We start from the raw sequence: 107,287 nt of genomic DNA on the forward strand, positions 1-107,287 counted from the left end.
TCTTTGATGTCTCAGTTATTCACAATAGTCTTTTTCAAGCGCTCCAAAATTGGATAGAATACACCAAGTTTTTTCAAGTACAAAAGTATTACTAGTAGATTTTCCATTGATAGTTTGATACTCATACTCTATAAGTATTGTACTCCAATTGTCCAATAAAAACTTCCAAAAAGTCTAATCAAAATTACTTTCATATCCTCAACGACACATGTAAGGGGCCTGTTCTGATTTACTTAACTGAACAGAACTAATTGGAGCTAAAGTGAATTGAACTGAATAGAGCTGAAATGAATTATTTATGAGAGAAGGGAATTAGGAATTGAATTGAATTTAAACTTAACTGAACTAAATTGAAGAGAACATGCCCTAAGACATTAACCCAATTCACGATCCCTTTTACAGAAAATACCTTTTTACAGATACCTAATATGGAATGTATAAAAGCTTCAAGTTTGTCCTAAAGCCTACCTCAAAAATTTTAGCTCCTAATGTAAGTCATAAGTAAAATCAATGAAAATAGCAAATCAATAAGATTTTTGTGTAGAAGTAATGAACTACATACAGCGTGTAACGGCAAACAAAACACGAACAAGCATAAACAACAATTTGGATGATCAGTAAAAATGAAAATCACAAGCAAAGTCCTCAACCTTGTAAGATTGAGGTTCATATATTCTGTTATTCATTGATGAAAAAGAGTCAAGAGAGCCTAAATTCCAAAAAAATTATAGAAATCATGACTCCTAGGAGACCAAAACTCCACTAAATTCAAAAGGCAAAATTGGCTTTAATTAACAGCACCAACTATAAGTTGGTGCAGAGAATATCACAACCTTAATTAGGTGCACTCAACATTAAAAACTATTAAGTTTGGTGTTATAGTGACACTTTGTGATGTGAAATGCACTCGATAAAGGTTGTGATATTCTCTACACCCAATTTATTGTTGGTGCTATTGAAGCCAAATTTCTCCAAATCAAAATGGCAAAATCACACAAAAATATTTATTTTTATTTATTTATTTTTATTTTTATTATTTTTTTTTTTTTACACTTTAAACTTAATTGATGAATAATTGAAAATCTATTTATGTTACACTTTATAGTAAACACCCTTTTCATGGTTGGAAATTTCACTTGACGAAAATGCCCTCATAAAAAACTCCATGCTTTTATGTTTACAACCTCACCTACTTTTCCATTATCCCTTTCTCACATTTACACAATTCATTTTAAATTTTTTTATTTGAGAGAATACATCATGCTTTTTTTTTTCTTTTCTTTTTTTTTTCTTTTTTTTTTATTTTTATTATTTTTATTATTTACGAGCATGTTTGATTTTACTCTTGGTTTCTCAAAAAATAAAATAAATATTAACCACGTCATATAAACCACCAATTATTTTTAACCAGTGTAATTGTACTTCGTAATTCATATTTATTTATTGTAATTATATATGTACCACGTCATATATAAGCCATCATGCTTTTATGTTTACTAAAAAATTATTTTAAAAGCTTATAATTTACTTTAAAATCTCAAGCATCGTCCACATGTTGCGTGTGCCCCAAAACTTATTTATCAAATGTACTCGGTACTTTAGAATAATGGATCTTTTGTCGCATTCTCCAAAGCATGTCATTAGCCCAAAATAATATGAAATAATTTACTTCGAGTATTAGGTTAATAAAAGTTCAAATATTATAAGCATATTCAAGTCCAATCTACAATTATAATAGGTTGCAATTATTAGGGTCAATCATTATTATTCTAAATAATACTCGCAAAATACTTCCAATAAATAATGGCTAATAAGTTTAGACAAAATAAATTAAGTTTCGACAAAAGTTACCTGATGCTTGTAATTCCAGGACGGCAGTATCCATTAGACCCGGCAATGAGAACAGCCCATCTAGTCCCAACATAATCATCAAACATCATTTTTACGACCATAAACATGATCAACTATCGAAGAATGATCGAACGGCAGCCGAATAAGATCATCCTAAATCAGACGGCTGTGAACGATCGAGCTCGAATGCAGGAGTACCACTAACAGTACACCACTAATATAGCGGAACATTACTTTTAAAGGCAACTCTTATAGAGACTTAGAAAGGGAAATGATAACGCAAATGCTGTTTTAAGTTGGGTATTTGTAGTGAATGAGATAGTGATTGTTTTCCGGCGTATTAAAGTAATTTCATAATTTAAGAATCAACTGGAATGGGAGATTACGGTTGAAATGGACTTCATTTGTAGGGTTGTAACTTGTAAATTAGAGGTGATAAAAAATCTGTCGGGTAGGACCGTAGGACCATGCCTATGCATCAATTTTTTAGTCCAAGCCTGTAAATCGGTTTTATTGGGTCAAAGTGGACTTTTTTCGAGCTGGGTTTGGATTTTGAACTAAAAATACGTTTGTAGCCAAGCCTGATTAGGCTAGTGGGTCGAGCCATTAATGATCACCTCTCTAATGTAAGTGAGCCGAACGCTCAGGAACTATTGATGGTCAAATTTTTTGTCAAGTTTATAAACAACCTTGAACAAAATGTTAAGTTTGTTAAATAAACAAGGAAAGCTCTAACAATATTATGTTCGATTTGATAATGTTCATGTTCATCTCGTTTAGGTTTGTTTATAAGATTGTTTATATCCGTTATAATCTAGTTGAAAGTCGAATACTACCTCCGTTAATTTTTAGTTGTAACATGTTTCAAAAAAAAAAAAAACTGTTCGCTTCAGCTTAATTTCAGTTCAGTTCAGTCCAATTCCTAATTTCATTCTCTTATAAAATATTCATTTCAACTCTATTCATTTCATTTAATTTCAGTTTAGCTCAAATCAGTTCAATTTGATAAATGTGAACAGGCCCTTAGTTGTAACAAAGTTTTTGTTTTTGTTTTTGTTTTTTTTTTTTGTTTTTTTTTGTTTTGTTTTGTTTTTTTTTTTTTTTGTTTTTTTTTTGTTTTTTTTATGTCTCACAAATAATACTCCTTTATTGCGTCATACAAAAAATAATACTCCTTTGTTGCAACTAAAATTTAACGGATATAGTTTTTAAAAAACTCCTGAGTGTTGTAATTTTTTTGTACACTGTGTACTTCGTATCTTTTTCTCATACTTCTTGGTAAAAATTGCAAATTATTTCATCATACAAAATTATAGACATAACACATTATCATTATTACACACATATATATAAGATTGACATAATCTTAAATAAAATTACAAGGATACATATAAAGTCAAATTTTTTTTTAAAAGGTAATTATTGTGTTGCCCGGGCGTTGCACCGGGTTACCACTTTAATTAAATTGTTTCTTTATGAAATATGTTATCATCTTTTTTGACAAAATGAAATATTTTATCATCGATTATGTATGTTATGCATAAATGTTAAAAATAATGTTACTAATTGATAAAGAGTGTAGAAAGATAATTTTTAACACTCTATTGTTTGTGAAATGTTGATTTTATTCCTCTTATTACTTTTTTTTTTCAAACTGTTTATCTCGTATTTCCTTTTTAATTGATGCATGTTATTTATAGTTATATTTATATGTATAGATGACATCAATTGTTATTAGCTAAGATGGTAAGGAAGTAGTTCTGGTTTCCATGAGGTCTAGTGTTCGAAACTCGTCAAAATTGTTAATTGGTAATGACGTGTCATTAAGTGATGATGTGTCACAATGCTATGAGAGAAGAATGACATGGCACATAAACAATTTTAGGTACACTTTTTAATATATAAGTATAGATATAGATAGATATAGATTTAAGGCTTAATTATTAAATCAAGCTCGATTTTAGCTTGTTTACCCTTAAATTTTAACTCAAAATGCAAATGTGCTCGTTTGTGAACAAAACTCGAATAAATGTTTGAATTAGCTTGTTCAAACTCGAGTTAGCTCAAACACTAATACTCCCCTTGTCCCAAAATAATTGATACCTTGGATTTTTTTTTTCACTGTCCATATACTACGTATTAAATTTGACTATAGTTTTTGTATTAACAAAATAACAAAATGTTTTATCATAACATATATTGTTAGATAGTATTGATATAAAGGGCCTGGTCACATCTACTTAATTTCAGTTCAGTTCATCTTTTAATTTCCCTCTCACATAAAATATTCATTTCAGCTCAATTCAGTTCAGTTCAGTTCAGTTCAGCTCCAATCAGTTCAGTTCAGTTCAGTTCAGTACCAATCAGTTCAGTTCAGTTCAGCTTAGTTCAGTAAATGTGAACAGATCCAAAGTTTCATAATATAATTTTTAAGTTTTATTTTTTTATTTTTATTTTGATTAGTATTTACTTATGTAAAAATAATACTTCAAATATTGAATCAAAAAAATAATACTTCATATAAGATCAAACTAGTACTGTACAAAATCAATGTGTGCAAAATTTGATTGTGTCTTGGCTTGGCCCTACACCAACCTGGACAATATGATATATTCTATGAAACAGCTGTCTATGCTACGATGAATCCCCAGGAGCCACTGGGCTAATGGGGAGGTGGCCCAATTTTTGGATCTTGAAATTTTATTTCCAAACTAATTCTTTACCTTTTGTACGGAGTATTATTCAATTGAATGATATTTTTTTTTTATTATTATTTTTATATATTTTTTAAGGTAAAGGAGAAGAATCTACCGTACCTTAATCCTCACGATTTTTTTGGTCCAGTTAGGGACGGACCTTTGTTATGGCGGGTTAGGGCTTGACCCCCCCTTATTTTTCTAAGTTGTTGGTTTTGACTTTTGAGTAATATAATGTCTAATAATCTATATCTATATTATTATTAAAACTCCAAGGTAAGGAGTGTCATTCTGCCATGTGTCAATTTTTTTGTTTTATTTCGCCACATCATTTTTTGTAACATACAAATTTGCCACATAAGCAATTCATGTTAATGATTTTTCAATTATTAGTAAAAAAAAAGTTTTTTCTTCCAATTCAAAGTTTGTAACCGACATTATTTATAATGGTCTTAATTATTTGTCTTAATGAATAATTATATTATATCATTATTGAATTGCTTAAATTGGAGCAATTTGTAAAGATTGTAATCGATGATCAATTGTGAATCAATTGGAATTCTACAACTGAATAATGAATGGGTGAGTAATTAATGAGTAATTAGCCACAAATTATAATCGTTGGAAAAGGTTCACTTACCCTGGCCTCTTGGAACAAGTTTTATAGGTGAGTATTTTGATTTGTTATTTGTATACAACATAAAAATTTGATACATCCTATATATATCAATGCAATTAAATAGTTATTATTTTATATTCATTCACTTAGGGTCTGTTCACATTTACTGAAATGAGCTAAATTGATTGGAACTGATCGAATTGAATTGAAGTGAACTTGGAGCTGGACTGAACTGAACTAAACTGAATATTTTAGGAGAAAAGGCCGGAAATTATGAGCTGAACTGAACTGATTGAAACTGAACTGAAATTAAGCTGAAGTGAACAGGCCTTTAATTATAAAGATTGTTGAATATTAACCTTATAAATTTAATTTTTATCTAACTTATAAAATTGTAATGATCCGGGGCATCGCCCGGGCCAATAACTAGTTACATTTAAAAAGTTATGACATAACTATTGTTATTTATTTTTAAGGAAAAGGTTGGAGGTTCAAACCTTAAGCCCCTCAAAGTTTTGGCCCAAGATCCAATTGAATGATTATGTTACACACTTTTTACACTAGACTAGAAAGGGGGTAAGTATAATTATTCAATTCAATAATTATTTCCTGTAAGGTTGTAATTGCACATGTGAGACAAAGTTTTACTATTAAGTCTCGTAATAATAAATAGGCAAAATTGGCCGTCACACCCTAAGTATGTCTTAGGTGCACTGAACACTGTGAATTTTTAGTAGTAGCCAAAACACCATCAACTATGGTGTAAGGTGCGATACATGCCTTAAATAAAAAATTATGGCCACTTATTTCATCAGAGTAGGTGAATCTTCACTCTCTAGAACAGTTTAAAGAAATGGTTAGCAATCCTCATCCACTTGGCAAGCTCGGATTCACCTCCGTCGATGAAATAAGTGGCCGGAATTATTCATTTAAGACACACGTCGCGCCTTACACCATAGTTGGTGGTGTTTGGCTACTAAGCAAAGTTTAGGGTGCTCAGTGCACCTAAGCCATACTTCAGAGTGTTGCGGCCAATTTTCCCTAATAAATACTAGTATATACTTTTTGTTTAAAAAAAATTATAAAATAAATGTATTCTTGTACAATAAATTCTACGAAAATTTTTATTCAAAATAAAAAAGAACTTATGGGTATGATACCATGTAAAACTAGCCACTTTTATTTTGAAAAATTGTACAATAGTTATTTTAAAAAGGACTACCACGACTTTTAAAATTAAACGGTTGCGGTTAAATGAATTTTGAATTATTTATAAATGCTAAAATTAATTAAAATAAATTTTTCTTATTTTAGGAATTCAATTAAAACTTTTGAAACTTAATTATTTTTTATTTTTGATTTTTTTTTTCAAATTAATTTATGAAATTCAGTTTTAATTATTAATAAAATAAAAAATAGAAAATTAAATTAAATTTTTCCAAGAAATAATTAATTAATTTCTAATTAATATTAACATGTAAAAATATTTTTAAAATCATCAAATATGAACCATTCATTTTTTAAAATTATGGTTTTATTTTATTCTTTAACTCTAAATCATCCCTTTTATTTTGGTTTTCTTTGATTCTGTAACTCTGATTATATATAATCTTTTAAAAAATAACTTAATTCATACTGTATTTTAACTTATAAAAACTTGACATGTACCCACTCCACTCCAATCCGATCTAATCGAATATTCCAACCTAGTTATTCGAATTGATGCTTCTAATCAACATTTTTTTTTCCTTTGTGTGTGTGTGTGTGTGTTTCACTCGGTTCACCCTTTAGGTTAATGCGAATTAGGGGATCAGTTCTGTTATTTTGGGTGGTTAGGTTCCAGTGCCCTTCCAATTCATGTAGCGTAGATACACGAATACACGATGGAGCAAACCAGGAGGATCCAACCGACAATATATAATATCACTATCTAATGAAATTCATGGCCACACTAGAACTAATTGAGAACAGTACTATATGCCAACTTTTCGATTTCAATTTGCCTAATGGAATCTGCCGTTTGCGTACACGTTAGGGATTGTGGGTAGCTAGTCACAATCAACAACCTTCCAATTTGATTTCAAAAAAAAAAAAACTTTTTTTTTAACACATAAACTACGATATATTAATTAGTTAAGAGGTTTTACAACATAATTAGTTACTAAAACAGGAACAAAAACAAAAGGCCTCATACCGTTAACAAAATTAGAGGCAGTGAAGCTAAGAAAGGTAAATGGCCTCAAAATATAAACAAAATTAGAGGACCAATACCAAAACCCAAATAAACTGTACTTCCGAGAAACGAAATAAACCAAGCTAATACTATGATTATAAGTAGAGTACTTCAAGTTGAAAGTAGCAGAAAGTTCATGCTGTACGCATAACAGCAATAGCAGCTTGCTCCTCTTCATAAATCAACCTTGCTCTCTCTGGGCAGACCATGTGCAGAGTGTGACCAACACTCATATCCAAGCCAAAGGCAGCAAGTTCATGAGCCACAACATTGTTATTCCTTTTGACATGAGTAATATCAAAGACATCAAAGTATTTGATAATTTCTTCAATATCCTTGATGACACAAGCCAATTCATGATTGATGTTCTTGCCAGGTGAGTTAAGCATAACTTGCAGAGACAAGACATCCACCTCTAACTCAACTTCTTTCATTTCCAATCTCTTCACCATTGCTAGACCTTCCCTAACTGCTAGCAGTTCAGAAGCAAAGGCTGTGACAGCATTATACTTGCTTGAGAATCCCATTATCCATGTACCATCATCTTTTCTCACCACACCTCCTCCTGCAGCAACATTAATAGCAACCCAAGCTCCATCTGTATTGATCTTTACCCATCCCTGAGGGGGAGGATTCCAAGTCTTCAAAACCCTCGAGCTGCTTGGTAAACTAATAACTTGTTATTTGATATGATTTTAGGGTGATTTTGATGCCTTGTTTACTCGATATATTGGCATTTTGGTTCACTTCTATCCTATTTTCATTCAATTTTTGTGTATCCCTTGCTTCACGGGTTGTTAGTGTTTTTGTTGAGATTGTAGGTCTAAAAACGATCATTTGAGGCATATGGATGATAAACCAAGGATAGAAGCCGTGACAATGGAGCAAAATCAAGGAAAATGTGAAGAGAAGGGCCTAGAAGACCCTACACGGACGTGCCATGCCCTGCACGGCCGTGCAGGACAGTCCCAGCCAAACCAAGCTACTGCCCGATTTGGCACGGACGTGCAAGGCTTCAGCACGTCCGTGCATCTCAGCCAGCACGTCCGTGCCATAAACTGCACGGCCGTGCAGTTAGCCTGGCCAAAACTAAGCTACTGCCCGAATCTGCACGTCCGTGCTTAGGGTGGCACGTCCGTGCCACCTTGGCTGCACGTCCGTGCCACCCCTGGCACGTCCGTGCGCACCTGCAGAAAATCCCGACTCTTGTTTTCTCCGTCCTTTTTATTTGAGGGTTATATAAATACCCCTTTAGACTCTATTGTACGGCAATCCAAGTTTTCAGAGCTTCCTCTTAGTTTGTAGTTGTAGAAACATAAATACTCTCAAATCATTAGTTAGATTTCAATTATTAGTTTGGAATTCTCAATCTCAATCATTGTAGAAGACAAGTTCCTCCATTGTTATTCAATTTCAAGCTTCAATTAGTAATTTCTCCAACCTTTTTCTACTTAATTTCTGATTTCATTTGCTTTTGCATGTCATTTAAATCTTCTTAAGTTCTTGGTAATTTGTTATTGGATGATAGTTATTTCAATCGTTAACCACTTTCCCCCAATTATTGAAGTAGTTAGAACCCTAATTGTTGATTGCATGTTGATAAATATGAGTTGTGAGTAGTCTTTTTGCTAGGGGTTGGGTGAAGCTCAACCTTTTGGGTTAGTTATGCAAATATGGGAGAAACATTGATGTTTGTATTGCAATTAAATTGATTATATGAGATTGCTTGTTAGTTCTTCATGATAGGATTAGCTACCCTTGACTTAGCATGATATGCCTAATTTGACATGGAAGTGTAAATTGAGTATGTCATTACTGATTGTAATTTGATTATGTATCATCTATTGCTAGACTAATGAGGAATCTAAGTTTAGTCGTGTGAGTTGTTTTCTTATTGCATGAGGTTGATTTTACATATAGTCCTTGCTATTGCTTGTCTATCTTACTCCCGTTTGCCTAATTGCCTTGGTTGAGTGGGTCCCATTCCCTAGTGTCTTTAATCCATTGATTTAGAACCATAGTTTGTTTGTCTACTTGACGAAACCCAATTCACCATTGACTTCGAATTAGCTTAAGTGTTAAGATCTTTAGCAACCATATCCCGTTCCTTGTGGACCGAACTCTTACTTGTCATTATGCTTGGTTTGTAAGGTGTTTGTTAATAAATGTGTTTGATTGAGTGTGGAATGAGCGACCGTTCTAACCCCCATCATAAACCAGAAGCTATAGCTTTGCCCTGCATAATATGATTAGTACATTGATAGTCCACAATAAATTTGCTAAACACTACTCTGGAATTAAACATTTTAAGGTCAAAAACAGCAGTGTTTCTATGCTTCCATATATGCCAAAGAGTGATTGTAAAAGTCATCTTCCAATGGCTATTCAAATCAAGATTATACTTCAGCCAATTCATCCAGTTTACACTATAGAAAGTATGAAAATTAAAGCCTTTTGGGAGGGGAATTTTTGCAAATACATCCTTCCAAAGAATGGAAGATGAAAAACAGTCCCTGAATAAGTGAAGATGTGACTCATTATAAAGGTTACAACGAGCACAAACTGGAGAGATTACAGGAAGGATGTCAGCCAACTTTTCAGCTACAGGCAAAATGGTATGCAGAATATTCCAAAGCAACATCTTATACTTTGCAGGGACTGCGATTTTCCAAACAACTTTCCAAGACTTAAAAAAGGAAAAATTAACATAAGAAGGAGAGGTGAGGGAATGATATGCAGATTTGATGGTGAATTCACCAGATTTAGAAGCTGTCCAGTACATGTAATCATCACAGTTTGAAAATAAGGAAAAAGGAGTTGCCAGAATTTCAGAAATTAGAGAAACGGGCAACAAATCTTTAATGTTATCAAGAAACCATTCACCATTAACAATGATATCCTTAACCATCCAATGACTCATAGATGGAGGAATGTCACAATTAATGAGCTGGTGAATAGGTCCTGTACTTACCCAATGATGATACCACAAAGATGTTGTTGCACCATTGCCAATTCCAATTTTTAAACCTGAAGCTAAAAGTTGTCTACCTCTAAGAATATCCCTCCAAATTTGAGAATGAGAAGGCTTTGGATTACAGCTAAAAAAAGCAGAATCTTTCAAATATTTTTCATTAAAAATTCTTACCCAAAGTTTCGAGGGATTATTCAAAAGGGTCCATCCTAGCTTTGACATAAAACATATATTCCAATCTCTAAGTCTCCTGATACCCAACCCACCTGCAGAAAGGGGCATAGTAACAAATTTCCATCCAAGTCTAGGCCTATAGTGCACGTTATCCACCTTATTCCATAGAAACTTTCGACATCTTTGTTCAAGTTTATCCAAAACAGAGAAGGGAATAAGATTAGTTTGCATATTATAGACTGGATAAGAATTTAAAACCGATTTTATCAAGGTGCATCTACCAGATAAATTCAATAACTTGGCTTGCCAACCTTTAATTCTATCCAAAGTCTTGTCCAAAAGTCCAAAATAATGAGAGATTTTAAGCTTATTAGGACTTATCTCAATCCCCAAGTACTTGCCAAAAGAAGTTGAACATTTAAAACCAAAACAATGTGCAGTACTTGATCTAACAGCATGATTAATTTTGGGGGGGAAGATCATTGAAGACTTAGACCGATTAATTCTCAAACCTGATAAGTCTCCAAAATGATTAAGAATGCTCAACATTTCCTTAACATTATCAATTGAAGAATTACCAAATAAGAATACATCATCTGCATAGAAAATATGAGACATGAAAATCGAAGAAGAAATTTTGATAGGTTTCCAAAGACTATCCTTAATATGTTTTTCAATCATAATAGACAACCTCTCCAAACATAGGACAAATATATATGAAGAGAGGGGATCACCCTGCCTAATACCACGACTAGGAGCAAAAAAATCACAAATTTCTCCATTCCATAAGACTGCAATCCTTGGAGAACAAATGCAATTCAAAATCAGTTTGGACAGAGCTATTGGAAAGCCAAAAAAATTCAAAGTGTCCTCGATGAAAGCCCATTCTAAACTATCATATGCTTTGGTGAGATCAAGCTTAAGAGCACAAATGTTTTTGCCTTTTTTTGCCTTCTTGAATATGTGAGCTATCTCCTTAACCACTATAACATTATCCTCAATACCACGACCAGGAATAAAGCTTGACTGGAGGGGATTGATAATATTAGAGAGGAAAGGCTTTATTCTATTTGAAATTAGCTTGGTGATTAATTTGTAACTGGTATTACACAAGCCAATGGGTCTAAATTCCGAAATTTTTGAAGGATTTTCAACTTTAGGGATTAAAGCAATATAAGACTGGTTGATATCCTTAGGAATAGCACTATTTTGAAAACACTCAGTCACAAAATTATGAATGGAGAATCCTAGGTCTGACCAGAAATGTTGATAAAACCTTGGTTGTACACCATCAGGGCCAGGACATTTCATAGGGTTCATACTAAAAATACACTCCTTTACCTCATCAAAAGAAGGACATCGAGACATAGCAACCCTATTAGAATCAGTAAGGATACAGTTGGCCTCAAAATTAAGATTAATGGAAAAAGATTGCACACGAGATTTAAAAATCTCCATAAAATAATATGTTGCTAACTTTTTTAGTTCACCACAATCTTTTATCCAATTATCATTGTTATCTTTTAAAGCCATAATATTTCCTTGACTTTTCTTTATCTTAGCTAAAATATGAAAGTATTTAGTGTTATGATCTGCATATTTTTGCCAGTTAATACCCGCCTTTTGTGCCCAAATAATTCTTTCCTTCTTATGAATGCTCTCTAATTCTAACAATAAATCTTTTTCCAGATTAATTAGGAAATTAGAATTATTATAGGCTAAAGACTTTTGGATACCATCCAACCTTGCTAAAATCCTTTTCTTGCTCTTTTTTAAACTGCCAAAAATATTGGAATTCCAATCCTTTATACTACTATTAAAATTATTTAAACCTTGAACAAAATTATTATTCGCCAAAGCCCAATTATTTATAAAAAAAATCAGCAAAAGCAGGATGTTCAATCCAAACCTCCTTACATCTTAAAGGGAAGGGGCCTTGCAAAGTAGGATTAGTCATATCAACAAGAAGAGGGCAATGGTCAGAATAATTTGTATGAGTTAGATGATAAACCTTAGTATGAGGGAAGAGGTCAAGCCAAGAGAGACTAGTGAGAGCTCGATCCAATCTTTGTCGAATAAGCGCTCCATCCTTCCCTGTGTTAGTCCATGTAAAAGGAGCTCCATGAAAGCCCGCATCCACCAATCCCGCTTTGTCTGTGAAAGCCTTGAAATCCTTACATTGATTTTGACGAAACGGCCTTCCCCCAAATTTTTCAGATTGGTTTGTGACTTCATTGAGATCCCCTAAGAGCAACCAAGGCGTGTCTTCCGGAGGGATAGAATCCTTCAACCTTTGCCAATCAATATGCCTCTCCTTAGGGATACTAGAAGCATGCATGCCGGTGATCACCACCTCCGGGGTATCATTGCGAAAGTGGAATAAACCATGAAAGAGATTACCCTTATCAGTGAAAAAAAGAAGATCCACCCCCGATTTCCAGAAAATCCAAACACCTTCCCTAGAGCCATTAGCATCAATTGCTTTGAAATCATCAAACCCTAGCCTAGCTGAAATAACCCTAGCACGAGTAGAATTTGCTTTTGTTTCCAAGAAAATAAAAATATTGGGATGATGAGAATCCACAATATCTTTTGCATGAGGAACAAACTCCTCATTATTCGCTCCCCTAACGTTCCAAACTATAATTTTCATGTTTAAAGCCGGAATGGAACGATTTAGGGTGGTTTTTGAACCATCATTCGGGAAGAGTTGAACAGGAATTGAGATGAAGTAATTGTCCCAATCCCTCCAGTGCTCCGACGCTTGCATTGGACCACATCCTCTAGCTTGATCGGTGTTAAAAGCAAGGGAATCTCCTTTACCCCGTTCTGTCGAAGGAAGTAACTCACTTGAACTTGTACTCCCACTACCTCCTCCTTGGATACGTACATTGCTATACGGCGACACGGAACTTCGATGTTGTGACCTTGAGTTACGAACTCCAAGGGCACGACCTCCATTCTTTTTGGTAATGGTAAACCCTCGTGCACCAAGAGTTGAGGGCGCACTGGTTGCTCCTCCTTCCTTCGCAGCGAGCCGAGAAGCTTCAAAGCTCCTTCCAATTCCGTCGGAGGGGATGGGTAACGACGAGGTGTGGTCGGAGGTGGCATAAAATGACTGACTCTCTTCTTCGGAAACAAACTCAGAAGCTGCTGACTTGCATTCGGGTTGCGTCTTCTCGCATAATCCATCAAAGGGGGTTCTATCGCCCCAAAATTGGGGAGCCCTAACGTCACTCTCTCTCTCGGTGGAGTGGGAGGAGGGGGTGAATTCCATTTCTGATACTTCGTCATCGGCATTACCTCCCTTATCTCCCAAGGCTTGAGTAGATTCCTCTTTGGGGAGGATGGATTTTTTTGGTGTGGATTTGGGGGAGGAACACGGTTGTTGTTGTTGTCCATTTGAAGGTACTGTAGCATGCAAAGTATTGGATGAAATATTTGAGATAGTGACTTGATCCGAGCTAGGACAAATAGAAGGTATTTGTAGAGAAGGAATGTGAAGAGAAGGCAACACATAAGAAGGAAGAGAGGTGTCATCAATTGCCATAGATGACACTTGTTGAGGCCCCTCTGCTGCATGTTGACAATGGATGCTTGAGGAAGGCAAAAGATTTCTTTCTTGTGAAAAGGAAAGAACAGGGATATCCTTTGCCTTTTGCACAGTGATTGAAGAGGAGTTTAAGAGTTTTTTGTTAGTTTCAAGGGACCCCCCTTCAGCCACATGTTTTTTCTTCCATTTTGAATTGGAATTTGGATGGCCTCCTTTTTTATCTGGCTTAGTTGACTTAAGAGAGGCTGATTTAGTTTGGCTTGAATTGAGAATAGCAATTTATTTTCATTTTCACTATATTAATTACCAATAGTAATATTTATTATCCAAAGACTTTCTCCATTTCATAAATATTGCAACAATTAGTTAAGAAATTTTATAAATATTACAATATTTCCTTATTGGCACATGTTTTCTCTCTTATTATCTCCTCATATATGAATCCCTATCTTTATTCCTCTCTATCTCTCTCATCTTCTTAAAATCAGTGTCTCATCCCTATTTTACAATACTTGAAGAATGAAAGATGTGTAAATTCAAATTACTTCGTTTAAAATACTTAAATAATTGACATAATCAAAGTGTTTTTTTTTTTAATGCAAATCCAGGGGCAGAAATTAGATTAAACAAGTACCAAAATTTACAAGAGAGTTAGGGAGATTTATCCTCCAAAATTACATCCCGAATAAAGTCAGGTGGATCATACAAAATTACAAGAGTTACATCTTAAAAATTGACATAATCAAAGTGTTTGAGGAATAAGATATTTCATGTCAAACTAGTCTGTCGTGGCTCGAGCGATGCCCCGGGTTTTGTTTAAATACAAAATGGAAAATAAGTTTAAATAAAATTTTGAAAACATCACCTTAAGTTTAAAATAAAATTAAATAAATGGAAAAAAAATGGGAATAGAAAGAGAGATGTAGTAGTATATAATACTTGTAAATATTACTCTGTATAATTGCTTAGTTGGTATTAAATAAAAAAAAAAAAATCACGGAGTAGCATTCAAGGAATTAATAACCTTTGGTATGTGATTAATTTCTTACAAAATAACTGTAGTTTATTGTGCAATTATTTTGAAGTTATGTTATGAAGAGTTTTAGAGTGATTATAAGATGACACGTAAGAATGACTGATAGCAATAATGTAGCGCTAATTCATATTGAGCGATTCGTGACACATGGCGTTTACATGTTATCCCTTTATATTTTAATAATTAAGATTATAGATGAGAGCTAAACACCATCTGCACTTTTTAAATTTTATAAAACATTAAAAGGATGGTGTGGTTTTTTCCTTTTCTGGTAGCCATTCTAGCCAACTACTTACAGAAAATCGGTGTTTAATGCTATTATTATATGGAGTATACTTTAACCATTTCATAATAGCTGCATGGACCCAAACTCTAAACTATACTAAGGCCCTGTTCTTTTGAGCTTCTAGGCAGAGCAGAGCAGGAGTCAGCAGAGCAGGAGTCAGCAGAATAGAAGTATACTTTAACCATTTCATAATAGCTGCATGGACCTAACCTCTAAACTTTATTATTATTATTATTATTATTACTATTATTATTATTATTATTATTATTATTATTATTATTATTATTATTATTATTATCACTATTATTATTATTTCATTATTATTAAAATTATTAAATATTATTATTAAATGTTAATTTTATTATTATAATAATTATTATTAAATATTATTTATTTATTATTATTATTATAATTATTAAATATTAATTACTTATAATTATTGTTATTATTAATAATTATCTTTCAATATGAGTTATTATCTTTAAATATTAATTTTTACTATAAAAAATCAATTATTATTATTATTATTATTATTATTATTATTATTATTATTATTATTATCTCAAAAACAAAAGTCATACAACCTACAATAAATTAGTGGGAAGCCGAGATACAATCTGGGCCCCCACTCCTCTAGCTATTGCAAATCCTACCCTAGTGAAGATATGAGCTGCAGCACCAGCCCCAATGTCTTGCGTCGTCGAGAACCTTTGAATCCGCTTCAGTAACGCAACAGCCTCTTTCTCTAATTCCCCAAGCGAAGAAAAGGAGAAGGGAATGAAACCATATCCAATCGCCTGACATCGAGCTTCATACTTAACCCGCTTCCGATGAGCTGCATCAGCCACAACCCGCCCAGGAATGAAGTCAGATAGCCCTGACTGTGTCAAAGGAGAAGACCCTGTCAAATCAACACAGACATCGCGACCACGATCCCATGAATAAAGTAACACATCCGCGGGTCTGAGGGCCTCGTCGTTCCCTCCGGCCAACCCAATGTCAACCTCTTTTCTCGCTGAAATCCCAGAACGAAAGCAAACATCAACAAGGGTATCCCGAACAACATTATGCCGATGTTTAATACCCACAATACCAGCACAAGACACTGCGTGATCACCGAAAATATCTCCAGCAAAAACCCTCGAACAAGCAGAGCACAACGTCGAGATAGAGAACAATATTATTATTATTATTATTATCCCCCAAATCCGGCCACAACTGTTCATTATCGTTGTGGTTTGTTGAAGTTATTATTATTATTATTATTATTATTATTATCCCCCAAATCCGGCCACAACTGTTCATTATCGTTGTGGTTTGTCGAAGTTATTATTATTATTATTATTATTATTATTATTATTATTATTATCATTAAAATTATGGACTAGGCTTAGCCACCTTAATACAGACGACTATAATGCACGTGAGTTTGACACGAGGCACAACATGACAATTCCTATACTATTAAGAGTGCTAAGCGATGAACAAGATGGTAACCAAGAGGCCTGATAGACACTAATTAGTTGGTTTTTTTGGAAGTTATCTTATACTCCATCCGTCCCTAAATTACATTCCTGTTTCTAGCATTTATTCCTCACATAATAGAGGAAAACAGGAATGTAATTTAGGGACGGAGGGAGTAATTGTTATCTTAAGTTTAACTGTTGTTCATGATTTATATGTTCCTCTGCTAATGTTTGGAGTAGACTTGAGATAGAGTTGTTTTATGCAAGCAAACATCGTTCATCCTATGAAATTAAAAAGTAGGTCACTCATATTAAGAAAATTTAATCACAATATATACAAGGATGCTTATTTGCATGAAATTTAAGTAATTGTTGATTCTTTGGCTGCTATGCAATGTCTTGTGACTCAACATAATTCAGTTGAATTTACTCTGTTTGCTTTGCTTCATGATCGTGATTATGCAGGAGGTAACTCTAGTGGCATTTTAGGCTCGAACCCCCTTCCAATACTTGTGGTTTATGTTGGTATCCATGTCACCAAGGCGACAAAGCTGCTACTTGTGGTTTAATCCTAATTTTCTCCCTAATGCTTTGGATAGAATTAATCGTGTTTTTGCTGCATTGTCTGTTGGTAGCGACTTATCCATCAACCCCCCGAAGAAAGAAAGAAAAACAGGTGCTAGAAGGCATTCAAGGATTTCACTACAATACTCTATCATTAGTTGAATATATGCATCATAAAATTTGTTACATGGGCTATTCAATATGCATCTTACTTATAAGGAGCTATATTTACAAGGACTAGCTGCAGGGCCTTAAAAGAAATAAAGCATAAATCGCGTTACATAGAATTGAGCATCAATTTCACAAAATATATACGAAGTACTACACAGCATCATATCAGGCACTAAATCCCCTGTGCACAGAGCTCCAAGGACCGGAAGGGAAGTTTGGACAAGCCTGTGCTGAAGCCTCAGCCATCTGATCAGCTGTGATCCCGGCATTGCAGATGTTTGCAATGGAACGCATGTGCTTCATTCCATACTGAGATAGTGATCCGCAATGCTTCTCAAAGGTCCTTACCTGCATAAAAGATTGCAAGTTAAGGATTTTCGTTGGGATTTCTTCACATCATTAATAATAATTCTTATTACAAAAATGCATGAAATATGATAGTGTTACCATTGTTTTTAGGCAGTTCCAGTCATCAACAAGGGGCTGTCCTGTAGGTCGGACAGTCTGCAGTACATCTAAGCCCTTTTCAATTCCAAATAAAATCTTGCCAACGAGTTTGATGCTGTCATCTATATGAACCCTGTGTGACATTACTTCTGTAAATTTCTGTTGTGCTTGAAACTTTCTAGGAGATCCTTCAGGAGCATTGCGGAACTGAGGAAAATCAAAGATAAGGTAAGATATCATTCATAAGTTGATAATATAGTTGTCTTAAGAAGATAATAGCACCGTGATTTATGTAAAGAGTTGGGAAATAATAGAGTGAAGGACCAAGACCTTGTTCCAGAAATGAATGAGATCAGCATCGCGCTGATTGACAGACTTGGAAGATGAATGATGCAACGAGTTATCATCCACATATGTAAAATTTTCATTAGCAGGATTTGTACCCATATACAAGTAAAGCAAGTCCTGCGTTAGCTCTGTATCACCAAACTGCATGACATGTGAGCCGTAAAAAGGGCTTGATGCTGTCCTCTTCTTAACCTACAATAGCCACAATGATTCAACCATTCTTAACTTCTATATAAAATTTATACAAAAACAATCCCAAAAGTATAGATGAGTGCTGAAATATCTAAACATTCTTACCAGTTCATACTGCTGCTTCAAAGACTCTGTCAACAAATTGTGTCGTTCACTGTTTCAAAATATATCAACCATTAGAAACATTGATTTACTACCACTTACAGAGGGAAAATTTGCTTGAAGAAAAACAAAATTTAGTCTAAAACAGCAACCTAAAGAGCAAACATGCAAACAATCAACTTTTTTGTTATTACTTTTCTCTCTTTGCAAGTTCCTTGAAAAATCAAGGGACGGAGGGAGTACAAAACTTTTAAAAACCCGAAGTATGTCACAAATAAGAATATCAAGAAAATTGTGTTAGTCATAAGCCATACCTGTCTTCAATCCAAGACACACTGTACAAATCACCGAGACATGTGTCATATTCCGGAGGAACAGTATGATCTTCTCCGGGACAGTAAGTTCCCCAGCTACTCTCTACAGCATTTGAGGCAGTGGTAGCATAAATATTAAGTCCTTCAGGAAGAAGACCTTCAAAGATGCTCCCAGATTCACAGGCTTCTACATAAAATACCTGACATTTCAAAGACAAAAATCATTAATATACATTGATAAACTAAGATGGAAGACATATATTAGAAAGATATGGGAGCCAAAGAATCAACTGTACTATGGAAAACAACAGAACAATACCAAACCATACTATATGGAGGGTGTTAGCTAGGCAGATTTCTTGCTGCTTACCAGACTTTTATAGGTTCCGGAGGCATGTTTTTTCTTCAGGGTGTCTATGAGCTCATCGGCGTAGAGGTTTGGATACGTAGGCATACCTGATAAAATTACAGAATTGAGAACCATACTGACAGTAGGAGAATTGTATAGATAAGGTTGAATTGCATATCAGAGAAAGCCATCATCAGAGTGATAAAACATCAGAGTGATATCAGTATGACTCTTCTAGGTTTTGGCACATTTATCATTAATTTTCAAGAATCAGGGGAAAAACAATCCAAGAAAACTTGGATTCTAGCCTTCTTACAGGGCAATCTTAGATTAAGGTATCGCCTTAGAGTTTCATACATGAGTCCATGAGAGCGCGAACACAAAGAACACAAACATTAATAGAAATTATGATGAAGATAGAAGAAATACGAAAGTGGGTTACTACTAACCGAGCACCCCAGGACCACCATGGTCCGTGTAAAAGATGAAGATGTGATCATTAGGTCCACTATCAACCACCTTTCCACTGCCACCAGTAATGGCTGTTTTGTTACCAAGTATGGCTGCTAAAAAGTTGTTCACAGTCACATCTTCCCCTGTATAATCCTGCCACAGTAGGCATATTTTATTAGATGAAATGCACATTTTTGACAGATCAACTAACAGAAAGTTAAATTATCTTAAGTTTGATGAACATCAGATCAAACCTTTGGAACTCCTGCATAAACATCATGTCCAAACGGGCTATTAATGATAACCCCTTGTCTTGGGTTCTCTATGTCATAAGCAATGTCGTCGTACATGAATACAATGATATTCTCATCTTTTAAACCTCCTTTCTTCAGCACTTGGTAAGCATGACAAACATCGGACTGTACAAGACATTAATTTACTCATGTAAGATCTTGCTGATTGCCATTGAACATATACATAAGGTTAAGCACATTTTAGGGGCATTAGAAAAAAGAAAAATTTAGAATTGAAGAATTTGCTAAATCATCTAAGGCTAGCATATAGTTAAATAAAGTTAACCAAAAATTTTAAGGTTTCAAATTCCTTTAACAACTACCTCATGAATAATTCTGTTTTCACACTACCAATAGAATGTTGTGTAGTCCAATATTGACTAATTGGACTACCCGATAAAATTAAATTAAAATTAGCGCTAAATACATATAAAACTGCTAATTACATTAGGGGTTGTATACATGAATCCAAAAGGAGTATCTATAAGCTAAGCTTGACCTCGTGTTTTAAGGTTTGAACTCTTGACCTCAAGGTCAAGGTCATTGGATCAAACCCCACTTTAATTAAGGGTCGGTCAAGGGACTTATTGTGAGGAGTTAGGTCCAACTACGTCACCTACCTTAATGAAGAAAAATAAAAAAATTATGTACATTGATCCAATCGTTTCACATATAGAAATTATGGATGTATCTAAAATCCAAAAGGCATATAAAAATCCAAGAGATTAAGGTCCATAATTTCAAAAGGCCTACCTATATGTCCCCCTCCAAGAATGATGAAGACAAATATAGTCTCAAAATAGTGAAACTAACCTGTTCAAAATGTAAATCTAGGAAATGCTAACTATTTTAGTTGATAAGTATTTATAGGGGTGCTATTCAAGATCTATGATTAAACGAACATTGTTACAATGTTTAAAATTATATCCTTTGTGACTTTCTCTACACCAAAAAATAATGTACATTATATTCTCTCAAACCCTCATAGATATATACGGAGTAACTTATAGCACGTATTACTAGAATATTAATATTCTTCCAATTATTTCCTTGATTGTAGTTTGTATTTCACCAGCACCTTAGAGACACAAGAATCATTTGGTTGTTGATGTCTCTCTAGTCAATATTCTCAATAGTCTTTTTCAAGCGCTCAAAAATTATATAGAAGTAGACACATAATGGTTAAATTAGGCGCAACAAACAACATAATTTTATTTGTTGAAAAGAGGAAAAAATATTTTATATAGGAAAATGACATCTTAACACAGCTTTTAAGTACAAAAGTATAATATAATTATTCTATTAAGACTTATAAAGAAAAGTTCTTACAAGGACCACTTGCTGAGATATGTGCTCTAGCGTGATAGAGTCAAGATGTGCTTTTTAAATATATGGCCAATGGGAACTTCCAAATAGTCCAAACGAAATTACTTAAACACCCTTGATACATCTAAGAAATAAACCAAAAGATCCTAAATAGAAAATACTACATAATAAATATGGATGGATAAAATGGAAAAAACTTACAAAATATCTACCTAAAAATATTTACTCGAGTAAGATCATAAATTTATGTTAAGATACAAATCAATAAGATTTTAGTCTAGTGGTAACGAATTGTATGCAATGTATGTAAAAGCACACAACACATACAGTACATACTAAGGGTACAAATGCGAACACACAACAATTTGGATGATAAGCAATATAATAATGAAATAATTAACAAGAAAAGTTATAAACCTTGTAATTTTTATAATAATTATAATTGTAATAAATAGAGTGTATTATGAAGCTCATTTTATTAACGAAAAAGAGTCAAGAAAGCCAAAACTTAAAAAAGATGAAGACATAGAAATTATGACATCTACAAGGCCAAAACCCCACTACATACACACACACAGACACAAAAGAAAAAAAAAAAAAAAAAAAAAAAAAAAAAAAACACTTAAACTTAAATGAAGCTATATTTGACTATACTAGAGAATAATTGTCAGTTTGTCACATTGTCCATACATATCATAATCAATAAATCAAGCATAATCGATCAATAATAATTTGTATGTTGTTAGGAAATTTATGTTGCTCAATCTTATTGTGACGAGTCGATCACGTATCATATCGACCGTGTCATTTTGATCAAGGTGTCAATTTAACCAAACATAAATGACTCACTAGTGATTTTAAAGTTGTACACTTGTACTTTCATACTCCTTGATTCCCATGTCCCACCTCACTAGCAGTGATTTGTAAATGTAAGAATCTAACCCTAAAAAATAAAGTTAATTAAAAAATAAAAAAATAAAAAAAAAAAAACTCAAATATTATAGGGTTCCTTGCTCTTTAAGGCAAATAAGTTCATCAATCAAAATACTTACTTAAATTTGAATAAGACATATTCAACTATAATCCACAATTTAAATACGTTACCATTACTAAGATCAAACATTTCAAACAAGTTTCATTATACTTCGTTATGGATTATAATATATAAATAACGGGCAGATAAGTCTAGATAAATAAAAATAAATTTCGAAAACAACAATATTTACCTGATGCCTGTAATTCCAGTACCCATTAGAACCAGCAATGAGAACAGCCCATCTAGTCCCAACAGAATCATCATCAACACCATTTCCACGACCAAAAACACGATCAGCTACCGAAGAATGATCGAACGGCAGCCGTATAAGATCATCCAAAATCAGACGGCTGTGAACGACCGAGCTCGAAAGCAGGAGTACCACTAGCAGTACACCACCGGTGTAGCGGATCATCATATTTTCGGAGAAACTTTTTAAGAAAATGAGATAATAAGAGAGAAAAGGCCAGGAAGTGGTAACGCAAATGCTATTTTTAGTAAGGCTATTTGTAGTGAACTAGCGATTGTCTTTCAGGGGTATTATTGTAATTTCAAGTGAAGGAATCAGCCGCCTTTTAGTATTGTTGATGAGTACATCTACGGTTGTGATGAAAAGTTGGAAATTTTGAACGGGTGAGATGAGTTTCACCTGGACAAGATTTGGGGTCCACCATGATTTTTTTAAAGCAACAGATTGCTGATACGCATGAATCTTTTTATTATTATTAGTTTTGTTTTAATTTTTTGGGTTTTTTTTTTTTTTATTTTTAAGATAATAGGAGCCACTTGGCCATTGGGGTTTTGGGATGGCCCACTTTTCGGATCTTTGATTTTTTAATTCCAAAAATTTAATAGTCTTCTCCATTTTGTGTCATTATTCAATTGAATGATAATATTACACAAGAGATGAGGTAAGCATTGAGCATCATTGTAGTTTACTCTTTTAATTGCGACATTTGTGACGAGGTACTACTCAAATTTTATATGCCAATTTAACAATAAATATTTATGTAAGTCTAATTAAGCTTTATTCATTTCTTTATTTATAAAAAAAAAAAAAAAATTCAAATTCGTATTAATAAAGAATGATAACAAAATCTATAAAAATAAAAATAAACTCTAATTAAAGATGTCTTAAATACCATGGAAAACAAATATTTTTATTGATTATCTTAGATAGAGTCATTATGAGATCACTACAGTAGTTCCTGACTTCCTTCCAATACTAACAAATGTTTGAAAACATCAGCTACAAAACTACTAAACGTAGGGGTGTTCCTAAGTTTCTTTTTCACAATGAGAAGCAAAGATTGGTAAACTGATCATAACATTTAAGGCTAGGAGAAGTAAGCTTTAAGTTAGATATTGAAATTCATTGTTTGTTAAACTTATTACTTAGACTTGATCAAACCAAGTTGGATTTTGTAGGTCAAGTTATCAGTTAGCTCGATCTAACTTGACCCATGAATCCATGATCACCTCATGTCTTATAAATTTCACTGTTGTCCAATAAGCTCAATGCTAAGTAAGTATGACTAAAACAGTCACTCATGTCTCCAATAGTATCAACCTTTATTTGTTGAATTCTAAAAACAGTGTTCGAAGGAGAGAAAAAATCTTATACACTTGTAACCATCTCTCTCTCTCTCGATCTTTTCTTTTTTTTTTTCGTTTTTTTTTTTGTTTTTTTTTTTTTGTTTTTTTTTTGTAAGTTAACAAAAGATAGTTGTCGATTAAAGAATAACATAGGAGTAATTTATCAAAATATTTCAAGATCAGATAAGGTGACTACATACTATATTGACATTAGGGGTGAGCGTAGCAGGGTACCCTGTAAAAATTTCAGGACCCGGAACCGGAACCTGTTGCAACAGGTTCCTAAAAATAGGAACCGGAACCGGAACCTGTTGCAACAGGAACCTGGTACCCTATATGTCAAAGTTTGCTTAATAGTTACTTGATAAATTGCGACAAATTTATTTTTTTTTAAAATAGATGATCACAATTAAAGCTTACAACTTTAGTATAGTACTTCAAATATAACAAACCAACACTAATTGTCTAGAATATTTAATACCATATAGGTTCCGGTTTCATGTATCCTATAGGGAACCTGTACTAACAGGGTACCCTACAGGTTTTAGATCCAAAATTTTATTACCCGGAACCGGAACCTGACCAACAGGTTCCGGATTTGAAACCTGCGGTTCCGAACAAGTTCCGGTTCCATATCAGGGTACCCTGAATTTTTGCTCACCCCTAATTGACATACAAAGCACTCAATTGTACAGTATATTCAAACTTGGTAAATGTCATGTAAACACTTGTAGTGTAGATAAATGGTGGAGCAAACAAAGAGAATCCAACCTTGCAAATATAATTGAATATCTAGATTCCTAGATGACATATCACTATCTAATCAAATACATTGGCTCACTAGAATAGTAGAATTAATTAAGAACAATACAATATATATGTCAACTTTTCAATTTCAAATTGGCTAAAGGAATCTGCCGTATGCGTACACGCTAGGGATTGTGGGTAGTCACAATCAACAACCTTCCAATTTATTTTCATTTTCACTAAGTTAGCAACATTCATTATTCATATCAAGTATATTTTTTAAATTAAATTGAGTTTCCTATGTTGCATGTTATTAAAATAATGGATCATATATTAATTCAAATTAGTCCTTTTTAATTACTTAATTAAGTGACGTGATCAAAGTGTTATGCGAACAAGAAGTTTTCATGTTAGATGAGAGTTAGACACCATATGCTCTATGTTAATTGAGAAGATTTTACGTGAGACTGGACTCACCGTGAGTCCGTGACCAATATATCAAACAATAATATTATAATATATGACATTAATATTATACTATCTGACAATAATACTTTAATATATGACAAATGTTATTCTAATATTTGGTATTAATAATCTAAAATCTAAAACGTCAGATATTAGAATATTATTGTCAGATATATTGAACTCATCGTGAGTCTAACTCACCCAATTTTTTTCAATGTTGATTATCTAGAAATTATGTAGAGGATGATATGGGGTTTTGGCTAGCCAATATCTTACCAATAATCGGCTGCTAATTAATGCTAGTATATATAGTATACTTTATCTATATCAAAATCGTCATGCAACATTTTTTCTATCACAGTCTCAATCTTTCAAATGTACTACACTAAATTGACAATAAATATCTATAGTTAAAAAAAATTAAATAAATAAAAAAAAAAAAAAAAAAAAATCTATAGCTATAAATTGATTAAATTTTAAAAGTTCGTATTTTGAAATACAAATGAGAATTAATAGTTAAAGTGTTAAAGTTTTATCAATGAGTAATATAGATAGTACGTCTACAACATAGCTAACAGTGAATTAATACTTTATACTTTGTAGATCTTTTGGCTGTTACTTCCTAAATCTCACTAAATTTAACTAAAATATACAAGAAAATTTTAGTGAGATGGAGGAAGTATATGATTGTGTGCCTGTGTGAGTAAGAATGGTATTAGAATTCGACTCTTAGCATATTAGCTCTCTTAATATCCCGAGATTTGAGAGTGAGGGAGGAATTGGGGAGGTATGGAAAATCTCATCCCAAAGTGTCATAGTGAGGATTTACATATACGAATACAATAATAATAAACTAATTATGACGGACCACTTAAATTTAAAGTTTCATGTTTGGCTTATATATCTTTAAATCTTTGATTAAGAAGTGAAGAAACTACAACTTTTCTTCTTCAACTTAATTAGAGTATGCGTACACGATTGTAGCACTTACCAATCCAATTAAGTCAAAATAATTTTTTTCAATCAAATCGAACACATACAGTGAATATCATACAAGCATATATATTGGACTTGATATGCCTATATTTTCAAACATATACTACAATTAAACTGGTCATCATTTGGCTACATTAACATATTTATATGAAATATTAAGTATTCAAATATCAAACTCATATACTTCGTTTATGATATCAAGAATGTGATGAAAAGTTAAGGCATCACTATACATAAAAATAAATCTTGGAAAAAAAATTGTATATTATGGACATTGAGATATTACATTGTATAGTCTGTAACACTTAAACCTAAAGACCTTAAATCATCCATCTTTACCTTATTTAAAATGATTTTTGGGATTTTTTTATTAATTTTTTTCTTTTACCACCTCCAAAAGAAAAATACAGTTATTATTTACAAACAACTCTTGTAATCAATTGATAACTCATCATTTAACATCATATTGTTACTAGTAACATATTATTTTAATCAACTTATCACAAGTGATTTATATTTATCAAATTAGCATATATCCTGTGTCATATATATAATAACATATAAACATTAATATATTTAATGAATCTTATCTATGGCTTCTTTTCATAATAATGAGAATACAAGTGACTTAATCTACAAAATGACATATTCCTCCCTCACACAACTAACAACGTCAACAGGAAGACAAGAATTTCAAGACATGCCATGTGCATGTAGCTTTCATAATCTTAATAGAAAGACTAGTTGTAGGAACTATGCAAAAAAAATATCTGGTTGATTAATTGACAAATGTTCACAACCAAGTTGGCTCATGATATGATATGGATAATTCCGATGATTCCATCCTAAATAGTCTTTCATACAATCTCATAAATAGTTATAGACTATGTGCATTCATTGTAACTTTATATAATAGAAAATACAAATGTATTTGACTTTTGTAAATAAAGATGTCATTGGATTGAACTGATCCAATATGAAAAAACAAGACATAACAAAAGTACATTGTACATATGACATGACACAATTGGGTATAGGAGTTGATCAAGCCAAACCCGAGTACCCGACCCAGTCTGACCCAACCTAAAAATAGCCTAGGTTTGTATGGAATTTTTAGGCTCACACGCAATCCGAGCTCAAGCTAATCCAGCTAGATTTTTAATTGTATTTTTTGGGGTTTTGGTTTGATCCTATTACTCCCTCTGTGTTTTAATAAATGTTACACTTTGACCGGCACATGGATTTAAGATTCTTAATTGACTGAAATAAAATAAGAAGTAAGTGACGTAGTTGGACTATAGAAAGATAGTGAGATTAATAATTTATTGAAAAATAATGAATAGAGAAAAAAAAACAAAAAAAAAGCAGTAATGGGCTTGGGTGGGGACAATAAGAGGAGAGAGATATAATTCATATAATATTAAAATATACTCCCTCCGTCCCTTTATTACATGCCTGTATTCCTTTTTGGGTGATCAAAATGAACTGCCTATTTCTATTTATAGGTTGTACTTTTTGCCAATATTATTCTTGTTTTGATGATTTGTCATTATTTTTCTTTTTATTTTTTTTTGTACTTTACATCAATTTCCAATACTTTCTCTCTCCTAATTTTCAACCACCTTTTTCTTTTTCTCTATCTCTCTCTAACCCCACATGCATATTTGTACTGCCATTTTTTAGTTTTAAGGAATCTTTAACTTCTTAATTCCCATGCAAAATAAGAAATAGGCATATAATAAAGGGACGGAGGGAGTACAGTTTTTTCCTAAAAAGAAAATGTAACACTTATTAAAATCACCCTAAAATCTCGGTATTTTGACCCGAATAGCAAATTTGGACACAAGTGTTTTGGCCTGAAATGGCTCAAAAAGTCCGGTATTTTGGCCCAAAAAGCCAGTATTATTCGTCAAAGCCTGGCACTACAATCAAGTCTAGGCCCGACATGCTGAGATGAGTGAGATCCTTTTTCTTTATCTTCTCTGACTAACAACACGAAACATTCTCATACGAGTTATACTATCTTTATTTGTGATTAAGATTGTTAAGCCATCAACAAAATGGTAACCAATAGGCCCAATATTTGTATATTGTTATATTCACTATAATATAAACTTTCATACTATCAAAGTCATATCACGGCATGTATGATTGACAAATTGTAACACTTAAGAAAAAAATGGAGATAAAATTGTGTTCACTTTTTGATATCAACATAGACAAACAACATACATAATGCACTACTAGCAAATTTCGCTCCTTATACGAAGTATTTCGTGTTGCTAAAAAAATAATAATAAAAAAAATATCTTTCCATCTTTCTTTCTTTCTTTTTTCATGCATAAGATTTTTCCTTTTTATTATTAGCTCACTTGATAAGGTTTTTATCCCAAATTCTAAAGATAATATAGATTTTGAATTGTGCAAAATGATGATGCTTGGGAATTAGGGTTTCCTTAACCTATATTCAATCCGATTTATAAAGTGATTACAAGTTTACAACTAGTTTAAACAGACTAACAATCCTACACATAAGCAACTACTACCATTGTTTAGGCAAATCTTATAGTAGGGTTGGTCTAGGAATTTGCTTAAGGTTTAAGGGGTAATAACAATCAATCCTACAATATTAATCACAATAACCAAGAGCAATAATAAAGTAATAAACGAATAATTTAAATAATAAAAAGAGATTTAGAGATCGATACAATACTGAGATAATCTACTTGTTCAGAATAGACATAGAAATCGTAAGAAACTTGCTAATGTATTTTGTATTAATATATGAATGTGCGTATGAGACTTTACATTGCATTGCTTTGCTTAGCTATTTATACCAAGATATTGCTAGGGTTTACACATATTTCAGAATAATATTCAAAAGACAAGATCTTTATATTTTGTTCTTCTTTCCTTCTTCCTGCTTTGTATTTTTGGAGCTTTCCTTGTTGACCCGCTGTTTGATTCTGTTGCCTTATTTACACTGATCAAGCCTAGTTGACTTTGGCTTGCTTCCTTGATTTCTTTGACTGTGCCCTACGACTTCTAGGCTTGTTAGGAGTACAGGCCCAACAACCACTCAAAATACTACCTCCGTTAATTATTATGTGCAACTTTGGGGTATTATTTGTGAGATATAAAATATTCTAAAGTTGCACATAATAATTAAGGGAGGTAGTATGTTTTTTTCTTAGGCTGCAAAGTAACGCGATGGTTTTTTTAGAAATGTAATTAATCACGTTTGAGAAAAGCCAGCAGGGAAGAAAAAGTCAATTATAGAAAAAAAAAAAAAAAAGGATGGCAAAATTTGAGCTCGCCTATGATAAAACTAACATGACTAGTAGCTTTATGGACAATGAAAAGTCCAAATAAAAATTTATCAAAAACTACATCAACCAAATATCACAAGAAGTATGAGAACATCCATCCAACAACTCATAATTAGTGGTATGGAAGTACTACCTAAATGTGGTTCTCATAACATTAAAAAATATTGTCTTAATTAATAGAAAATCTTTGGACATTGAAAGACAAATCATTTACAAACCAATTATAATTATGGTATTAATCAACTTTAAGAATGTTCGTTATCTGCATTAAGACGTGCTAAAGTCATTATCTAGTAAACTATCCCAGACCAGCCCATTTAACGCCATGATTCCCTGTAATGACGGTGATTATTAACGATTTATCATAAAATTGGTCATTAGTCAAACTTTATACTTTATTAATGAAAAAACTTCCACTTTTTTTTTGGGTGAAAGAGAAAACTTCCACTAAAATGGGGTTGTTGACAACTCATCATATGATAAACATAACCTCCCTCAGCTCCACGATAGCTTGGAGAAATTATTAGATAGAGTATATCTTTTTATAATAAATATACTTGTATATATTTCATCCATTTCATATTATTTCAGCTATTTGATTATTATGATTAAACAAATAAAATATTGACCAAGAATTCCCCTAATTTTTAACTATTGACAAATTATAGACTTAGGGTCTGTTCACATTTACTGAGCTGAACTGATTGGAGCTAAACTGAACTGAACTGAATTGATTGGAGCTGAACTGAACTGAACTGAGCTGAATTGAATATTTTATGAGAGAAGGAAATTAGGTGTTGAACTGAACTGAACTGAAATTAAGTAAATGTGAACAGGCCCTTATACAGTAGTACCCCATGTTTTAGGAAATATCATTTGTATAGCCGGGTTTGAGTTTCATTTGTGTATAAAACATAATTATGTGTGATATTTTTAAATTCATCTTAATATGTAGTTTGGTTGTTTGATATGGTAAATTTTAAAATTTATTAATATATAATCAAAAATTTTAATATTCAAAATAAATTAAAATAACAAGTAAAGTCAAAACATGAACATTAGTTTGAAATGAAGGAAGTATATAATTTGTGCAAACAAGTGTTATAGGATTAAAGAATGAAGTAAGTGTTATGTTAGTCCCGATATAATATTCTTTATTAATTTATTTCATAATAGAAAAACGCTTTTAGGGATTTTCCGGGGGTTGTCAGGTTAATACATCTTGACTAAGCTATGTACCCTCACATACAACATCAATATTTCCATAAAACATTTCTTCATATTCAGCTTTCGATTCCTTTTTTCCCAATTAACTATTATTTTCTCCAAACTTATGTAACATTAACAAAATAACCAAAATCCAACACAAGAAACCATGTATTTCTCAATGTTGTCAATAGTAGTACTACTACTCTACACCATTCCGGCATGCTCAACCACACCAATAACAATGTTTACCGCCCCCAACATCACCAAGCCCGGCTGCCCTCGTAAATGTGGCAACCTAACCATCCCCTACCCGTTTGGGGTTGGCTTGGGAGCCGGCTGCTCGAAAGGTATATGGTATGACATCTTTTGCATGACTTCTTTTGATCCTCCGAAGGCCTTCCTACCCGGAAGTAATGATGATAACCAAAATGCAATGGAAATCCTCGACATATCTGAAACTCAAATCCGTCTTAAGAACCAAATTAGTTACCTATGTTTCAATTCAACGGCTGAAACTTCTCCTATGAGTTCCGACTACACTAGATTCTTTCTCAAGACAGTGCGTGCTCCCTACAGTGTATCTGGTATGTATACAATGCACCCGTACTTCAATATTTAATGGGATCACAACTCAAAAAAGCTAAAAAAAAGAAAAATTTGTCAAAAACCATTTTATAAAACCCTTTTTTTTTGTTAGAAACCACCTTACAATATTTTTCTTTTATTAAAATAGACCTTACATTTTATTTTATTTTACATCAAGAACCATCTTAACCCAGAATATGGTCGTTGACCCCTACACCACCACCCCTCCACCAGCCGCCACATGCATTAGTTTGGCCGCCATAACACCAACCCTAACCACCCTCTCTTACGAATTTGCTAAACTTGATATTTTTTTAATGAATTAATTTTACAATTGACAAAAAAAAAAAAAAAAAAAAACCCTGCAAGTAATAGGTCTAAAACAACATATATTTATCCTTTCAAAAAAAAAAAAAAAAAAAAAATCTAGTGTAGCCATTAACACATACAATGATACGATCAGTGGCGTATCCAGGAATTCCGAACTGTGGGTTCGGAATTTAAAAAAAAAACGATGATCATATATTAACTAAATATTCAATACATAAGTTCAATTTTTATTTTTTATTTTTAATTATAAATGGATGGATTTCACAATTATAAATAAAGAAAAATCATTTTTCGAGTTTTCATACTTTGAAAGCGTGCTAATACATTACTACTTCTATAAATCTATAATTCTATTGCAAAGAATCAATATGACACATTTAAAAAAAAAAAATAAAAATCCCAAGTCCCCAATAAACACAAATTTAACAATGTAAACTTCTTCTAATTATAAATTAAAAGACCAAGTAAAAATCTAAAATTCTAAGTTTCTACAATTCAATTTGTCAACAATTCAAGTATTCAACAATATATCAAAACCAGTTAAACAAATCAGTATGTAATTAAACTAATTATCACTAATTTTAATGAAATTAACCATAAATAAAGATTTAAGAATTAAGAGGAGTAGAGGAATAAGAGGTCTCACAAACTCCCGAAGAACGGAAGAACACGAAAAAAATAACAAAAAAAATAAAAACATAAAATGAAATTTACCATTAAATAAAGATTTAAGAATTAAGAGGAGTAGAGGAATAAGAGGTCTCACAAACTCACGAAGAACGGAAGAACTCGAAAAAAAATAACAAAAAAAAATAAAAACATAAAATGAGATTAACCATAAAATAAAGATTTAAGAATTAAGAGTAGAGGAATAAACGGTCTCAGAAACTCACGAAGAAAGGAAGAACTCAGCTCGAAAAAGAATAACAAAAAAAAAAAAAAAACATAAAATGAGGGTAGCTGGATCCAAACCCAAGACTTTAGAAGGAGATTCAATGCTCTAACAATCACTCCCTTACCAATGTGCCAGGCTTTCACATATGATTATTTATCTCACATAAATTTGTTTTAACCCTTTTTTTTTTTTTAAAAAAAAAAAATTAAAACTTATAATTTTTTTCCGAAAAATGTGTGGGTTCAATGAACCCCCTTGAACCCCCCTAGATCCGCCCATGGATACGATAGTTAAGAAATTAGTTAAACTGGCTACTACTTAATTAATTTTCAGTTATTATTATAGTTACCTACATAATTAAACATGTTTTATTCACGTACTGGCACCAGGTACCGCAAACAAACTCTTCGCCGTGGGGTGCCGCGACTATCCCCGATTCACTGGAAGCATTGACACTGGCTTAATCACTTTGACCGATGACGGAACTGCCTCATGTAGAACCAACTGCAGCTCAGGCGGTAAGAATGTCGTCGCAGGCGAATGCAATGGCATAGGGTGCTGCCAAGCCACTATTCCCAAAGGAATGAGGTCTTACACTGTGAGTCATGATAGTTTCGACAGTAACCACTCAACCATTGCATCTTACAACCCTTGTGGGTATTCATTTGTAGCAGACCAAGATAGTTTCAAATTTCGAGGAATGAAAGATCTTAATGACCCTAACTTTATAAATAGGACAGCGTATGATGCTCCTTTGGTGCTCGATTGGGTGGTTTCTAATAAAACTTGCGCTAATGCTAAGCGCGATCTTGATTCTTATGAGTGTAAGGAGAATACTATTTGTGTCGATGCTACTGATAGCGGTATTGGAGGGTATCGTTGCAGTTGCCTTCCTGGTTATCAAGGTCATCCTTACCTTAGTCCGGGATGCATAGGTAAGATTACTTCTACGTATATACATTTTTTATAATCCGTATTTTTAATTTGTGTATCATAATTGTTAGAATATGCTTTGAATATAATTTAATTTCCTCTACAAATGATAGTTTGGACATATTTTTGGAGCCTATTTCTTATTTTTGTTTAATTAATACTGTTAATAAAACTGTTTTCAAAATAAAAAAAAAACTAGTCCACATTTACCTAATGGTTATAGTTAACACATTGTTAGTAAATGTCCGTGAATGTGTTATTTTTTGTAATTTCATTATAATATATATTGCATTTTTTTTATAATGGTATTTAAGTATATTAGACATTATATGTTGACTTTCTGGGTAAATCACGCACTAGGTAGACATAAGTCACATAACCTTCTAGCAATACCATGTACAATTACATACATCATCACATGATGGATTAGAGAATAATGATATGTTTTTCAAAAAAAAAAAAAGAGAATAATGATATAGAGATGTAAATAGTTGGTATTTTTTTATATATTTTGTTGAGTTTGCTCTATCTTATTTGTTGGCAGATATAAATGAATGTGAAGATCTCGATAGTAGTCCATGCTCAATGAAATGTAAGAACACTCCAGGAAACTACACTTGCTCTTGCCCGTCTGGATACATCGGTGATGGTAGAAAAAATGGGACTAGTTGCAACCCACAATTTCCTGTTTTGAAAGTTGGCTTAGGTAATGTCTAGTTATGGACACTATGTTGTTTACAATCTCATACTTAAAATATGACACCGATAATTAATAGTGTATTAAATATATTCTTGGACCTCAACCACCAGTTTAAGTTTTTGCTTGGTGGAGTTGGTCCTTTAACAATAATTTTTATTATTAATTGTACGTACTCCTCCTTGATGATACAGGTGTTGGATTAGGCTCCTTATCTCTACTGGTCACTTTAAGTTGGGCATTCTTGGCTAGTAGAAAAAGAAACCTTGCAAAATTGAAGGAGACGTTCTTTCAAAGAAATGGAGGGTCGCTATTGAAGCAACTAATTTCTCCTAATAAACAAGATGACGTGGAGCAAGTAAAGGTATTTACAATAGATGAGCTGAAGGTAGCCACCAAGAACTTCAAGGAAGAACGGATTGTTGGTCGAGGTGGTTATGGGACCGTTTACAAGGGATTCTTGCCGAATAATCAAGTTGTTGCTGTTAAGAGATCAAAGTTTGTGGATGAAGATCAGATTGAACAATTTATTAACGAGTTGATTCTCTTGGCTCGAATTAGACATCCTAATGTGGTACGGCTTATAGGATGTTGTTTGGAGGTTGAAGTCCCGTTGTTGGTGTACGAGTTTATCTCCAATGGCACATTATATGATCATATTCATAACAAAAATGGAACGACTTGGTATTCTTGGAGTAATTGTTTGCGTGTTGCCATGGACTCGGCTAGTGCTCTAGCACATATACATACAATTCCAATATTTCATCGAGACATTAAGTCCGCAAATATATTACTAGATGATAGTTACACGGCAAAGGTATCCGATTTTGGAGCTTCAAGGTTGATTCCGTTACACGAGACTCATTTGTCCACTGTGGTACAAGGTACACTAGGATATCTCGATCCAGAGTACTTTTTTTCGAGTCAATTAACAGAGAAAAGCGATGTTTACAGTTTTGGTGTAGTTCTTTGTGAACTCTTAACAAGGACAAAACCACTTCTAACGGAGAGGCAAAGTGAAGCACAAAACCAAAATTTGGCAACATACTTTGTCAAGTCTATGCAACATGACAATTTGTTCGATATTTTGGACCCTCAATTAGTTGTGGAAGCGACTAAAGAGCAACTAATCACGATTGCAAAGCTTGTACAACGATGCTTAAGTGTTCAAGGAGATGATAGGCCGACAATGAAGGAAGTGACAAAGGAATTGGGAGATTTATGGAGGCAAACAATTTAAATTACATGGCTCCGAGCAAGAATCTTGATTATGATCAAAAATACTGATAAACAAAATCCATATTAGCTTCAATAGTACTCCTTAGTGTTTAATAGTTCTATGAATTTTGTTATTGAATTTGTTGTAAGTTTTAAGCGGAAAATCAAACATGATCATATAGTAAAATAATGATCAAATTGTAAAATAATATAATTGTAATGAATTGAAGAAAACAATGGAGAAAAGGACGCTGAAATTTTTTTTATTGAATCTTGTTAACTAGGAGAAGATAAACATGACTTGAGCCCTTCAAATGACAACATGTTGGAGACCTAATTGGTAAGAATGGGCTAGTTATATTTGTGAAAATTGTACTGTAAATCTAATTAACAACTAACCTCAAATCTATTATCAACAAGATCCCAAATAATTCTTTGATGTCATTCTTGTTAGATGTAGCGCACAAATTATATTATCTACCTCCTAGTGTTTCTCATCTTAGTAATTACCAAGGATACTTAGTAGTCAAATAAGTGCTATTAGTGGAAGTTAATACTTCTCTATCTATTAAAAGCACTAGTTTTAGTTAGTGTTGTAGTGTTTTATCTATCCCATACCAAACTTAGATTATTGTATTAACTTAAAGGAAAATTTGGTACTTATAAGGTCACTTTTTGTGAAGTAGCTTATATGTTCAAATTGGTGAAAAAGGACCTTATTAGTCACTTTGTTGTGAGGAGGTAACTTGACGTCGAAATGACCATTGACTTCACATTTCGGTGTTGACCATCATATGCGTGGCACGTGATGTTTGAAAAATGTTTATTTATTTATTTATTTTTATTATAATTTTTCTTTTTTTTCAACTAGTAACATGGAGACGTATGACACTATGGAATCCATTTAACATATTTTTGGATGGAAATTGTTAAATAGTGGTAAAATTAATTTTTCGAACTATTTTGTGGGGGTAAAGTTGTTTTATTTTTTTATTTTTTTTTATGGGTAGTACTAAAAAACATTTTCGTACTTTTTTATGGTGTCATTTTTGTACTTTTTTTTATGGTGTAAATAATAAAAATTTCCAAAAAGAAAAAAAAAACAACTGGAAGAAGTAGCATACTCCATGTTACAAGTATAACTTTTATGGGATGTTGCCTAACAGTTTAATTGGCCAGATTCTAATTTGTCTTACCAAGCAAATTCTTAGCATGTCTAATAAATTTGATAAGATCAAATGATAAAATACTTATTAGCGTCATTGTTATAATTAGCGTCACCGTTAGGTCTATCACGATGTTCGTTGTACAGATATGCTCTTGTAGTGGTTGGCAAGTTTATAGCAGGACGGCATAATAGCTGCAAATTTGACTTCGACGTAGCTAGCTTGCTGGCCATGTTCCGTTGAACCTTAAAACCTAGATTAGAAAAATACTATAAATTCATGATAATAATTGAAGTCCGTTCTTTTTCCTTTTTAATATGCTTCATTGTGACTTGAAATGAATGAATATTATAACGACTATAAAATATAATTCTTGTAATAGTTTTATAACGACTATTAAACATTATATTATATACAAGCATATACTACCTCCGTTTCTTATTACTTGCAACAAATGAATATTTTATATCTCACAAATAATACCCATTTGTTGCGAGTAATAAGAAACGGAGGTAGTAATTATTATATGTATGTTCAATTGTAAGGTTAGATGTTGGTTTATGTAACTATAAAATGATAGTATAAATTAAAGGATTTTGACAATTACCACCTTCTATTATGTCCATTTTAGCAATAACCACCTTCTATTTTTTTTTTTTTAAAAATTACCACCTTCTATTTTCAAAAACATCAAAAGTTACCACCTTCTTGCCTCCCAACTAACACATGACATCATTTTGGGCTCATTCTTTCCCTTTCCTCCCTATTTCCTTCACATTTCTCATTCTTAACTCGATTCTCATCCCCCCTCTCACTTTTTTCCCCCCAAAACAATCAAAAACACTTCAATTCACTCCTCCAAATCAAAATTGACGAACAATTATTGGTGGTTTGGGGGAAAAAAAGTGAAAGGGGAGATGAGAATCCAAATAGGAATGAGAATTGTGAGGGAAATAGGGAGAAAAAGGAAAGAATGGGCCCAAAATGATGTCACGTGGTAGTTGGGGGCAAGAAGGTGGTAACTTTTGATGTTTTTGAAAATAGAAGGTGGTAATTTTCACAAAAAAAAAAAAATAGAAGGTGGTAATTGCTAAAATGGACATAACAGAAGGTGGTAATTGTCAAATTTTCCTAAATTAAAGTTGGTAAAAATAGGGATCTACTTTAGTTTCTCACACTGTTTTATTTTGTATGAACGGTAAATGGGAAAACAAATAAAGAACAGAGAGAGTAAACTTCACATATGTTAGCATTGTCATTATTGTTGTAATATATGCTAAAAAAATTATAAAATTTGTCTTTAATTATCATTAGCAAATACCATTAGACATAAAGATGAACTTAAATAGACCCGGCCCACCTAAACTAAATTGTCATTAACATTAGCTAAATCATATAAAATAAAAAAATTAAGAATTGAATTGAACTGAAATTAAGTTGAAGTGAACAAGCCTTAAAGTTAGTTACATTAAGGTGCATATTTGTTAGTACGTATCATTGACTAGGTAAGTGCTTGATTAAAATTATATGGAAGACCACTCATTATTAATAATTATAATTATAATTATAAAACTTAAAAATTCTTCCAAAATTGTATAAGAACATGGTTCAAACTTCTAATATAGCTTGATAGTTTCCCAATGGCCTGGCAAATAATTTCTTCTCTTCATCTTCTATTCTACGTATACACATCTCTTTCTCTGATAAGTTTGACAACTAGTCAAAATAATGCTACCTTTCTAGGCTGGAAATGTATAGACTCAAATGGCAACTATACTAAAAATAGCCTTTTCCATTCAAACCTCATAAATGCCTTCTCTAATCTTACCTCCCTCTCCTCTTCCAATATCTTCTCCAACTACTCTGTAGGCATACGCGAGGATGCTGCAAACGAAGTCTTCGCCTTATATGACTGTCGAGATGACCTTCCACTTCGAACATGCCATGATTGCGTTGCGGAAGCCACAAAGAATCTCTTGGAGATTTGCACCTCCAAAGAGGCCATAGCCCACTATGAGGTATTGGTGTTAATAAAGGCCATTGATTTAAGTTGACTAAAAAAAATCCCCAAAAATTAAAAATAACTGGAGTACTACGAAAGCTTTCATTGGCTTCCATTAATGTTTGCTGCAAAGTATGAAGAACCAATCTATCCAATTAACATGAAACCCATTAAGTGCAAGAATAAATTTTGATCCTATCCAATTTCTCATATACTGTACTCCGTATTAAACTATCCGATGCATAAAATTGTATTCCTTTTTTCAAGGTTATTAGTTGGCACTTGGCAGTTTTCATTGATTGTTTAGTTATACATTAATCCTTATCCATGTTTATTGTTCTTCTATGGTAATTTAATGGAGATTTAGGTTGATGGTTGAATATGAAATTCATCAATGGCAGAGACAATCGGTAGGTTTTTTTTTCCCCAAAATAAAGCAGTTTTACAAATTATAGTCAAATAGATGAATGGATAAGATTTATCATTAATATTTATACGGTTGAGATTAAAAGTAGTTACAGTGGCTAAAGTAGAATGATACGGAGCACTAATCTTTTAAATTAAATTTTCTTTTTATCTAAAAAGTAAAGTAAGGACCCAATTTTTACTTACTACCGGTATTTCATTTTATATGAACAGTAAATGAGAAGATTAAAAAATACGGAGAGAGTAGAGTTGTTATTTGAGGTTTTTTATTTATTTATTTATTTATTTTTATCCTAAAATATCTTTTCATAAGAGATCAAATAAAGGACGTGTGATTGAATTAAATGGGTGAATTATCTGATAGTATGTGTCCAAAAAAAAAAAAAAAAAAAAAAAAATCCGAATAGTAACTTCATATGTAGTTTGTAAGAATACCCCATTCGTCCTGTTTAATCTTTTTTAGGTCAAACGTATAATTATAAACATTTGACGGTACTTCGTATGACTTAGCTAATATAAAATACTTCAAATATAGTTTCATCTCAATATAGGGATATAGATAGATGTACATTAGAAATCATAAAAATCAAACTAACAGAAACATTATGGTGTGGACCAAATGAATAATTAATTTTTTCTTAGCTAATGAACTTACAACATAATTACAATGGTTCTCTATGGCAGCAATGCATGTTACGCTATGCAGACCGTCCGATCTACAGCATCATGGAGTTGAAGCCTCAACTTTATTACTGTGAGATAAGTATACCTGATGGAGGCGAGTTAAATCGAACCGTTGAACCAATCTTAAAAGGACTAATAGATCAAGCTACAATGGAGAACTCATCGCGCTACTTTGGTCTAGGAGACGAGAGTTATTTTGAGTATCAGAGAGTATATAGTATGGTTCAATGTACTCCTGATATAAGTAGGGAGCAATGCAAGGAGTGTTTGATGAATTCCTTGAATTACACCCTTCAATGTTCAAATGGTAGTATGATGTCAAGTTATCACGGTGTGCCAAGTTGCTTTATGAGATATGATTTTGTATCTTTCTACAATATATCGTCACCAAGCCCTTCATCACCTCCTCCCATGGCTACCAATCAGTCAACACATTCAAGGACTACTAGTAATAATGGAGGTCAACGTTTGTATTCTTTTAGAAACTTACTTTATATTTTCTCCTTTTCCTTGGTAATCATCATGCATGTAATGTTATGACCTTGTTTTTTATAAGGGAAATATTCTTAGAGCAAATATGTACGATTACTTGTATATTTATGGTCAAATTAGTGCATTGTCACGTTTGTTAGATTTTACTGTAATGTGTCGATTATTTTGAACTAGAGGAAATATATGCATGGTTACAGGCTAAGGTTGTTGGGATATGGGTCCCTTCCTATGTGGACAAAGCCCATTTTATTGTGTGATGGTTTTGGGGCAACTAGTCAAGTTTTGGCCCAAGTTTGTAGCTTCTCAAGGAAGCTTAATTCTTTGACTTTTTTGGAGTGCCTACCGTGCAAAAATGAGTGGCAACAAAGGGTCTTGTATACTACTTGCTTGCTGCCAGCAAGAGTAGTAAATCAGAGTTGGAAGTAGTTGGGAAGAAGTGAGAAAGATACAGAGAGTTTCAAAGTGAGCTAGTTCACGTTCTTCATTGCGCAGCTCCAGAAATCAGCCCCGATCGAAGCTCATCCGTGGTCCGATTGAGCTCAAATTTTGACAGCTTGTCCGGGACATCTAGGGCTTCGTTTTCAACGGTCGGATTGTCGTTTACTTCTCTGGTTCGTGAGTTACGGCCTCTGGACAGAAGCTCCGTTTTCTGGTTTAATCTCTCAATTTCTTCCTCAATTGTTTTGTTGTTATGATTGTTGTTGTTGGGTAATTGAGTACCCATCTTTTAGACTTGGAATTGTGTTTGTGTAACATTCCTTTGATCATAATAAGAACAATTGGGTGGACTCCTAAAGTCCCGTGGTTTTTATTCTTCACATCGAAGAGGTTTTCCACGTAAAAATCGTGTGTTTCTTGCTTGGTTGTTTATGCTCGTTCTTTGCTTAAGTTGCTGCATTATATGTGTTGATATTGCTGGTGGTTTGTTGATCTTGGAGATAATTCATATAGCTTGGGTTAAGTGTGACCTTTAAACAAACTAGTAGCTTGTGTGTGCTTGTGGTTTGTTGTTTGGTCGATTGATTATTCCGCAAGAGGTGTGTTTATCCTCAACAAAGGTAACATCTCACAAATACAGTTTTAAAAAGATCTTGATTTGAAAACTTGAATGAACATATGGTCTTTCCCATTATGACATTATAATTTCATCTGATCTTTGAGTATCACCCCATGGGCCACGACTTCTCCTGCTAACATAGAGATTTGGGTTCAATCTTGAAGCTCCGAAATCAGATATTTTGGCTGTGAGTAATTGTTTGAGTATCACATGTAAAGCGGGAAAATTTGGGGAAAAGCGGGTCAAGTGACCCTCACGTGACATGGTCAACGTTCGGGAAATAAAAGTCAAATATGTCATTCTGGTGGAAGGTAGGCAATTAATACAACATTTTATACTTGTAGTTAATTATAACATTTTGTTTTTAGGGTAGTTTTTTTGCAAAATTTGGAGTTTTTATCAAAAAAAAAATCGTAATATACAACACAATAAAAAAGTTATAAACTTCTCCAAATAGATCTTGTAACATAAATGGTACAATGTGATATAATTCAGAAGCTTTTTGCTGATCATTGTACGTCTATAAGCTATCTATAGATATGGTGCCTTCCTGATTCTCGCTCGGGGTTATGTAAGTTGTTTGCTTCCATAATTCTCCTAGATCCATGGCCACTTCTTTCATCGTCGGCCTTTCTTCACCCTTGACACTTAAGCATCGTATTGCAAGCTTTGAGATCGAGATTAGTTGCTCTTTAGTAGCTTCCATAATTAATTGAGAATCTAAAATGTTAAATAAATTGTCCTGCTGCATCGACTTTATAAAGTATGTTGCCAAATTTTGAATTTGTTCTTCATTTTCCCTCTCCGGTGATAGTGGCCTTATCCTTGTTAAGAGTTCAGCAAGAACTACGCCAAAGCTATAAACATCACTTTTTTCCGATAATTGACTTGAAAAAAAGTACTCGGGATCAAGATATCCTAGTGTACCTTGGACAACAGTTGATAAATGGGTTTCATGTAAAGGAATCAATCTTGATGCTCCGAAATCAGATATTTTGGCTGTATAGCTATCATCGAGTAAAATGTTTGAGGACTTGATGTCTCGATGAATAATTGGTATTGAATGTATATATGCCAATGCATTAGCTGAATCCATAGCAATCCGCAAACAATTACTCCAAGAATACCACGAAGTTCCATCTTTGTTATGAATGCGGTCAAATAATGTGCCATTAGAGATATACTCGTAAACCAATAATGGAACTTCAACCTCGAGACAACAACCTAGAAGTCGTACCACATTAGGGTGTCTTGTTTGTCCAAGAAGATTCAATTCATTAATAAATTGTTCAATCTGATTCTCATCCACAAACTTTGATCTCTTTACCGCAATAATTTGATGGTTCGACAAAATTCCCTTGTAAACGGTACCATAACCACCTCGACCAATTATTTGTTCATCTTTGAAGTTCTTGGTGGCTACCTTCAACTCATCGATTGTAAATACTTTTAGTTGATGTTGCGATTTGGGGTTAATTAATTGCTTCAATAGTGCTCCTCCATTTCTTTGAAAGAATATCTCCTTTACTTTCATAATCCTTCTTCTTCTTCTTGCCAAAAAAAGCGAACTTCCAACAATGAGTAAAAATAGAGATCCAAAACCAACTCCTGTATCATGCAATGCAACATAATGTAATGAACATATATATAGGAAGATTATTCTAAGTATTCCCTCAACTCGATCTGTCATTTTACTCACTTCAAAATTAGCACTTAATTCCATTAGTAATATTCCATAAACATCCGACCGCCTACTCTCAATTGAATATTCCACAACAATATATATGATTGTACAAAAATTACCTAAGGCAACCTTGATAGTAGGAAACTGTCGCTTGCAGCCAGTTCCGTCAACTCTGCCATCACCGACGTATCCACTTGGGCAAGAACATGTATAGTTCCCTGGAGTATTAGCGCATTTCATGGAGCAAGGGTTACTATCTAGATCAGTGCATTCATTTATATCTGCCAACATAACAATTTCTCATTACAATATTTTTTATATCCTAGTCCTCGCCATTATAATCAAATTATTGTTAATGATACATTTAACTAGAGAGGGGGGGGGGGGGGGGGGGGCGGCGGCTTGGAACATTTTGATACATTTATATTTATTTTAGTTAGATATCATAATTTGACATTTGTACTATTTACATCCTCTATTCTATTTTGAATTTTGTGCGATAACTTAATAAATTAATTGTTTAAATAGGAAAATTCCTTTTAAGTGGCTGACTTTGTGGTAAAGGTCCTTATATAAAAAAGTGGCAAATAATATCCTTTTATCATACTTAGGTTGTAAATAGGATTCTTTGACTGTATTTCGGTCATTGACTTTTTTCCGGTCAAATCAACCTTTAGAAACCTTTTTTTTTTTTTTTTTTTTTTTTAAATGAATATAATTTTTTTCCCCCTTTTTGGTCATTGACGACTTTACCTATTAATTCTTGTAATTAATTATATTTTAGAAAAAAGTTATATTATGTAATTTAGATTAAGATTTAATACCTATTATATGAATAATATCAATTGATGCATGTTATCTATCAATATATTTACATGACAATCTTTTAAGTTTGCAAATGAGAGCAGAAAGGAAAGGAGTAAGAATATTTTACCTGAACAACCCGGACTAAGATACGGATGGCCCTTGTAGCCAGGAGCACAAGTGCAACGATACCCTCCAATGCCACTCTCATCGGCATTGACACAAGTAGTATTTTCCTTGCAAGCATAAGTTTCGGGATCACATTGCGCATTGGCGCAAGTGTCATTAGAAATCACCCAATCTAGTACTAAAGGAGCATCATACACAGTCCTGTTTATAAAGTTGGGATCATTCAGATCTGCAACCCCGCGAAATTTAAAACTTTCTTGGTCTGCCAAGAATGAATAACCACAAGGATTATACGAAGCAATCGTCGTATGGTTACTTTCGTATTCATGAGATATTTGGTACTGAATCATTCCCTTGGAGATCGAGGTTTGGCAACACCCTACGTTATTGCATTGTCCTGCAACAACGTTTTTGGCTCCGGATTTGCAACTGCTTCGGCATTTAGCTTCATCATCAGTGGTAAAGGTATATGGTTGGTTTTCAAAGCTTCCAGCGTATCTCGCTAAATCATTGCATCCCACAACGAATAGCTTGTTTGCAGCGCCTACATCACAATGCGGAATGCTAGCTTATTCTAAGTTGAATACTACTCTGTAGTAATTGTTTAAAGGATATTTTGTGAGAAATAACCTAATAAAACCTAGTTTTTGTTAGAAATTACCTAATTAAAATAATAAAAGGTAAAATGTTGTAAAATACTATCACCATTGATCTAATTTTCTGACATCGACTCACCTAAAAACACCACCGGAACTATCATCTCGTAGCCCTAAACCATCTCGAAAATAACCTTACCACCTTGAAAACCAACCATCATGGTAGTTTCAAGGTTGTTCAGGGCCGAAAAGTTTGGTCAACGGAGGAAATCCGGTCATAGGACAATATTTTACCTTTTATAAGGTAATTTCTTACAATATATTTTTTATTAGTCAGTTTCTCATAAAATTTGGGTTTTATTAACTAGATTATCTTAAAAAGTCTTTGTTTAAAAAAGCATGCTCTAAATAGTAATTACAGGAAGTCAGGAAGTGATTTTAAATGTCCAAGATATACTTTCTCTTTTTAAGCCTTTTTTAGTTCACCTTATTTAAAGACCTTATCACTTTTTTCATATTAGATCTGAAAAAAGTAAGTTCATATTAAATTAGTTTAAATAAGAAAAATGAAGGTGAAGTAAATAAGGCCTTAGTGTTGGAATATTTGCTTTAAATCGTACTGTTAGTAGTTAGCTAGCACCTAATGTATAAGCATATGCTCTAAAACTCTAAAAGTGGTTAGTTTGTGTTAGTTGAGTGTTAAGAGAAGCGGGTTTAGTGAGTTAATAATGTTAGCATGATCTAATGATCATGAGACCATGTTCCTTATTTTTAACTCACACTATATATACGTTGATATGTATCTTGTTTACAACTAATTGAATACGTAAAAGTTTTTCTTTCCCCTTTCCCCCTCATCACTTTTAATGTAATGAATCCATAAATAACAACATAAATGTATTATTGTTTACGTGATTCAGCTTGATGAGTTGATTTATTCCTGATATATATTCATTTATAGTGAATGAGCTTATGTCAAGGCTTTTATTCATCGATTATATTCTTGTTCTTTTCTTAATTGTTTGTATGATTAGTTTACTCAATTATCAGTACAAAGGCCCTTTTACATACTATACATTCTTTTAATTAACAAATACAATATTGAGTAGTATTTTTTTTTTTTTTGTCAATTTTAACCTACAAGCTGATCCTCAAAATCAAAATGACCCTAAAAACCTTAACAGACCAAGTTTTTAACATGAAAATCGAATTTTTTTTTTTTTTTTTTTTGGTTTTTAAAAGGAACTTAACAATTATTTTGACAAAAACTATTAAAAAGTGATCGATAAAATCTATTTTTTTGCAATCTTGTACATAGTTATATAAAATAAAGGACTATTAAAAATAAATAAATAAATAAATAAAAATAAAGGAAAAAACCAGTGATTAAATCAAATACAAAATTTCTTACAAGTTACAAGATATATGTGATTGTTATCCGAGGAAAAGAGGTCATAAATTAGTCAATAAAGTCAAATACAAGAAGATCGAAGATTTGAAATACAAGAAAGGCCAGGTATAAGTTTTTAACCGAGTTACTATCATTTAATTTTAATGCTACATGTATTATTGCAGTTGCGTACCTGATATACGGTAAGGAGCACCCTCAGAGATGTCGAAGAGAACGGAATCAGAACCCAGAGGCGATGATTTTGCTGTCGAGTTGAAACATTTGTAACTAATTTGGTTTTTAAGACGGATGTATGTTTCAGATATATCGAGGATCTCTACTGCATTTTTATTCCGATCATTGACTGTTATCAGAAATGCTTTCGGAGGATCGAAAGAAGTCATGCAGAAGATGTCATACCACTCGTTTCTCGAGCAGCCGGCTCCAAAGCCGACCCCGAATGGATAGGGGACGGTTAAGTTGCCGCATTTGCGTGGGCAGCCAGGCTTGGTGATGTTAGGGGTTGTACTAATGAATTTGGTTAATGGTGTTGCAGGGCATGCTGGAATAATGGTGGAGAGTAGTGGTACTATTATTGAAATTATAATGACTTGCATGCTTCTTTGGTTTAATTCTGATATTATTAATTGGTGTGGCTTGCAACGTTATGTTTAAACGTTGCATGAATTTGGTTCAAAGCAAGGGTTTACTTTACCAATGATGGAATGTCTTATAGCAATGGTATGATCATCGGCCTCTTTAAAGTATGTAATAGTACTAGTGATATTTGATCTCATGTCTTATATGTAAACGAGATTTGATCTAGTACCATCACTCAAGACTTTTATTTAACCAACTAAGTTATTTGATCACCCATTCTAATTTTATAATATTTACATTATATTATATATTTTATATACTTGGTATATATACGTATACGAAGCATACTTTAGGTTAGGAAAGGACAAATATATTCAAATTATACATGGACAAATTGTCAACATAATATGGTATCCTAATGACCTAATCAAAATTTAGAGTCAACCGATTTGGTTTATTATAAATGGAAGCATTCAATATTATGCCCTAGCTTAGTAAATTATTGTTAATAATGTATTCCAAATAATTGTATTTTGTAGATAAGACTATGACTTAGTCAGTTAGTCTTATTACTAGAGTTTTCCATCTCCAGATACACTAGAGTCCAGATCAAGATAGCTGGATATTTGTATAGTACGACTGTATGAGTAATATTTTGAGTACATGTTCAAATAAAATAACTATTTTTCAGGGTTGTCGAAATCTAACCTAAAGATGTACAATTTTTTTTAAGGAAATTTTAATAAAACTTTTATTGGTTGTTGCCTAAGTGTCTAGATTCTATTATGTCTTACCTGGCAAATACTTAATTAGCATAACTAATAGATTGATAAGATCAAATGATAAAATTTATTAGCATCACACTGTAAGGTCTATCTCGATGTTGTAAGAATATGCTTTTTGTTAATTTTTTGATTTTTTATTTTATTTTATTTTATTTTATTTTATTGAGGTTGGGAAGTATTAATTAGCAGCTGCAGATTGAAGCTGGATTTGCACTGTTGAACGTTGAAACTTAAATAAAAAATACTCGTATTATGTTTTCATGATGATAATTAAAGTCGGTTTTTTCCTATTAAGAATGCTTCATGCTTCATTCTGACTTTTCATAATACTTGAAACCCCAACATTAAATTCGATTATAATTTTATGACGACTACCATAATATTATGGAGTAACTGTCATGATAGGATGGCATGAATAATTTAATAATACTTGAAATAATTATATAATCAGCATCTTAGGACATAAATCGTGGATTACAGGCCCAGTTAGATGTGCCGCCTCAAGGAGATAGATTGTCTTCCAACATTTTTTCAGGGAAAAATTGTGAGGAACTACACGCTTTATCGGGGTATTTGGAAACAACTACCCATTAAAAAATTTTATCAAAAAAACTACCCTAAATTTAAAAAGTTGGAGTAGCACTACCCATTTGTATTTTCCGGCGAGATTGTCTGGCGTGTGGGCCCCCTTTTTTCAATTTTTCATCTAAAAATCCCTAATTAAAGAAGTGAAAACAAGTACGATATGCAATTCATAGGTAATTCTTCTCTTTTACTCCATTAATTATGAATTTTGATGATAGGGTGTAGCGATTAGAAAAATTAGGGTTCTTAGAAATTGGGGATAATTTAAAATTGGTTGAATTTGTTGCTTTTAATTCAAATTGGTTATCCAAGGGTAACGAATTAAGGTCTAATTTGTCATCGTGTCGTGTCTTTTCAGAGTAAAATTGAAAAAGTGGGTCCACGCGCCGGAATTTCGCACCGGAAAATGCAAATGGGTAGTGCTACTCTAACTTTTTAAATTTAGGGGTAGTTTTTTTGATGAAATTTTTTAATGGGTAGTTGTTTCCAAATACCCCTATTAAACATGTAGTTCCTGACAAATTTTCCTTTTTTCAGGTTTCATTTCAAAATTATATGATAATAAAAGCGGTAATATTATGTTAAATATGGGTCTGGGTCACGTCCGTTATTAAAACAAAGAGTCCACTATATAAGTTCAATAATGTTCTACAATAAGAATGTGTTCTATTCACCTGATTTACACTTATTTAAATTTATCTTAACTTATATGAGCTTACTTAAACTTATCTGAACTTATTAGACCTTATTAAAACTTATTTTAGTTGCAATTTGTATTAGGGTAATCTTTATCTGAACTTAATTGAACGAATCGATTTGAACTTATTACACCTGATCGAAATAAGTGAAATTAAGGTGAACAAAACACATAGATGATATTAGGATCATATAATAGTTTCTTAATACTTTATCTTTTTATCAATAACGTAGAGTACTTGCATGTATTATTTGGGAACACTCAACGTTAACACTTTCCCTTAGATGTAATGTCCCTTCAATTTAGTAAAATGTGAGAATTAAAGTAAAAAACGATTTTAATTGTGGGCTTGGCTTTGATACCATGCATATATGTATATGAATTTGTTCCACAACACCCATCACCACAAGACGATCCATTTTACAAGTCCAAAGATGTTCTATATCAAAACCATTTGACGATATATATAATACTCCCTTCGTATCTGATTTACTTAATTATTTACTCATATAGAAATATCTCTTTATATTTTATTATTTCACTTTTCCTCACATAAAAGTGAAATGACTAGTTGATTATATAAAAATTTGTCAAATTTACTACCTCTTGCCTATGAAAAATTGTTTTAAGAACTCTTCACAATAAAATCATATAAGAACATAGTTCTAACTTCTATTATAGCTTATTTAGCTGCGAATGGCCTGGAAAATAGATTCTTCTCTTCTTCTTCTCTTCTACACATCTCTTTGTCTGGTAGGTTTGACAACTAGTCAAATAAAACCTGTCTTTTTAGGGTGGAAATGTAGAGACTTAAATGGCAACTATACTAAAGATAGTCTTTTTCATTCAAACCTCTTAAACGCTTTCTCTAATCTTACGTCCCTCTCCTCTTCCAATATCTTCTCCAATTACTCTGTAGGCATACGCGAGGATGCTGCAAACGAAGTCTTTGCCTTATATGACTGTCGAAATGACCTTACACTTCGAACATGCCATGATTGCGTTGAGGAAGCCACAAAGAATCTTTTGGAGATTTGCCTCTCCAAAGAGGCCATAGCCATCTATGAGGTACTGGTGCTTTCAAATATATATATAATTGAAACTACTTGAACTCCCAAAAAAAAAAAAAAAGAAAAAAAAATCAAAAGTAGGTTTAAATAAGATTAAGGAGACCTACAAACGTGTAATTAAATTGAATGGGTGAATTATCCAACTAGTAAGCTTCTCAGTAGGTAGTAAATACCCCTTCCGTCCTCAAATTATCTTCATGTTTATCTTTATTTAGGCCAAACTAATAGACCTTTACTTTGAATTCTAATCAAGATCATTAGCTATTATGGAGTATTAATAAATTTCATCTCAAAACAGAACTTCGATAATGGTTATGTTTAATACTTCGTATGAAGTAATTTTCCTTAAAATAGAAATAAATATATTAATTGTCAAAGTAATGGTGCGGTGGAAAATGTACATGTCAAACATAAACCCTAGTTTATATTTTTGTTTAATGAACTTAATTATGATCTGCAATGTTTCTATATGGCAGCAATGCGTGTTACGCTATGCAAACCGTCCAATCTACAGCATGATGGAGTTGGTTCCCGATTTGACTATTTGTAAGGTCAGTGTACCCGATGGAGGCGAGTTAAATCGAACTGTTGAACCGATCTTAATAAGACTAATAGATCAAGTTACGTCAAAAAACTCATCACGCTACTTTGGAGTAGGAGAAGATAGTTATTTTGAGTATCAGAAGGTATATAGTATGGTGCAATGTACTCCTGATATAAGTAGGGAGAAATGCAAGGAGTGTTTGATGAATTCCTTGGATGACATCCTTCTATGTTCAATTGATAGTAAGATGTTAGGTTATCACGCTTTGCCGAGTTGCCAAATAAGATACAGTATTTCATCATTCTATAATTTATCGTCACCAAGTCCTTTATCAGTTCCTCCCATGGCTCCTAATCTTTCACCACAATCAAGGACTACTAATAATGGAGGTCGTCAACGTTTGTATTTAAATGAAAACTTTCTTGTTATATTTTTCTTTTCTTTGTCTTTGGTATTCATGTAAAGTTATTTGTAATAAATTACCATACTCATTTTAATTTTTTTCGCATCTTTTTTTTTTAGGGACATAAGCTCTTTTAAATATATTCTATCTCTGTTTCATATTATTTGCAACAATTTGACATAAAGTATGAGTAGAAAATATCTAATCGTTATAAATAATATGAAAAGAAGGTGGTATTAAGAAGTTTCTGTACAAAACTTGAGAGAACATATATGAAGTACCTCCCTTCATTTAATTTCCTGTGTAGTTACGCAAATCAACACTTCTGACCGTCGGTGGTTTCTTCTCCAAATCAATCAAAAATACTTCAATTCACTCCTCCAAATCAAAATTGACGAACAATTATTGGTGGTTTGGGGGAAAAAAGTGAAAGGGGAGATGAGAATCCAAATAGGAATGAGAAATGTGAGGAAATATGGAGGGAAGGGAAAGAATGGGCCCAAAATAACGTCATGTGGTAGTTGGGGTGCAAGAAGGTGGTAACTTTTGATGTTTTTGAAAATACAAGGTGGTAATTTTCAAAAAAAAAAAAAAATAGAAGGTGGTAATTGCTAAAATGGACATAACAGAAGGTGGTAATTGTCAAAATTTCCTAATTTTAATTCATTAAATCTGAACCTTTAGTTCTTTTTTAAAAAATTATATGTAGTTCAAATGACAACCAAAATATCATCCTTCAAAGCTAGCAATTAATATTCTAATGGTAGTAGTGGCTATACTTTCAACGATGACTAGCTAAGAATTAGGAGTTAGTATTTTAGCGGGTCTTCAGTAGTTATATTAAGTTGATTTGTGGAGAGATTATTTATGCATTTACTTTGATCATGTGAACATGATAATATTATCTCCAATTCCTATTTTATAGTTTTAGTTTGTTGCTTTACTCTCCTATAAATTATGTAGTGTAATGCAAGTTGAGGTGTAGATATTTATAAGAGCATTATTATTGTTGCATTCTCTTTCTACATATCTTTTACGTTTATTAGTTCAATAAAAGGTATACATTATCGGAATAGTCTAACAAAATTTATGCATTGCATAATTTGCATTAAGTCTTCAGTGTTCCCACGCAAAGATGGTATGCATTATATCCGAAGCTAATGTTTAATATTTCTTACCATTTAATAAAATATACACACCGTACGAATTAAATATATATATATATTTAGGGCCTGTTCAAATTTACTGAACTAAGCTAAACTGAACTGATTGGAGCTGAACTGAAGTGAACTGAACTTAACTGATTGGAGCTGAACTGAGCTGAGCTGAAATAAATATTTTATGAGAGAGGGAAATTAAGAGCTGAACTGAACTGAACTGATTGGAGCTGAACTGAACTGAAATGAACTGATTAGAGTTGAACTGAATTGAAATTAAGTAAATGTGAACAAGCCCTTAGAGAAAAAAAATTATATAACTTCATAACTTGATACCTGGCGATAAACTTGAGCTCTCTCTTCATATTATATGCACCAACATATGTGTAGGACAATATATATTTTTTTTTTAATATTTTTTTGAATAGTAACATTTTTATTATAATTAATATAAGATTACAAAGAAAAAGAAAAGAAAAACAAAACCCATAGACGAAACCACGCGTTGACCACCATCACCCATTTTTTCTTGTGAGCCTTCCGGTGACAGCATGGGAGGAGAACTGGCCATGGGTCTAATGCCAGTAAACAGATTAGAGAACGGAACAAAATTATATATCAGCTGGCAATTCGGCCCGATAAACGTGCTCGACAACCTGCTTAAATTCCCCGCACAAGGAATCGTAAAGTTCATAAAGCCATCCATTAAGCAGCTTCGGCATTGATCTCTACTTAGATCAGGAGTACATTGCACCAAACAATACATTTTCTGATATTCAAAATAACTTCTTTCTTCTACACCAAAGTACCGCGATGATGAATTTTTCGTGACATTGTTTATTAGCCCGGTGAAGATTGATTCGATTGTCCGCTCCAACTCACCTCCGTCTGCTATACCATTATCGCAAGCAAGATAAGGGTACATCGTTGTATCTAATGTTGAAACGATTTCACGGTTTGCATAGCGTAATATGCACTCCTAGCATATAAAAAATGTGCATTTATTAGAAAATACAAGTATAAATACTTTCTCCGTTCACTTTTTGTAATTCAACAATTTGACCAAACGGATTCCACGTTTTTAGTCCATTTCCAATGGTGAGACTCAATAAGTTGATATCTAAACTTGGATACTCAAAAAGAAAGTTGCTAAGTTTAGATGAGGGAGCCCCCATTCATCTTCATGATAAACAAAATTTTTTTATCTAATGACATTTTCGTAAATATATCAACAATTCACTCCATTCAGCATGACATTTTTGTAAATAAGTTAACAACTTTTATTAATATGCAGGTCCCACAAATATTAATTTATTTACGAAAATGCCATTAGATAAACAAATTTTGTTTATCATCAAGATGAACTTGTATTTTCTCAGTTTAGATACTCAACTTTGAGTGTCACATTTTTTGCAATTCAACAATTTGACCAAAAAGAATTTCACATATTTTAGTCAATTATGTTGCAACTAAAAGTGAACGATAGACATTACATTTAATTTGTAAGTGTGCCCTTTGAAATTAGGCTAGCTTATGTATACCTCATATATGATTATAGCCTCTACCGCGGAGCAACTATTCAACATTTTCTTCGTGGCTGTCTCCACGCAATCATGGCATGTTTGGAGTGTGAAGTCAAGCCGACAGTCGTATAAGGCATTGACTTTGTTGATGGCATCCGCATCTGAGCCTGCGGTGAAGTTGGAGAAGGTGTGGGAGGAAGAGAGGGCAGTAAGATTAGAGAAGGCATTCAAGAGATTTGTGTGGAAAGGGCTATTTTCAGTGTAGTTTCCCTTTGTGAATTACAATTCACGCCTAATGTAAGATATTTTTTACTAGTACTAGTACTAGTAGTCTGAATTACAAGAGAAAAAGACAATAAGATGGGGAGAAGAGAGATGAATTGCCAGGCCATTGATAAAAAAAAAAAAAAAAAAAAAAAAAAAAAAAAAAAAAAAAAAAAAAAAAAAAAAAAAAAATTAATAATAATAATAATAATAATAATTAAAGGCTTATAGAACCATACTCCTACATGATCTTGTGAAGAAATTTTATACTATCTATGGGTCAGCCATATCAATTAATCTACAATAAGATAACGAATATTCTATCTTAATCTTAACGTCTAATGTCACATCACAAATATAATTTGTTCTAAAATGTAAAAAGAATTTTATTGTCAAAATTTGTACAGAGTAATGTGTAGCAAATATATTCTGTGTAAAAAGAAATGTAACAAATAAATTCTAACATGCTACTGTACCTAGAGGTGTCAAAACTGACCTGATCCAAAAAAATCATCTGTTATGAACTTTACCTAATTTAACCCGAGAACTTTAGGAGCCAATCCCAATGAGTAACTAACTTGAAGTCAGACCGAATCCATATTTGACAAGGTCTAAAATCAATCTATACTATATACTAAAGTAATCACCAAAGGGGACACTTGGCATAATTTTGTAAAAAATTTTCCCTCCAAAATGCTATTTATTTTTTTTAAAAAAAATTCTATTAATAAATTAAAATTCTTTTATAAATTTTATTTATGCAACACATAATTAGGAATTTAAAAGATAGACATTTAATAAATACTTCATTTAATTTCAATTAACTCTATATAGTTTCAATCGACTATAATTATTAATAAATCTTACTTTATAAATCCGTGCATTGCACGGAGCCAATAACTAGTTAAAAATATAGAGAAAAGAAAATAATTAAAAAATTAATTTGCTGAAGATAAGTTCAAAGTGTATGTTGATGATAGTTGATGAAAGTCTTTGCGTAAAGTGGAACCTTTCTTTTTTTTTTTTTTTTTTCATATATCGATGAAAATAGAGACATTATTACAAAAAATAGCTATAAATTGATGTTTGCCTAGCAAAGGTTTTTATTTTAAGAATATTTTTTTTTCTTTTCTTTGAAGGTCACTAAGCTAAGTCAATTGATTAGTATTTGATAACTTTTGATTATATTCGACGGATATAGAAGACCTTATCTAAGTCAATTAATTAGTACGCCAAAAACTTATATTATTTGCATAAAAAATGAAAAAAGTTGGATAATCTTTTAGGAAGATCTAATTCTGCCGTCCAAACGTTGTCATATGTATGGAGTCTCCCTTCCTTACTAAGTACTAACTAATCAAATGTTGGCCGCCCTCATGATAAAAAAAGAATTGAACTTTTCAAACTTGAGATAATAATGACATGTGTATTTTAATATGTATCATGCAGGGAGTTTCTTCAAAAAAACTTGAGAATGTATTTTTTTTTTCACAAAATGGAATTTATATTCTGAGAAAATAATTAAAAAAGTACTTACTCGCATGAATTTAGCCACCTTGGTAGTGTCAATATAATGATGTGCAAGTACAACTGTACAAGTACCTGGATGAAGTTGACATAATATTATACTCCGTACGATGTATTATAAGGATTTCAATTCCCCTGTTGATTGGTTCCTTTTCAACATTCAAAATTCAATTAAAATTAACTTAAAATATCCCTAATTTGTCGGCAGAATATCATCATATATTAGAATATAAATGAATTAAAAGATAAACACTAGAGTTATCGTCATATGTATTTATAAACTACAAAGACGACCATAAAGACTTTCAATTAATCTAAGCACATAAATGTCATGGTAACAATGAGATATCGGCCTAGGGTCAAGACTTAGAGCTCATGTGTGATATGTAACAGGTTTAAATTCTCCAGACTCATTATATTCATAAATAATTTATATTATCATATTGACTTATCTACATAATAAATTAAAACAATGAAGTACGACATGATTATCTGTTATGATGGCGATTTAGTTCTAAATACGGATAAAATAGCCAAATAGACTGTCTCTTAAATCTTATCTCTATCTTTGTTGCCTGCTAGAGCATGGAGGGTTGTCCTTTCACTATCAAATTACCTCATGTACACCAGAGAACAGCTATTTAAAGATCATATCATTATTTTAATTTTCTACTTTGTTTCTTTGCGGCTTCGGCCCCTCCCATTCACCAAAACAAAAAAAGTTCATTATTGAGTAATTGACTGTGGATAAATTAGACCTGGTTTGGATGGGGTCGCCCAACGATAATAGAACTAGGGCTAATCTTAACTGCTTAAAGAGTCATTAAAGTCAATGAGTTGAATATAAATGAAATACGTGAAACTAAAATCATAGTCATATGTTTAAACAATAAAGACAATAATTAAAGAATTCAATCGAAGCACAATGAACTCCGTGATTCTCTATTATGATGACATTTCAATTTATATATTTTTTTTTGGTGAAGAATGGTGACATTTTAATTTTAATCAAGAAACGAATATTGATCGATTAGAAAAGTCAAATATAATCCTTTCATTTTTTAAATAGTTGCACTAATTTTTTAAGATCACACTTTACATCAACTCTTTTCCTTAACAATACAATTGCAACCCCTTTGATATATAATTATATGGGCTGAATTGGTGTAAAGTGGGAAAATTTAGGGGGAAAAGGGGGAATTAAGTCATTAAAGGGTCACATGACCTGGCCCTCAGGTGACATGGTCAACGTCTGGAAATAAAAGTCAAATGTGTCATTTCGTTGGAAGGTAGTCAATTACATCATTTTATACTTTATAAGGTAATTAATTACAACATTTTGTTATTAGAGTAGTTTTTTGCAAAATCTGAAGTTTAAAAGATAGTTTTTCAAAAAAAAAAAAAAAAATCCTAAAGTTAATACATTTTCAAATGTGTAATTTATCATCAGCTCTTGACAACTATACTCATACATGATAGTTCTAATAAAATACTAGTATATGTAATGACTATCTAGAATATTCCCTTAAAAATATTTCTCTTGAATATTAGTATATTGCATAAATTGTTATGAACGCAATAATGTACACAATTTCGTCATTAGACGAATTAAAAAGAATAACATCAACAAATCCAATTTTGCTAATTAACTCTACACAACATTAGTTAGTCCAAATAAAGAACCATGCATGCTATAACTTTTGCAATTGCAGTTTTACTTCTCTCTTCTACTATCCCAACAAACTCGATAGAACCAAAGACCATGTTCACTGCCCCGAAGATCACGCAACCCGGCTGCCCTCGCAAATGCGGCAACCTTACCGTCCCCTACCCATTCGGTGTCGGCTTGGGAGCCAATTGCTCAAGAGGCTTGTGGTACGACGTCTTTTGCATGACATCTTACAATCCTCCGAAAGCATTCCTTATACCAGCCGAAGATAAATTTAAAAACGGAATAGAGATCCTCGATATATCTGAAACTCATATCCGTCTTAAAAATCAAATTGGTTACATTTGCTTCAATTCAACAGACGTTACATCCCCTAAATTTTCCGATATGATTAATTTCGTGCTCCTCACCAAGGCCTCTCCCTACAGTGTGTCAGGTATGAAACAAGGCCCTTCTTACCTAAGGATTTTTTTTATTTATTAATTATTATTGTTATTGTTGTTTATGTGCGCTAATGCAGTGATAACTAATATAACCCGTTAAAACCAATGACAAGTACTCCCTTCGTCTCCAAAACTTCGAGTCTCCAAAATTTTGACCCTTTTAGGTTGATTTCACGGTTATTAACAAACTTAAATTAAAACAAATAAAAACATATTGAAAAGATAAATTTACATGGGGTTTGTATAAAAGTAGAGAGATAAAGTATTAAAAATACATGAAAAAACAAAATTGTATATGGGGAAGCTAATTTTGCACAAATATTGTTGTAAATTGGTGGGTATTTTAATGCAAATGGGTAGATCATTTTGGGACTAAAATTAGGCCAAAAGGGTTAAACTTTTGGGTCGATCATTTTGGGACTAAAAAGGCCAAAAGATACAACTCCCTCCGTGTTTCAATAATTGTTACACTTATTAAATATGGTTGTGTTTTAATAAGTGTTAAACTTCAATTTTTGATAAAAAAAAAAACTATATTTTAATATTATATCGTTCTCCTTTCTTACAATTAGCAAATGATAATTTATGTATTTAAAATGTTGTACTTCGTATTATTTACAGTGACACCTAGGTAGTATCATATTTAGCAACACAAATGTTCAATGATAATGTCTTTGAATTAGAAGGCAAACGTTATTTAAAATTTGATATTTGAAAATGTACATTGAGACCATATGATTCTAAAAGGATTTAACATGACTTTTTGTATTTATTAGGGTATGAAAGACAGAAAGAGTATTAATTTACGATTGAAGTTTGGTAGGTTGAAGAATAAGTGCTCTATTAATCCGTTTTTTTTTTCCACCACCTTATACTACTTTCCTTCTTTAAAATACTAACTAGTGTGCGGCCCGGGCATTGCACTGGGTAGTATCACTTTGATTAATTTTTTTTCTTTACAAATTTTTTTTATCATCCTATTTTATTTTGTTTTGTTTTTTTTTTTTCATTTTGTCAAACATATATTACTACCTCCATTTCATATTTTTTGCAACTTTGGAATATTTTATGTCTCACAAAAAATACCGCAAAGTTGCAAAAAACATGAAATGAAGGTAGTATAATTATGGTATTATAATTTATGAATTGATAAAGCATAGGTTGTTTAAGTATGTTGTGCACAAATGTTAAACATAATGTTAAGTTGAGCAAATATTTAAAAACGGATGGAGTATTTATTTATGAAGATGACATGATTTATTATTGCCTAAGATGGTAAGGAGTTTGATTTTATTTTGGATTTTTTGTGAAAAATATCTTTTAAAAAAATTGTTGTAAATGACTACCTCTTTTAAAAAATGTTGTAAGGGTACCACTTGCCGGTATCAGACCGTTGACTCATTTTTTCGGCGTTGACCACCCACGTGCCAGTCACATGACCTTTAAAATTTTTTTTCTATGCATGCACCACCAGTATTGCTGCCATCTTCACCGTCGCCCCACCACCACAACACCTCAACCCACCTCAAAACTCTCTTACAACTGCCCTCACGCATCCCAAAACCAACCCAACCCCACTTGAAACCGCCTCCACCCCGTCGAATCCAACACAAGCCCTCAATCGCTCTGTGATTCCGCGACCCTCAAACAGCAACATCAATAACTTCCTCAATTGAGGAAAGGAAGGGAAGGGTTTTGGTTTTTAGTGATGACACAATGCTTGTTGAGTGATAGATGACATGGCACAATGCTTGTTAAGGAGGGAATGGTGTGGCACATAAATGATTTTGGAAAATTTTTTTAATAGATAATTATAGATAGATTTTTGAATAAATATTTCTCACATACATTTCTCAATGGATATAGGCACAGCTAACAAATTCTTCGTTGTGGGGTGCAACGACTACTTTACTGTGTCTGCGTCAATAACCAACGATCCTTCCTTCTTCATAATCTCTGGCGATGGAGGTAAATCATGCAGAACCAAGTGCAGCTCCGGTGCCAAGGATGTCGTAGCAGGCGAATGCAATGGCATAGGGTGTTGTCAATCCACAATACCCAACGGAATAAGATCTTATGATATGCACGAGTTTAATAGTAATCATACGAATATTTCGTCTTATAACCCTTGTGGATATTCATTTGTGGCAGACCATGAAAGCTTCAAATTTCGCGGGGTTCAAGATCTTGATGACCCAAACTTTATTAACAGAACAATGTATGATGCTCCTTTGGTTCTAGATTGGGTGATATCTAATCTTACGTGCATTGATGCTCGGCGTGCTCGTGACACTTATGAATGTAAGGGGAACACTAGTTGTGTCAATGCCGACGATAGTGGCATTGGAGGGTATCGTTGCAAATGTCTTCCTGGTTATGAGGGTAACCCTTATCTTAGTCCGGGGTGCTCAGGTATGTTATCTTTAAATTAGTACCGTTTCTGTTTAGAGAAGAGATAAATACACCTTTTTGACTTTAACATTTGTTAATGCGTCACTTCAAACATTAGTATCTTTAGTTAGCCTTATAAAAATTGAATAAAAAATGATAAACCGAAAGTGGCATTAAGACTGTTAAGATATATTCAAAATATATCTTTAGTCAATGTAAATATTCTAGTTACCTTGTTTATAGCTTAAGTATATTTTGTAATTAGCTATTCCCTTATTTGTAGCATAATTAGTGCCTTGAGATAAGGCTACTCAATTGTATATATTGGCTGACAAATTAATGGAATATTCACGGAATTAGTTTCCTTCATGGTATCAGTAGACTAGGGTATTCTTCCGCTGCACCCTACTGCTCTGTTTTTCCGCCCATCTCTTCTCTTCTTCCTTCTTTTCTTCTTCTTCTCTTCTCTGGTTTGCACAGCAGCCATGGCCGAAAATAAGAACAATTTTCATCTTGCTTTCACCGTGTCAAACATCAAAAGCAATATTCCCCTTACTCTAGAAATGGAGAACGTCGAATACTCTGCTTGGGCGGAACTTTTTAAAATTAATGCTCGTTCTCACAAGGTTCTTAACCATATCATTGCTCCTAAGGAGGAGGTTGCTGCACCTTCGACCGCAGAGGAAAAGGAGTTATGGTCGGTGTTGGATGCTACCGTTCTTGGGTGGATTTATTCCACAATTTCGAAGGACCTTATGCATACAATTATGGAACCTGATTCGACGGCAATGGAGGCTTGTAATAGGCTCCGTAACATATTCCAAAACAATCAAAATTCCCGTGCCGTGACTCTTGAACATGAATTCTCCAACACTGATATGGAGGATTTCCCTAACGTCTCGGCGTATTGTCAACGACTCAAGAGTCTCTCCGATCAATTGAAGAATGTTGGGGCACCGGTGGATAACAATCGCCTTGTCCTTCAATTGGTCTCCGGTTTGACGGAACCGTACAATGGGGTTGCAACCTTGATAAGGCAAAGCAATCCTCTTCCTCAGTTTTACCAAGCCCGCTCAATGCTTACATTGGAGGAAGCCGGCTTGGCAAAGAAGGCAGCTTCGGCATCGGCTTCGGCAATGGTGGTCAGTGCACCTCGTGAGGCTAATTCGGGGGGTGATTCGGGTCAGACTCGAGGCAAGAATAAAAACCAGAAAAAATCTGGTGGGGGCCGCAAGCAGCCAGGTGGTGGCCGGAATTCCAGCACCGGCGGGGGTGGTGGTCAGAACACCGGTGGACAGCAGCCCAGCTGCGGTGGTGGTCCGCAACAGCAGCAGCAGGCCTGGGCTGCTCCTCCACCATGGCAGCAGCACGCCTACCAACCATACCAACCTTGGGGTTGGGCTCCTTGGGCTGCACCTCCCTGCCCATATCCCACCCAAGGTTGGGCTAAGCAGCAGCAAGGCCCAATGCGTCAGCAGCAAGGGGTCTTAGGCCCACGCCCACAACAAGTGTACATGGCTAATCCGCAACAGCAGTCCATGCCTTATGCCCCGACGGATATTGAATCGGCAATGCACACTATGACGATGAACCAACCCGATCCCTCTTGGTACATGGACACCGGTGCAACTTCGCACATGACATCCTCCAACGGTAATCTCTCGTCTTATTTTAATTTGAGCAATCACCATAATGGTATTATTGTTGGTAGTGGTCATACAATTCCAATTCATGGTTGTAGTCATGCTACATTGCCTTCCCCAAACCCGCCTTTGTCCCTTACTAATGTTCTTCATGCTCCTAAGATAATTAAAAATTTAATTTCTGTTAGGAAGTTTACGACTGATAATTGTGTGACCGTTGAGTTTGACCCTTATGGTTTTTCTGTGAAGGATTATCGGACGGGGATGCCAATAATGAGATGTGATAGCCAAGGAGACCTTTATCCTCTTACTACCACATTCAAAAACTCAACTCCATCGACTTTCATCCCAAACAATTAATATTGAGACTTTCATCACAGCAGCCCAGCCGCGGTGATGGTCCGCAACTCCAAGAAATTTCCTAATAAAACAATATGTCTAAAAAAACACACAAGTGATACCTGATACGAGTATAAATCATGTCATAATTGATTTTCGTTTTTTTTTGTTTTTTTGGCAGATATTGATGAATGCATAGATATTGATAAAAGTCCATGCACCATGAGATGCAAAAATACTATAGGAAGCTACAAGTGTTCTTGTCCATCGGGATATACCGGCGATGGTAAAAAACAAGGGACAGGCTGCCAACGACAATTTCCTACTTTGCAAGTTGCCTTGGGTAAATATATATATATATATATATATTTTTTTTTTTTTTTCAAAAAAAATTTCTTGGCCACTTTGCCCACAATGCCAAACACTACAAATTACATGAACGGTTGGAATGTTTTATAAAGTATATGTTATTCTTAACTTTTTAAATCAACCTATTGAATAAAAAATAAATAATAACAAGTTCAAATAAGTTAAAATTAGTGTGAAGAAACAATGTACATCTAAATATTCTGCTTCGCCATTTTCACACTCTTCATGAATTCCTACAGTTATTGGATTTTTTAAGTGTCCTTATTTCCTACAAAATATCCATATCATCCAATAAGATTAATTATCAAAATGGTAATTAATCAAGAGCGATTACATACGTTTGATTTTAAGTTCTTATAGAGGAAGTCTATTATTAATTGCTCAAGTCATTATAAAAATTACAGGTACCATCTTCTGAAGGTATATAATTACTCCTGGTTGGGGACTTTCAGATTACATGTTGGTACGACCATATTTATAAAAAAAAAGCAGCCTAAAAGTACTAACGAGTAGTAAGGGTACAAATTATATGTAAAAATGGTACAAAAGATTTATTAGTACGTCATGATCTATTAGTAATGGTACTATGTATCCTTAGACGGTACATGTATTTAATGCCAAATGTATGTAGTTATCTATTTAGACAACCTTAGATCTAACTGACGAAGTTGCTAGCTAGCTACCAACTTTCCTAATGTTCTTTGATTTATCGATTATTTTTGTACTTAGTTTGCTAATCCTCATTACAGGTGTTAGCTTTGGGTCCTTAATTTTACTCATTGTAGCAAGTTGGCTATACTTGACAAGAAGAAAAAGAAAGATTATGAATATGAAAAATCAGTTCTTTCAAAGAAACGGGGGTTTGCTATTGAAACAACGAATTACGAACGATAACCAAGAAGACATGGACCAAGTAAAGGTATTTACCATTGACGAGTTGAAGGTAGCCACCAAGAACTTTAAGGACGAACAAATTGTTGGTCGAGGTGGTTATGGTACGGTTTACAAGGGATTTTTACGAATAATCAAATTGTAGCAGTGAAGAAATCAAAATTCGTTGATGAGAATCAAATTGACCAATTTATTAACGAGTTGATCCTTCTTGCACGGATAAGACACCCTATTGTGGTACGACTTTTAGGGTGTTGTTTGGAGGTTGAAGTTCCATTGTTGGTTTACGAGTTTATCTCCAATGGCACACTACATGATCATATACATAAAGAGAGACCTTCTTGGTATTCTTGGAGCAATTGTTTGAGAATTGCCATGGACTCGGCTAATGCTTTGGCATACATACATTCTTTACCAATAATTCATCGAGACATTAAGTCCTCGAATATTTTACTAGATGATAGTTATGCAGCAAAGATATCCGATTTTGGAGCTTCAAGGTTAATTCCATTAAATGAGACTCATTTGTCAACCGTGGTACAAGGTACACTAGGATATCTTGATCCAGAGTACTTTTTTTCAAGTCAATTGACGGAGAAAAGTGATGTTTATAGCTTTGGCGTAGTCATTGCTGAACTCTTAACGAGGACAAGGCCACTTTTATTAGAGAGGCAAACTGAAGAACATAATCAAAATTTGGCAACATACTTTATAACCTCTATGCAGCAAGATAATTTGTTCAATATTTTGGATTCTCAATTGGTTATGGAAGCAACTCAAGAGCAACTCATCTCAACGGCTAATCTTGTACAACGATGCTTAAGTGTTGAGGGTGCATTGAGGCCAAAAATGAAGGAGGTGGCGATGGAACTAGGAGACTTATGGAGGCAAACAATGTACTCGACCCCTAGCAATAGCCTAGCCAAGCATGACACCATGACTATGCTTGAAAAACAATGATTAACTAAGTATACATTTTATCAAAAACGCGTCATGGCACAACATGTTTGGATTTTTTAACGATACTTTGTAAAAATTGATTAATTATATCTCGACTGTTAAACCATAATCATAATGTCTTCCACACTTTTTCTTAGGGACAAGTGCGTTGTTTGGTTCCAAAATTTTCAAAATTTAATGCCATTTCCTTCATTGTTGGCCTGTCATTACGTACCCTTAACACTTAATTAAGAGTCAGTTCTTATTTACTGAACTGAGCAAAATCGAACTAAATTGAACTGAACTGGACTGAGCTGAATTGAACTGAACTGAACTGAACTGAATTGTTTATGAGAGAAGAAAATTAGGAGCTGAACTGAATTGAATTGAGTTGAACTGAATTGTTTGTGAGAGATGGAAATTAGAAGTTGATGAAATGAAATGAACTGAACTGAAATTAAGATAAAGAGAACAGGCCCAAAGTATCGTTATTGTACAAGATTTGCGATTGAGATGAGTTGCTCTTAAGTTGATTCCACAACTAATTGAGGGTCCGAAAGTCCCGTACTCAATACATCCCTTGTCTTTAGTATTAGATGCACTTTTACAATACAATTGTTGGAGAAGTACTACAAGCCATGTTACAATGATTGAGATTATTTGAGACAATTAAGGAGACAATAATATACTTTTCTTGCCTTAAGAATTTGGTAATGACATCAATTTAAACAAAAAATTTTGTATGTATTGGATGTACTGTAAATTTAATGTACATCCAGTATACCAAAAGTTAATTACCATATTATCGAAAAAGTTACTCTTAGTCCCATAAAATTTAACCTTATTACCCAGTTTCATTTATCCTCACAAAATTACCCTTAAATTATCAAAAGTTATCCATATTATCTAGTTACATTTATTCCCACAAAATTATCATTAAACTATCAAATGTTACCTATAGTGTCATAAAACTATAAAAGTTACCTATGTATTATTCCTTTTTTATTCCAGCCACAAAGTGAATTGATGTAGACTCAGTGTTTTAAAACATTGGTCCAGTTTAAATTACTATTATGATTTTGTAGACAAGATAATGAAGGACACTGTTATATTGTGGTAAATGTCAGAAAATCTTGCGTGGACCTGGTTCACAATAATATTATTGTGGACCTAAGGTTAATTCACACGTAATTGACATCATATTCAATACAGTGACCCTAATTTTTAACATAGTAACCTTATTTAAAACATAGTAACCTTTTTAAAAAAATTAAGTGATCTTTAATGTTATTATGAATTTAAAGTACGACATTATGTTGAATAGTGACCTAATTTTAACATAATGGTCTTTATTATTCATATTGACCATTATATTAAAATTTTCATTAAAAAAAATTAACTTTTTATAGCTTATATAATGTCACACTAACTTTTCTTTCAACATAATAACCTTTATTTTAATATGTTGACAATTTTTCTAATGTATTTTAGGGAAGATTATGATATAGAATTGAGTTGTACTGTCGCCACCCTAATTTATTTATTTATTTATTTTTAAGGATGGAGTTTAAAAAGTATTCATGAAACTATTGTTGGAGTTTCGGGAAGATTATGATATGGAATTGAGTTGTACTGGCGAAATCTAATTAATTATTGTCATAATCATTCTTGCATTATAGAATCAAGTCATATATAGTTGTAGTTTAGTTGGGATAATTTTAGTATTGTTTTTTGCTCATGATAGGAATGTGGTACGTCCTCTAAGTCAAACATATTTGAATTGTAGCTACTTCTCTCCCACTAATCAAAACAATGATGAAATAGCTATTAATATATATAAACCTTCTTTATACATATTTTGATGATACCAAAATTTACAAGGTCAACATCCTTATTAGCTTGTTAAATATGATGCTAAGCACCCCATGAGCTTATTAATTAAACACGAACCAGCAACCTTTAGTTCAAAAAATAAACACGAATTATGGTTTCGTCACCTTTTCATGGCTTCCACATAATATGTTGTTTTCTCGTTATTTTCACTTTCTGTCTTAATTGTGTTTCTTCGACTACTGAGGCGACTAAAGATGAGTTTATTGTGAGAAAGGATTACATATGCGACGATACCAAGGGCACCTATACTAGTAATGGTACATTTAGTTCAAACCTTAAACTTGCATTTTCCAATCTCACTACTCTCTCTTCTTCACGCATCTTCTCCAACATCACGATCGGATCTGATGCCGCTGACAAAGTCTACGCCCTTTATGACTGCCGGAATGATATTTCTCTAAATTTATGTCACCGCTGCATTGAGGACGCCATTAAGAGTATTCTAGATCTTTGCAATGATCAACCTAAAGAGGCCATTGTCATGTATGAGGTAATGAAACGTTAATTGTTTCCATTCCGTTTATAATAAATCATATAGAATGGCTATAAGAATTTTTTGTATGAAATTACCTAATAAAACCTAGATTCATGAGAAATTATCTAATAAAAGGTAAGATATTTAAACACTACCTTAGGCCATTGTCACATATTAGGTAGAGTTTTTCATAGAATATGATAATTTTTTTATTATGTTATTTTAAACAAAAAATCCAAAAAATGTTATTTCATTCTTAACAACCAATTTCATGATGCAGCAATTTTTTTTTTTTTTCTTTTACTAGTTCTATAATAGAGTGAAATCATTATATGGAAGTAGAGAGTAACTTAACATTCTAAGGATGATTTGATTTTTTTTTTTTTTTTTTTTTGGTGAAGGAATTTGATAAATAATGTAGTTAAATAATTTGAATTTCCATTACATTTGCTCTCTTTATTTTAACCAGGAATGCATGTTACGCTATGCAAACCGCATGATCTTCTCAACTATGGAGCTCACCCCAAACTATACGCATTGCGACATAGTCTATTATACCAACCGTAATATCAAACAGGCTATCAAGTCAACCCTCGAATCACTAGTCGACGTAGCAACCAAAGAAAGTAAATCATCGATTTACTTTGCATCTAAGCCTATGATTCGTATAGTGGATAGGTACTTCTACTTTTTGGTGCAGTGTACACCAGATCTAAGCAGGGTACAATGCAAGGAATGTTTGACGAATGCTTTAAATTTCACGGTTGAATCGTGTGCGAGTGATAATCGATTAGGAGGTCATATTATGGGGCCAAGTTGCGAAATGAGATATGAAGATAAGCTTTTCTTTAATGTGTCGTCGTTTAACCATAATTATACTCCGCGTCCGGTGAAGTCCATGTCTACACTTACTATGATTCTCTTAATAGGCTCTTGTATTGCACTTGTGGTGTTACTTAAGATGTGTTTACAAAAGATCTTAAATTGGACTAGAGAAAGAACAAGGTTTTGAGTAAGTCTTAAGTGAGAAGAGAGATCTTTCAGGGAAGATCTCGAGCTGCAACTATTAGAGAGAATAGTTGTAGGAGTATGAGTTCAATGAGGAACTTGTAGAAGCTCAAGTTCCTCATAGGTTGTAACAGAGTCGTTGGTCTATTTTAGTGGAATATTCTGAGTCAAAATCCCATGGGGACGAGGTTTTTCATTTCCTATAAGGCTTAGGAAGTTTTCCTCGTAAAATCTCTCTTGTACTATTTTTCTACTTGCGTTAGGTTTCTTTAATTCCACAAAAAGTTACTAGTAAGCTCAATCCTACAATTCACCTTATCTTGAAGTATTTCATCTAAATAGCACTTCAGGATCAGAAAATGAGACTCTTTTTAACTTGTTCTAATGCTATCTTAATTAGCCTGATCGATGTACCAAGCTTCACCAATGAGTAGATAAGACGGGTGATGGAGTTCAACGACGTCTCATGTAAATGATGAAAAACTTCGTTTTTTTTTTCCATCATCTTTTAATTTTGTTTAATGTAAGGATATTCTTTGTTTTTTTTCAATAAATAATTTAATAATAATTTAATACTGAACATGTTCAGTTTTCTTAAAACAATTGTGTTGATTGTGCAAGAAACAACCAAAGACAGTGGCACCATCCTAGTTTGCGCCTGAAAATGGTATATTTGAGGACTCATCAATGTTGTTTTTCCGTATATATATATGGAGGGATAAAGAACGAGGGATAAAGAACGAGATATAAAGAACGAGGTATAAAGAAATTAAAATTGTAAAAAATATCATTATATTGTTGCTACAATTACATACACAACTTGGTCCTCCCATACCAACGAAGTGAACTATTGGCTTATTTGATAAGATTCTTACATTTAATTCTAAAATTTAGAGGAGGTAATATTTGGGGGGCCGGTTAGAGATCCTTTACACTCGCACATACTCCACGTACCTTTTTTTTTTTTTGACAAGAACTCCACGTACCTTATTATTGACCACTAATATTTTCTTATAATTGGGATCATATTTACTACGGAGTACTATCCAAAGAAAAAAAACAAAATTAAAATAAAAACGGATCATATTTATGCAAAAAAGATTTAACACGCAATGAAGACCTTGTTTAAAGAAAAAATGCAAGGAAGACATAAGAAACTTTCTACTGATCATAACATTATAAGGGACAGAGGAATCAAAGTGTATGGAAGACGACATATGAACTATGAAGAATGATTAATTCTAGCACCACCAACTAGGAGCTGAGTCAATCGGATATAAATTATCATAATTTTTTTTAAGGTAAGAACCCTGACCGTACCTCAACTTTCATATTATCATTGCTAGGAGCGAGAAGTACTACTAGTCATGTTCTATTATAATAAATAAATAATAAAGTGAAAAAGACATTATACTTTCCTTGTCATTTGGATTTGGTTTTTAATATGGTAATGATTTAGTTTAAAATTAATTTAATAATTTTGTAGGCCAAATTATGAAGGACACTATTATATATAAATGTACTACGTATTATGCATACCAAATATACGGCGAGTGCTTTAATTTAACCTTTAGCTATATAGAAACATGCAATGGAATATGGCAGGCCAGGGTATATCCCATATGTGTGGTCCGTTGAATATATTAATATCATAATTAATTACTAATTAGGCATATTCCATTTATGTTAATACTACAATATTATAATGTATTTTAGGGAAGATTATGATATGTAATTTGAGTTGTATACACTCTGTTTCTTTTAAAAGGAGGACAGGGTTTAGTCGTTTGGAAATTTTTCATGATATGTAATCTTGCCGAATCTAATTAATTAGTGTTATAACCATTCTTGTACTAAAGAATCAAGTCATAATTGGAGTTTAATTAGGATTATTTTATTATTGTTTTTGCTGATGAAGGGAATGAGGTATGTTTCCTAGGTCAAATACATTTAAATATTATCTAAGTTACTTCTCTCCCACTTCAAAACATTAATGATGAAATAGCTAATGTATAATAGAAAATTACAAATATTCTTTATATTTTGTTGGAAGTTCTTGATATAAAACAAGAGTGTTGGGAAAAATAAGAGAGAGAGAGAGAAAAATAAATGAAAGGGGAAAAGTCCCACATTGATTGGGGAGGAAGGTTTTTCCTTGTTTTTATAATGTAGTGCTTTAGCACTACTCAGTTGAGTGAGTTGGAGGTGTGTGTTACTCCACACACACACGCGCGCGCGCGCGCGCCGAGCCGGGTCGGGTCGGGCTCGGGTCTTGGGGAATGCGATGCGCGGGCGTGGGTCTTTGTTATCTTTTTGGAGAAATTTTATTTCCTTTTTCTTGTTAACAGAATATTCCCAAGTATCCGTTTTTTGACTGTTGGGATTTTCTAACTGTTGTGGGAATTAATCAGCCATTAATCCCTTGATTTTAGCTGATTAATTCACTCCCTTGTTTCTTGCCTCGTTTGTTGACTGACTAGATTAATCTGGTCATTTTCTTGGCCAGATTCTTCCCACCTTTCATGCTTTCCGTTTTTCCTCTTCACCCTATAAATATTCGGTGGTTTTCTTAGCCAAAATACACAACACAATCAGTCTTCTCTCTTCTCTAAACTTATCTAAACACATGTTCTTTCTGTTCTGTTTTCTGGGCAAGTATTCTGAGTTCCAGTCGGGTTTGTGAGTGCACATAAACTCCGGCGCCGTGCTTATCCTGGAGGGCGACCGCAATTGTCTACTGCACCGGGAGGTAGCGCGGAATCGTCTTTTAGGTCAGTGGTTCTCCACGACGCGGCTATTGTCAGTTTGGTTCACGCATCAAGAGATAAGTTATTTCTGTTTTATTGCTTATTAGTGTAACAATCTAAAAGACGATTATGGCTTCCAAATTCCTTGTTCCTGATATGTCTAAACTAGAACCTCTTGATGGAAAGAATTATAAACGTTGGGCTGTTAGGATGCATTTTTATTTGGAGCAGATTGATGTTGCATATGTTCTTGATGATATTGTTCAACCTGTTGATAAAGATGATTTGTCTGAATCTGAGATTAAGTTTTCTAAGGATGATAGAACTTGTAAGGGCATGTTGTTGCATTATATGTCGAATAGTCTGTTGGATATTTATATGGGTTTTTATCATGCTAAGGATATTTGGGATGCTTTAGAGAAAAAATATGGAGCTGATGATGCTGGTACTAAACGTTATTGTGTTAGTAAGTGGTTAAGTTTTCAAGTTGTTGATGATAAGCCTATTATTGATCAGATTCATGCTTATGAGAGTATTTGTATTAATATGGCTGCTGAAGGTCTGTCTATTTGTGATACTACCCTTGCTATTGTTCTTATTGAGAAACTCCCTCCCTCTTGGAAGGATTTTCGTAACCAACTCATGCACAAAAAGAAAGACCTAACCTTAGAGGAACTTGCTGCCCACCTCAAAATTGAGGAGGAAAACCGTATCAAAGACAAAACCCCTTCTGTTTTTCCTTCCTCTTCTTCTGCCAAAGCCAACCTTGTTGAACCCAAATCAAACAACCAGTCCAAAGCCAAAAACAGTAACCTTAAGCCTAATGGGAAAATTCAGAAGTACAAGTTTAAGGGAATCTGTTATGAGTGTGGTTTGACTGGTCACAGGGCTAGAGATTGCAGGGTCAAGAAGAAGAATGGGCAAAGTCAAGCAAACCTTATTGAGGATTCTGACGTTATTGTTGCTGTTGTTTTAGAAGCTAACTTTACAGGTAATGCTGCTGAGTGGATTGTTGACACTGGAGCTACCAGGCACATCTGCGCCAACAAGGACATGTTCACTACCTATGACAAGGTTGAAGGTGAAAATGTCTTCATGGGCAACTCAGCTTCTGCTTCTATCCAAGGCAAAGGGAAGATCGTTCTCGCTCTCACTTCTGGAAAATTGCTTACTCTCACTAATGTTTTGCATGTTCCAGAAATGCGCAGGAATTTAATTTCTGGCAGTTTGCTCATGAAAGCTGGACTGAAGCTCTCCTTTGATTCTGATAGATTAGTTCTTACTCGCAATGGGGAATTTGTGGGGAAGGGCTTTTGTAATGGGGGGCTTTTTACTCTTGATGTTAAAATTGACACTATGAATAAAAATGCTAGTACTTCTTCTGCTTATATTGCTGAGTCTATTGATTTATGGCATGCTAGATTAGGTCACGTTAATTTTGATTCTGTTAAAAGGCTTAAACACTTAAATTTGATTCCAAGTTTTTCTAAAACTGATTTTTCGAAATGTCAAGTTTGTGTTGAAGCCAAATTTACTAAGAAGCCATTTAAATCAGTAGATAGACAGACTGAAGTACTAGAACTTGTTCATAGTGACTTAGGTGATTTTAATAATCACGAAAGTAGAGGGGGTAAAAAGTATTATATTACTTTTGTTGATGATTGTTCACGTTTTTGCATGGTTTATCTTCTCAGGTCTAAGGACGAAGCTGAGGAAATGTTCCTCAAATATAAAGCTGAGGTAGAAAACCAGTTAGACAAAAAGATCAAGAGGGTTAGGAGTGACAGGGGTGGTGAGTACAGCCCTGACACTCTTAAGGCATTTTGTGAGCAACTTGGCATTGTTCATGAGACGACGGCTCCCTATTCACCCGAACAAAACGGGTTCCTCACAAGAAGCTTGACAAGACTCCATACGAAATATGGAAAGGTCGAGCGCCAAACCTGAAATACTTGAAAGTGTGGGGGTGCCTAGCAAAAGTAGGCATACCTAGCTTCAAGAGGGATAAGATTGGTCCCAAAACTGTTGATGCTATTTTTATTGGCTATGCTTATCAAAGTGCAGCTTATCGTTTCTTTGTTAAAGGTGCTAACAATTCTTATGCAGGTGGTCATATCATTGAAGCAAGAGATGCTGAGTTCTTTGAGAACATTTTCCCTTTGAAAATGTCTCCTTCTAACGATAGTGAATTGCATGCTAGTAGTTCTGTTAGTTTACCTATTGCTAATGCTCCTATTACTAATGATGATTCTGTTTTGGAGCCAAGGAGAAGCAAAAGGGCAAGAAAGGAAAATAGTTTTGGTCCTGATTTTATTACTTCTTATTTATCTGAATCTTCCTTAATTGATGATGATTTTGTGCATATTTTTGTTTTGGAAGATGATCCAAGAACCTATGATGAGGCAATGGGGTCAGTTGATGCTGTTTTTTGGAAAGAAGCAATTGATAGTGAATTACAATCAATTCTCAATAATAACACTTGGGAATTGGTTGAACTTCCTAGAGGTTGTAAGCCCATTACTTGTAAATGGATCTTTCGGAAAAAATTAAAGGCCGATGGATCCATAGACAAGTATAAGGCAAGGATAGTGGTAAGGGGTTTTACTCAAAAGTTTGGCATTGATTATTTTGATACTTACTCCCCCGTTACTAAAATTGCAACCATTAGGACTTTAATTGCTCTTGCTTGCATTTTTGGTCTTGTTGTTCATCAAATGGATGTCAAAACTGCTTTTTTGAATGGTGACTTGGATGAGGAGATTTACATGGTCCAACCTGAAGGGTTCGTTGTTCCAGGACAAGAGGAGAAGGTTTGTAAGTTAGTCAAGTCATTGTATGGGCTTAAACAAGCTCCAAAGCAATGGCATGACAAATTCGATAAGACTATGACTGGTAATGGTTTTCATGTTAATGAAGGTGACTCTTGTGTTTATTTTAAGCATGATAGTCATGGTTGTGTAATTATTTGTCTTTATGTGGATGATATGTTGATTTTTGGGACTAACTTGGATCGTGTAAATGAGACAAAACAGTTTTTGAGTTCGAATTTTGAAATGAAAGACATGGGTGAGGCAGATGTGATTTTGGGAGTAAAAATCAAGAGGACTCCAAATGGCATCTGTCTTAATCAGTCACACTATGTTGAAAAACTTCTTAAAAAGTTTGAATCATTTAATGTCGATCCAGTTAAGACTCCCTATGACCCAAGTTTCCACTTAAAGAAAAATAATGGTAATCCAGTTAATCAGTCTGAATATGCTAGAATTATTGGTAGTGTTATGTTTCTTATGAACTACACTAGACCTGACATTGCTTATTCTGTTAGTAGGTTGAGCAGGTACACTCATAATCCAAGCAGTGATCATTGGATTGCTCTAAGGAGGTTGCTTAGGTACCTTAAGGGTACTATGGATTGGGGTTTGCATTACTCCAAATTTCCTGGAGTTTTGGAGGGTTTTTGTGATGCCAACTGGGTATCCGATAATGATGAAGTTAACTCCACTAGTGGCTATGTCTTCACCCTTGGGGGTGGAGCCGTATCCTGGAAATCTTGTAAGCAATCTTGTACTGCTATGTCTACTATGGAATCTGAGTTTATTGCTCTTGAATTGGCAGGTCATGAGGCAGAATGGTTGAGGAACATGCTTGCAGATATTCCACTGTGGGGGAAGCCAGCTCCTTCAGTTGCACTTCATTGTGATTCGCAAGCTGCTATTGCTGTTGCACACAACCATGCCTATAATGGGAAGAAGAGACACATCCGTCTGAGGCATAAAGCCGTCAGAAATTTGTTGTCTGAAGGGGTGATATCACTGGACTATGTTAAGTCCGAAAAGAACATTGCGGATCCGTTAACTAAAGGCCTATGTAAAAAACTAGTTTTGGAAACATCAGAAGAGATGGGGCTAAAGCCCGTTGTATGAATTGTGAAATAATGAACTCCTACTCACTATGAGTTCAAAGGGGAACGTTATGTAATAATTCGGAAGCACATTTTTATTTTTGTCCATCTCTAGATGTTTGTTTTGTGCTTAGCTACATATGAGAAGGAGGTTGAGCATACGGCTCTTAATGAACCCATATCCATATTTTTGGAGGTGTGTTGTAGCTCACACTTGATGGAGTTCACCTACTTAGGTGTGGAAGTGTGGCCGCTTCCTATGAGTATTTCGTGGGCTTATACTCTAGAGCACCTATGAGCATCCAGGCTGGACGTATGGCCAGTATAATGCGTCACCTTTATTCGCGGAATTTCAGAATATTATACATGTTCAATTGTGTGGCTCAAAGTGACGGGTCCCTAACTCCCTATTAAGTTCAAGACGAAGGTCACTTGGTAGGTGAGGGATCATAGCTTGATGTCCACTATGTGTTAATTCAATTCGCGAGACATTGACACTTATGCAATTGTTTTGTTTTGCCCAGAATTCATTTTTTCATTCTTTTTCATATCTTCGAACCTGTGGGGGATTGTTGGAAGTTCTTGATATAAAACAAGAGTGTTGGGAAAAATAAGAGAGAGAGAGAGAAAAATAAATGAAAGGGGAAAAGTCCCACATTGATTGGGGAGGAAGGTTTTTCCTTGTTTTTATAATGTAGTGCTTTAGCACTACTCAGTTGAGTGAGTTGGAGGTGTGTGTTACTCCACACACACACGCGCGCGCGCGCGCGCCGAGCCGAGCCGGGTCGGGTCGGGCTCGGGCCTCGGGACTTGGGACTTGGGACTTGGGGTCTTGGGGAATGCGATGCGCGGGCGTGGGTCTTTGTTATCTTTTTGGAGAAATTTTATTTCCTTTTTCTTGTTAACAGAATATTCCCAAGTATCCGTTTTTTGACTGTTGGGATTTTCTGACTGTTGTGGGAATTAATCAGCCATTAATCCCTTGTAATTCACTCCCTTGTTTCTTGCCTCGTTTGTTGACTGACTAGATTAATCTGGTCATTTTCTTGGCCAGATTCTTCCCACCTTTCATGCTTTCCGTTTTTCCTCTTCACCCTATAAATATTCGGTGGTTTTCTTAGCCAAAATACACAACACAATCAGTCTTCTCTCTTCTCTAAACTTATCTAAACACATGTTCTTTCTGTTCTGTTTTCTGGGCAAGTATTCTGAGTTCCAGTCGGGTTTGTGAGTGCACATAAACTCCGGCGCCGTGCTTATCCTGGAGGGCGACCGCAATTGTCTACTGCACCGGGAGGTAGCGCGGAATCGTCTTTTAGGTCAGTGGTTCTCCACGACGCGGCTATTGTCAGTTTGGTTCACGCATCAAGAGATAAGTTATTTCTGTTTTATTGCTTATTAGTGTAACATATTTAAGTCTCTAAATTTACAAGGTCAACATCCTAAACTTGTTAAATATGATGCTAATCACAAAGCACCCTAAGAGGTGCTAATATTAAACAACAACCATAGACCTTTATATTTTATACCTTTCCAAAATTAAACACGAACCATGATTTCGTCACCTTTTCATGACTTACGCATAATATTTTGTATTGTCTTTATTTTCACTTTCTGGCTTTTTGTTTCCTCAACTACTCAAGAGACTGAGGAGTTTTCCAGACTTAATTTTGAATGCGACTATGATAAGGGCACCTATTCAAGTAATGGTACTTTTAGGGTAAACCTTGAACTTGCATTTTCCAATCTCACTGCCCTCTCTTCTTCGCGCATCTTCTCCAACATCACGGTCGGATCCGATGCTGATGAGGCTAACAAAGTCTATGCCCTTTATGATTGCCGGAATGATATATCCCTAGATAAATGTCACCGTTGTATCAAGGTTGCCGTCAATAATACTCTAGATTTATATCGTTGCATTTATCAACCTAAAGAGGCCGTTGCCATGTATGAGGTAATGATAGACTTTTTTCATTCATATATAATTATATGTTGTATGCATCTTTCCGTTTCATATGTATGTATTGTAGCGCATTGTTAAAAACCTATTTCAAAACGCATTCTACATATATAATTCGTGTTTCTTTGCAACTTTTTTCATAAACCGTCTTTCAATTACACATTTTGTGTGAAACCACCTTTTAATAAAACTCTAGTAAGAACATACCCTTTTTTTGTGTGTGTATTAATTAGCACCATATGTGTGACGCAGACTTCCGGCATAAACTTACATTTCTAGGCATTAACCCACCTACGTGTAAGGTACGTGACCTCCAATAACACTTATTTCAATTACATAATCACCATTCACCACCATACTACATAACCACTAGGGGTACCTCACTTGGCCTAACCCATCCAATCTCCCTCGAAACAACCCAACAACCTCCGGAAACTCACATAACCTCCTCAAAACAACTTAATCACCTCTAAATTCCACCCAAGCACCTAGATACCACCCACTTACCATCGATAAACACACTAATTCCATTGCCAAACACCTCCAAAACTACCTATACGCAACAAATGTTCACCCTCACTCCTACAAAACCTCACACTAATCACCAAGAATTCACCTATTACCTTCGAAAGTCATCTAAATGCTTAGGAATATTTTTTTTATGAGCATATATTATAAGATCAGTATTGATGTCATGAGGCATGGTTACTTGTTAGAAACTAATATGAGGCTTGGTTACCAGGAATGCACATTACGCTATGCAAACCGCATGATCTTCTCAATAATAAAGCTCACCCCAAATTATACATTTTGCGACCCATTCGTGTTCATCAACCGTGCTATCAAGATGGATGTCAAGTCAAACTTCGAATCACTAATCGATGAAGCAACCACAAATAGTTCATCGTCGAGTTACTTTGCAATTAAGTACGTGGATTATATAGTAGAACGTGACTTCTACTTTTTGGTGCAATGCACACCAGATCTAAGCAAGGTACAATGCAAGGAATGTTTGACGGATGCTTTAAATTACACGGTCGAATCGTGTGCGACCGAAGACCGATTAGGGAGTAGAATTAAGGGGCCAAGTTGCGAAATGAGATATAGTGTTGATCCTTTCTTTAATGTATCATCGTCCAACCTTATTTCAGCCTCTGTTACTCCTCCTCCAGACGATCACGATAATTTGTCTTCCGATGACCTTCCTCCCACGAGTTCTACACCGATTTTGCCACCACCTTCAACGCCTAGTGAAGGAGGTCGACCACGTTCGATGTCCACGGAAATAACTTATATTCTCGCGGCCTGTCTTGCTCTTTTGATTGTGTATTGTGTTAGGAAACTTTGTAAAAAATTATGTTGTTAAGCATGTATCACGTACTATGGACAGTTTTTAAATAGTTATAACATAATTGTAGTTATTTATACTAGATTAAATCTCAACATTTATTTAATTTTACTTAATCTAAACCGTAAATTAATTAAGATGACGTTATAGTTATAAAAAAAATGACAAAAACAACTAAAGAACGAAAAAAAAAGAAGCCTTTTTCGGTTTCCTAATCCTTATGTCTAATGCTCTAGCTGTACTTTGCTTTTGTCCCTTCTCTTTTGTAATCCCTCTTTGTTCGAGTTGTTTCCAACAATAACAACAACAAAAACAACAAAGTCTTAGTGTCAAAATCGTTCGAAATGAAATAAAAGCATACTAAAATTTTCTACAGTGTCATTTTTCAATAAATGACACCATAATATAATGACGTGTCAAGTTATAATTGGTCAATATTTTATTTATTTTTAAAAGGCTAAATGTACTATACATGTATATATGCTTGTAAATACATGTATTTTTATAAAGAATACGTCATTATAATTTTTTTTTAAAAAAAAACATTTGCAAAAATTAAATTATAATTAAATTTCTGAAAATCAAACTAAAAAAAAAAAAAAAAAAACTGCAAATCAAATATTTACGGAGTAGTGTTCTTCAATTGACAATTGCGTTCATCATCCATAATGGCCATTCTTTTTTATGATCTCTCTCCTGGGCAATTAGGATGCAGCAATTAGGTTGAAGGTTCCGGCGAAGGTTCAAGGCGGCGGCTCAAACTTCCGATGAAATTTCAAGCGATTTTAGGCGTATTTTGGGTGCATTTTTGGTGCTTTTTAGGGGTGTTTCTGGGTGGGTTTCTGGTGCGGTTTTCAGGCGACAACATAGAAATTCCGACATGGCAGTTCTTGGACTATTTGGCGACGGTTTTAGGATCGATTTTGGTCAATTTCTCGGGAGGGATATGGTCAGTTTTTCGGCAGTGTATATTTTCGAAAATTTATTAATATTATAAAACAGATTTTCATAATTTATGAAATGATTAAAGCTTTCAGAGATTGATTTCGATAGGGAAGACGAGTGTGGAATTTATCTGAGCTAGACGAGGGTGTAAATGTGAGCAACAGCTCTGAATTGGCAGTCGAAAATGATTGATTAAAGATGATGAACGATGATGAACGATATGATGAACGATGTGAAGAACGATGATGAACACGGATGATGAACGAATTTAATTTTATGATTCCTAATTATAATCTTAAATTTGAAATTAATTTTTATTATAAAACTAGATTTTCATACTTTATAATTATACATATATTAAAAAAAATACAATTAAAAAATACAATTTTAATACATTATGGACATTAAAAATAATTCAAAATGAAAATAAAAATACAAAATAAAGGCCAATCAGATTTTGCCACATCAACAAGTTGTGGTGTCATTTTTAAAGAATGACATTGTAGAATTTTTATACTAAAATAATCGTTTGAAACAAAAAAAAAAAAAAAAGTGTGTAAAGTGAAAAATATAATAAAAAGAATATACAAATAAGACTTAAGAGAGTTTTAAAAGAGTGCTAAGGGAATAAAAAGGAGAGGAGAAATATTTGAGATACAAAAATGAAGTCTGTTTTTGTAAAGGATTTAAAACAAGTAAAGTTTGCACTCCACAAGTTGAGTAAATAATAAAAGTAAATATCAAAATAATATAAACAAAGTATATACGTATAAACATCCTCGACGTAAATTTTTTCCCTCCAATCCACCCTAGTGCCCTACTCAACACCATATTTTCTTCGATACAAAAATATTATAAATAAACTAGACTTTATTGATTTCATTAAAACATATCCCTTAAAGATTACATCTTTTTAACCATTTTGTTGTCTCCACTACTCATCTTAAAACATTAATATATATCCTCAATTCCATATGTTTAGATACTAATAATTTAATTTACAACAAATTGTTTATTTTTACGTTAGTAGAACTTATGGTCAAATTTAATTTTATAACTTGACCCAACACAATAACGCAGCGGGGCAATTTTTAGGAGATGGAGAGCACTACGTGCATAAAATGTTGAATACTACTCCCTCCATCCCTTATTGTATGCCCCATTTGACTTTTTAATGTCAAAAACATGTATTAAAATGTCAAACTTCCATATCTATACGGATAAAATAATAAAATTTGATTTAAAATACTCCCTCCGTCACCTTAATACAAAGCCTCTTTCTAGCATTTATTACTCACATAATAAAGAGAAAGAGGCTTTTAATTAAAGAACGGAGGGAGTAATATATAATGTATAGAAATTATTGACAAAAAAAAAACTTTGAGTTAAAAGGAACATAAATTGACTAAAAGTTACCCTAATACAGTAACATTGCTTGATGTACAATAATATTATTGTAAATCGGGTGTTTGATAAGTTTTTATCAAATTGTTACAATGAGGCAAACAATTAAGGACGAGGGGTAAATATATGTATTACTAAATTTGGTAATGACTTCAACTTAAATTACTTAGATGATTTTTTAGGCAAGACTATAGTGTATACAGTAGGGGTGAGCATAACAGGGTACCCTGTAAAAATTTCAGGAACCGGAACCGGAACCTGTTGCAACAGGTTCCTCAAAATGGGAACCGGAACCGGAACCTGTTGAACAGGTTCCTAGAAATTGGGAACCGGAACCGGAACCTACAGGTTCCGGTTCCGATTCAGGGTACCCTGTATTATAAGATACTCACTAACTTTTTGTAGATTTTTTAATAAAAAACCGGTTAGTCACTAATTTATAATGTTTACAGCTCGCAAATAAGACAAACTAATAGTAGTTATCTTACAAATTTAATATATATATTTTTATAATTTCAATTTTGATATATATTATTTAAAAATTGAGTACAAGCTAGTGTATAATTAAAAATTAAGTGATATTTTTATCAGGTACAGGGTACCCTACAGGTTCCGGTTCCAAAAATTTGAGAACCTGATCCGGAACCTGTTACAACAGGTTCTCCAATTTGCTACCCGGAACCGGAACCTCTTGTACAGGTTCCGGTTCCGGAACCTGCGGTTCCTAACAGGTTCCGGTTCCGATTCAGGGTACCCTGATTTTTTGCTCACCCCTAGTATACAGCGAGTGCTTTCATTCACATACGGCAGGCCAAAGTATAACACATACGTGTGGTCGGTTGCATATAATAAAATCATTATTAATTAGGCATATTCCATTTATGTTAATACTACAATATTCAAATGCATTTAATTATAGAGAAGATTATGATATGTAATTTGAGTTGTATACACCCTATTTTCTTTTCTTCTTTTGACGGAGTGACTTTCAAAGGAGGACGGGGTTTAGTCGTTTAGACAACATTAATCATGTAACTATTACAATCTCACAGTATCTAATTAATTATGAAATAAATAGTGTCATAATCATTCTTGCACTTAATAATCAAGTCATAGTTGGAGTTTAGTTGGGATAATTATAGTAAAGTTTTTGCTGATGATTGGAATGAGGTATGTTTCCTAGGTCAAACATGTTGAATCCAAGTTACTTCTTCCCTACCACTTCAAAACAATAATGAATTGAAATAGCTGATAATATAAACATACCTAAATTTACAACCTCAACATGTTCAAATGATGCTAAGCAGTAAGCACTCTAAGAGTTGCTAATATTAAAATGATGCTAAACATACCTAATATAAACATACCTAAATTTGCCCCCCCTTGGTTCCGCCACTGCTAAGAGTTGCTAATATTAAACACTAACCATTGACCTTTAGATTCATATACCTTCCCAAAATTAAACACAAACCATGATTTCGTCGAATTTTCATGGTTTCCACATAACATTTTGTTTCCTCTTTGTTTTCACATTCTGCCTTTATTGTGTTTCTTCGATTACTCAAGCCACTGATGAGGAGTTTGTGAGAAATGATTGGGAATGCAACGATACCAAGGGTACCTATACTATTAATGGTACTTTTAGTTCAAACCTTAAACTAGCATTTTCCAATCTCACGGTCCTCTCTTCTTCACGCATTTTCTCCAACGTAACAGTCGGATATGATGACGACGAGGCTAACAAAGTCTACGCCCTTTATGACTGCCGGAATGATATTCCCCTTGATAAATGTAACCGCTGCATTAAGGATGCCATCGAGAGTATTCTAGATCTTTGCAATGATCAACCTAAAGAGGCCATTGTCATATATGAGGTAATAACAATAGTGTTCTCGTTCATGTATATACTTTATGCAGATTTCCATTCTACATGATTTAATTTGATAATAGAAGAGCATGTTTGGTAACAGTGTTTTTTGGGTGGAAATGGATTCAATTAAATTATTTTAATTACCGTTACCAAATGTTTGGTTTGAAGATTTAGGTAATAACCAATTAGTTTATTACCATTACCTAGGAGTAATGGTTACCACTTACTTGAATACCATTACCCTCCTCAACCAAAAAGAAGGGAAAAAAAAGGTAGGTTTAAGTGATCCATTTCCATGATTAAACCAATTAAACAAATGATTCTTAAAAAAAAAAAAAAAAAAAAAAATGTAAGAGTTTTTTTTGTGAACGAGATGTAAGAGTTATTTAATTTATTTCCTTTCCTACCTCTTATTTGTTTCCTCTCTACTTCATTTTCAATATTCATTCCAAACGCCTCCTAAATTTTAATTTTGCTTTTTTAACCAGGAATGCATGTTACGCTATGCAAATCGCACGATCTTCTCAACTATGGAGCTCAACCCAAACTATACAAGTTGTGCCTTAGAATATTACACCAACCGTATGATCAAATTGCCTATCAAGTCAAACCTCGAAACACTAATCAACAAAGCAACCAAAGAAAGTTCATCATCAAGTAACTTTGCAACTAAGTACGTGAGTGATATAGTAGGAGATAGGTTCTTTTATTTTTTAGTACAATGTACACCAGATCTAAGCAAGGTACAATGCAAGGAATGTTTGACGGATGCCTTAAATTTCACGGTCGATTCGTGTGCGAGTTATAACCGATTAGGAGGTCAAATTAAGGGGCCAAGTTGCCAAATGAGATATGATGTTAAACGTTTCTTTAATGTGTCATCGTCCGACTATAGCTCTACTCCTATGAGTTCCAAGTCCAAGGCTAAACTTTCTTTCCTTATCGTAATCATATGTGTGGTTTTTTTCTTTGCATTGTTGGTTAAGATAATTTGTCGAAGAAGATCTTAAGTTTGTCCAAGTTTATAAATTTTAGACCTATAAATGTATCTGTGAACTGTGAGAAGATACGTTTAAGAAGGATTCTTATTTTCGTTTTCTAGTGGAAAAATCCAAATTAATTTCAATCGTTGACTTGTCTTATATTTCCGATACTTTAAGCATTTGTAATGCACACACACTAACTCCATATTTTTTACCCAAAAATCCCTTCTTTCACTCTTTCTCTTATCTTTCCATCAACTTGCAAATAATTTTGCATGAACTTGAGTCCAATTTTTATTTGGAAAAGAGAAACGCATGAACCATAGGAAATTTAAGAATGGAGATGTATAGGAAGAGAGATCGAGTGAAAGTGAGTCAAACGTTGCTTGATACGAAAACCATACTTAATGGACTCCAATTTGATTTTTTTCGTTACCTGGATATATGTATTTCAATTAAACAGGCAAAATTATATGGACTAATTGCCAGCATTTATATTTATATATTACATATATCATAGGGTGCACTGAGTCATTAATTGCTACTCATGCACACTATTCTTTAGTTGTTAATTACTAATTTTTGTTCTATTTGATCATATTACAATTCACATAAGACAGCTAAAGTTAGTTAAGCAACATGATACATGCAATAACTTATTGATAATATACAATAATGCGGTATGTTTCCTTGGTCAAACATAGTTGGATCGAAGTTACTTCCCTCCCACTTCAAAACAACAATAAAATAGTCAATACAAATATTCTTTATATGAGTACATTCTAATTTTTATAAAATAATTTATATAAATAAGGTCAACGTCCTTAGCTTGTTAAATACGAGGCTAAATTGAACTTTTAGATTCGTGTACCTTGCCAATCAAATTAAACACGAACCATGGAATCATCACATTTTCATGGCTTCCATAAAATTTATTGTTTCCTCTTTATTTTAACATTTTGCCTTTGTGTTCCTTTAACTACTCAAGCATTGAGAGAGTTTTGGCCAAAAGAATGGGAATGTGACGATACCAAGGGCACCTATACTAGTAATAGTACTTTCAGTTCAAACCTTGGACTTGCATTTTCCAATCTCACGGCCCTCTCTTCTTCACACATCTTCTCCAATGTCACGGTCGGATCTGATGATGATAAGGCTAACAAAGTTTACGCTCTTTATGACTGCCGGAATGATATTCCCCTAGATAAATGTCGTGGCTGCATCGAGGATGCCGTCAATAGTACTCTAGACATTTGCTATAAAGAACCTAAAGAGGCCGTTATCATATATGAGGTAATTAATAATATAGTACAGTATACTCTTTCATTTTTCTATTGATGCATCTTTCTAGCTAATTCTTAGATATTGATCATATAGAATGACAATCTTATGTAATTTCGTTCATTATTGTTAAAAACCAATTATATGATGCAATATCAAAAAAAAAATTACTAGTCCTATAATAGAGAAAAAAACCATGCAATTACTAATAATAGTATATATAATGCATTCAATTCAAGCTTTATATGTCTCGTGTACCTTCTAGTATAATACAATGACGTCTCTTAATTTTAATTTCCATTACACATTTCTTTTTACTAGGAATGCATGTTACGCTATGCAAACCGCATGATCTTCTCAACTATGGAACTCACCCCAAACTATACGAATTGCGCCTTAGTCTATTTTATCAACCGTGCGATCAAAGGGGATATCAAATCAAACCTCGAATCACTAATCGATGAAGCAATCACGGAAAGTTCATCATTGTCGACTTACTTTGCAATTAAGAACGGGACCGAAATAGCAGATAGGGACTTCTATTTTTTGGTACAATGTACACCAGATCTAAGCAAGGTACAATGCAAGGAATGTTTGACGGATGCTTTAAATTTCACGGTGGAATCGTGTGCGAGTGATAACCGATTATGGGGTCAAATTAATGGACCAAGTTGCCAAATGAGATATGATGTTAATCCTTTCTTTAATGTGTCGTCAAACCTTATCTCACCCTCGCATTCACCTCCTCTAAGTGATCAAGATACAGAAATTTCAGGTCAACCTTCATTGGTTTCGATCCCAAAGCTTTCTTTATGTCTTTTCATGATTTTAATGTCTTTATTGTATGTAATGCAATAATATTACTAGTATGACTTTTGTATGTGTGAAAAAGAGAAAACATTCCATATATATATATATAAAGGTGGGCATGGGCCATGCCGGCACGCGGGCGACACGGCACGATTTCAGCACGGCCCGGCACGGCACGGTGGCCCACTTGTGGGCCGTGGGCCGTGCCGTGAACACAAATGTTGAAATTTGGCATGGCACGCCGACACGGCCCGCTGGCACGACCCGCCGACACGTTATTTTTATAATCTATATATATCGATTTTGTATAATATATATATTTTTAAAAATAAAAAAATTAAAAAACCGTGGTGGCCCGCGGCACGACACGGCACGACCCGCCAAGCACGTGGGCCGTGTCGTGCCGTGGGCTAGGGTGTGCCAACTTGGCACGGCACGGCACGGCACGGCCCGCCACCAAGCTGGCACGGCACGGCACGAGCCCAACCCCGGCACGGCCAAGCACGGCCCGCGACGGCACGGCATATATATATATATATTTTCCCGAGGATTTAATTTTCTTATTAGCGCGCCATGTAGGATTATAAATTTTTGTTGTAACCAATTAAATAAGACATTTCGACCATTCAGTGGATTAAAATTGTAAATATGATATCATGGACAACAAAAGCCGTTGCATTAGCGTGTTGCCTTAGCGTTAATTATGCAACGATTTAGTGTACCTAATGCAGCAGTCCTTTATCTTCTTCAAGGGCCGTTCCATTAGCCTAACAACTTGCCTTATCAATTTGTTGCCCAAATTTACATTACCTACAGTCTAATTTTCAAAATTGGAAGAGTATAGCCCTGTTCTTTTGTACTTATTTTTTAGGATTTCTGTCCAACTCAATTCATATCGTTTCAATAATAATACGGAGTAATAAAAGACTTGTAATCAGAGGAATTATAACATTACCAAATTAAGAAACTTGAACATTAAGGTAATTACTAATTGCATTGTTATGATCTATTACATCCCAATTTTCCCTAACAACACGTAACTTACACAAGTACTTTACAATAGCTTGCATACTTGGTAGGCGCTGAAAAGTTTCAAGACATCGCATTGTGAGGCGAGTTAATTTCAAACCATCAGCACTATCGTACTTAGGATCATTCATCAATTCTCTATGCACTAATGGTACCTCAGATTTACATAAGGAGGAAGTAATACACCTCTCAGTGTGCTCCAACATCGCCCATCGATCTAACGTCTCACATTCTGATGTATGGCGTTTACCATTGGGGCATCGATGATCTCTTTTGGATATTAACGCGAAAAGAGTTAGTCCATAATTTTCAACTGTTGAACAACAAAATGATAGGGTCATTATTAAGGCAAAATTTCAAAAATATGACTAATGTTGAACATTGTAAAGCATAAAAAAAAAACAGGTTGTACTAGCATACCATCATAGTCAATCCTGGTACGATCAAACGATTTTCCAATACTGTAGTCATACATGTCTTCTTTTGCATAACGACCGGATTCCCAGTTGAAATCGAATAATACGGGCATATAATTCTGCAAAGTTAAATTTATAAAGACAATCTATCATATAAAGCATATAAGAAATATTCCACATTCTTTTGTGATTTAAATATTTAAATATAAGAAGATGACTTGATATGTGCTCCAAACAAGCATGATAAACAAACCAGTAAATCATGAAGAACATATACAGTATATAAGAAATAAAAAACAAGATAGGCAAAGGAAGGCAAACCTCGTCTATAATTACAGAAGAAGGACTAATTCTTGGGGTCACAGAAGGGAAATCTCCATGTTTCTTATGCATATATTCCATAATGCACGCCAGGATCAACGCCACCTTGATTCTATGCAACCATGTGAAGCTATCTAGTAGTCCAAAAACCCATTATTAGTCAAGGATTGGGAGTATTGTTGTATTTATTAAGGAACTAAAAGACACATATTATCTAGGTAAAACAAAATATTCTTTACTAAGCTAATAGAATTTGCTCATATGTTTGGCAGCTGGGAAAACTATAAAAGTTCAAGAAATGGACTAAACTTGTATAGTTGTATATATTTAGCTTTTGTCTATTTCCAAATAATATGGTAAATTTAAAGCTCAATGGCATTGACAATTACCTTTAGGAATGAGGTTTTCCAAGTGATCCAGGGGATTAAAATCATATATCATTCCAAGTCGCTCATTGCTATCTTCTGCACAATAACCAAGCAGGCTCATGAAGTTTGGATGACATGTAAAATTTGGATGCTTTGATAACTTCAATTCTTCCTGAAATACAAATTCAAATTAGAAAGCTCTTGAGGATGGTCTGATAGAATACGGGAAAAGGAAAAAAAAATTAGACAGTATGGTCTACAATCTACATACACGAAAACAAAGCATCGCGTACTCCTTGTGTTCATTGTATGGATTCTCTGCTGGTATAACCCATTTCTTCACAACAACATTCTTAGCTGATGAATCATCTGCATCTGATTCATAAAGTTTTCCACGAAACACCTTAAAATCCTCAGTTCTTGCTAATAATTTCTCATTACTGAAGTGATTGGTGCAGAGCTTTAAATCATCAAAGCACATCTTCTGAGGGAGCACCCTTCGTTGCAGTTGCGTTGAAGAACAATCCTTTTCTTCTACATATCAAAAAAGTAGCACAATATAAGTAAGCATAGTGTAAAATCTATACATGTGTAGTGAAGTGGAATGTGCTCTGTTACAGATTCAGGGGATATAAAAAAAATTATACGAGTGATGGGAGAACAATAATAACCTGAGGAGAAGCTGGTACGATGAGAACAATGGAGGTATGCAGAAATTTTTAGTTCACAAGTCCTCGAAACCATTGGAATTTTCATCAAATCATCTCTGAACCTTAGATCGTGCCTTGAATTAGCTGGGAGTAGCTCAACCAGGAAAGTACTCAGTGTCTCTCCATGCCTGAGTAAATAACTTATGAGTTCAAATTCTGCTCGATTAGACTCGCAATCCAACACTTGAACCTGACGAAGGCTTGACAACAAACAGGCAGGCACATTGCTAGGTTGAACCCATGTTGAATCCTTACTGAATTCAGAATCTTTGCCCTTGAAATCCTGAATTTAGTAGTACAATTAGACATGATAAACAAAGAATTTTTGTGAAAAGAAGCTTTAACACATATAACATGAAACAGAAACAACCTTATGACCATAACTTCAAGATTTGGTGCACATTCCAACAATTTTGGGAGAACATCCCACGAAGAGTAGTTGAGAAAGCACAACTGCAAGCGAACTAAAGATAAAAAACGAGTAAGGTTAAAATACTCGCGACCACAACTGATGCTGAGTGCCTGCAACAGAAAACCAACAATCATATTAGATGATTAGCTAAAGCCTCTTTTTAAAAAAAAAAAAAAAGGTGTTGCTTTAAAACTCACATTCATTGTATGAGCTTTCAAATTCAAGGACTTGACATGGGAGAGTCCACGCAAGAGCTTGCAAACCCATTTAATATAAGGATGTAGCCGTTGTATTTTTCTAATGAAGGGAGGTCCGATGTCAAGTTTTACATTGACAAGGCGATTACTTTTTATGATATAGTGTTGGAATGTTTCATCCACAATGACAAGCTCCTCCAAGAATGGTGCATTGATGTAAAATTTGTTCAACGCATTTATTGATCTGAATTTCATACACAGTTTCTTCAAGGAAGGTGCATAGATTTTAAAAAAACGCTTATCATCACCTAAACAAAAGCCTCCAAAATAAGCTACTTCGAGTTGTGGAGAAGCTCGAATTAGATGGATCAATAACCACGGTATTTTATCCATAAAGAAATGCAAGACCTTGAGGTTGGGAAGAAACAAACTTTTGATATTACAAGAGACGCGCAATGGTCTATCAAACCAAAAACATAGTTTGAGAACTCGCAATGATGTACTATTAAAAATTGTAATAGGAAACCGCACCTTGTTCCTTGGACTACGCATACAAATACCGATATTAAAGTAGATTTCAATCTCTTCAGCTTGTAGTTTGTTGACAATCCCATCTAGCCATGATGTAATCGCATCAGAGTCCCGTAGAAACGAGTACATCATAAGGAAAAAGTTATCAACCCGGGGCGTCTTGTTGAGTTTAAGCACTCTTTCAATGAAGTTGTGTAACGACAATACACGATCTGTGATATCATATCCATCTTCTAAATCGCGAATGTAATCAATGAATGAATGGCGATCATCAAACACTAAAGAATTGTTAGCAAAACACCATAAGAATTTCCATCTTCTAGACAAAACACTTGTTAAGACGGCATATTTAGTTGGAAGAAAAGAGATAATGTGAATAAGTAAGTCATCTGGCAATTTATCGAACAAATCCATGACTTGATGATGTTGAAGGACACAAAATCAAGGTAATTAGAGTAATAAAGTTTGGCTCCAATTTATATCAGATCAATATAAAACAATACAGGTATATTAATTTGATTAAGAAACAACTTCCTGACAGATATAATATTAGGAAACCAGGATAAAATTTAAAAAAGGAAATAATTGGGGCATACGTTTCGAAGCATTTACTTTAATTTCTAAAATTTATTTAAAAGAAAAATAAAAACAAAGGTCGGTTTGGAAAGGAAGATAAGAGAGACAAAGAGGAGTTACTTTCGAGTTTCAATCAGCGGCGTTTTCCATGGAAGATGACTAGATGAGCATCGACGCCATTAACTCTGGCATCTCCAATTTCAGGTTTTGGGTCACCTCCAATAATCACAACGCTTCGATTGTAAGTGCGCCCAAGGGGTGGTGCTAGGGCGGGGAAGGGGATGGGTTGTTCTGTTCATATGGGGGTAAGGCCACTAAGGCCCCGTTCTTTAGAGCTGCTCTGCTCTGCTCTGCTCTGCTAAAATCTGCTCTGCTCTGCTTCAATCTGCTCTGTTCTGTTTTGCTTAAAATTAATACTTAATATTGAATTATTATAATAATAATGTATATTTAATAATAATAATTAATAATTAATACTTAATGATAATAATAATTAATATTTAATAATAATAATAAATAAATAATAATTAATAATAATAAATAATAATATATAATTAATATTTAATAATAATAATATTATTAAAAATTAATATTTAATAATAATATTATTATTAAAAATTAATATTTAATAATAATAATAATATAATTAATATTTAATAATAATAATATTAATAATAATATAATTAATATTTAATAATATTAATATTATTAATAATAATAATAATTAATTTTTAATAATAAAATTTAATGATAATAATAATAATAATAATATTTAATATTTAATAACAATAATAAATCATTACTATTATTATTATAGTAGTAGTAGTAGTAGTAGTAGTAGTAGTAGTAGTAGTAGTAGTAGTAGTAATACTAATAATAATAATAATAATAATAATAATAATAATAATAATAATAATAATAATAATAATAATAATAATAATAATAATAATAATAATAATAATAATGAAATCTGCTCTGCTCGGCTCTGCTTTGCTCTGCTCTGTTTCAATCTGCTCTGCTTTGCTTTGCTGAAATCTGCTCTGCTTTGCTCTGCTCTGCTTCAATCTGCTCTGCTCTGTTTTGCTTTGCTGAAATCTGCTCTGCTTTGCTCTGCTCTGCTGAAATCTGCTCTGCTCTGCCCAGAAGCTCAAAAGAACAGGGCCTAAGGGTGGGTTTTTTTTCATTTTTAATTAGTGTTTTTAAGCAAAAAAAAAAAAAAAAAAAAAAAAAACTTTTAGGTACCCGGTTTACAATAAACTAGCCTTCTGATCCTTTCGATGTACGGGGTTGTTACTTTAGGTTATTTTTCTTGAAAAGTGTCGATGTTGTTGTGAAATTTAATTAGGTATATATACATAGATATTGTAGGGAATAAAATAACACATTGGTTTAAGTTATACTTCCTCCGTTTTTTTAGTTGACACCGTTTGACTTTTACACTATTCATAAGCTACACTTTGACTTGCTTTTGTGACTTATAAATATAATAAAATATAGTCATGTGAGATCTTGTTTGAATCGTCTATATGTATATTTTATTTATATCCATTTTTTATAATTTTACAATGTTGATAATTGAAGTTATTAAGCGTTAAAAACATGCATTGGCAAACGTGATAATAGAAAGGTGTCAACTAAAGAAAAAACAGAGGAAGTATTTAAGTTTAGGAGATGAAAAGACTATTTTATTGTTAATGTAATGAACACTAATTAGTTTAACTTTAAATTTGTCAAAAATAAGCCAACCTTTGGCCGGTTCGCTCAAAATAAGCCAAACTTTCAATTAACTAAAAATAAACTAACCTTTACTAACTGACTAATTTCGCTGAGTCAGTTTACTGGTAACCGGTTAATAAAAAAAAAAGAGGTCATGAATTTAGAAAGTCAAGTTAAGTCAAATAATTAAATAATTTACCTCCCAAACAATTAATTCACTCAACTACTCCTTCCCTGCTCTCTGTCACCCGCCATTAATCCTTAGAGATTAGGTTCACCATAGTTGTACGAAGCTTGTAATTGAAGGACAAAAAAAAGCCCCTTTTGCACACAAAGAAGACGACGATTTTCCCCAACTAGCAAGATCAGAGTTTTGCTGTACAATTGATCCGAATTGCTCCCAATTGCTCGATTACAGGTAAGATTTAACCCTAGTCCGTACTGGTGATGATCAAACTGCAAAAGATTAAAGTTTTTGTTTAATATTTGGCTTTAAATTCTATAAATAAATTTGTTTGGACAAAACTAGTTTTGTTTTACTTATAATTTTTGCAATTTGGTTGATTTGCGACCTTGTGTTGAGTAATTGATTGATTATGCTTTATTTGGGATGACATAATGTGATGATTGTCGTGTAAATTGGCATAATGTATGCTTTTTTTTTTTTTGTTAATTATAGGTGAGATAAATGGTTGTATTTGATACATTGTCTATTCGATTTTGGCATGGTGGGGGGTTTAAACATGTTGCTAATGGGGAATTAGTTTACATGGGAGGCAAAGGGAAGACTCACCAGCTTGATCCTGATGAGCTTTGTTATTTTGACTTAATTGAGTTAGCAAAGAATTGTGGGCAGTATGACATAATTGCTGGGATTTATTTTTTGGTGCCTGGGATGAGTTTATCAAACGGGTTAAGGAAAGTTTGTGGTGATACAGAGGTTCTTCAAATGGCTGAAATTGCAAAAAAGACTAGGTCTGTAAATGTGTATGTTTTGCACTGTCAAGTAGAACTAGAACTTGAGCCTTTGGAGAAGAAAGTTGAGGCAAAAATATCATCACCTTTAAATGCCTCACCCACCCAGCCTTTACCCATTAAAAAACTAACACCCAAGAGGGGACCACAGACATTATTAGTCCCAACCAGATCTAGTCCAAGAAAAAAACAACCCCTTATTGATTCCAGCTCAGTTAAAAGTAAATCCCACACCCAAAAAGAATCTGCCACTTCATCTAACTTGACACATGCCAAATACCAACCCCTTCTTGATTCCAGTCATGCAAAAGACACCACAAAACAACTTAACCCTAAAAAGACTTCCCACTCCAAACATATTTCACAGCCTACATCTAAGCCAAACACATCTAAAGCAAACACATCTGAAATTGAGGGGTATGACTGGGAGGACTGTAGACCAGATAGTCCACTAACATTAAGGGAGCTCATAGGTGAAAGTGATTATAGTGATGAGGATGACTGTCCTTACCAACCTGAGTTAGATTCTGATGAATCAGAAGGTGAGTCTGACTTTGATGGAGATTGTGAGGATAATGCAGAGCAAGATCTAGAGTTGGGTAGTGATGAAGATGGTGCAGTAGATGATGAGGGTGCAGGGAGTGACTCAGAAACTAGTGATGAGGAATATAAGACAGCAAGGGAAAGACTTAGAAGCTGTAATGACAGGATAAAGGAGATAGCTCAGCAGGTTGTTAGAGATGCAGGTGTGATTAAGAGTACTGTAGAAGAGGTGCAGATTGTGAATGAAGCTAGTGCATCTGGTTATGTCAGTGACTATCTAAGTAGTGAGGAGGACATTGACACACCTGACAGTGGTGAAGAAGATGTTGGTGTTGCTAGGAAGAGGAGGGGTGTTCTGGTGAGTCCTGAAGCAGATTTTACAAATTTTAGGTGGAAAGTAGGGCAACGATTTGCAACAAGGCAAGATTTTAAAGATTCTGTGGCTAAATATGCTATTGTACAAGGGAGAGATGTGAGCATTGTTGTCAGTAATAAAAACAGAAGGCAGCAACTAGGGGTAAGGTGTGTTCAAGGCTGTTCCTTTTATTTATACTCTGCTTGGCATTCAAGATTGGCAACATATATAGTGAAAAGAGTTGATGAGACACACACTTGCCATAGAAACATGAAAAGAAACAGACAACTTAAGTCATCATGGGTTGCAAAGCAGCTTTTAGAAGTGTTCAAATCAAGGCCTCACTGGCCAGCTAGGGAAATACAAGAGACTGTTAGGAGAGCATTCAAAGTTGTTGTGGGGAGGGCATTTGCATACAAAGTGAAGTATTATGCACATAGAATGCTCCATGGATCCATGAAGGATCATTATAAGAAGTTAGGAGGGTATTTGGAGGCATTAAAGGTTGCAAGTCCTGGTTCTAAGGTTGAGTTGGTGACTGTAGTGACTAAGCCAGACCAAGCTCCAGTTTTCCAAAGACTTTTCACTTGTTATGAGGGGTTGGCCAAAGGTTGGAAGGAAGGGTGTAGAAGGGTGCTATGTGTGGATGCTTGCTTTATCAAAACATTCCTTGGTAGACAACTACTGTCTGCAGTTAGCAGAGATGCCAATGAGCAAATGTATCCAGTAGCCTGGGCTGCTGTAGAAGCTGAGAACAATCTCTCCTGGGAATGGTTTTTTATCAACTTGCAACAGTGTTTAGAACTTGGAGATGGGACATGTCTTGCCATAATTAGTGATGAGCATCAGGTATTGTGTTAGATTAAATCTGAAATAGCTTCACTTATGTGAGTTCTGCTCCTTAGATGATTTCATTTTGTGATGTTCTATTTTGCAGGCTATTTTAAATGGAGTTGCAAAAGTTCTACCAAAAGCAGAACATCGCCATTGTGCTAGGCACATTTTCATGCTATGGCACAAGAGCTTCAGGGGAGATGAGATGAAGCTACTTTTCTGGAAGATAGCCAAAGCTTACAACCGTGCAGACTACGATGAGAGATTAGAGGAACTAGCTAAAATTAATGCAGATGCAGCTACTGCATTTAAAGGGTATAATCCTAAACTCTTCTGCAGGGCATTTCTAGATAGTTCAATTAGAACTGATGCCATTACCAATAATATGGCAGAAACATTTAACGGTTACATAGTTAACGCTAGGACTAAGCATCTTATACACATGCTTGAGGATATTCGAGTAGCCTTGATGCAAAGACTAGTGTTAAAAAGGCAAGAAATGCAAAAATCAAATTATGTCCTATGTCCTAGAATACAGTCTAGGTTAGAAAAAGAGAAGCTTAAGGCAGCAGACTGTAATGTTATGCCATCAAGTGATCATGTTTTTAATGTGAAGTATATCTTAGATCAGTTGGTAGTGGATCTTGAGGCAAAAAGGTGTACATGTAGAAGGTGGGATATGACAGGAATCCCCTGTTGTCATGCTATTGCTTGCATCTTTTTCCAAAATAGAGATGCTGAGTCTTTTGTAAATGATTGCTACAAAAGAGAGGTGTACTTGAAGGCTTATGCAAGTTCTATTCCACCTTGTGAGGGAGAGAGGCACTGGCCTAAGGTTGTGTGTAAGGTGGACCCCCCTCCAATCAAAATTGGCCCAGGGAGGCCAAGAAAAAATAGAATTAAAGACCCTTATGAAAATCCAAAAAAGCCTGGTACACTAAGTAGGGTGGGTATGGAAATGACATGTTCTATCTGTTTGGTGAAAGGCCATAATAAAAGAAGATGCCCAAATAGAGACTCCCCTGCTGTGAGAGAACCACAACCAAAGAAAGCTAGAGGTAGACCAAGACTAACACCAAGGGTTGAACCTTCAACAACTTCAGCTGCAACTCCCTCTATCATAGCTTCAACCACTGGATCAACAGTTGCTCCTATCACAAACCAGCACCATAATGCTGTTGCAAATCCTAGTCAGCTAGGAAGAGGAGGAAGAATGATCATAACTGGCCAAGGTGCAAGAGGTGGTAGAGGTGGTAGAGCTAATAGAGGTGGTTCAACTAGTAGAGGAGGTAGAGGTGGCAGGGGTGGTGCAGGTAGGGGAAGAGGGAAGGAAAAGGTACCTGCTGGTGTTGGAGTATACTTTACATCAGATGGAAATGTTCTGACAAATGTAAGTTTGATTTTCCCTTGGTGTTGGAGTTTACTTCTTTGTTTTTCATCACTTGGTGTTAAGTTTGCTTTGGCTTAACTCCCTTTACTCATGTGTTTGTAGCCATCAGGAGGAAACAAGAGGCAGAGAAGGATGACTGAACCTCAGTTGCTGGGAACACAGTCCAATCAGACTTCCACAATACATCAGCCCACTCAGTAGCTATGTTTCTACAGTGCACTGGTTGTTTAGTGCATCTTAGATTTCTAGGCTGAAGCTGTATTTTCTAAACAGTTATTTTGTTAGCATTTGAACATACTATGCTTCTGGATTAATGTATTATGGTGCATGTACTTATGTTATCAATTATGATTTGAACACTTTATTTATGAGTAATGATCAATTTAATGGGCAATCAATTAAGTTGCAAAGTATGAAATTTTATTATTTCAAAACCCAACTCTTTTATTTCATAGCAAAGGCAAGTTCATAATTCATAACATTCACTACATTTACTACAAAGCATAACTCATAACATTCACTACAACTTCTCCCTCCTCTTACACCTACTGCTTACTACTTTAAATAGAAAACAAGAAAAGCAAAAAAAATCCAAGAAAACAGAAGTGCCATGGAAAAAATTTTCTCATTCCTTAAGCAATTCAACAATTCTATCCTAATTTGTCCAAATTCAGTCTTCAATTCTTGAAGCTCTTCCTCCAAATTTTCCTTCTTCACTTGTAATCTCTTAATCTTCTCTTCCATCACTTTTTTCCCAAGCTCTAGTTCAACAATGGTTGTATCTCTCTCAAGGATCCTGTATTGAACATCTTCCCCATCATTTATGTCAGAAATCCACCTGAACATTGAACACTGAGTATCCTGCAACAAAAATTTGATAAGAATCTTCAATCAACCCCAAACAATTAAACAACAAACAAATTGAATTACTTACAGGCCAAAATGGGCAGCCATAGAAATTTCTTCCAACATTTACACCTTTCTTCACTGTCCTCACCACTGCATTCCTCCCACAATTACACTTAATTATGGGGTCTGCACCTCCCCTTGAATTCGAAGATGAACCTGCTGAATGTTGCAGCATTTTCCTTAGCAAAAAAATTAATCTTCGAAAATAAGGGTTTTGATTTGGGGAAAAATTTCGTGCTTCAATGACACAGGGGAGGTAGAATATAAAGGGGGAGAGAATTTGACTGCAATAAAAAGAAAAAATAAAAATACTTGTAACGGTTAGATCCACGTCACCGGTTTACCTGCTGTTGTAGGTTAAAAACTACAATGACTCAGCGAAATTAGTCAGTTAGTAAACGTTAGCTTATTTTTAGTTAATTGAAAAGTTGGCTTATTTTGAGCGAACCGGCCAAAGATTGGCTTATTTTTGACAAATTTTCCTTTATTATATTGAATATGAAATACTTAATTTTCTTACTTAAATTTGTAAGTTTACTGTTTTAGAATGCATAAAGATTAAAGACTCAAACATTATTTATATATTTTGTTTTTATATAATTGGGAATTTAAAAAGAAAGGATTAAGAGAGGTGACATATGAGTGATTATGGTGACATGTGGCTTAGTATAGATTTGTGGTTTGTGTTTTTAAATACTAATAAAGTATAGATTTGTTCATAGGGGAAAGGGTGGGTTTTTTTCGTTTATAGCTTCAAGTGGTTGCAAAGAGTCAAGGTGGCGCTGGTTTTGGCGTGCATTATGGAACATATGCATAAGAAGCATGTAGATCTCCCTTCTGTTACCGCTAGAATTAATCCTGCTTATGTTATTCTGGATCAGGTTTGCTTTCTTAATTGTGACTAGTATCTTTTCTTATGTACGTTTGATAATATGCTAATATATCTGATCTCTATTTTGATTTTTATTTAAATTTGAAAAACTTTAGGATTATATGCCAGTATCGTACAACTTCAATCGAAGAGGAATACGGTATCAAATTGGAAAAGATTACCTAGAATTAAGGAATGACTATGAAGGTATGTATGCATGCTGATTAATTGTTTTGCTTCCCCCGTTTCATATTATGAACAACATGGCATGGAGGGCTATTTAGCGTAATTTTGGCCTTTATATATTGACCCTAACAATTTGTTAACATACAGTTAAAAATTATGGACGAACACTTTTGAGGCTGATATCGAAAAGAGCACACCGTTGCCCCATTGATAAACGCCACACATCTGAACGTGATATGAAGCATCGATGGATAGCAGCGCAGAAAGATGATTTTGATATTACTTCCTCCTATGTAAATCGGAGTTATCATTAGTGCATAAAGAATTGATCGATGATCCAACCTACGATGTTGTTGATGGTTTGAAAATAACACGCCTTGCAATGCGTTGTTTAGATGATCCTCAACATCGGCCAAGCATGCATCCAATCGTCAAATACCTATGTAAGTTACAAGTTGTTAAAAGAAATTGGGATGTAATAGACCATAACAAAGTTATAAGTAAGTACCTTTGATTTGGGCTATTATTTTAGCGTGTTTATTTCAAGATCGAATTGAGCAAAAATTGCTTTTTTCGTGCAAATGAGTAGAGAAGATTGTTCTTTTTGTACAAAAGAGTAAATAATTATATGATAATTGGTTGTACGGTACAAGTAGTCTTATGACAAAAGTAAGCTATTAATGGGTGTAAATCAAGTTGATAACACATTGTAAATAAGGTTAATTTCTTTCAAAGTAATAGTATAACATATATTTTGCTAAGAAATTAACTTTAGTTTCTTCTCTTATAAAGTTATACTATACAGTTTACAAATTTTATTGATCAACTAATCGAGATCTACTTCACTTGGCACAAACTTGAGCCGATACTTGTGCCATCCGATCTATGTGAATCCCTGCGTTACAAAAGTTTGCGAATGCTCGAGCGTACTTCTTTCCATAGGATTGTAAGGATCCACAATGCTCTTCATAAGTACTTACCTACATACCATAATAATTAACCATTCAAATTAAAATCTAGCCAAATAAAATATGCACGTCTAAAATCAAAATTAACAAATGAAGGCACATTATATTTAGTACGTACCATTGCTTTGAAGCAATCCCAATCATCAACAAGAGGAGTTCCTGCTGGCCTATTCTTTGTAAGATATGAAGGACCGTGCGATTCACCAAATAATTGGTTTGCAATTGCTTGCACACTTTGATCCACATGTTTTCTTTGTGAAATCACTTCATCTAAACGCTTTTGAGCCTCAATTTTCTGTTTAGAGCCTTCGGGAGCCCTTCGGACCTACAAAGGTAGTAGACAATGTGGTGAGAATTACGTACAATATAATGTTATCCTAGCTAGAAATTATTGTTGTTTGATCCGATTAGAGAATGATACCATTTCTTTGAAGTAAATAAGATCAGCTTCGCGTTGCTCAACCACATACAATGGTGTAATTGGCGCGGATTGGTTGGTCACGGAGTAAGTTTGGTTTGGCTTCCTAGATTCCAAAGCAATGTAAAGAGAAAGATAATTTGAACCCAAGTGAACGTCACCATATTCAATTACATGAGACATCTCACTTGTCCTGTTCTTCACCTACATGATTACAAAATTGATTATCTATTTTAGATCTTGATAATTTGCACCATAAAAAAATTAAACTGCTAGGAAGTTAGACTTATATATTTTGCATTTTTGCCTATTAGTTTATGTCAAAATCCAAGAGGTAACATGAAAAGATCGAACGAGGCCTTAATCTTACCACGGCAAATTGTTGTCTAAGAGTCTCGTTTCTTGGATCTTTTCTTTCACTGTTGAAAAAAAAAAAAAAACAAACAAATGCATTAAAATTATAGTGGGTTATAATCACTTGTGCATTTCAATGTTTCATAAGCATTTTTTTTTTTTACCTATCTTCCATCCAAGAAATACTATACAAGTCACCCAAACATGTGTTATTGTATTCCGCTGGGACACCAGGGTCTCCACCACAATAGGTTGCGAAACTACTCTCGCTGGGGTTGGACGCAGTTGTTGCATATATGCTTAGGTTATTTGGCAAAAGACCATCAAAAATACTTCCAGATTCACAAGCTTCAATGTAAATAACCTATAATAATAGGCATAAACTAATTGAGTGCATAATGTAACAATAATGTACTAAATTATTATTATTGATGGTGCAATGGGAATTATTGATATGACAACTAAATTGGCAAGATAAGATAATTAGCATTAACTAAAATCTTACCATGGATTTGTAGGACTTTAAAGCATGCTTCTTTTTCAAAACTTGTATGAAATCCTTGGCATAAATCGCAGGCTCGTTTAGAGGCATTCCTAATGTTTCACAAAGAGAGGAATAAAATCACTATATAAATTTTATCAAACTAGTACATATAAATCCATATAAAAATAAATTTATGCAATTTCCTATACAAAAAAATATGCAAAATACACTTAATCAAACATAGCTTAGTCTCTCTATCCAAAAAAAAAAATGTAGAAATTCACCTAGCATCCCTGCGGCACCATGGTCAGAGTAGAATATGAATATATGATCATTTGGACCGCTGTCCAAAACCTTTCCACTGCCTCCTTTGATGGCTTTTTTATCACCAAGTATAGCCGCGAAGAAATTTTTAGTAGTCAAATTTTTTCCTGTATAATCCTGTTCAAACCAAATGTAATGTTTGAGCATCACAATTGTAATTTATCATATGCAATCGTTGTAAATGATATGAATACGTAGTTATATGCCACTAGCTATATGGTACACGTATAAAACATAGCTAGTATTAATTACTATATTATTTTATTTGACGAGAAATTAATCTTAAACCGTATTAGCTTTTCACGTCTAAACAATACATACCTTTATTTCCCTCCATTAAAATAAAGGACGCAAATTAATCACTGCGAGTAACTAAATACTAGTAGTACAGTAAGTTTGCTTTGTATAGAAGAGAATCAAACCTTAGGAACATCTGTATAAACATTTCTACCAACTGGTCTATTTATAATAACACCTTGGTTAGGATTATCTACGTTGAATGCAATGTCGTCATACATGAAGACGATAATATTTTCATCTTTAAGACCGCCCTTCTTCATCACTTGGTATGCATGACAAACATCTGCCTGCAAATTATGTATATCACAATTTATTATTAAAAATGGAATTGATTATAATTTTTTTTTAAATTATGGAAAAAGTGGTTTAATTAAGCTTTAAAAATGTGCTCACTTAGTAACAAAAATAAGTGTACCTGATGCCTATAATTTTCATAACCACTAGAACCAGCTATTAAAATTGCCCATTTTTTCCCTCCATTCAAAAAAATATCAGAATTATTCGACGAATCTAGAGACAAGTCATCAAACACTTTACTTGTAAGACGACATTCAACACTTAAAGAGAAAAACAATGCAAAAATTATGACTGTCAATTGGATTATCATCAAATGACAAGAATTTTTCCTCATTGCAATTTTTATGAATTTATGAAAATATAAACTAATATTTTGTTGTATGATACATATAATGAGAAGTAAGAAGCTATTTTATAGGCAATAAAGTTATTTACTTGAAAAAATAAACTTTAAATTGTATGATATTTTGTGAATCATGCGGTCCATATAAGTACATAACTTGTTGCATTGTAACTCTAATCTAACCAAATGTATCAAGCAACAAACGTTATGCACATTTCACTACATGAAATTATGGAAAGGTATCAAAAAATGTACAACAAATGTAATTTGCGTGCAAGTTGCAATCAAGTTTATGCTACATTTAACAAATAAATAAAACTGATTGTATGCAAAAGTGCAAAGACTTGATTTCTTTTCACACAATGACTTGATTCTACTTAATAAATTTGTGATTTCTTTCCTTGTTTGATAATTTGGTTTGTTTTCATGTTGTAATTTAGGCAAGTTAAACTTTTTTTAATTTAGATTAGAAATGTTAAAATGGTCGGTGGAATTGATTTTGGGTCGAACAGGTTTGGGTAGTTTTGGTCAATTTCAAGTACGTGTTACTTAATCATGTTTCAAAATGCTCGATCTCAGTCGGTCACGCCAATGTCCTTTTCATTGTTTCAAATATTGGTAATTTTTTTAAAGTTCATCTTGAATTTTTGATGTATAAACTAGTATAGTGCATCTTACAAATTACTTGTGTAATACTCCCTCCGTCCCTAAATTAGAAGTCTCTTTCGTTTTATTATGTGAGTAATAACTGCTAGAAAGAGACTTTATATTAAGGGATGGAAGGAGTATTAATTTTAAAGAAACATACAAAACTATTTCAAATTATTGTTAATAACTTAAACAATAATACCCATACATTACCAAAGACGGATCGGATCTAGAAAATTGTTATAGGGCAGACCAAATTTGGATTTTTTAAAGATTAATTGGGAAAAGGGCGAAAATGAAAATTAGATAATACACCCGGGTGCACCATGAAATTTGGTTTTGTAAAAGATTAATTGGGATCGATGTGATCAAGAACCGTGTAGGCCCTTGCGGTGTTGCGGAAGAGAGTCGCCCATGGAGTATATGACACCTTATCACCATCAAGCGTAAGGGGGATGAGTTGTCGAATGTTTGGAACAGCCAAAGCCGGATGATACACCGGACCACTAGGAGGAGGAGGAGGGGGGGAGGAGGTGTAGGAGTATTAGGATTGACTAGTGGTCGGTTGTGAGGAGTGTATGGTGCATCAACGGCCATGGTGAAGGAGATTAGGGTGAAAAGAGAGGGCGGGGATCGATTGAATCTGATACCATGTAAAATGGGAGAATTCTCCTTGGAGGCATATTATTGCTATCACCAATATATATACCCATTGGGTATTAGGGTTACACAAGATACACTGCTAATTACATTGCTAATTATGGACAATAAATATTTACATATTTATCTAGTCTAACATAATTACTAACCTAAGCATAATGATAAGTAAGGGTCATTCTTTCACAAGAACTAATGGGAATCGCTGAACGAGTGTTAACTTTAATAAGCTAGGTCGAAACAAGGATTGGAAGTTTCAAAGCCACAACACGAAGCATTTTCTAGCTTGAACAAACAAAGTCTCAAATTAATGATAGTGAACTTCTAACTCGAGTTTGTCTTTTGATCACTTCGATAGAGCACAAAGCATAAATTATTGGAAGTTCTCGTTGAAATTATCACACTTGTTAAGCCTGATGTAGTGTATAGCTTATGGGCCAATGTTAGTTATAAAGCCCTCATCCCTTTTAGGTTGTATATGTATACATGTCTATAGAGTAATACAACCAAGGAAAATAAATTCCTGACATGACAACACTAAAGCATCCTATTACTAATGGAACAAGGCAACCACATTCATAAAAGGTGTATAATCTAATTCTACAAGAGAAGACTTACAACCCAGCTCTATTTCTCAATGCAAGTATAGGAAGTGAAGTACGTGAGCATAAAGTTGGCCACCGAAATACTCATGCAAACAATCAATTCATCAGCAATCAATCGTGAGCCCATATAGATGATGAAAACATCTCAAAATTAATATTATCAATCCATGTCTTGATTGGGTTATAAGCTGTACTGTCGCACACCTGTTAAAGATAAATTCCTAACAAAACTAACGAAACCTTCTAGCAATGTAGTAGGGTACGTAGGGTCGAATCCATATAAAGATGGATATTCAATCAATCTAACTTCTAATGATTGGAGAAACTAAACAATGTCACGAAATTGAGATTTAAAGGTAGGCTAAACTAAAAAAGGAATAAAACTATTTAAAAAATAAATTAGAAAAAAAAAAAAAGCATAGGGTTATGATTCACCATGTTTATAGTTCCAAATCAATCAAAATATCAATAACAATTCAAACAATCAAGTATCTAGAGCAATTGCTAAGCCTGCGGTCGAGTCTTATAACAGTTAACACTCTTAATTCAACATATGTAGTATAGTTGTTAACATAACCAGAATTGCTAATTATAGGTGTCTCTAAAAGCTAAGTATGATTTACGATTTAAACTCTTATTAATTAACATGAATTAATTCAACATTTGATCAGGTTGTAAGATTAACAATAAAATACTATCAATTAGGTCCTGTTCTCTTCACCTTAAAAAAATAATATTAAGTAAAAATAATTTCAGTTCAGTAAAAATAAGTTCAGTTCAGTAAAATTAATTTCATTTCAGTAAAAATAATTTCAGTTCAGTAAAAATAAGTTCAGTTCAGTAAAATTCAGTTTTCTTAAAGAAGAATTATAATAGAAAATCAGTAAAAATAATTTCAGTTCAGTAAAAATAATTTAAGTTCAGTAAAATTAAGTTCATTTCAGTAAAAATAAGTTCAGTTAAGTAAAAATAATTTCAGTTCAGCAAAATTAAGGTGAATCAAACAGGGCCTTAGATTAATCAATAATCAATTAAACCACTAATAATAATCGGCAAATACAAGTTTATCTGATTATTATAATTGACAAATACGAGCCAACCTTTGCGTATTTTGGAAACAAGCCAACTTCACATAATAATCTGATTATTATGTAAAGATTGCTTATATGCTCGACAAAGAATGCAATATGGACAATTGGACTGAAATATGGGGCCTTAATTCATCACCAAAGTTCACCACGTTATATGGAAGTTATGCACAAATAATTTGTCCCTTAAACATCTGCTAGAGCCTTCAGCCTAGAGGATCCTTATTGCCTTAATGTAGCAAAATTAGTTTAGTACTCCCCAAATCAAGGGGATGCCTACCCACGGGTTTTCACTTCTCCCACAATTTCCTTTATATGTTCATCTCCTAGAAATGAATGCTTCACAGATCTAACATAGTTTCTTAGCCAATTCATCCAATTGAAATAATTATCTTAAGAAACACTTTCAAGTCTTAACTTAATAAAGTAATAAGAGAAACAAGAAAGAGACTCTTCTATACACCGCGTGATTTACATAACGATTCTCTTAAACTCCATGTATACTTGCTCCAATAATGAGTCGTCTGAACTGCAAAAGCTGCATCAGGGCTTACAGAAGCAAACTGCTTTCTGCAGCCAGGACAACGGCCATCGACCTCGAGATCCTTTTGTGACGGAACAGGAAAGATGAAAATCACATTGACATGGGAAGAAGCTCAAGTCTATAACATCAAAATCCTCAAAGCAAATCAGCCAAGCAGAAGGTCCACTTGAAAGGCAGTGTTTTGTATTCAACTATTTTGATTAAAATGTAGTTTTGGGAGGCTAGGCAAGCTTCTAGGACGATTAAAATCATCTATGCTCCAAGCTCAACCTATTTCCCTGATACTGACAATTAACACCAGCATTTCTGATTCTGAAAATTGGTGTTCCATCTATGCAATCTATCTGGTTTCTGCTGTCAATGCATCTGCAATAGCTTCCCAATCATCTAAATTCTAAACAGCTCGAATCTATATCACAGAAAGTACTGGAACAACTGCCATTACTGCTATTGTGATCAAATCTTCTAATAATCGAACCATTTGCCAGGGACACAACTTTATATTTACATGTTATCAGTATCTTCGTGTTTCCTTGCATTCAGAGTAAGAGTGCCCAGCATTGCGGCCCTTTGGAATGGATTGAGGAAGTTCAAATTCTCCACCAGCATTGTCATCTACTGTACAAATTATAAACCAAACAAAATAAATACCACATCAAAACAGAAAGTACCTCATAAATATTAAAGTTTTTTAAACCAAGAACATCAAATTGGCAAAACCTTTGTACCCTGCCTAATAACAAGATAAATTCTACCCATCAAAATCAAATTATTACCTTTTTTTAAAAAAGATTGTTAAGGAGTCAAAATCCAACCTTTCAACATCTCAATTCTTTTTGCAAATTGTGATCCTTTTCAACAACTAAGGAACATTATAATTTCTTAAATGTTGAATTCAAGAGTTAGGGGAGTGAAAGAAAACATTTATATGTTATTCTAGCAGCACACATATAAGCTCTTTTCATACAGAGGAAAAATAAAATACCTTCCTAAACCTAAGCAGATGCATATATAAGCAGCAACATAAAATGATTCTCTCAAATTCTATACCCACCAAAATTGAGATCCCAAATTTAGCCACTTAAGTAGTATATTGTGTCATTCATGTAACTGCATCAACCAAAATTTAATTTTTCGTACGCATATTATTTTGTTTGCACATTTAACCTAATTCAGACTTCAGAGTGACCTTAAATGTAATTAAAGATTTACTAATTAAAGATCTAATTCTTTTTCTAAATAAACATTCTTTTACTTCCATGCTTTCACTCAATTACACTATATACTTCCTCTATGAATGCACAGACATTTTCCTGTTACAAAACCGACACTGAACTCTTGATTCGAAGAAACCAAGAAAAGAGGAAAAGAGGAAACAAAGAAAAGGAGAAGGAAAACACAAAACAACAATGAGTGACGTTACACTGTAAAACAGTATTATTATTACTGTTTTACTTTATTTTTATAATTATGGTTTTCTATATCCTTAATTTATATGTTTTCCTATGATTGCTAAGTTTTTTTGGTTGTAATTGAAATCCATTGTTGAATGCTTCCATTGGTAATTAGTTATGCATATGAATAACTATAAAAGGGATGAGATAAATGAAATTATTCCAATATAAAAAGAAATATAAAGGGATACTAACGTAAAAAGAAATACTTCATTTCCCTTGTTTTGCAAATTCTTCCTGCAAAAAAAAACAAACAAACTAACGTAAGATCTAATAACATTAAACTATAAAAGCAATTAAATACCATTAAATAACATATATAGGTCAATTATCATATTATCTTGAACACCTAACGTAAGAATAATTCAACAAAACAGCTAAAAATTGCATTACATACAAATCAAACTATTGTCCAAAACTTCGAAATATTCTAAGGTTTTATTTGTAAAAAAACAAAAATATCTACTACGTAAATGCGTCCAAACTCTTTTTTTTTTTTTTTAATTGTTAGAATTTATTTTGTCAACAAAAAAAAAGGTTAAACAAACATATCATTGCTTTACAAAACAATACATTTTTGTAAACCAGGGAAATAAAAATAATAAGTACATACAGTATTTAAAACAAACCTGAAGATTCTTCATTTCCTTGGTAATAACCTGATAAATATCAGGATCTTGCTGTCCGATAAGCTTCCAGAGTATGCCTCCGCCAGTCTTCCTGCAATCACCGACAACCGTCATCTGCTCTCCGGAAGCTTGTATGTGTCTCACCTATATTTTTTAAACAATAAACATTAAATATAAAAACAAAATTTAAAATGTGATAAATTCGGATTTGGGCCAGTCCATTAAGGTATACCACCGAAGGGCCAAGACGGGTCAAGTTCACAAATCGGGTCATGTTCTCAAGCAAGTCAAAAGCAAATGTAACCTATAGGAAAAGACAGAAGCTGAAATAGAATTAGAGGAGCAAGAGGAGTAGTAGCTTTTGACAAGGAAGCTAATTTAGGAAAGAGACAAGCTTGAAAAGGAAGATACACTACTTTTGTATCCATGGCAAAAATATTGTTGTTCCCTAAGCCCTGGAGGTCAACCATTATTAGTTTTAGGTTATTTTAGTGCTCGAGTATAAATTGTAATGTGAGGAGCGGTAGCCGATAATCAAGAAAATTGTTAAGAGAAAACTTTTGAGAGTTGTAGCCTAAAGCTGCTTAGAGATTAATAGCCTAAAGCTATTGTTATCCTGTAACCTTTTGACTTCCATTATTAATCAAATCACTTAAGCTTACCTTCAATTAGTGTTAATTAATCTTAATTAACTTGTATGGGAAAATCGGTTCTCGACAACTTGGTAGCAGGTGGTCATGGCAGGGGGACCGTCGTTCACTCAGCGTGCCGACACGGTGGATGAAAAGTTAGAAGAAGTGGAGTCGCGGCTGAAGTTGATAGAAGAGAAGCTTACTACCCAAGACACCTCCATTGGACGTGCTGTGGCAGAGGCAGTGAGCCAAGCCATGGCGAGCACGCAGCAAGCCATCATCGATAACTTCAAGGCATTGTTCGAGGCGGAGAAAAAGCGGCAAAAGGAGAGACAGATACGGTTGAAGGGGCGGATCGACCGTTTTCGAAAGGACTAGAAAGTTCAAGCGTGGCTAGAGAGAACGAGAAGTTCCGAGAGGAGGTGAGGGCCGCCATGGCCACTGCGGCTGCAGTACCCCGAAACGTCCACCACCAATTCAGCTAGAGAACGCCGAGAACAGCCAAGCGCATGGCGAGAAAGAGTGGCACACTCTAGGGAAAGGGGTGTTTAAAATGCCGAAATGGGACGAAGGGACCCTTGGGGGTGGGACGACGACACAGGTGGAGGCAACGTCCGTTGGAAGCATAAGAAATTAGACATGCCGGTGTTCGAGGGTAAGGATCCGGATAATTGGGTGATGCGAGCCAAGATGTACTTTGATTTTTATCAGCTCCCCGAAGAGGAACGAGTAACCGCCGCGATGATGGCGATGGATGGCCCCGCCCTACAATGTTACCATTGGGAGAACCGACATCGGCCGTTTGCCCATTGGACGGACTTCCGCT

At 33.8% G+C, this 107,287-nt stretch overlaps 9 protein-coding genes across 9 annotated transcripts; 3 read left to right on the plus strand and 6 right to left on the minus strand.

Annotated features, from left to right (window-relative positions):
* Positions 1–17,582: 17,582 nt before the first annotated feature.
* On the minus strand, positions 17,583–22,950 carry LOC145595865 (vacuolar-processing enzyme-like). The gene is made up of 9 exons (XM_081652297.1): positions 22,671–22,950; positions 20,080–20,244; positions 19,822–19,978; positions 19,394–19,479; positions 19,024–19,223; positions 18,713–18,761; positions 18,398–18,607; positions 18,068–18,274; positions 17,583–17,968 (listed from the first exon to the last, which is right to left on the minus strand). Exons 1-9 carry the CDS (start codon positions 22,896–22,898, stop codon positions 17,786–17,788), a joined length of 1,485 nt encoding a protein of 494 aa, XP_081508423.1. The 5' UTR covers positions 22,899–22,950; the 3' UTR covers positions 17,583–17,785.
* Positions 22,951–31,066: 8,116 nt separating this feature from the next.
* On the plus strand, positions 31,067–35,505 carry LOC145593947 (wall-associated receptor kinase 2-like). Its single transcript, XM_081650304.1, has 4 exons — positions 31,067–31,409; positions 33,025–33,570; positions 34,113–34,274; positions 34,460–35,505. Exons 1-4 carry the CDS (start codon positions 31,067–31,069, stop codon positions 35,503–35,505), a joined length of 2,097 nt encoding a protein of 698 aa, XP_081506430.1.
* A 6,325-nt stretch (positions 35,506–41,830) lies between these two features.
* LOC145593948 (wall-associated receptor kinase 17-like) lies at positions 41,831–46,317 on the minus strand. The gene is made up of 4 exons (XM_081650305.1): positions 46,107–46,317; positions 43,929–44,471; positions 43,114–43,275; positions 41,831–42,918 (listed from the first exon to the last, which is right to left on the minus strand). Exons 1-4 carry the CDS (start codon positions 46,315–46,317, stop codon positions 41,831–41,833), a joined length of 2,004 nt encoding a protein of 667 aa, XP_081506431.1.
* A 127-nt stretch (positions 46,318–46,444) lies between these two features.
* LOC145593949 (cysteine-rich receptor-like protein kinase 25) lies at positions 46,445–50,657 on the plus strand. The gene is made up of 3 exons (XM_081650306.1): positions 46,445–46,499; positions 49,500–49,648; positions 50,127–50,657. Exons 1-3 carry the CDS (start codon positions 46,445–46,447, stop codon positions 50,655–50,657), a joined length of 735 nt encoding a protein of 244 aa, XP_081506432.1.
* A 1,482-nt stretch (positions 50,658–52,139) lies between these two features.
* On the minus strand, positions 52,140–53,740 carry LOC145595978 (cysteine-rich receptor-like protein kinase 25). The gene is made up of 2 exons (XM_081652406.1): positions 53,296–53,740; positions 52,140–52,733 (listed from the first exon to the last, which is right to left on the minus strand). Exons 1-2 carry the CDS (start codon positions 53,338–53,340, stop codon positions 52,200–52,202), a joined length of 579 nt encoding a protein of 192 aa, XP_081508532.1. The 5' UTR covers positions 53,341–53,740; the 3' UTR covers positions 52,140–52,199.
* A 3,012-nt stretch (positions 53,741–56,752) lies between these two features.
* LOC145593950 (wall-associated receptor kinase 2-like) lies at positions 56,753–63,773 on the plus strand. The gene is made up of 5 exons (XM_081650307.1): positions 56,753–57,173; positions 59,047–59,592; positions 61,735–61,896; positions 62,672–62,917; positions 63,064–63,773. The coding sequence occupies exons 1-5, from the start codon at positions 56,753–56,755 to the stop codon at positions 63,771–63,773; spliced, it is 2,085 nt and encodes a 694-aa protein (XP_081506433.1).
* Positions 63,774–85,281: 21,508 nt separating this feature from the next.
* Positions 85,282–86,017, minus strand: LOC145593510 (uncharacterized). Its single transcript, XM_081649764.1, has 2 exons — positions 85,827–86,017; positions 85,282–85,719 (listed from the first exon to the last, which is right to left on the minus strand). Exons 1-2 carry the CDS (start codon positions 85,933–85,935, stop codon positions 85,337–85,339), a joined length of 492 nt encoding a protein of 163 aa, XP_081505890.1. The 5' UTR covers positions 85,936–86,017; the 3' UTR covers positions 85,282–85,336.
* A 4-nt stretch (positions 86,018–86,021) lies between these two features.
* On the minus strand, positions 86,022–87,577 carry LOC145593952 (putative serine/threonine-protein kinase PBL7). Its single transcript, XM_081650308.1, has 6 exons — positions 87,569–87,577; positions 87,183–87,504; positions 86,783–87,045; positions 86,533–86,683; positions 86,144–86,277; positions 86,022–86,039 (listed from the first exon to the last, which is right to left on the minus strand). The coding sequence occupies exons 1-6, from the start codon at positions 87,575–87,577 to the stop codon at positions 86,022–86,024; spliced, it is 897 nt and encodes a 298-aa protein (XP_081506434.1).
* A 9,981-nt stretch (positions 87,578–97,558) lies between these two features.
* LOC145593953 (vacuolar-processing enzyme gamma-isozyme-like) lies at positions 97,559–100,225 on the minus strand. The gene is made up of 9 exons (XM_081650309.1): positions 99,980–100,225; positions 99,687–99,851; positions 99,225–99,381; positions 98,962–99,050; positions 98,621–98,820; positions 98,473–98,521; positions 98,106–98,306; positions 97,803–98,009; positions 97,559–97,696 (listed from the first exon to the last, which is right to left on the minus strand). The coding sequence occupies exons 1-9, from the start codon at positions 100,193–100,195 to the stop codon at positions 97,559–97,561; spliced, it is 1,422 nt and encodes a 473-aa protein (XP_081506435.1). The 5' UTR covers positions 100,196–100,225.
* Between the last annotated feature and the right edge of the window lie 7,062 nt (positions 100,226–107,287).

This window comes from Chenopodium album, chromosome 19 (genome assembly GCF_948465745.1).
Source record: "Chenopodium album chromosome 19, dcCheAlbu1.1, whole genome shotgun sequence".
Taxonomy (NCBI): domain Eukaryota; kingdom Viridiplantae; phylum Streptophyta; class Magnoliopsida; order Caryophyllales; family Amaranthaceae; genus Chenopodium; species Chenopodium album.

What these genes read in the sequence shown, in the direction of transcription:
- LOC145593510 (XM_081649764.1), bottom strand. Translation starts at nt 85,935, where the DNA reads ATGCCCGTATTATTCGATTTCAACTGGGAATCCGGTCGTTATGCAAAA. An exon ending in TACCAGGATTGACTATGATG is followed by an intron (nt 85,720 to 85,826) that starts GTATGCTAGTAC and finishes GTTGTTCAACAG; the next exon opens with TTGAAAATTATGGACTAACT.
- LOC145593953 (XM_081650309.1), bottom strand. Translation starts at nt 100,195, where the DNA reads ATGAGGAAAAATTCTTGTCATTTGATGATAATCCAATTGACAGTCATA. An exon ending in TAAAGTCCTACAAATCCATG is followed by an intron (nt 98,821 to 98,961) that starts GTAAGATTTTAG and finishes CTATTATTATAG; the next exon opens with GTTATTTACATTGAAGCTTG. An exon ending in TTATTTACTTCAAAGAAATG is followed by an intron (nt 98,010 to 98,105) that starts GTATCATTCTCT and finishes CTACCTTTGTAG; the next exon opens with GTCCGAAGGGCTCCCGAAGG.
- LOC145595865 (XM_081652297.1), bottom strand. Translation starts at nt 22,898, where the DNA reads ATGATGATCCGCTACACCGGTGGTGTACTGCTAGTGGTACTCCTGCTT. An exon ending in TGGTGGTCCTGGGGTGCTCG is followed by an intron (nt 19,480 to 19,821) that starts GTTAGTAGTAAC and finishes TAATTTTATCAG; the next exon opens with GTATGCCTACGTATCCAAAC. An exon ending in TCATTCATTTCTGGAACAAG is followed by an intron (nt 18,275 to 18,397) that starts GTCTTGGTCCTT and finishes GATTTTCCTCAG; the next exon opens with TTCCGCAATGCTCCTGAAGG.
- LOC145595978 (XM_081652406.1), bottom strand. Translation starts at nt 53,340, where the DNA reads ATGTTGAATAGTTGCTCCGCGGTAGAGGCTATAATCATATATGAG. An exon ending in AGGCTATAATCATATATGAG is followed by an intron (nt 52,734 to 53,295) that starts GTATACATAAGC and finishes TTTATATGCTAG; the next exon opens with GAGTGCATATTACGCTATGC.
- LOC145593952 (XM_081650308.1), bottom strand. An exon ending in TCGTACCAGCTTCTCCTCAG is followed by an intron (nt 87,046 to 87,182) that starts GTTATTATTGTT and finishes TTTGATATGTAG; the next exon opens with AAGAAAAGGATTGTTCTTCA. An exon ending in GGAAAACCTCATTCCTAAAG is followed by an intron (nt 86,278 to 86,532) that starts GTAATTGTCAAT and finishes TTGGACTACTAG; the next exon opens with ATAGCTTCACATGGTTGCAT.
- LOC145593950 (XM_081650307.1), top strand. Translation starts at nt 56,753, where the DNA reads ATGCATGCTATAACTTTTGCAATTGCAGTTTTACTTCTCTCTTCTACT. An exon ending in TCTTAGTCCGGGGTGCTCAG is followed by an intron (nt 59,593 to 61,734) that starts GTATGTTATCTT and finishes TTTTTTTGGCAG; the next exon opens with ATATTGATGAATGCATAGAT. An exon ending in TACTTTGCAAGTTGCCTTGG is followed by an intron (nt 61,897 to 62,671) that starts GTAAATATATAT and finishes TCCTCATTACAG; the next exon opens with GTGTTAGCTTTGGGTCCTTA.
- LOC145593949 (XM_081650306.1), top strand. Translation starts at nt 46,445, where the DNA reads ATGAATTTGGTTAATGGTGTTGCAGGGCATGCTGGAATAATGGTGGAG. An exon ending in AATAATGGTGGAGAGTAGTG is followed by an intron (nt 46,500 to 49,499) that starts GTACTATTATTG and finishes ATTACTCTGTAG; the next exon opens with GCATACGCGAGGATGCTGCA. An exon ending in AGGCCATAGCCATCTATGAG is followed by an intron (nt 49,649 to 50,126) that starts GTACTGGTGCTT and finishes TCTATATGGCAG; the next exon opens with CAATGCGTGTTACGCTATGC.
- LOC145593947 (XM_081650304.1), top strand. Translation starts at nt 31,067, where the DNA reads ATGTTTACCGCCCCCAACATCACCAAGCCCGGCTGCCCTCGTAAATGT. An exon ending in CCTTAGTCCGGGATGCATAG is followed by an intron (nt 33,571 to 34,112) that starts GTAAGATTACTT and finishes ATTTGTTGGCAG; the next exon opens with ATATAAATGAATGTGAAGAT. An exon ending in TGTTTTGAAAGTTGGCTTAG is followed by an intron (nt 34,275 to 34,459) that starts GTAATGTCTAGT and finishes TTGATGATACAG; the next exon opens with GTGTTGGATTAGGCTCCTTA.
- LOC145593948 (XM_081650305.1), bottom strand. Translation starts at nt 46,317, where the DNA reads ATGACTTCTTTCGATCCTCCGAAAGCATTTCTGATAACAGTCAATGAT. An exon ending in TCTTAGTCCGGGTTGTTCAG is followed by an intron (nt 43,276 to 43,928) that starts GTAAAATATTCT and finishes TTATGTTGGCAG; the next exon opens with ATATAAATGAATGCACTGAT. An exon ending in TACTATCAAGGTTGCCTTAG is followed by an intron (nt 42,919 to 43,113) that starts GTAATTTTTGTA and finishes TGCATGATACAG; the next exon opens with GAGTTGGTTTTGGATCTCTA.